The following is a 144,179-nucleotide window of genomic DNA, read 5'->3' on the forward strand; positions in this document are numbered from 1 at the left end:
TATATGTTGCAGTCAGCATTTGCGAAGGACCTTTCAAGTAGAATACGCCATGTGAGGTGGTCTCCAGGGTTCGAAATACCCCATATATTAGTGTGCCATGGCACAGTAAATATTGAAATGGCACGGCTGAAATATGTTCTCTGTGCCCTTTTGACACGCCTAATTTTCTAGACACATAACTCACATTCAGTCATTTAATCCCCAAAACAATTAAAAAAATTCCAAACTGAATAATACCATACATATTTGAATGCTCATTAACCCATTTCTTTATTTAACAATAAATTTCAAATGATCATCATCATTGTCATTTATTCTAAAAACATGTGGGCATACTCGATTTCTGAAAGGCACACCTAAAATATTTGTCTGGTGCCCTTATGCACACTTAGAAAAAAAGTATGTCTATCCCTGGTCTCAAAATAGGAAGTCCCTTTTGCCATACTCTTGACAACACTGGAGACTGCAATCCATCACCAGCGAAGTTATTGTGTGGTACACGATAATAGGTCTCCTAGCAGTAAGCTTAGAAAAATACCGGAAGAGGAAATGGAAAAGCATTTATCAAAACTGGGGAAACTCAGTGAAGAGATGGAACAGAAACATATCAGTGATGAAAGGCTTCTTAGAGTTGCCAAGGATGTCAACATTCTGTTGAAGGAAACCTTTGCAAACAGACGAGAGTGGGTAGAAGCCCAGAGGGAGAGTGGAAGCGTGAGACAAATTACAGACCGTTATCCATGTTTCACCAATCCCATCTTTGTGAGTTTATGTATATCAGTTTTGTAGTTGGGTTCCAAATGTTAGTGTAAAAGGAAGGAAACATCTTTCCTGAAAAGACACACTAAAAACAGTTTGTATTATACCTTGTCTTTCAGTGGCATTTAGAAGTTGTACATTGATGTCCAAGATATTTTTATGGATTAAACTTCTTTATAATTTCCCTCACGACGTTTCGAGACCATTCCACGTCTCCTGATGAAGGGACCTGGAATGGTCTCGAAACGTCGTAAGGGAAATTATAAAGAAGTTTAATCCATAAAAATATCTTGGACATTTTGTACCTTGTATAGGGAATGGCTGTACTGCTACTATCCTTAAATCTGTGCTTCTTTCATTTTAACTAGATTAGAGGTACGACTGAAAATAATTCTGAAAATACCACTGTATTGTGAACTCTGTTACAGGTCTTTGCTGAACTGAAGCTTATTAAGGGCAAAGACGTATGGACAAATGCCCAGAAAAACTTGGACTCTCTATTTGATATCACTAGGTCACTTCAGAAGGGAGATAAAAAGGAGGTATGTCAAAAGTGTGTTGTATAATGTACGAAAGTTAATGGAATCAGTAGCTCAGCACCTCCAAAGGTAATGATCGTAATGAACTTGATGGTAAAAGGAAAACTGACTTTTTATCTGTGGTTTTCAGATCGCCACATTCTGGTTATTCCTTTTAGCAGATAGGTAATGGGACATCTTAGCAGTGAGTATTGTCGTGTAATGTGTTTACCCTATGGTCTTGTTAAAAGTTCTAAATGGCTATACGTTTTCCTTTCACAGGGCTTCGAGGCAGGTATCTCTTCATTTCTTTGGATAGAAAAAGAAACTGCATATGACCGGGGAAAGGGAAGAAAAACTGCTTCTATTTTAACAGTCCACCGCGTAAGTAATAATATATATACTTCAGCTGTTGCCCCGTTTATGTCCCATCATATTTAAGAGTGTGAGTTTAACCCCATGCTGAACAGCATTCGAATTATAAGGGAATGCCAGATTAATTCGGGAGTAGGATTAAACCCAAAAGCACGGATTGGGGCTGACAAACCTAGAAATGTATTCAGTGTGAATCCAGATTACAATCCACAGAATTCTTGTGTTCTAAGAACTATACAGTTCTGCACAGCAAATTGAGGCACACTTACACACGAGGAATGCCCATGTCCTCTCATATTGAGGGGTCATAATAATTAAAGTATATATATACATATACGCTTTATATATTTTGGAAAATTTATACTATGCCAAACAAACTCATTGGGGTTGTTGTATTGTTTGTATCATGTTTTTTTCAGGATCTTTCACCTGACGAAAAAGACAAAGCTGTAAACGGTGTGTCAAACGAACATTCCCCACGTCTGGTGGTGTTTGTGAACAATGAGGCAGTAACACATGCTCTTGTAAAAGCTGACCGCCTCCGTGGTGTAGTGGTTAGAGCGTCCGCCTGGAGAGCGGAAGGTCGCAGGTTCGATCCCCGGCCGCGTCATACCAAAAGACGTTAAAATATGGTACTTGTTGGTCCCTGCCTGGCGCTCGGCATTAATGGGTACAACAAGGACTGGTCGGCTCGGAGTCAGTATAATGTGTCTGAGTGGGGTATTCATGCTTCACTGCGCATGGTATCTCAGTGGGCTAGCACTATAAAACCAGCTGAAGTATGGGCTAGTACAAGCAGCCGCACATACACATACACACGCATGCACGTCGTCATATGAGCGAAATATTCTCAAGCACGACGTTAAACCCAATTTCAACTCACCTCTTGTAAAAGCTGATAATGTTAACCTCTCATCATGCCCACCATTCAGAAAGTCAGTCTTCCATTTGCTAGCTGTGTACTACATTGCATGGCTATCTTATCCAAGACAATATTCACAGATTCTTGGCCACCTACAACAATTGGTTGTAGGTGAAGCCTTCACCGAACAAAAGTCCATAAAGTATGTGCAGTTTCTGCACATGTTCAGTGATTGGGAAAGACAGTTTGGTCAATGTTCCAATTAGAAACAAAGTAAGCCATCTGAAAATATGATCGGTCCAACTTCCCGATATTGCAAAGCCAATAGGCAATAGATTTTATTCAAGGAAAAATAAACAATTCATGCAAATCGTGGGTGTTCAGTTTTATTTCAATCAACAACTAAGTGACTCAATGCTTCAAGGGTATCTTGCGAGATTTCTTTGCATGCCATGTGTTCAGAGTTTTCTGAGAGTCATGATTTTGTAAACCCTTTCCATGGAGCCGTACTACTCGAAGGAGTACTGCCTAACCTATTCCTCAATTTTGTCAGTATTTGGTTTTGATGTGAAAAGGTACGTTCACAGTCTGCTGTATGAAGGGGCAGAGACAGACCAATCTATATATGTACAACAATTCATGGATACAAAATTGTCAGTTCTTCATTGGTTTTGTTTAATCGCAAGATGTTTAGTTCCTGAACACAAGTGATAATGTAAACAGCGTTTTGCGTTTAAAAAGGGGAGACATTTGTTAAACAGCGTTAAGTGATTAGATTGTAAACACCAATACCGTTTAGAAACTAAACCATTGTTTAGCTGGTAAACACGTGTTTATAACATAAACAACGTTTAGATATTGAACACATAACGGTGTTAAAAACGTAGGACAAAAATGCGTTTAATTTTGCGTTTAATATATAAACAGTCATTTTTACAGTGTACTGACTCCGAGCCGACCAGTCCTTGTTGTACCTATTAATGACGAGCGCCAGGCAGGGACCAACAAGTACCATATTTTAACGTCTTTTGGTATGACGCGGTCGGGGATTGAACCCGCGACCTTCCGCTCTCCGGGCGGACGCTCTAACCACTACACCACGGAGGCGGTCTACTAAAATCAGGAGATGCAACAGCGACGTCAAGGAAATTATGTATTTTATCTGTACTAAAGCTTCCAGTAGAAATGTGAAAACTACTCACACACATAAGGCAAAAGACGCTCAGATCAACCGAAATTACTGATGAAGAAATACTCCTAAACAAACCGCCTTCGTGGTGTAGTGGTTAGAGCGTCCGCCCGGGGAGCGGAAGGTCGCGGGTTCGATCCCCGACAGCGTCATACAAGAGACGTTAAAATATGGTACTTGTTGGTCCCTGCCTGGCGCTCGGCATTAATGGGTACAACAAGGACTGGTCGGCTCGGAGTCAGTATAATGTGTCTGAATGGGGTATTCATGCTTCACTGCGGCATGGTATCTCAGTGGGCTAGCACTATAAAACCAGCTTAAGTCTGGGCTAGTACAAGCAGCCGCACATACACATACACACGCATGCACGTCGTCATATGAGCGAAATATTCTCAAGCACGACGTAAAACCCAATTTCACCTCACCTCACCTCACCTCACCTCACTCCTAAACACTTACATCAGCACTAGCTACCGCAACAACAAAGTTCAAAGGTTATAATGCCCGAAGACGGTGATACACAGGTCACGAAAAATTATTTTTATCGCCGTCTACTTCAAAAACATCTTTTGTGGCAAATGGTTCAGTTTTATATATAATTATATAATTATACATGATGTTGTGATGTTGCTGGAATATTGCTAAAAGCGGCGGCATAAAACCAAACTCAGTCAGTGTAAAGGGGGGCGTGGGATTTAAGCTGATAACCAGGATTTGGGTTGCTTTCTTGTTTAACGCCGCACTTAGCAGTATTCCAGCTATATGTCTGTACATAATTGAGTCGTCTGGACCAAACAATCCAGTGATTAACTGCGTGAGCATCAATCTACGCAAAAGGGATACGGTGAAATGTGTCAACCATCAGCGAGCCCGACCACCCGATCCCGTTAGTCGCCTCTTACGACAAGCATGGGTAGTTGAAAAAAACAATTCTAACCCGAATCTTCACGGGTAGGTTGGGTATAAAAGGGGGCGTGGGCTTTAAGCTGATAATGAGCCTAACCAGCGTGCCAGGATCACACGAACCCTATTTGCGGGATTTGTTGGATTCAATCACTTTATTCTGCAAATGACATCAACAATATCATCATAACCCTTGCGAGCCCGTGAAGATCCGGGGTAGAATAGGTCTTCAGCAACCAATGTGCTTGCCATAAAAGGCGACTATGCTTGTCATAAGAGGCGACTAACGGGATCGGGTGGTCAGTTTCGCTGACTTGGTTGACACATGTCATCGGTTCCCAATTGCGCAGATCGATGCTCATGCTGTTGATCACTGGATTGTCTGGTCCAGACTCGATTATTTACAGACCGCCGCCATATAGCTGGGATATTGCTGAGTGCGGCGTAAAACTAAACTCACTCACTCACTCATAACCCTTGCGGGCACGCACAGTGTTTATCGTATCAATATTTCAGCGCTTTAACCGTAAGTTTAGACCCGTGAAGATCCGGGTTAAAATTGTTCTTCAGCTACACATGACTGTCGTAAGAGGCGACTAACGCGATGTCATCGTATCCCATGCGTATAGAACGATGCTCGAACTCTTGATCACTGGATTGTCTGCTCCAGATTCGAATTTTTACAGACCGCTACCTTATAGCTGGAATATTGCTGAGCGCGGCATTAAACTACAACCAACCGACCAACTAATCGTAAGATTGACAGATGTCTATTTCTCACAGATATCGGTGAAATAAACACAGTGTATTCATTTAGCGATAACAGCGTAACCGGTCCACCTTAAGGTATGTAATGCTTAATAATGTCTAGGATTGTTTAACTGAAAGCGAAAGTTCAACATGGAAGATTTATGAACGCTACATTACATCTGCGACGTCAGGTGATGGTTTAAAGTTAGCATAGATCGCCGTCAATAAATACAGCTGGTTGTAAAAAATATTGGTTATTGATTATAATTGTTAGTGTGTAAGTTTTGAAAATTGTTAATAGTACAACTTTAATAGTACTAAAGCCAGAGTGGTCTCTCTGTCAAAGAAATCAGACCACATTACTCCCGTTCTTCACTCACTTCATTGGCTTCCCGTTCACTACCGTGTAAATATAAAACTCTACTCTTTGTTTTCAAAAGTATATATGGTCTAGCTCCTCAGTACCTCTGTGATCTGTTCCACCGTTGTACTCCTGTACGTTCACTCCCATCAAATGACCAGTGTCTTTTGACAATTCCTGTGACTAGGACAAAAACATATGGTGACAGGTCACTCGAGACGACTGGCCCTCATCTCTGGAACAATCTTCCATCTCACCTCAAAACACAACCAGATTTAGCTGTTTTTAAATCAAATCTGAAGACGTGTCTCTTTGCTGAAGCATTTGAACTCTATGTGATATCTAGACCATCTTAGAGCCAGAGCGCCTTTTGAGCGGATTACGGATATTGGCGCAGAGTGTATGTATGTATGTATGTATGTATGTATGTATGTATGTATGTATGTATGTATGTATGTATGTATGTACTAGAATTGTTTCAAGACTTTTTCTGTCTGTGTGTCGTCAGTTAATAGGTTCGTCATGTTGTTTCAAGTTAAGCTAACAAGCTGCGGGCTTTATATATTCTACAAGTCAATTCTTTAATCAATCAATGGATAAGGGATCTACCAATTGATGGATGTGGTTGTGGGGTGTGCGGCGTCGGATGGGGTAGGTGTTGTGGGTGTAGAAAGGAATAATGTTATTTTGAATTTTAATTATGAAGGCCTTTTCCGCTTTTGCAGTTCAACAATTACATACACCCAGCAGAAACACTCGGGTAATTTTGGGTGTCCGTGGTTGTGGGGTTTGTTCTCGCAAGTGTTATACGACTGAAAAAGTATCTGGTTTTGTTCTAATTACGACCAATATCAAAATTTGCACATATCTTCTCGCCATGATCTATAATCACTCAATGACTACCGTGTATAAATGTGTGTGGGTGGGATGTGGGATGTATTAGTTAAAAAACCAACTGGTTTTGTAGATAAACAAAATCTACCCTAAATATAAAAATGAACGTTCTTGTGGATCAGTCACCAGAGAATTTTTTAAAATGTGATGTACATTTCCTTTGTCCGTTTTTTACAAGCTGTCGCGTCAATGTCACCAATCACAAAATATCCGTTAATGTGATCGACTGACGATGAATAGCACGTTTATCGGAAAATTTCATTAATTTATTTAATTAGCACACATTATGTGCTTCAGTTGACATGTTGGTCAGGCTCTTGCCAACAATACGCATCGGTAGTAATTTATGATTGGGCCTGTTATTTCTGAGGGCATATCTGATGTTTTACATGAAATAAAATACATGAAATAATAATAATAATACTTTAGTTGCAGTAAAGATTTTTATGCGTGGATTGATAAACGAAAATTTCCAATACGATTGTTCAGTAGAGCACCGCGTTGTTGTATATAGTTCAGACAAAACTGTGTTTGAGGGGAATAGCACATAAGAAAGACACTTGTCAATTAGCGCATGCGTAAAAGATTAATTCATCCGGGACCCGCTGCCTACGCGCGAAATGGAGTCGGACTGATTGCTTTCGACTGTTGGTAAGTTATTTATTTTATAAAACGCGTTTAATTTAACCTGATTTCTTCTGGATTGGAGTGTACTGACATCTTAGGATCTGGCCACATTACTGTCATCGCGGGGAACTCCCCATGATCGCGCTTTATGGCTGCGGTTTTGAGTGAAGTAAGGCAGTTGTTTCTGTTGGCTTTGGGCCAAGCCATTGAAAAAGTTATGATGTGTCTACGTTTTCACATTATCTTTTCGCAACATTTATTTACATAGTTATTGCAGTGATGCAAAGTTGTGGATTAAATATCGAAAACACGCGCAGCTCCACCCGAAATCGTCAGTGTTTACAATATCGGCACCTGAGTCGAATGGTTGGATTACATGAAGGCGTGACGTCATACAATGACCTAGATTGGCGTTTGACACTCTGCCACTATTCTGGTTTCTACCTGTGAACAATTCCGTTTGAAATTTTGTGGACTTGGGGGTAGGCGATCATTGACGCTGTCTTGCTGCAGTTCTTATTCCCTATAAACGCCATTCTTTTGGGATTATGTTTTCACATTTATTCGATCGAATCAAGCGTAGTCGGTGATGCTTGATTGAAAGCGAGTTGTTCCGAGATGAATGAATCATACTGTATTGATCAGCCACGCACGACCTATTGCCAGTGACTAAAGGAATTGATTTTGTCAAAGAGAGCGATGTTGCTGCATATTCAAATCCCGGAGAGCACACATTGGCCAGTTGAACTGGCCTACACAGGTCAATATGGGCGGGATGGAGTGCAAATTTTGGGAGCCAAATCTTGAATTATTGAACAAGACACCATTAGGTTTGCAAATACGAGGACCTAAAACGATTATAAATATTTTTAAAACAATATTGGCGATTGAATATTATGTTAAAAAATACACCCCAAGTATAGTATGTTTGTTCAACTGGTGAAAATACATTAATGTTGATTTTTTAGCAAGTTCATCTGAAAAATCAGCCTGCGTGTTAAAAACATAGTGTGTCATCAAGCTTTGTGATTTGCTACATTGGTGCAAATAGGAAATAAGTGACCTTATTTTATTCATTTACATTTAATTGTGTTCACTGTGACATGGAACCATTGCCTTTCCTGTTAAATTTAGGAAAGCCAATATTAAGTGTCACTGTCATGATGTGTAATATCTACCAGTAGGGATTACAACTGGTCTTCAGCAACTCATGCTTGTCATAAGATGCTGCTATGCTTGTAAGAAAGGCGACTTGATTGATGATGTATGTCATCATATCCCAACTGTGTACAATGAGGCGCATGAAGACCATCACTGGATTGTCTGGTCCGGACTTGATTATTTACAGGCTGTCATCCTGTAGCTGGAATATTGCTGATTGGGGCATTATACAACAAACAAAATGTCCATCACAATAATTTGCCAGTCAAAACATGCACTGATCTACCCAATGCAAATTGTTTGCCAGCTACAAGGAAATGGTTTTGCTGACAAACAGGAAACTTTACATGATAAATCTGTGCCAAAAACTAGCCTTAAAATGGCTCTTATGAAAATAATCATTTGAGTTTGAAGGTGTTTTTATAGACTCAGTAGCGAAGCTTACTTGACTGAACAGAAATTTTACTAGACTTGGGCATCAGACTAGCAGCTGAAGTCGCAGAATGCACATTAGGGCAGATAACTTCCGTCTCAGCTCTGTAAATCCAACTTGATTTAGCACTAGAATTTGATTCTTTCAACTCTTTATGACTGAAGAACTCAACTATCAGAAAAATATATTTATCCATATGTCGTGTGACTAACTACACACAAAATGTTCAGTTGGATCATTGTTTACAATCTGTCATTTCTACCCAAACATACAATTTTGTTACAACAAATTAAGTATTTTTTAAAAATGCCTGGAATGAGCATCATAAATAGGCATGTTGGCTTGGTCACAATCAGGGTCATATTTTTAAGATATGCTATTTATGAGGACCTAGTGTTTGCTTCGTCACTCTGAAGACCTGGGTTTGATTCCCCACATTGGTACAGTTTGTGAAGCCCGTTTCTGGTCTCCCCAGGGGTGGAGGGTAGCCCAGTGGTTAAATGGTTCACTTGTCATGTTGGAGACCCGGGTTCGATTCCCCACATGGGTACAATGTGTGAATCCCATTTCTTGTGTCGTGATATTGCTGGAATATTGCTAAAAGCAGCATAAAACCCAACTCACTCACCTTTAAATCTGGTCTAAAGACCGATCTGTTTAATAGTCGCTGACGGTTGTTCATCCATTGTCTGTATGTACTTAGAGCATAGCCTGTGTAGTGTGGAGTTCAGCGCCATGTTAGTGTCTTAATCATTATTATTATTATATATAACACACAAATTCAAATATAAACTTTCCTTTTGAAATACTTCCTAAATGTTTGGTTGATCATGAACAACAAATTGAAGTTATACAGTGTTCACGAATAGCGTCTGACTCTGACAAATCCAGCAGATTCGCCAACAGTCCGATAGAAGTCTACAACCCGTCGGCCCCAGTGTCTGACTGTATATTTCACAATGACTTTGATGGAAGTTGTGACATGTGACACTTGTTTGCTGTTTATAAATATTATGTTTGTTAATATACAGTGCCAATTATAAGAAATGTTAAATCTGAAATGAGTGATTAATTTTATTCTATGTCCTGTTAGTTTGAAACTCCATTCGCAAACACCGTTCATGGTGTATTCATCGAAAGGCAACAACTCTACTGTTTGACCTGTAGAATTGTTGAACCCAGGAGACACCTATTTGTTACACCATAACCTATTTCGACCTGAAAGGTTACTTTCCATGACCTGGCTTTCTTTTTCCTTGTGTGGTAGTTTCAGTCCTTATCACTGTCGAAGTTAAAACGACCTCTGACATATTGACTCTCCATACTTGCTGTTTGAGTGAGTTGGGTTTTACACACTTTTAGCAACATTCCAGCAATATGGCCATGTTCAACCAATCTCATTCAAATTACTGGAATATGCCAAAGGTGCCATTTTACCATTCTCACTCTCTAAAACGTCTGTTCTTACAGCTATTGTTTGTAGAAATATCCTGTATTTCAATTAGTGGTGGTCCGATTAATTGAAATAATCGAAGATTGGTCGCAGTGACTAAACAACTAAGCAATCGATCACATTTTTTCATAATCGAACACAAACGATTTTGGAGCTACTGTTTTAGTCTTTGAAATACTTGACAATGGAACATATCGTTGAAGTTGTCAGGGCATCAAAATATGTTAAAATCTTAGAAAACTCACTTCACTGACTGAGTTGACTGAATATTTCTTGAAGACTCCAGGAAGTTTATGTTCATGATATATCAACATCACTTTAAAGTAGCAAGTTGCATCATGTTATACAAATCTGTAATTACAACCTGGATAGGAAATCTGAAAGATGACGCTAACCAATTTTTTTCGATGATTGTTCGTTGGTAATGAAGCAATCATCAATTGTGAGATTTCAACCAATTCCCAACACTAATTTCAATAATATCAAGGGGTGGTGGGTAATCTAGTCCTTAAGGTGTTCACTCGTCACGAGGGAGACCCGGTTTCATCTCTCACATGGGTACTGTGACGCCCATTTCTGGTGCGGCCCGTAGTGATATTTCTGGACCATTGCTAAAAGCGTTGTAAAACTAAACTCACTCAATAATATCAAGGCCGAGATAGAGAGTGAGATTATTTGAACATTAACATACTCTAAATGCAGTGTTAAAATTTAATGTTAACATACCACAGAATTTGGGGAAATCCAGTTTTGAATAAACTGATTACATTTCCCAATTTTCCCACATGTATCTTGTTCCAAAACAAGATAAATCTCAGATATGTCCCTCTTTTACTTATATTTCCACTAATTGTCATGGTAAAAGAGATGTTTTTTTAAGCTGATCTATTTTTAGGGGCATTAATGTTTACCTAACATACACAAATAAGAAATAAGGTAAGAAATTGAAACAATCCTGTCATCAACCTAACTGCTTATTAGCATGGCATCAGTATTTATATGCATGCTAGAATTTTAAATGCAGCATATTCGTTATTTTATATTTTGGCTAAACTTACCAATTATTGCTAGCGACTGTAGTGCTGGTATAAATCCAGCTAGGGTCCATGTAGGTAGCAAATATAGTCCCCATGGTCCCTAGGATGGTGATCTACCTTCCGTTGTTGGTGATCTATAGCCCATTTTTACAATGTCTTGTTTATTTATTTATTCTTTCAAATGCCATCAACTAGTTGTAACTTCTACCTGTGACATTCTAGTTATTCTACTGTGACAGGTTTCTTATTCCTAATAATTAAGTACTGATATTCAAATTCTTGTCGCAATATGTCTTAAATACTGCAGATGTGAACTCACTCACTCACATTAACGTGATGTCAGTACTATTTAACAAGTGTTTACAGGGTTCGAAATACCGCATATATTAGGGTGCCATGGCACGGTAAATGTTGAAATGGCACGGATAAAAAATATTCTCGGTGCCCTTATGACATGCCTAATTTCTTAGAGACATAACTCACCTTTAGTCATTTAATACCCCAAACAAAACACTTACACAAATGACAAACAAGCAAAAACATTTATTGACTTTATTGCCCAGGAAATTACTTGAATTATGATGGATGATGTAAAGAAATCTGGCTGTTTTTCCATTTAGAGTGATGGGAGTACTGACAGTTCAGTTATTGAAGAGGAAATATATGTGTATGTTAGATATATTGAACAAGATAACCTGTCACACAATTCTTAGCTATCAAAGGTGTTGGGAAAGTAGAACAAATGAAGCTTAAGAAAGCCATCTTAAACAGAAGACATATCAGTGATAACAGAAAACAGGTTACATTTGTTGTTTACTAACAATAAATTTCAAATGATCATCATCACTGCTACAGTCATTCATTCTAAGAACATGTGGGCACACTTGATTTCTGAAAGGCACAGTTAAAATATTTGCCTGGTGCCCAAAGGCACACTTAGAAAAAAAAGTATTTCTATCCCTGAAGTTAATATGTCCTGTGAAGTTTGACTCTCATGACTTCCACAAGTTTACCTTACTAATTTTACATGTATCACAATAATTCGATATTTATCACAGTTTGTAACAACTAAATATTACACTCCTGCTTTGTCGTAAAAGGTTGAAGTTCATTTTGGAAGTGAAAAAGCTGTTCAGATATGCCCAGGTTTTAAATCCAGGTGGTCAAGACTTTACTGGTCATTTTTGATTAGTGGTTCAAATTTAAGTTGTCACAAGTATTTTACAAACAGGTTCAGTTGTACTAGATTGTGAATGAACCAGTTGAAAGAGACCCGCCATGCTAGCCATTGTAAACAAGCCCTGTTGACATGGAAATGAGAAAAACATTCCTCTGTGTGTGTTGGCAAGGTGCCAGATTGAGTTCCACTGAGCATGTCCTCTAGCTAATGTTAAATAATGTTGATTTAAAGGATGCAGAAGTAACTAGTCTGGTTGTGTGGCGATTGTTCGCAATCTGTGATCCAACAGCAGTATGTTAACTGCTCTACTCCATCATTGATTATGCTTTTAATCCATAACACTAGAGATATGACTATCTTTGTATGTATCATGCATGTAATATAATACTTTATTAATATTTCATTTATGAATCATCTGCTTGCCCAACAGTGAACATAATAGATAGACTATGGAGAAGAAAAGCATTTGTTTTGTCAGTGTTTAACGTGATGGTTTTTCTATGATATTAAGATAGGTGGCTTTGATAGACAATATAATAGTAGGGGTGGGGATGTTATTTTGTTAAATCATCTTTTTAAAGTCCATTTTATAAATTTGGTATATTTACATTGAATTCAATGTAACAATGAATTCAATGTAAAAACGTAAACTAAAATTGACATCATAGCTTCTTATCTATTCTGTTTATTGGTGCTGTTTGTAACGAAACAGATGTATTATAAACTTGATGTCATGGCTTAACTGATATTTATCAAAAGCCATGTTGAAATTCCATGTTAAATACCTCCAAATTTATGAAAACAATTACTTGAACAAAACAAATTTTCCCATTTGCCAAGTTTTTTTAATTTTGAACCAGTGATAGGAGCTTCCATCCCATCCACTACAATAATGTACACTTGTTTCTTTCCGTTATTAAACATATAGACCACTCTATGAGATTTCCTGGTACTTCTGACTAAATATATTGTCTTTTGTTTGAATTTCAATTGTGACATGTATTCTGGGCAAAGGATACATAGGTTGTGAAAATAATGATGTCATCACACTGGACCAGAATAAATTTCACCAGACTTTGGTTTCAGAGTAGTTGCTTTAGTGGCACACATCCCTATTTCCAAATCCTGAGTCCAGAAACATCTTAAACAGATCCACTGAGGCTAGAAACATTCTGCTTGGTCCAGTAAACCCAGAATTAGTAAATACAATTTCTACTAGCAATGATACTTAATTTCCCCTTGTAGCCTCAAAAGTTTCAAGCCCAAGCTGAGACACAACATAATCCTTGAAAGATATTCACAAATGCTGAATCACGACTGAAGGATAGGAGAAGTGAACTAACATATTCTGTCAATGTCCCAATTAAACTGAACTTAAAATGATTCCGCTGGAAATATTGGAACCATCCGCCTCCATTTTTTCAGTGTTCTGATTCTTCATCCATGCCAGGGACACCTGCTCGGAGTGGGTCTGTGGAGAGTCTATATTTAGAAACCAGGCCGCCTGGTTCCATACTGTATTGATCAGAAACAAGCTTGGAGGCCGTATGGATTGGGAACCGGTGCTTTGGAACCCGTGCCGTACATGCATGTCCCTCAACAGAGACTTGGATCCCAAACGGATCCACGGCTGATATCATTCACGGTATTGATTACCGAACACTGTCCTAAAACAGTCTGACTCCTCTCATTACCATTCACCGAAGACATATTGTGATTAAGTGATAAGGCAGTAAGGTGTATATTTCATTCTGAGACGTTTATTGAGTTTCGCGATGTTCAGATGAGACATGATCTCCACGTGATTATTGAGATAGATCTCTTTGAGTGATGGCTGTCGGCAAGTAACTGTGTTTTTAGATGCTCTGTGATCAGATTTAAGGATCACATTGCTGCACAGAAAATGTACACATTTGATGAAGTTCAGATTAATATCGAAGATATGCTGTGAGGTTTGGGTAGAAAGTTTGTCTTTCTCTGGACCAGAGGTAAAATTGAGCTTCTCAAGTTGCATATCTGTGATATCTGATAAGTTTCTGTGAAATTTGCATCACTTGTTTGAAGGTAATTATTTTACCTTGTTCTGTAACCTATGAATTGCGTCCTCAACAACACTTTCTTGTCATAATATTTGGTTTGTTGTTTAATGCTGCACTTGGCAATATTCCAGCTATATGGTGCCGGTCTGTAAATAATTGAATCCAGTGATCAACATCATGACCATCGATCTAGTTGGGACGCGATGACATGTGTCATTCAAGTCAGACCAGATCTTCATGGGTAGTATTGCTCTTGGTTGCACGCGTGCAATGGTTAGTTCAGGTCCCTAAATTACTCAGACATTCCTGGGATTATATATGAAAAGTGTAGATAATACAGATCTAGATCTATGCTGAGGGGTATGCCTATTTGTTCTAAAATGCTGCACTCAATATTCCTACTGTATGCTTGCAGTCAGCCCATTATCCATTTTTGACGAGGACTGTAAAGTATTACAGGTATACAATAGTGGTTTGTTACTTGCACTGGTGCAACCCAATATTACAAAGTGCAACCTAGTTATTTGTCTAACTTGCACCAGGTGCAAGTCAATTTTTGAGTGGGTAAACTTCTGAATAAAACATCTAAATAATTCAATAGCATATTTCTGATAATACACATTGCATTAAAAACAGTGCAACTGGAATTTAACTGGTGCAACTAGGTTTTATCTTAGGTTGCACCTGGTGCAAGTGGGTTAACATCTCCTAAATCGAGCCCTGATTGTAATATTTTTCTGAGACCCGGTGGGGAGGGGCTGTGTGGTAGTGTAGTTAAAGCATCTGCTCATTATGCTGAAGACCCGGGTTTGATTCCCCACATGGGTACAATGTGTAAAGCCTATTTTCCAGTGTTCCCTGTCAATATTGCTGGAATATTAGGGTGCGATAAAGAATATATTACACAATCTCACGATACTATATGTATCGATTTTATATGTCGCGATACGAATTATATCAGCGATACGACACATAATGGATTCAAGGCGCCTTTTCATGGCATAACCTTTACCGACAATATGCAGCTTGCTGACTGGTCCATCAAAATAGTCTAGCCAATCACAAAAGCTGTTAGTTTCCAACCTATTTTTAAGTAAAGCTAGCTACATCTATTTATCGGAGCGGTCTAGTATAATTTTACTATCAAGACTTTGAAGGAGATGGATATAGCATAAAAAATTGAATCGATAAAGTTTTAAAATAGGAATCGATACACGCAAGCATGTATCGCGTATCGTATCGTCAGTAAAAATGTATCGATACATTCGTGTATGGAATATTGCTGAAAGCTGTGTAAAACCAAACTCACTCACTCACTCTGAGAACCGGTATATTGGGTAAAGAACATCTCTAAAGTTTTTGTGATTATCTTTATGGTTTAAATTAAAATCTACACAGACTTTCATTTACACTAAATGTATTCCTTCGTTATTCAATGAAAAAACATCATCCTGTAAAACTATAAATTGTGTAAAAAGAAACTGACCTAATAGGGTATGTCTTTCTGATAGGCCAAAGTTTTGAATCATTCTCAGGGAAAAGACCCTGTTAAACTGTTTCCTAGTACCAGCACATACAATATGTTCTTAGTGGAAACTAGAACCAAGGCTTATCAAGTTCTGTCGATCACGTCGATTTGAAAACCAGACTGGCACTCTCGGGCGGCAAACAACGTTAATCAATTTTTCCATCCTCGAGATATCAATGTCTTGATACCCACACTGCATTCTGGGGGAAATCAAATAAAAAACATCAGTCCAGCATGATATTGAAACAATTGAATTTCATTCGTTGATCAGCGTTCGGGATATGGTGGTTGGTTATGATAGCTCCGATGGAGATGATTAATATTGTATGAGTGTTTTGGTGAACTGTTGGTACATTGATTATCATAGGCTAAGCCCAGGCTGATGCATGTATACTTGATCGATAGGAAGAAGTGTATGGATACCGATAGTGTGTATGTATACTGCAACAGTGTTCGAAAATAAGAGTGCAGGTCAGGTCTTAACCTTTTTTTTTTTAGACTCGGAAGGTTGATAGAATTAGGAATTCTTACTGGTGTTGGGAATTGGTTGAAATGTCACAATTGATGATTGGTTCATTACCAATGCAGGGCTCGATTTAGTGCTTTGTTACTTGCACTGGTGCAACCCAATATTACTTAGTGCAACCTAGTTATTTGTCTAACTTGCACCAGGTGCAAGTCAATTTTTGAGTGGGTAAACTTCTGAATAAAACATCTAAATAATTCAATTGCATATTTCTGACATTACATATTGCAATAAAAATAAGTGATTTTATCTCCTGATATTTAAATTGTATCGACAATATTGCAGCTATATCTCGTAACTGATTCATGAGTACACAAATGTTTCTGCTTGTAAGAAAAAACTTCCAGCCACTTACTTCCCAATTAAAACACACGATGACAGCTGTAAGATGTTGGAGGATTTGTTGTTACCTGCACTGGGTGCAACCTGTTACCAATGGCAACCTGTTACCAATGGCAACCTGCACTGGGTGCAACCTGTTACCAAAGGCAACCTGCACCAGCCATTTTGAACATGCAATGGTGCAGGTTGTGAATAGCAAAATCACCCCCTGATTAATATAGTTGCTTTTACTGTCCTTTGTAAACATGTATTTAATAATAACCAGGGCTCTAGATAAGGGCCGTATCGGCGTATGTACGGCTAAAAAATATGCATGATACGATAGGAAATAACTTAGAAACGTAGCAGATATGCACCACAGCAGTGGTGTACGGTCTTAGAATCATTTACAGACATATTTATCTGAAAAAAGTATTTTGTTTATTGTTTATTGACCTGTGTACACAAGACTAGCAATATTGTGGTGCATACATGAAACAAAACAATAGAATACTGATACACCATTAAAGTACTATCAGTACTCTAAATTCTTTGAGTGGCATTTTCGAAGTTGGGATGTACAATATAGAACAAACTTTATGGATAACAACTCACGAATAAAAAGAAGTTGTTATCCATAAAGTTTGTTCTATATAGTACTCTAAATGTACTCTTAAATAAGGGAAAAATAAGGAGTACGTACTCCTGATGTTGAAAAACTATCTGGAGCCCTGTAATAACAACTTGTTCTCATTGATATATAGCTGCAATATTGTCAATACAATTTCAATTTTAACTCACTCACTCACTCACTCTGATCTATCAAACTACAGATAGGGACTAAAGTAGTGGTTTCGTACAAATGACCTATTGCCTCGAAATCTGTGAATGTCATGGATTCTACTCTGTAAGTGTTAAAGGTTAAGCATTTCCAGATAAGCAAATCAGGCCAGATTATTAGAATCACGATGAAAGTGGTGCCATACAAGATAAAACAGTTGGGTTATCGTGTGAAATCTGTCGCTATCAAGTCTTCTATCAGTCATGATACAAGCAAGCATAGTTAGGAATTCACACCTTCGGTTTTAAATCAAATTTAGAGCTATTATAATTTCGTTATATACCTCGGGGCGGTGGGGTAGCCTAGTGGTTAAAGCGTTGGCTTCTCACGCTGATGACCCGGGTTTGATTCCCCACATGGGTACAATGTGTGAAGCCCATTTCCGGCGTCCCCCGCCGTGATATTGCTGGAATATTGCTAAAAGCGGAGTAAAACCATACTCACTCACTCACTCACTCGTTATATACCTCTGATTTTCCAACCCAGTATGTTTATCTCCTAATTGTCTCATAACTACCATGTCCGTTTTTCTCCCTTTGAAACTCCTTACACTGATGCAATAGGATGCACTTCATGTCAATTATTATATCTGATAAGAAGAATGCGAGGAGCTAACGGATACTGACAACAACAAGAAGCTTCCTTTTATAGTTGAGCTGAAATAAGTCACAGAAGCTGATGACATCTGACAGTACCAGTACGCTTGACTTCTTTCCTTGAATCAATTACTTGTCATAATCTGTAATTTGATGTCGTGAATTCAGAGGAATTCATATCTTGAAGTCGCTCAGTGTTCACGAATAGCATCTGACCCTCTGACAAATCCAGCAGATTCGCCAAAGGTCTGATAGAAGTCTACAACCCACCGACCCCAGTGTCTGACTGCATATTTCACAATGACTTTGACTGAAGTTGTTATATGTGACATGTGACACTTGTTTGCTGTTTATAAATCTTATGTTTGTTAATAATTTCAATGTCAATTATAAGAAATGTTAAATCTGAAATGTGTGTTTAATTATATTCTATGGGTCCTGTGAATTTTCAATGGGTCAGACAGACATCTGAAACTTACAGGACCCAATGTCCTGTTACTTTGAAACACCATTCGTGAACACTGTCGCTTTCGTGTTGTTGAGCTGGGAAACTTTTTGTCTTTCAATTTGCCATGTTGATTGTGTTTAAAGAAAGCCAATGCCTGGTGGAATTTGTGATTTCAGAAAATATTACACAATTTCGATGTTCATAGATTATTATAATTATTTGTTTTTATAGTTAGGATCCCAGGTTAGATTAGATTCCAGGCCCAATAAGAGTTGAGCTCGTTGCTTGATGGCGTGTTATTATACTATAATGTAATATCAGTGGTTCAGTGCTGTTGTTGAAGGGGATGAACAACGTCAGCTCGGCGTCAGTATCTGTTGTGTGTGAGTGGGCTTCCATTACTGTTTGGAATTGGTTGAAATCTTATAATTGATGATTGCTTAATTACCAGTAAGCACCATTAAGAAAAATTGGTTAGCGTAATTTTTCATATTTTCCTGTTCGGGTTGTTATTGCAGACAAATAAAACAGGGATGGCAATTTTCTTCTGATCTGCAGATTTTATTTCAAATTGATCAATTCTGTAAATCGTCTAAATCCGCTGAGAAACCCTGAACTCCCATTCAGTGATATAATGAAAATAGATTTTCCTGTTACCATCCCAGATGTGGTTCCTGTTGTTTTTTGAGTGTTTTATATTCAGAAACTGCACAAAATGCATTTGCCAATTTCACATCCAAAGTAAAACAAGGTAACTTGCTACTTTTAAAGTGATGACTAATATATCATGAACATAAACTTCCCCTGAGTCTTCCAGAAGTATTTAGTCTTGACGTTTTAGTAAGTGAAGTGAGTTTTCTAAGAATTATACACGTTTTCAGTGAGACTTTCTTCCATTCTTCGTTGCAGTGATGACTTAGCAGAACCCCACTGCCACAGGCTAATTTGCATATCATGTGACCAGACTTTTCTCACGTTTGTAAACAAATGCACATATACATAAATCAGAAGAGACTGACCTTCTGCAAGCTTTCCGGTGCTCTCTTCATACTGTTTTACATTGTTTGGAATTCTTCTACACCTGGGACAGTCAGATTCATGACAATACATATTTAGACATCAAAGTTACTGCATCGCTTGGTCTGCACAGGGCTTTGATGACAGCACGTGAAACTGCATAACCTATGTAAACAAAGGATTGCTACGCAAATCGAAATAGTGCCACACAGATTTTTCTATCAAAAAAGATTAAGTAGATGGGTAGACTCTTAAAAAATGAAAGCGTTAAGAAATATATACAATATATTGAATGGACTGTGCAAGATGGGAGAAATCGTCACATCTCTCCGGGCCTGTGGCAGAGGTACTATTCTGATCGCATCGAACTCTGGGTAGGAGAGTGGCTTTCTTCATTGTCAGAAGCTGTGGAAATCTAGACTTGCCACATTTTCTAGACTTGCGTGGGCTTTCTTGGATATATTTGCTTCAGGATCTGTTTGACAGACTAGCTTTCACTGTAAAACTGTTTGTTAAAGTTGAGCAGACGCATGTTGCCCTACAGATGCACTAATCTAATGCAATGTGAATTGTATTTCACCACACCTCACCTTCAGATTAGGCTCATCACAGTGTTTATGATTGAGCATGAAAGTTAAGGGTCTTTGTGGATCAGATGTTAGACACAGCAAGGCTCGAAAATTCCACTCGTCTGCTCGTATTGACGAGTAACATTTGTTTCGGGCAAGTGAAAAATATAATTTGCTCGTCCTAGAGGACGAGGATGTTTTCGGACCCAAAAGTAACATTTTTCTTTTTCCTGGAAGTTCAGCTATCTTAAATGGTGAACGAATTCAATTTTGTCAAAGATTTTGTACAGAAGATAAAGTAAGTCAGGGCTCCAGATATTTTTCAATATCAGGAGTACGTACTCCTTATTTTTTTAATACAAGAGTACTTGAAAAAACCTAAGAGTACATTTAGAGTACTGAATGGAATTTAATGGAGTATCAGCAATTCATAGTTGCACCACAACATTGCTACTCTTGTGTAAACAGGTCAATAAACAATAAAACAATACTTTTTCAGAGAAGAACGTCAGTAAATTATTCTAAGACCGTACATCATTGCTGTTGTGCGTATCTGCTGCGTTTTCTCAATTATTTCCTACCATATCATGCCCATTTCATATCCATACATACGCCGATACGGCCCTTATCTGGAGCCCTGGGCCTGGATTTTCGAAGCTCTCTTAGCGCTAAGATAGTCGTAAGTTAATGTTAATGAATGGCACTTATGACTATCTTAGCGTTAAGAGAGCTTCGAAAATCTAGGCCCAGGTAAGTAATGTTTATTGTAGTTTTATTCCAAGCCAACAATTTGGAAATAATATAATTTAAATTTATATTCATTATGCAAGTACAATTCTAGAAGGACAAGTGGAAAGTTCATATTATGCACACTGCAGGGAGAGTGCAGATTTTTCATTTTTTCGAGCCCTACATGGAATCATCTGGAGCTGAAACCCCAGGCACCCGGACCTCCATTAGTTCCAGCTATTTCAATAATCATTGAACAATACGATAGTCTAGACTGTATCTTCTTGTTACCGAGTCAGAGGTAAAAAGAAGCCATAGTTTTTGTTATAAAAATTAGAGTTTTGATTACTAATATCAAAGTGATCATTTTTTATTGCATATTAAGCTTTGTTCAGAACCATGTATGTAATGTTTGCGTCTGATTCTAGTAAGATGCGTTTCCTTGTACAGCAACATGACTGTCGCATCAACACAAGATGATGAATCACTGTCTTCCATTCAAGTTGTTCTATATATATTGCTGAGGAAATACAAACAGAATTTGCTGGCATTGCAGATGACTATCTTCCTTCCGATCTGATCATAGTTGTCAAGCCTGCTTTGGTTCATTTCCCTTGTGTGTAGTGTAATACTCCCTGTCACTGTGTGTGGTCTATCATTGTATCTGATGTTTTGTTTATTGTCTAGTCTGCTGTCTAGCTTTGTGTCTTGTCTAGTCTACTGTCTAGCCTACTGTCTAGCTTTGTGTCTGGTCTATCATTGTATCTAATGTTGTGTTTGTTGTCTAGTCTACTGTCTAGCTTTGTGTCTTGTCTAGCTTTGTGTCTTTGTGTCTGGCATTGTCTATCATTGTATCTGATGTTGTGTTTGTTGTCTAGTCTACTGTCTAGCTTTGTGTCTTGTCTAGTCTACTGTCTAGCTTTGTGTCTTGTCTAGTCTACTGTCTAGCTTTGTGTCTTGTCTAGTCTACTGTCTAGCTTTGTTTATTGTCTAGTCTACTGTCTAGCTTTGTGTCTTTGTTTCTGGCATTGTCTATCATTGTATCTGTTTTGTTTATTGTCTAGTCTGCTGTGTAGCTTTGTGTCTTTGATTCTGGCATTGTCTATCATTGTATCTGTTTTGTTTATTGTCTAGTCTACTGTCTAGCTTTGTGTCTTTGTTTCTGGCATTGTCTATCATTGTATCTGATGTTTTGTTTATTGTCTAGTCTACTGTCTAGCTTTGTGTCTTTGTTTCTGGCATTGTCTATCATTGTATCTGATGTTTTGTTTATTGTCTAGTCTACTGTCTAGCTTTTGTGTCTTTGTTTCTGGCATTGTCTATCATTGTATCTGATGTTTTGTTTATTGTCTAGTCTACTGTCTAGCTTTGTGTCTTTGTTTCTGGCATTGTCTATCATTGTATCTGATGTTTGGTTTATTGTCTAGTCTACTGTCTAGCTTTGTGTCTTTGATTCTGGCATTGTCTATCATTGTATCTGTTTTGTTTATTGTCTAGTCTACTGTCTAGCTTTGTGTCTTTGTTTCTGGCATTGTCTATCATTGTATCTGATGTTTGGTTTATTGTCTAGTCTACTGTCTAGCTTTGTGTCTTTGATTCTGGCATTGTCTATCATTGTATCTGATGTTTTGTTTATTGTCTAGTCTGTCTGTCTAGCTTTGTGTCTTTGATTCTGGCATTGTCTATCATTGTATCTGATGTTTGGTTTATTGTCTAGTCTACTGTCTAGCTTTGTGTCTTTGATTCTGGCATTGTCTATCATTGTATCTGTTTTGTTTATTGTCTAGTCTACTGTCTAGCTTTGTGTCTTTGTTTCTGGCATTGTCTATCATTGTATCTGATGTTTGGTTTATTGTCTAGTCTACTGTCTAGCTTTGTGTCTTTGTTTCTGGCATTGTCTATCATTGTATCTGTTTTGTTTATTGTCTAGTCTACTGTCTAGCTTTGTGTCTTTGATTCTGGCATTGTCTATCATTGTATCTGATGTTGTGTTTGTTGTCTAGTCTACTGTCTAGCTTTGTGTTTTGTCTAGTCTACTGTCTAGCTTTGTGTCTTTGTTTCTGGCATTGTCTATCATTGTATCTGTTTTGTTTATTGTCTAGTCTACTGTCTAGCTTTGTGTCTTTGTTTCTGGCATTGTCTATCATTGTATCTGTTTTGTTTATTGTCTAGTCTACTGTCTAGCTTTGTGTCTTTGTTTCTGGCATTGTCTATCATTGTATCTGTTTTGTTTATTGTCTAGTCTACTGTCTAGCTTTTGTGTCTTTGTTTCTGGCATTGTCTATCATTGTATCTGATGTTTGGTTTATTGTCTAGTCTACTGTCTAGCTTTGTGTCTTTGTTTCTGGCATTGTCTATCATTGTATCTGTTTTGTTTATTGTCTAGTCTACTGTCTAGCTTTGTGTCTTTGTTTCTGGCATTGTCTATCATTGTATCTGATGTTTTGTTTATTGTCTAGTCTACTGTCTAGCTTTGTGTCTTTGTTTCTGGCATTGTCTATCATTGTATCTGATGTTTTTGTTTATTGTCTAGTCTACTGTCTAGCTTTGTGTCTTTGTTTCTGGCATTGTCTATCATTGTATCTGTTTTGTTTATTGTCTAGTCTACTGTCTAGCTTTGTGTCTTTGTTTCTGGCATTGTCTATCATTGTATCTGTTTTGTTTATTGTCTAGTCTACTGTCTAGCTTTGTGTCTTTGTTTCTGGCATTGTCTATCATTGTATCTGTTTTGTTTATTGTCTAGTCTACTGTCTAGCTTTGTGTCTTTGTTTCTGGCATTGTCTATCATTGTATCTGTTTTGTTTATTGTCTAGTCTACTGTCTAGCTTTGTGTCTTTGTTTCTGGCATTGTCTATCATTGTATCTGTTTTGTTTATTGTCTAGTCTACTGTCTAGCTTTGTGTCTTTGTTTCTGGCATTGTCTATCATTGTATCTGATGTTTTGTTTATTGTCTAGTCTACTGTCTAGCTTTGTGTCTTTGTTTCTGGCATTGTCTATCATTGTATCTGATGTTTGGTTTATTGTCTAGTCTACTGTCTAGCTTTGTGTCTTTGTTTCTGGCATTGTCTATCATTGTATCTGATGTTTTGTATATTGTCTAGTCTACTGTCTAGCTTTGTGTCTTTGATTCTGGCATTGTCTATCATTGTATCTGATGTTTTGTTTATTGTCTAGTCTACTGTCTAGCTTTGTGTCTTTGTTTCTGGCATTGTCTATCATTGTATCTGTTTTGTTTATTGTCTAGTCTACTGTCTAGCTTTGTGTCTTTGTTTCTGGCATTGTCTATCATTGTATCTGTTTTGTTTATTGTCTAGTCTACTGTCTAGCTTTGTGTCTTTGTTTCTGGCATTGTCTATCATTGTATCTGTTTTGTTTATTGTCTAGTCTACTGTCTAGCTTTGTGTCTTTGTTTCTGGCATTGTCTATCATTGTATCTGTTTTGTTTATTGTCTAGTCTACTGTCTAGCTTTGTGTCTTTGTTTCTGGCATTGTCTATCATTGTATCTGATGTTTTGTTTATTGTCTAGTCTACTGTCTAGCTTTGTGTCTTTGTTTCTGGCATTGTCTATCATTGTATCTGTTTTGTTTATTGTCTAGTCTACTGTCTAGCTTTGTGTCTTTGTTTCTGGCATTGTCTATCATTGTATCTGTTTTGTTTATTGTCTAGTCTACTGTCTAGCTTTGTGTCTTTGTTTCTGGCATTGTCTATCATTGTATCTGTTTTGTTTATTGTCTAGTCTACTGTCTAGCTTTGTGTCTTTGTTTCTGGCATTGTCTATCATTGTATCTGTTTTGTTTATTGTCTAGTCTACTGTCTAGCTTTGTGTCTTTGTTTCTGGCATTGTCTATCATTGTATCTGATGTTTGGTTTATTGTCTAGTCTACTGTCTAGCTTTGTGTCTTTGTTTCTGGCATTGTCTATCATTGTATCTGATGTTTTGTTTATTGTCTAGTCTACTGTCTAGCTTTGTGTCTTTGTTTCTGGCATTGTCTATCATTGTATCTGATGTTTTGTTTATTGTCTAGTCTACTGTCTAGCTTTGTGTCTTTGTTTCTGGCATTGTCTATCATTGTATCTGATGTTTTTGTTTATTGTCTAGTCTACTGTCTAGCTTTGTGTCTTTGTTTCTGGCATTGTCTATCATTGTATATCTGTTTTGTTTATTGTCTAGTCTACTGTCTAGCTTTGTGTCTTTGTTTCTGGCATTGTCTATCATTGTATCTGATGTTTTGTTTATTGTCTAGTCTACTGTCTAGCTTTGTGTCTTTGTTTCTGGCATTGTCTATCATTGTATCTGATGTTTTGTTTATTGTCTAGTCTACTGTCTAGCTTTGTGTCTTTGTTTCTGGCATTGTCTATCATTGTATCTGATGTTTGGTTTATTGTCTAGTCTGCTGTCTAGCTTTGTGTCTTTGTTTCTGGCATTGTCTATCATTGTATCTGATGTTGTGTTTGTTGTCTAGTCTACTGTCTAGCTTTGTTTGTTGTCTAGTCTACTGTCTAGCTTTGTGTCTTGTCTAGTCTACTGTCTAGCTTTGTGTCTTTGTGTCTGGCATTGTCTATCATTGTATCTGATGTTGTGTTTGTTGTCTAGTCTACTGTCTAGCTTTGTTTGTTGTCTAGTCTACTGTCTAGCTTTGTGTCTTGTCTAGTCTACTGTCTAGCTTTGTGTCTTTGTGTCTGGCATTGTCTATCATTGTATCTGATGTTGTGTTTGTTGTCTAGTCTACTATCTGATGTTTTGTTTGTTGTCTAGTCTACTGTCTAGCTTTGTTTGTTGTCTACTCTACTGTCTAGCTTTGTTTGTTGTCTAGTCTACTGTCTAGCTTTGTTTGTTGTCTAGTCTACTGTCTAGCTTTGTGTCTTGTGTCTGGCATTTGTATACAATCACCTTCTTTTTTATCATAAATATCAAGCCTCATTTGGTTCATTTCCCTTGTTAGTACTTGCTAATTTTGTGTCTAAGGTCTAGTGTTGTCTGTCATGGCACCAAGCATTGTGTTTACTGTCTAGTAGTACTAGTATTTTTTCTAGTGTCTATCATTGTGTCGTTTGTCTGTCATCATGTCTAGAGTCTGGCATGGTGTCTTGTGTCTGTCATCATGTCTAGATTCTGGCATGGTGTCTTTCATTGTTTGACATGGTATCAGCAGGGTTTTACACAGACTTTTAAAGATTTTATTGAACTGAATTATGAGGGCCACCCATAAAACTTGCGTCAAGCTTGACTCGTATGATAATATTTTGAGAGTCGTTTACAAAATTGCTGCTTCAAATAGGCAGGAATCACGCGTCACGTAAAACCCAGTATCAGACACATGAACTCAAGACTGACAGAAACTTTACTGGAACCAGAGCTGGGATAAAAATCACTTGATGTCTTTTGGAAATTGCTCAAATAGGACTCGAAAAGAAAATCCAGAAGAACTGTAATAGATAAAAAAACAGAATAGGATTTGAGGGGGAGCATTTTCTGGAATGGAATTGAAAGTATTTACCAGACAAGGGTGTGGAGAAAATTTCAAATGTGTCATAGGGAAAGTTGACATTAATGGGATTTAGGAGTAATTTAAAGAATAGGACCTGGGAAGTTCTTGTATGACTTGGACTTGCAATATATGGCACATGTTTGGGACTTAATGGAGATTCACTAGATTTGGATAAATCCTGACTTGAATTGGACAAAATAGACTAAAGCTTAGTCTCCTGTAAAAAATAGAGAAACAAATTTGAAAAGGAGCCTTGTGGGATAGAAGATTGAGAACCTGAGGAAAATTAGGATTTGGGTCATGTAGGGCTATTGCAGCACAGAAAGGGTGCAAGTTAAATATTGCGGTTCGGAAACTCTTGTGAGTGAGTATGGTTTTATGCTGCTTTAAGCAATATTATGGCGTTGGACACTAGAAAAGGGCTTCACATTTTGTACCCATGTGGGGAATCGAACCGGGTCTTCAGCGTGACGAGTGAACTCTTTGACCACTAGGCTACCCCACCTTCATTTTGAAGGACCTTTGAAATTGGTAAACGGGGAACCTGAAAGGTAAACCCAAGAATGATTATTTTATGGAAGATGCACTGTGACGAAGTACTACATGTTCTGTGAAGTCTGTGAATGGCATATATAAACGATACGCATCAAGAAGGAAATTTAATAATTATGGATGTCAACATCTGTATGTGAGGAACATAACGGGAGTCTGTTCTTACTCCAAAGTGATGGAGGAGTAAGAATAAACTCATAACTTCATGTTCCTGTTATATAAGACAAAATATTATGGATGTCAAATTTATTGTATACACGTTTCTGGGCTTTTCCTTGCCCATTCCTCAGGTGATAACTAACAGGTATTAGTGTTGGGAATTGGTTGAAATCTCACAATTGATGATTGCTTCATTACCAACGAACAATCATCGAAAAAAATTGGTTAGCGTCATTTTTCAGATTTTCCTATCCAGGTTGTTATTGCAGATATGTATAACATGATGCAACTTGCTACTTTAAAGTGATGACTAATATATCATGAACATAAACTTCCTGGAGTCAGTCATGACTTTTCAGTTAGTGAAGTGACTTTTCTGAGAATTAAACATGTTTTCAGGACCTGACAACTTCTAAGATATGTTCCATTGTCAAGTGTTTCAAACACTAAAACAGTAGTTCCAAAATTGTTTATGTTTGATTATGAGAAAATGTGATCGATTGCTTGGTCGTTTGGTCACTGCGACCAATCTTTCGATTATTTCAATTAATGGAACACCACTAACAGGTATACAGGATATATATACTAGTAATGTACATGAAACCAGAGCGATTTTAAGCATGTATGTACAATAAACGGGATTATGAGATGAAAGAGCAGTTATATACAAAAGCAGATATGGTGTTGTTGCAGTAGATTAAGTGGGTAAGTGATAGAAGCCAATAGAGTATAATTGATGTACAAAAGCAGGCCTACCTAAGAAAACTTTTCCACTGCAGAAAAACGTAGAAAAGCCCACTTTAGTCGTGGAAATAGCAACATAAACATAATTATTACCCACGTGGTCAACGTATGGGTAGTTGCATACTAATCTCGTACATCACACGAGCGTGGTATCACGTTGACCTGTGTCGTAACGTCCTGACCTGAGATTCTAACGATTTGATTGGATAACCGATGACCTCTCAATAGGTCACATTCTGACGTAACTATTTTTTCATTCATAACAAACACGTGAAAGGTTTGAAACCAAAATATTAACAAAAATACACTATTTTGTCAATTTAATGCATGTTAGACGTGGGTAATAAATAAAATACCACACTAGGTCTCGTTACATGAGATGAGACCGAGTGTAGTATTCTCTATTACCTTGCTACTGAAACAGTAAAAACGGGTACTATGAAACTGCAACATTTATATATCCGTGAATGTTGACCTCTTCTGCGCATGCTTCTTTAAAGCTTGAGTGGCATTTTTAGAAGTTGAGACGTACAATATGGAACACGTTTTTATGGATAACAACTTCTTTATTTCGTGAGTGCGACGTTTCGATACAGATTCTTGTACCGTTGTCAAGCAGTCAATCATTTCATACGAATGGAAAGAAACTAAACAGGTTTTTTTATCCAGTTTTAGCGATTTAAAGTGGCCGTTTTTACTGTTTCAGTAGCGAGGTATTATGTTTATGTTGCTGTTTCCACGATTAATGTGGAATTTTCAACGTTTTTCTGCACAGTGGGAAAGTTTTCTTTGGTAGGCCTGAAAAGGGTGGATGATGTTTTAACAGTAGATAGAGAGGTAGATTAGTGTGTACAAAAGCATTTTCATCATATTACGAAAATGACATCCATAAATTTCCACCTTGGTGTAATACGAATTTAGTGTTACATCCAGGAATCTGTACAATATATGCAGGTCTGCATGTACAGAAACTTCAGCCAGCTGCTAGGCCACCTGTTGCCGATACACAATTTTACCTTGACATATTTGCTGTTTGTTTTCAAGCAGTGTTGACACAATGGGGTCAGAGGTGGTCACACTTGTTAACAATGACTAAATCCTTGCCTGGGGCCTTGGCTTCACCGCATTCAACACCTGAGGAGGCCCTTGACAGGTGATCCTGGGCCTGTCAGTCTTTCTGTTAACTGATGGGTGGGTTAGATGACTTTCTTCTCTGATGTCTTCCTCCCTGCCCCTCCCCTAAACTCCTTAACCCCACCCCCAGCTGCTTACTGTAGTAACAAATATTTATACATGGAGACATGTTTTGATGGATTGTATTGCCTGGTCTCCTGTCTTGATATAATATGGGTACAATCTCTCTCTCTCTCTGTATCTGTCTCTCTCTTTCTCTCTTTATCTCTCTCTGTCTGTCTGTCTCTGTCTGTCTTTGTCTCTCTCTTTCTGTCTGTTTTTCTCTCTCTCTCTCTGTCTCTCTTTCTCTCTGTTTCTTACTCTCTCTGTCTCTCTCTGTGTCTGTTTTTCTCTCTTCATCTCTCTCTTTCTCTGTCTCTCTCTTTCTCTTTCTCTGTCTGTCCCTCTGTCTCTCTCTTTCGCTGTCTCTCTCTCTTTCTCTGTGTCTGTCTTTGTCTCTTTCTCTGTCTCTCTCTCCCTCTCTCTGTCTCTCTCTCGACTCCTCCCTTATTCTTCTTATTGCTGGAATATTGCTTTAAGGCGGTGTAATACCATACTCACTCACTCACTTGATATATAGTAGTATCAAGTAACAGCTTTTTTATATTTACTACAATGTTACTCTATTAGTGGTATTACTTTCAATAACTGTACTTAATTTTATTAAATTATTTATAAAAAACACTTGTAGAGGCTCTTTTGTGCTTCATTCAGAAATCAGTTTTCCTTGGAAAGGCTCATGCAAGTAAGTGACCCTCTCACAGGTAGTGACTTGTTTACATAACAGGGGAACCCGTAGTGTGGTTGCCTACAGGTTACATCATCTGCTGATTATTTGATGTTTATTTTCTTTGCTTACTGAAATTTCTGGGACTGTAATCATATAATGATCATATTTAGGAATAGCGATAAATATTAATCATGCGAGTCGATGGGTCTGTCATAACCTGGTGTTGAAAGTTGAAGCTTCAGGGTCCTTAGATTGAAACTGTGTGAATAGACTTTGGAAGTGGAGGACATTGTTGTCGGGAAACGTTGAATATCCTGTCCAAATGTGCTCACAAACAGTAATAAAAGTAACGTATGTTATATTTGGGATTACACTTTCTTAGTAAAGTACATATTCTAGTATTTTTTATTTTTGGGGGTTGAGTCCCATCCGGGATTCGAACACACACCCTCAGAGTGGGGGATGGGACTCAAAGACACACACACACACACACACACACACACACACACACGAACACACAAAAAAAAAGAAAAAAAGAGTACTAGAATCTGTGCTTTTCTAAGAAAGTGTAATCCCAAATATAACATACGTTACATTTTACCACTTTCAGGGGTTGAAATAACCCATAACCCATTGCCCGATGCCCGAGTCCAGTGTTTTTTTCTGCCGGGCAAGCAAATTTGTATATCACACTGTACCGGTGTCCAGTTGACTTTCAAATATTTATTATGTGGTTTATTTGCAAAATCAACAGGATAACGGCCGGTATAGTGGAAAAATTATCAGGGCAAGTGATTTTACATGTGCCACTGTACCGGAGTACACTAGCAATTTTAAAGTTCTTTCCAACCCTGACTTTCTAAAAAAAGGATATTAAGTAATGAAAGTGTTTTGTTGTTTCTTCACAATGTGTACCCCAGAAGTATGTTTCTCCCTCCAACAAATCCAGACAAAACGTTTCATTGTTGTCTTTCTGAAATATATTTTAGAAATTTTCCCATCTTTTCCCTTTCATATTAACGAGATCTGTATTTTTGAAAACAGGTGTTTGAATGTCGTAAAATATGAATCGAAATCGTTTACCTTGCAACATTAGTGCCTTAATGGTAATTGATTTAGAAATCGTCAAACCATGGAGGAAGAAAAACATGCTTCACTAAACGTGTTGAAAAACCCAGTACGCTACTTAAAATTCTCAAACATGCATTTGTGCGAAGTACTTGAAATTTTCCTTTCACTGGCGTTTGAAGTTTCAAACCCCTTACCAAAGAACAAGCAATTACCACGAAGGACAAACCACTATCTGGGCAAGATACGACCTCAAGCGTCCTTGACCTGTGCTCTTATCACCCTCCCACGCTGCTCTGTGCTCGTAAGCGCTTCAATTCAAGCGCTCAGTCCAAGAATCTCAGTGCAGGAGATCTGCAATAATGCACTGAAAAAATCCCCATTAGCAGATTGTACTGCAATTTTAATGCGTCGTAATTTAAATTTGCGGTTTCGGCGGTCATCATCGCAATGTCCAGTTGATCGGAAGAGTTTGAATTCTAGCAAAGCTCAGTCGGCTGATGAGAGTTGTGGCTCACATGGTCAGATTGATTTTTTTTATTGATTGCCAGTGATGTCATGGAGCTCTTCAGGAGACTATCCATCGATAATATGCCTCGATGAGTCATTGTGCAATGTTAATTTGTAGACAGTGTACGTACAACAGGCATTGGCCAGACCAAGCCGCCTCAACCGATGTGAAGTCTTCAGTGTGGCCGTTGTCATTGAAATGCTGAGCCGTTCCGTGATTCATCTTGATTGCTTGATATGTAAAGAAAGGGATAAATCTAAATTTTTCAAATCGGAATAAAAAATGTCCGAAAATGGATTCAGTGCACTGATTGTTTACAGACGGTGGGGTTCATTGTCACGCAGTTGTAATCTGGTAATTATCATGGAGTTGGACCGTGTGAAGTAATATTTAATTCATGACTGTGGTTTGTATGTCAATCATGGCTGACAGGTATCCTCACCCGCACCTTGGCAGACACAATTTCTGGGTGTTTCATTCAAGAGTACGCCAGCACATTTAGAGAGATCACTTCAACACACCCAAGGTCAACTCTTATTCATAAAATGTATTTTGTTGGTTTGACAGGATGCAGAAATCATGCATCCAGTATTTACAAATATATAGATAGGGCGCAGAAAAGAAAGGTTTTGATTTTGATTCCCGCAAGACACCCAATATCAAAAATAATTGGTTAGCGTCATTTATGAAATTTGCACAAAAACATAAGGGAAAAAAACGTACTTCTTTTTGGGGGGGGAGGGGTCAAAATTTCACATCTTTAAAGGATGACTAGTATGTTAAGAACATAAATTTATTGGGGTCTTTAAGGTATATTCAGTCATGACTTGGAACGAGCTTGTAGTTCTTATGAAATGTAACAGACAAAACCAACCATGTGAAAAATATTAATGCAAACAAGTGTTCCAGAATTGTTTGATCGGTTGCTTGGCCGTTTAGTCAAAGCAAGCAATCTTTGATTATTTCAATGAATCGGACCACTACTACGTGATACTGCTGGAATATTGCTAAAAGTGGCATAAAATTCAACTCACTCACTCACTCACTCACTCGATGCTGACAATTTTCACTGAATTTTGTCATTTATTGAACTTATGACAATAATCTTTTCAACATTACAAATTTGTTTTACAATACATCAGTTCATGTGTAAACTACCTTTAAACAGTATGAAATATTTGCAAAATTTAGTTTAGAACAGTTGCCTGATTAAGTGGCTATATTTACACTGGTGAGTCTAAGCTTTTGACATAAGGTTAATATTATATGTTTCTGCATCCATTGGATACATTTGTGTATTGGGCACACATTCTGCTTCACATAAAACTTTGTAATAAGTTTATTTAGTATGCTCATAGGTGTCAAAACAAATCCATTGAATTATGAAAAATATGGATGTATTATTCTGGGTATGGCATTGGATTTAATTGAGAAAAACTAATTTTCAACCATATAATATGGATAGTACTTTTGTTCATCAGCATTAGTTCATCAGCATCTTGAAAGCAAACAGAACATTTACAGTAACATGTCTGTTTTTTGAAAATTCAAGGTTGAGTTGATAAAACCAGATTTATTTCAACTTGACATTGAAAGTATGTAGAATAGTTTGAGATCAGCGTCTGAATAAAAACATAAAACAACTCATTATGAAAAACAGTCTTTGGGGAATCTTTTTTCACAACCTACTACCATTCAAAGACTCTACTTGAAAAGTCATTATTCAGATTAGTTTGATGAACAGTATTAAATTTTCAAGGGCAAAAAGAACCTTGTCAGCCTAGCTGTACTGGTATAAGGCCTCTTGTTGATGAAAAACTGGAGCAGACACCATACATGCTAGCTGTAAAGGCATAAGGGTTGTTGGGGTTTTAACAGAGCATGCAGGGTTTCCCAGCTTAATGCAGGGTTTCTCGAAGCGAATTTTTCCTCATAGCATCCCCAGGTTCAATTCACTTGTGTCTGGCTGGTGTAAGTGATACTCTGCTGTGATGCTGTCTGACTCCCAGTAAGGCCGCTAGGTGCACTTGCTACCTGCCATGACACACATTGCGTTGCTGCCCACTTACTGCTGCTGTCACAGGGGACCACCGTGATGGAGAGTGGTGATGGTCTGCTACCAGCCTTGACACACATTGCTGCTGCTGCCCACTGACTGCTGCTGTCACAGGGGGCCACTGTGATGGAGAGTGGTGATGGTCGGTTGGTCTGTTGGTCTGCTACCAGCCTTGACACACATTGCTGCTGCTGCCCACTGACTGCTGCTGTCACAGGGGGCCACTGTGATGGAGAGTGGTGATGGTCTGTTGGTCTGCTACCTGCCTTGACACACATTGCGTTGCTGCCCACTTACTGCTGCTGTCACAGGGGGCCACCATGATGGAGAATGGTGATGGTCTGTTGGTCTGCTACGTGACTTGACACACATTGCTGCAGCTGCCCACTGACTGCTGCTGTCACAGGGGCCACAGGGGCCACGTGATGGAGAGTGGTGATGGTTTGATGGTCTGTTGGTCTGCTACCTGCCTTGACACACATTGCGTTGCTGCCCACTTACTGCTGCTGTCACAGGGGGCCACCATGATGGAGAATGGTGATGGTCTGTTGGTCTGCTACGTGACTTGACACACATTGCTGCAGCTGCCCACTGACTGCTGCTGTCACAGGGGGCCACTGTGATGGAGAGTGGTGATGGTTTGATGGTCTGTTGGTCTGCTACCTGCCTTGACACACATTGCGTTGCTGCCCACTGACTGCTGCTGTCACAGGGAACCACCGTGATGGAGAATGGTGATGGTGTGTTGGTCTGCTACCAGCCTTGACACACATTGCCGTTGCTGCCCACTGACTGCTTCTGTCACAGGGGACCACCATGATGGAGTGTGGTGATGGTCTGCTGGTCTGATGGTCTGCTACCTGTCTTGACACACATTGCTGCAGCTGCCCACTGACTGCTTCTGTCACAGGGGACCACCATGATGGAGAGTGGTGATGGTCTGTTGGTCTGATGGTCTGCTACCTGCCTTGACACACATTGCTGTTGCTGCCCACTGACTGCTTCTGTCACAGGGGGCCACCGTGATGGAGAATGGTGATGGTCTGTTGGTCTGCTACCTGCCTTGACACACATTGCTGCTGCTGGCCGGGTGACTGACTGCTTCTGTCACTGGAGAGTGGGGGGTCCATCAGAACCTGGAGCTTGCTGTCACGTGGGGACCACCATGATGGAGAGTGGTGTCGGTCTGTTGGTCTGCTACGTGTCTTGACACAGCAAGCCTGGATCCATAAGGATCTTGATCTTGTAAAATAAGGTCACCAAGTATTAATGCAGTGATTGTAATCCATACTGACCATTAGTATTTGAGGGCCAAAATTCTGAACATGTTCTCAATGCTTCACTTGCTACAAATTGGAGCTGAATAAATCTGGCAGAAAATGTGCTCGTAGGAATCATTATTGTTGGTTTAAGCTGAACTGGTTACAGACTCAGTGTACTATAGTAGTGTCGGAAATAGAAAAAAACTGTATTTTCTCATTTATCTCTACAATTTATGTAGTTGATATGTGAAAGTGTGAACTATCTGTTAATCTAAGTTCGGCCTAACTACAGTCTCAGTGGTAGAGAGATAGGAAACGGAGAAAAGGGACTTTACTGAGGGGAAATTAGTGCAGAAATGAGCAATGCAGGTTTTTTCAAAGTCCGAAAAGACTTATTTGGAACAGACCATGGCTTTATGCAAATTAGTGTGCAACGATATTGTATTACAATGGACACTTTTTAAATGCCCAATTTGAAATTAGACGTAGATTCATTATAAGCTATAGCTGACGTAAACAATAATAACTTTTATGCCGAAACTATTAAGGATGTAGCTACCATGCAGTCTCACTGTCACTATAAAAAGAAACAGGTAGGAGGGTTCGTCTCAAATGCAAAACATGGGGTTGTGCTTTGGGATAGAGATATCAGCTAAGATAAGATAATCCTTTAGGGCAATTATACTGGGGAGGAACACGGCACGTCATCACAATTTACAAATAATATCCAGTCCTGTCGATCTTCGGGTGGTCATGCCACCTATATACTGCGATGCGTTTCTATGGTTTTCGGGTATCATACTCTTTTACATATCTCAACATAAACTATATGAAAGAAAGGCAGCACGTGCATTTCATGCCAGGTGAGTCGACGGTCCGTCGTCATACCTGGCTGAGCGACCTAATTGCCATCTATAGTCTGATCTATTGTTTTCAGCAGCTATTCGGGTTTTTTCTAAGTTTTGCCCGATTTTTCGAGTAAACATGCTTTTCTGGATATCGTATTACGCATCCCACTGAACACTCAGTTAGGCCGAAGTATGTTATTTCGACATATGCTATTTGCAATTGTGTAAATTGTAGGGATACAGAGTAACAGCCTAAAAACAGTTTTTTTCTATTTCCGACAGTACTATAGTACCACTTCAGATTTCCTCCTATATAAGCAAGGTTAATTATTTCACGCATGCACGCACACATTTAATTGGAAAACAGAATCATTTGGAATTCATTGATAGGGCTGGGGCGATACACTATGTCGCAATACAATACGTATCGCAGTATTTTACCTGCGATACGATACCTATCACGATACATGCACCTTGAAAGAATAGCACAGTATTAATATTTAAAATGATTTATTTCAAGATATTTTGTGTATAACATTAAACAATAATCAACAAACAAGTTACTATCATATTGCATATTTTTCTCTAAATAAGTACTTTAAAATGTTTAGATAATACTGTTTTGAAAAAAAGTCGTGTATTGTTTTGGGTCGATACATCAGTCGACGATAGGATAGCTGTATCAAACTTAAATGTATTCGTGATGTATCGGTGTATCGTCCCAGCCCTATTCGTTGATAGTGTTGAATAAGTTGCTACTGGAAGTGTCAGCGATGTTGTGCACAAGGAAACCATATGTGTTACAGCCTTGATGATGGGCTGGAAATATTTGTTAGTCCATTAGTAAATCCTGCAGAGCAATCAAACTACTGAATGTAATGAGGTGTTTTATGATCCGCTTCTCAACCAATGAAAGTCGTAGTGACCAAACGACCAAGCAATCGATCACATTTTCTCATAATCAAACACCGACGATTTTGGAACTGCTGTATTAGACTTTGAAATGCTTGACGATGGAACATATCTTCGAAGTTGTCAGGGTCTGAAAACTAGTTTAATTCTTAGAAAACCCACTTCACAAACTGAAAAGTCATGACTGAATATTTCTTGAAGACTCCAGGAAGTGTATGTTCATGGTATATTAGTCATCACTTTAAAGTAGCAGGTTGCATCATGTTATACATATCTGCAATAACAACCTGGATAGGAAAATCTGAAAAATGACGCTAACCAATTTTTGTCGATGATTATTCGTTGGTAATGAAGCAATCATCAGTTGTGAGATTTCAACCAATTCCCAACAGTACAAAGAAGTGTTAAGCCAATCCCACTCAAACTTCATAAGCTGCCAGGTTACAAATGGATTCCAAAACGTGGTTGATGAATAAAAGACTCATGAAATGTGTTCAGTTCTTGGTTTGACGGCTGATGTGCTTGAGATGTCAATGCACTCGTTTAACAGTCCTTACAAAGTCCTTGAATTTCAAGAAATCTACACATCATCTTGAAACTGAAGAGGATTTGAAAAGATTGCTTCCAGCTTTTTGTTTTCCCATGCATGTTTCTTCTTTGAGCTGAAAGTATAACATTCACTGATTTGTAAAGAGAAACCACTCTAATTAAATCATACTTTTTGTAATATATTTGTCTTTTTAGTTTTATATCCTGGCCGAACAGTTTGAACTTGTCACTATATCAAATTGAAAACTTTGCCTTCAGTTGGTTTGCGTAATAGCCTGTTAAGATTCACTTGTGTATTTGGTGGTTTGAACCGTATGCCTTCATGAATTCAGTTAATTTTTAGCTGTCACTTGGATGGAATATTCCTCAATTTAGGAGTGTTTTGATTTGAATTTGGATGTTGTCAAGGCATGATATGCAAAATGAAGATTCCCCACATGGGTACACGCCCCAGGCCTTTGTCCCCAGTTGTGATATTGCTGGATTATTGCTGAAAGTGGCGTAAAACTCGACTCATTTAACCGTTCAATCAGAAACTCACAAACCATTTTGAGAGGTGGTGGGGTAGCCTAGTGGTTAAAGCGTTCATGGAACACTTGGGTTTGATTCCCCACATGGGTAGAATGTGTGAAGCCCATTTCTGTTGTCCCCCGTTGTGATATTGCTGGAATATTGCTACAAGTGGCGTAAAACTTGATTCATTCAATCTGATAAAAACTTGCAAGCCCGTTTGAGACTGTCAGTGACCTTGAACTTGTTCTCTTTTCTTCCAGATTTGTTTGTGATTGTTAACCATGCAACTGCGGCAGAAGACAGGAGACACGCCCCCTAGTGGTGGGAAGCCAAGCCGCAGGAAGGGAGGTGACTCCTTGGCTTCACACTGTATCTCACGGAAACGCAACATGAAGTGTGAGCACAGTATAGCAGAGGTAAGGCGCCATCTCATCCTGGTGTGTTCAGTTATAACGTTGGCTTAGGATCACAATACACAATGTTACGATACATACAGGGATAAATCTACCCCCGCGTCCCACGTCTCTGACGCAATAAATTCTGACAGGACTCATATTTTTTTTACATGTGCGTCCTCTTGGACACAAGCTTTTGATGAAACACTAATGTTTCATCAAAGGAAGGGGCAATATCAAAGTATACATGGCTAAATCGTCTTAGATTAACTTCCATTCTCAAATAATTGACGTGAGCTAATAAATACACATTATTTTTAAAACGATCGCAGCTTTCATTCGTCATGATATTAAGTTCATTTCCGCGTTTCCAAAAATAGACATCTAGGTCACACCAAGGGAGGTCAGCGGTATGCAAATGAGATCCCAAGATTCATTGCTCGAGCATGTGCAAAACTATAACCTAGTTTTTACACTCTATAAATAGACACAAACACGCTAAGGAGGTAAGCGATATGCAAATGAGGTTTTTCAAGACAAACTGATTGGTCAATGAACATTTTGACTCTGAATCCACTGTGTGAAGACAAAATCTGAGCTCTCAGTACCAGTTAGAGAAAAGCAGGAAGCTTTAGTCAGTAGCTGAACTACTGTTAAATCTATCTGCATGTAATTTGAAAGTGAAAGTGACATTTGACATGGTTAAAGTTCTGCTGAAATAGAATGTCATTCTGAATCTCAAGTCCTGGAAAGGTAATCATATAAATGAATCATTTCATTTATGATTATGATGACATTTATGATATAATTCGTTCAATGTTAATAGTAAGTAAGTAAGAAATGCCGTTACTATTTGTGTTCATACTTGTTAAAGTGGCTTCCAGTTGGCATATTTCTTTTGATGTAATTTGTTCAGTGATTCAGAGTGAAGAAATAAAACAAAACTTTGGTTGGAATTGTAGAACTTTATTCACAAAATATTACAGTGAAATTACATGGGTCTGGCTTGTAACTTTTTTATTTTTCTAGTAAAAGAAAACATTTGCTTGTCAAAGGTCATGTAGAGCCCTGCTGTTATTATCCCCCGCAATGCGTTTTGCGGGGGGGTATTAAAATGGACTCCGTCCGTGCGTCCGTGCGTCCGTGCACATTTTTCTTTTCCGGAGCAGAACTCTAAAACCTCTCAATATTTCTTCACCAAACTTGGCACATACATAGATCTGATGGTGTACTGGTGCCTTTTGGTACTTTTGGAATTCTGAATAAAATATTTGTGGCGTTTCCATGGCAACAAGTTCGACTTTGACTGAAATTAGTGGGAGTGCTCTTTTCCGGAGCAGAACTCTAAAACCGTTCAATATGTCTTCACCAAACTTGGCACATACATAGATCTGGTGGTGTACTGGTGCCTTTTGGTAGTTTTGGAATTCTGAATAAAATATTTTTGGCGTTTCCATGGCAACAAGTTTGACAGACTGACATTGGTGGTAGTGCTCTTTTCCGGAGCAGAACTCTAAAACCATTCACTATTTCTTCACCAAACTTGGCACATAGATTGGTCTGGTGGTGTACTGGTGCCTTTTGGTAGTTTTGGAATTCTGAATAAAATATTTTTTGTCATTTCCATGGCAACAAGTTTGAATAAAACTGAAATTAGTGGTAGTGCTCTTTTCCGGAGCAGTACCCTAAAACCGTTCAATGTTTCTTCATCAAACTTGGCACATACATAGATCTGGTGGTGTACGGGTGCCTTTTGGTAGTTTTGGAATTCTTAATAAAATATAATTGGCATTTCCATGGCAACAAGTTTGATTTAGACTGAAATTGGTGATAGTGCTCCTTTCTGGAGCAGAACTTTAAAAACCTTTCAATACTCTCCTTCCACTTTTCTATATACACACCTAAATATTTGACATAATCAAAACTCGTAGACATAATCATGAAGAGTATTTTGCCATTGCGGGGAATATTGATGACTTTGTCTTCTTGTTTTACTATAATATAGCAGTCGACATGCCACCCAGATAGATACTGTCAGAAAACACAAAGTTAGGACATTTCAGTCAGGTTGGCCGAATACTCATCGGTTATGGCTGACTTATGACAGGGCTGGTGATTTAATATTTTGTAAACTATGAACTGAAAATGGTATGACACAAGATGCTAAATGCAGGAATTTTTAAAATATAATTTTGACCAGACATCTCATCATAATGATAGTAAACTGTCCGTTCAGGCTCCAAAACTTTGTGATGATTTCCAGGTTGCAACTGCACGTATGTATGAAAAACAAGACAAAGCAGCTGTCGCCTTGATGAAATCTGTTCTTTGGTTAGCTTGTGAAAACATCCCACTGACAAAGTTTAAACGTTTTGTTGACTTTTTATCCCACCGGCATATAATGCGGTGGGATATAGTCGTCGCCTAGTCCGTCTGTCCGTCTGTCCGTCCGTAATCATTTTGTTTCCGGACCATAACTCAAAGACCGTTCAATATTTTTTAACCAAAATTGGTAGATATGTCAAACATAACCTAAGGTGGTGCCTTTTGCTATTTACAGATAATTGTCTTTTTTATTTTTCTCAGTTTCCATGGAAACGTTTTGGACTTAGTCTTAAAGAAGGGTGGGCTTCGTTTCCGGAGCATAACTCAAGAACCGTTCAATATTTTTCAACAAAACTTGGTAGATATATCAAACAGATCCTAAAGTGGTGCCTTTTGCATTTCACAGATTTTTGGCATTTTTATTTTTCCCGGTTTCCATGGAAACGATTTGGACTTAGTCCCAAAAGTGAGGGGTGGGCTTCGTTTCCGGAGCATAACTCAAGAACCGTTCAATATTTTTCAACAAAACTTGCTAGATGTATGAAACAGAACCTTAAGTGGTGCCTTTTGCTATTTGCCGATTTTTGGCATTTTTATGTTCCCCGGTTTCCATGGAAACATTTTGAACTTAGTCTCAAAAAGTAAGGATTGCTTTCGTTTCCGGAGCAAAACTCAAGAACCGTTCAATATTTTTCAACAAGACTTGGTAGATATATCAAACAGAACCTTAAGTGGTGCCTTTTGCTATTTGCAGATTTAAGGCATTTTTAATTTTTCCGGTTTCCATGGAAACGATTCGGACTTAGTCCCAAAAGTGAGGGGTGGGCTTCGTTTCCTGAGCATAACTCAAAAACCGTATAATATTTTTCAACAAAACTTGGTAGATATATCAAACAGATCCTAAAGTTGTGCCTTTTGCTATTTGCAGATTTTTGGCATTTTTATTTTCCCGGTTTCCATGGAAACGATTCGGACTTAATCCCAAAAGTGAGGGGTGGGCTTCGTTTCCGGAGCACAACTCAAAAACCTCTGTATATCTTTCAGCAAAACTTGGCAGATATGTGAGGCAGATATTGAAGTGATGCCTTTTGCTATTTGCAGATATTTGTGATTTATTATTTTCTCGGTTTCCATGGAAATGATTCGAACTTAGTCTCAAAAAGGAAGGGATGGGTTTTGTTTCCGGAGCACAACGCGAAAACTTCTTAATATCTTTCAGCAAAACTTGGCAGATATGTGAGGCAGATCCCAAAGTGGTGCCTTTTGCTATTTGCAGATTTTTGTCATTTATTTTTTTCATGATTTCCATGGAAACAATTTGCACTTAGTCTAAAATCAAGCTGGACTTTAAGTAACTGTCAGATGATTTGTTCTTTCAAAGATGTGGGGGCCGGGGGGATATGTCATCTTCTGATGACTCTTGTTATATGAATTTGACATTGAAATTCTCAAGGAAGGTAAAATTAACTATGATTCTCCAACCACTACCAGTGATCTGTTAACATCTGTGTCTGATGTGATAGGGTATGAACTACAAGTTAAAATGGAAGAGTCTCCATTTGTTACGATTTAGGTACTACCATAATATCCCAGAACGGTCAGACTCACCTGTGCAACCTATAGTAACAATAAACCAGTTTGAATAATATTTGTGGCATTAATTTTTGTTAGGGACTCATAAAAGTTCTGAGGGACTCATAGTTATTCAGCTCAGTGAGTCCCGGGACTCAGGCAGTTGAATTTGTAGATTTATCACTGTACATACGTATCATGATACTCATGTCATGATTCGATACGCATCATAATGCTCATGTCACGGTTCAATGCGTATCATGATGCACAAGTCATGATTTTTAGCGTATCATGATGCCCATGTCACGATTCGATACGCATCATGATGCCCATGTCACGATTCGATGCGTATCATGATGCCCATGTCACGATTCGATGTGTATCATGATGCCCATGTCACGATTCGATGTGTATCATGATACCCATGTCACGATTCGATACGTATCATGATACTCATGTCATGATTCGATGTGTATCATGATACTCATGTCATTCGATATGTATCATGATGCCCATGTCACGATTCGATGTGTATCATGATACCCATGTCACGATTCGATATGTATCATGATGCCCATGTCACGATTCGATATGTATCATGATGCCCATGTCACGATTCGATGTGTATCATGATACCCATGTCACGATTCGATACGTATCATGATACTCATGTCATGATTCGATGTGTATCATGATACTCATGTCATTCGATATGTATCATGATGCCCATGTCACCATTCGATATGTATCATGATGCCCATGTCACGATTCGATGTGTATCATGATACTCATGTCATGATTCGATGTGTATCATGATGCTGATGTCATGATTCGATGTGTATCATGATGCCCATGTCATGATTCGATGTGTATCATGATACTCATGTCATGATTCGATATGTATCATGATACTCATGTCATGATTCGATGTGTATCATGATGCCCATGTCATGATTCGATATGTATCATGATGCCCATGTCATGATTCGATATGTATCATGATACTCATGTCATGATTCGATGTGTATCATGATGCCCATGTCATGATTCGATATGTATCATGATGCCCATGTCATGATTCGATGTGTATCATGATACTCATGTCATGATTCGATACGTATCATGATGCCCATGTCATGATTCGATATGTATCATGATACTCATGTCATGATTCGATGTGTATCATGATGCCCATGTCATTCGATATGTATCATGATGCCCATGTCATGATTCGATGTGTATCATGATGCCCATGTCATGATTCGATGTGTATCATGATACTCATGTCATGATTCGATGTGTATCATGATACCCATGTCATGATTCGATATGTATCATGATACTCATGTCATGATTCATGTCATGATCGATTCGATGTGTATCATGATGCCCATGTCATGATTCGATATGTATCATGATGCCCATGTCATGATTCGATACGTATCATGATACTCATGTCATGATTCGATGTGTATCATGATACTCATGTCATTCGATATGTATCATGATACTCATGTCATGATTCGATGTGTATCATGATGCCCATGTCATGATTCGATATGTATCATGATGCCCATGTCATGATTCGATGTGTATCATGATACTCATGTCATGATTCGATGATGATACGATGTCATTCGATATATCATGATACTCATGTCGATATGTATCATGATGCCCATGTCACGATTCGATATGTATCATGATGCCCATGTCATGATTCGATGTGTATCATGATACTCATGTCATGATTCGATATGTATCATGATGCCCATGTCACGATTTGATGTGTATCATGATACCCATGTCACGATTCGATACGTATCATGATACTCATGTCATGATTCGATATGTATCATGATACTCATGTCATGATTCGATATGTATCATGATGCCCATGTCACGATTCGATATGTATCATGATGCCCATGTCACGATTCGATGTGTATCATGATACCCATGTCATGATTCGATATGTATCATGATACTCATGTCATTCGATATGTATCATGATGCCCATGTCACGATTCGATATGTATCATGATACATGTCATGATTCATGTCATGATGATTCGATCGATGCGTATCATGATACTCATGTCATGATTCGATGCGCGTATCATGATACTCATGTCATGATTCGATATGTATCATGATGCCCATGTCACGATTCGATATGTATCATGATACCCATGTCACGATTCGATACGTATCATGATACTCATGTCATGATTCGATGTGTATCATGATACTCATGTCATTCGATATGTATCATGATGCCCATGTCATGATTCGATGTGTATCATGATACTCATGTCATGATTCGATGCGTATCATGATACTCATGTCATTCGATATGTATCATGATGCCCATGTCACGATTCGATATGTATCATGATGCCCATGTCACGATTCGATGTGTATCATGATACTCATATCATGATTCGATATGTATCATGATACTCATATGTCATTCGATATGTATCATGATGCCCATGTCACGATTCGATGTGTATCATGATACCAATGTCACGATTCGATACGTATCATGATACTCATGTCATGATTCGATGTGTATCATGATACTCATGTCATTCGATATGTATCATGATGCCCATGTCACGATTCCATGTGTATCATGATACTCATGTCATTCGATATGTATCATGATGCCCATGTCACGATTCGATATGTATCATGATGCCCATGTCACGATTCGATGTGTATCATGATACTCATGTCACGATTCGATATGTATCATGATACTCATGTCATGATTCGATATGTATCATGATGCCCATGTCATGATTCGATATGTATCATGATACTCATGTCACGATTCGATATGTATCATGATACTCATGTCACGATTCGATATGTATCATGATACTCATGTCACGATTCGATATGTATCATGATACTCATGTCATTCGATATGTATCATGATGCCCATGTCATGATTCGATGTGTATCATGATACTCATGTCATGATTCGATGCGTATCATGATGCCCATGTCACGATTCGATGTGTATCATGATACTCATGTCATGATTCGATGTGTATCATGATGCTGATGTCATGATTCGATGTGTATCATGATGCCCATGTCATGATTCGATGTGTATCATGATGCCCATGTCATGATTCGATGTGTATCATGATGCCCATGTCATGATTCGATGTGTATCATGATACTCATGTCACGATTTGATGCGTATCATGATGCCCATGTCATGATTCGATATGTATCATGATGCTGATGTCACGATTCGATGCGTATCATGATACTCATGTCACGATTTGATGCGTATCATGATGCCCATGTCATGATTCGATGTGTATCATGATGCCCATGTCATGATTCGATATGTATCATGATACTCATGTCATGATTCGATATGTATCATGATGCCCATGTCATGATTCGATACGCATCATGATACTCATGTCACGATTTGATGCGTATCATGATGCCCATGTCATGATTCGATATGTATCATGATGCTGATGTCACGATTCAATGCGTATCATGATACTCATGTCACGATTCGATGCGTATCATGATGCCCATGTCATGATTCGATGCGTATCATGATACTCATGTCATGATTCGATACTTATCACGTTACCCATGTCACAATTCGATATGTATCATGATGCCCATGTCACTAATCGATGGGTATCATGATACTCATGTCACAATTCGATGCGTATCACGTTACCCATGTCATGATTCAATGCGTATCATGATACCCATGTCACGATACGTATCATGATACCTATTTTCGCTGCATTATTGCGTAAATTCCACGAAAAGATCAACATTTTTTATTCTCAGAGATTATAAAGTTCTAATTTCCCATCTTTGTGCATGAAAAATGATCATTTATAATTCTCATAACATAAAAAAACATGATACAAATACAAAATGTAAACGATACATAAACATATTTAGACCTATACTTTCAAAACTAAATTTCAATACAGTTTTGAATGTATCGATAATTGTGTCGTCTTAGAAAATGTATTGATGTATCGTGGCATCCCTAATGATCGCCTAGGCAGGTCGCAAGATGTTGCTTTATGGATCATGCTTGGAGACTAGGGGTGGGTATTGCAGAGAAATTTCATATTGCGATATATTGCGATTCGAAGGCATATATTGCGATATTTATTGCAATGTAAAAGCAAGATATTTTTTTAACAAAAAACTACTTATAATCGAGTTAATTCTTGAATTATAAAGCAAAAACACAACCAAATCACTATGATTGATTAAGCTTTAATAAAAACTTTTAATTATGACAAAATAAATAATATTTAGCACAAATGAAACAAGGAAATGAACAATTTAGCATCAACACAGTGGTTACTAATTTGAACTAATTTCTCCACACCAAAAAAAGCCCTGAGATTTTAGACAGCAACTTGACCTGGTCAGGACATATCAGAGATCACTGGTCATTAATGAGTAAATATGTAAAACATTCAGATCCAAAACATTGCGAAACACTAGAACAAAACGGAAATATCCGAAGATTTCAGAGTGTTATGAAGTTTTACGAATGCATGTCGAAATACCGGTTTTCGATCAGCGTATCGCAATATGTATCGATTTCATGCCTGAACCGGTAAATACGGGTAAACCGGTTATATTGCGCAGCCCTATTGGAGACAGACCAGAGGCTCCTTTCACTAAACAACCTTTACTAAGGTTAACCTTAACTCCCATTCTTTAACATTGCGCTAAGGGTAGCTTAGTGACTTATGATCACCTTAGTGCTTTCAGAGATGCCAATTCATACGATCGTTTTCCATTTTCCCAGTAATTTTAAAAATGTGATAAAGTTTAAATGTTGGGTTACGTCTTTGTTATTTGTATTAGATCTGTAATATGAGAAACGATTAGAAAAAAATGCAAGTTACCAAGTCCATGTGCTGAAATAGAACCTCTCAATATACCTCAGTTATATTATCTTGTGTGTACACATTTAAGATCACATTTATTGAGTATTTACAAAAATTAAAGCGTACTTGTACCAGGGGTTCAAATAAAAAAAAAAATTCACAGGGCAAGTGACCTTAAGAAAGTAACTTGTCCTTACTAATACTAATTTTCCACTTGCCCTGATTTTATGACATAATTATGATGATGTAATTATGTAAGAAGAAATCAACATGGTATTTGATGTTAATGTTTACTGGACTATTTATTGAAAAGTGATAAATAGCAAAGAAAGATAACTCTACTTTATCATCATTGCGAAATGTAATAGCTACATTTTGAGCAGATATGAAATTAAATCCAAGTCTGTTTGCGTTTTGAAACCATAAGTGGAAATTGTCTAGTAGCCCACGGACAAGTAAGATACCATTATTTGATTGCCCGAAATGAAAACTGACTTGTCCCGGGTGTCAGGCGATGGGATTTTTGAACCCCTGTGTATGCAGTAAACTTTATCAGAATTCAGTTTTCACATTAATATCTGCGTATTTTACGCAGATACGCAGCTTATCTGTACCTCTGTGAATTCACAAGCATGGTTGGCTGAAGATGAATTCTCATACATGGGTTGTTGAAGATCAATTCTAACAAGATATTCACATGTATTGTTTGGTAACTAAAGGGTTGGGATGAGCATCTAAACAATGATATACTGTGGTCCAACACTTCTTGTTTTCCTCAAGTGATATCCAATGTTTCCAGGGAAGTCGTGACACTCCAGTGAAGAAGACGAAGGTTGAGAACGGCATCAGTGAAACAAACACAAATGGCGTGGACACCCTCATCACCTCGACTCCACATCGTACAAAGTCGGGCTTGAGGAAGAAAGGTAAGATTTGATGTGGCAGGGCTCGATTTAGTGCTTGTTACTTGCACTTGTTTCAACCTAATATTACAAAGTGCAACCTAGTTATTAGTCTAACTTGCACCAGGTGCAAGTCAAGTTTTTAAACTTCAGCTGGAAAACAGAATGATGAGGAACTGACTTGGAAGAGTGGCTCTGATGACTGTATGAGCAGTGACAGAAGGACTTACTGTTCATGAAATTTTAGGACGTAAGATAACTAATGTTATCAGTCCCAGATTTCTTTTTGTTAAAATGTTCTAAACTATCATTACCAAAACTCAAGCATCATATTTTACACAAGATTTTATATTGAGCAGCAGGGGCAACCTGTTTTTGTCTGATGCAACAAGGTTTCTACCTAAGGTTGCACTAGGTGCAAGTAGGTTTTATTTCTTTAAATCGAGCCCTGTGTGGTCCCAGAGAAGCGTCACGAACTGCAGCATTGATACAAAAGACACAGCTTGCCTTGAAATCTGAGATCTTGGAAAGCCTTTGAATTTAGATTTGGCATAAAAATACCTTGTACAAGAGATTGCTTGGAGTTACTTCAGTTACTTGAACCAATTTCCTCAAACTAAGAAACATATCTTACAAAGTTTGTACATTTAAGGCCCGACCAATTTTATTCCTTGTTTTATGGATCTGCCTGCCTTATTTTTTCAATTTTTCAAGAATAAGAAAAAAAATAAAACTTAATTTTCCCCGCTCAAAAAATAAAATCCTAATGTTTTTATTGGCCAAAAATGTAAATATACAAGAAATTTGTTTTTAGATTGTATTTTGCCCCATATTCACTTCATAAGTGTAGGCTGTAGTGTAGCCTAGTGGTTTAAGCGTTTTATCATCAGGCCAAAGACCCAGATTCGATTCCCCACATGGGTACAAAGTGTGAAGCCCATTTCTGATGTCACTTGCCGTCATATTGCTGGAATGGTGCTAAAAGCACAGTTTACTGTTTGGCATCTCTTCCTCTCAACTCCATCGTCTTCAGAAAATCCAGAACAAAGCTGCACGCATCATCACTCTCACCAGTACTCGCTGTCACATCTCTCCCATTCTAAACTCTCTACACTGGCTCCGTATTCGTGAAAGGATTGATTTCAAGATTCTCTGCCTCACCTACCAGTCTTTCTACAACTCAGGACCTTCCTACCTTTAAGACCTTCTGACACATTACTCTCCAGAAAGAACTCTGCGCTCATCACAACAACTGTTACTTGCTGTCCCGGGCTACAATCTAAAATTATTTGGCTCAAGAGCTTTTTCATATGCAGCAGCTTCTCTGTGGAACTCTCTCCCTATCGAGTTAAAATCATCTCCTTCCCTAAGTACATTCAAAACATGACTAAAGACTCATCTATTTCTCCGCTACAAGTGACTTCCAATCATCCGTACCTGCCAGCTGTATATAGTTTTAACTTGAGCTCAGGAAGCGCTTTGAGCATATCCTGTGACGTGGAAAGGCGCTATATAAATGGCCTATTATTATTATTATTAAAAGCGGCGTAAAACTAAACTCGCTCACTCACTCACTCACTCATATGGGTTTAACGTAAGACTAGTGTTGAACATCGGTCACCTGCACCCGCCCATTTTGCTCACGTTGTTGGCGACCTATAGCCCGTTTTTATATTGTATTGTCTTCGTAAATAAAATAGTTTTACATGTTCATGCTAGTTTTAGACTCCATCTGTGATATTCTAGTTATTTTACAGTCCTTCGATTACTGATTATTTAGCAACTTAACTTTATTGTTTATGTAAAACATTACTCGTCACTATATGGCTGAAATATTGCTGAGGTGACGTTAAATTTTAACTCACTCACTCACTCACCCATATTGCTCACGCTGTCATCTGGTTACAAAACATTGGATCGGTTGTGACTGTTGTTTGTGTTGTTACAGCTGTTGTTCGTGTTGTTACAGCTGTTGTTCGTGACCAGGACAAGACTCACATCAAGGCGAAACCAGAAACTGGCAGTCCTCCCCGAACAACTCTCCTTGGAACAATCTTCCTCCCCTCTGTATCCCAACTACAGTCAGGAAGGTCAGTATAACAAAGGGGCGGTGGGGTAGCCTTGTGGTTAAAGCGTTCACTCATCACGCGGAAGACCCGGGTTCGATTTCCCACACGGATACAATGTGTGAAGCCCATTTCTGGTGACCCCCGCAGTGATATTGCTGGAATATTGCTAAACGCAGCATAAAACCCAACTCACTCACTCAGTATCACAAACACGATTGTCTAAACTGACTGGATTTGAATACATGACACTTATGGAAAACAACTTCTTTTTATTCTTTACACAACGTTTCAGAGCTAATAATATAATTACGAAGCCAATAAGATTACGAATCCATTAAGATACGATTAATGCATAAAGAAAACAATGTATTGTGTACACAAATCCAAGAGTGGGGGTGGAGTGATGTACAAGAAGAACAACATAATAGGAAACCAATTGGATAGGATTAATGCACAAAGATAACAATGAATGGATGAAGCCAAGAGATTATAGTATAACAGAGTATACACTGGGGAGGTAAATGCCTTTGTCCCGGTTAATGGCTGGCTTCTTTCTCTGGATCTCGATGCTTTCTTGAAGTTTCCGCATCTTCCAGTGGTTGATGTTGGTGTGTAGAATCTGGGTTTGTTGCCAAGAAAAATCTGACATGAAATCTGCCCTTTCCGAACACTTCATCAAAAATCCCGACCACCACATTTCCTGGCAACAAATTGAAATAATTGAAATAATCGAAGATTGGTCGCAGTGCCAAACCGACCAAGCAATCGATTGTGTTTTCTCATAATCGAACACAACCAATTTTGGAACACTTGTTGCATCAACAATGTTTTACACAAGGTTGGTTTTGTCTGTGTCATTAAATTTACATTTCATAAGCACTACAAGCTCGTTCCAAGTCATGATTGAATTTATCTTAAAGAATCCAGGAAATCTGTGTTCCTAACATACTAATCATTCTTTAAATGTGCAAATTTTGCCAATGGATTTTGTGCAATTTGCAAAAGACCAAATTGCAAATTACTACATGTTTCTTCAGATTTTTGTGTGTGCATTAACAAAGATAACAGGAACATTTGATAAATGACGCAAACCAATTATTTTCGATGATTGATCGGTTGTAATTAACCAATCATCAATTATGAGATTTTAACCAGTTCCAAACACTAGTAATTATGTTGTTATCTTTGTACATTCTCCCTCCTTGCATTGTGTAAACATGTTTTATCTATATATATTCACTCTTTGTACTGACTCAGTATTCACCTGATGAAGGAGCACGAATTAGCTCTGAAACATCGTGTAAAGAATAAAAAGAAGTTGTTATCTATAAAAGTGTCATGTATTCATGTTCGTCCAACTTCTAAATGCCTTTCAAAAACCTGACTGGATTTGTTTCGATGTTTTCATGTGTACCGTACCCATTACCTTTTTCCCCCTGTCGACGTTTGGTCGGTAAAATCGTAATGCAAGGGCAGGTAATTTGAAATAGCGAAATATACAAGGGAGTGGATCCAGGGTTTTCTTGGGTCCTTGAGTAATAGGGGATGTAACATTATACTGCTGCTGCTGCTGCTGATGATGATGATGATGTTGCTGCTGCTGATGATGATGATGATGCTGATGCTGATGATGCTGATGTTGATATTGACAGAGACGGACCTGACATCACCCAAGCAGGAGCTGGAAGAGATAGCCAGGTCCCTCATCCTTGACCTGACATCCACAGAAGCTGAGTCGGACAGTGCTGCATCTAGTAAGTATTGTAACCCTAACCCTTAGGAGATAAACATCATGTGTTGGCGAATTTCCCGGTGTTATTGAGTATTTGAAGAACGGGAATTCATTAGGAAGCGACGGCATCAGCCGGAAGTTCCAAATGAAATATTCCCGTAACTTTAAAATTGCTAGTGTACTCCGGTACAGTGGCACATGTAAAATCACTTACCCTGATAATTTTCCCACTATACCGGCCGTTTTCTTGTTGATTTTTCAAATAAACCACATAATAAATATTGGAAAGGCAACTGGACACCGGTACAGTGTGATATACAAATTTGCTTGCCCGACAGAAAAAAACACTGCACTCGGGCGTCGGGCAATGGGTTATTGCCACCCCTGCATGTAGGCAATAGGGAAAATAATCTGGTTCAGGGAGCGTGAGACAGAGTTAAGTATGAGCTAAAACCATGTGACTTGTTACGCAGGTAAGGAGAACGAGGACCCCGACCTTGACAATGGTGTGGAGTGTAAGGAGGCGTACACTGCCGAGAAGGTCATGGAGGAGAACAACAACGGCAGCCTGGTCACCTACAACCCCGCTGTCCCCCCAGAGTGCAACACCTACACCACCGCCCCTGCCCCCAGCCCCGAGGAGAACCAGACCGAGGAGAACTATGAGTGGGAACAAGAACCATACGATCCGTGAGTTTGTTCCTCCACCTGTAGGACGAGTTGATATAAGGATGATATGATCCGTGAGTTTGTTCCTCCACCTGTAGGACGAGTTGATATAAGGATGATATGATCCGTGAGTTTGTTCCTCCACCTGTAGGACGAGTTGATATAAGGATGATATGATCCGTGAGTTTGTTCCTCCATCTGTAGGACGAAGTTGATATAAGGATGATATGATCAGTGAGTTTGTTCCTCCATCTGTAGGACGAGTTGATATAAGGAGTGATGATATAAGGATGATATGATATGATCCGTGAGTTTGTTCCTCCATCTGTAGGACGAGTTGATATGATATGATCCGGTGAGGATATGATCCGTGAGTTTGTTCCTCCACCTGTAGGACAAGTTGATATAAGGATGATATGATCCGTGAGTTTGTTCCTCCACCTGTAGGACAAGTTGATATAAGGATGATATGATCTTCAGGTATTAAGAATCACAGTCAAGTTTGATTTTCCAAATATTTACTAATTTACCTGAACTCTAGATCTGAAGATCTGGGTTAGAATTGGTTTCCAGAGCTCCAGATAAGATTTAACTCATGTGGGTACTGTACCCACTGTAATTTTTTGGAGTGGATATTATGAATGTTGAGTGGGTATTTCATTTTCTGTTACCCACTGCTTTCAAATATGCGTATTTCAGTCATTTTACTCACCTAAGTATTATGTCATTGAGAAAGTTTACTAAGCAGGTATGTTCTGCCTTATATCATACCTAATCAAAACCAACTTAAATATAATGGAAATGATTTCATAAAAAAATCACTTATCCTATACTGACAGTACAACACTTGTCCTATACTAACAGTACAACTTGATAGCAATCTATGTCTGTTTCATTACGCAAGCGATTTTTATAAATATATTCCGTACGCATTTGTTTAAACTTTTTGCGTATCTAACATTTTAAATGCATAATTGGTACGCAACAATTATATTTCAATGCGTAATTGGAAATTTTCTATGCGTTTTTTACCCGGATACGCAGCTTATCTGGGCCTCTGTTTGGATGAAATGATCGATTCAGAATTGACTTCAATATTTTTTTCATTTTTCAATTCCGTTTGATAAAAACATCACAGAGTGTAATTCTGCAAACCACTTTTTTGACATTAATACCTTCAACTCAGTCAGTCAGTTTAGGTTAACCCTAGAGTTTAAAGCCTAGGTTCTGTTCTGATATGGGTACAATTTGTGAATCTCTTTTCTGGTGTCCCATGGTGTTGCAGATCTATGCTGATCGCGGTGTGGTAGGGTTAGCCTAGTGGTTAAGCGTGCACTTGAAGGCTGAAGACCAGGTTCGACTCCCCACATGGGTACAATCTGGTGATATTGCTGGAGTATTGGTACCAGTGGTGTAAAACCATGCACATTAACTAATGCTGGAAACACTGTTTAACCATTGGCTTGCTGTGTTTCAGGATGAGACTCTGGTTCACTGTAGTCTAGCCGGAGCTGGAAGATGCGGCTTTCTCCTTCCCGTGTTGTTGTTTCAAGATATCACATATCAGGTAAATTGTTTCAAGATATCACATGTCAGGTAAATTGTTTCAAGATATCACATATCAGGTAAATTGTTTCAATATATTTCATATCAGGTAAATTGTTTCAAGATATCACATGTCAGAATATGTTAAAATATCACATGTCTGATAATATTTTAAGATATCACCATCGTCCAGGTACAAATGCAAGGCTCATACACCTGGGTCCTTCATTTTCAAGATATCACGTCAAATATGTTACAAATATCATATCAGAAAATATATTGCAATATCCTCACATAAACAGAGGTCACGTCAGAAAATATGTTGCAAGATGTCACATATCAGGTAAATTGTTTCCAAGATATCACATATCAGGTAAATTGTTTCAAGATATCACATATGAAAATGTTACAAAATATCACATGTCAGGAAAATATGTTACAAAATATCACATGTCAGGAAAATATGTTACAAAATATCACATGTCTGGAAAATATGTTACAAAATATCACACATCGGGTCATTATGTTTCAAGATGTCACATGTCAGGAAAATATGTTACAAAATATCACATGTCAGGAAAATATGTTACAAAATATCACATGTCAGGTAAATTGTTTCAAGATATCACATGTCAGGAAAATATGTTACAAAATATCACATGTCTGGAAAATATGTTACAAAATATCACACATCGGGTCATTATGTTTCAAGATGTCACATGTCAGGAAAATATGTTACAAAATATCACATGTCAGGAAAATATGTTACAAAATATCACATGTCAGGTAAATTGTTTCAAGATATCACATATCAGGTAAATTGTTTCAAGATATCACATATCAGGTAAATTGTTTCAATATATTTCATATCAGGTAAATTGTTTCAATATATTTCATATCAGGTAAATTGTTTCCAAGATATCACATGTCAGGTAAATTGTTTCCAAGATATCACATGTCAGTTAAATTGTTTCAAGATATCACATATCAGGTAAATTGTTTCCAAGATATCACATGTCAGGAAAATATGTTACAAAATATCACATGTCAGGTAAATTGTTTCAAGATATCACATATCAGGTAAATTGTTTCAAGATATCACATATCAGGTAAATTGTTTCAAGATATCACATGTCAGTTAAATTGTTTCAAGATATCACATGTCAGGTAAATTGTTTCCAAGATATCACATGTCAGTTAAATTGTTTCAAGATATCACATATCAGGTAAATTGTTTCCAAGATATCACATGTCAGGAAAATATGTTACAAAATATCACATGTCTGGAAAATATGTTACAAAATATCACATGTCAGGTAAATTGTTTCCAAGATATCACATGTCAGGTAAATTGTTTCAAGATATCACATGTCAGTTAAATTGTTTCAAGATATCACATGTCAGGTAAATTGTTTCCAAGATATCACATGTCAGGTAAATTGTTTCAAGATATCACATATCAGGTAAATTGTTTCCAAGATATCACATGTCAGGTAAATTGTTTCCAAGATATCACATGTCAGGAAAATATGTTACAAAATATCACATGTCAGGTAAATTGTTTCAAGATATCACATATCAGGTAAATTGTTTCAAGATATCACATGTCAGGAAAATATGTTACAAAATATCACATGTCTGGAAAATATGTTACAAAATATCACATGTCAGGTAAATTGTTTCCAAGATATCACATGTCAGTTAAATTGTTTCAAGATATCACATGTCAGTTAAATTGTTTCAAGATATCACATGTCAGGAAAATATGTTACAAAATATCACACATCGGGTCATTATGTTTCAAGATATCACATATCAGGTAAATTGTTTCAAGATATCACATGTCAGGTAAATTGTTTCAAGATATCACATGTCAGTTAAATTGTTTCAAGATATCACATGTCAGTTAAATTGTTTCAAGATATCACATGTCAGTTAAATTGTTTCAAGATATCACATGTCAGGAAAATATGTTACAAAATATCACATGTCAGGTAAATTGTTTCAAGATATCACATGTCAGTTAAATTGTTTCAAGATATCACATGTCAGGTAAATTGTTTCCAAGATATCACATGTCAGGTAAATTGTTTCAATATATTTCATATCAGGTAAATTGTTTCAAGATATCACATGTCAGTTAAATTGTTTCAAGATATCACATGTCAGGAAAATATGTTACAAAATATCACATGTCAGGTAAATTGTTTCAAGATATCACATATCAGGTAAATTGTTTCAATATATTTCATATCAGGTAAATTGTTTCAAGATATCACATGTCAGTTAAATTGTTTCAAGATATCACATGTCAGGTAAATTGTTTCCAAGATATCACATGTCAGGAAAATATGTTACAAAATATCACACATCGGGTCATTATGTTTCAAGATGTCACATGTCAGGAAAATATGTTACAAAATATCACATGTCTGGAAAATATGTTACAAAATATCACATGTCAGGTAAATTGTTTCAAGATATCACATGTCAGTTAAATTGTTTCAAGATATCACATGTCAGTTAAATTGTTTCAAGATATCACATGTCAGGAAAATATGTTACAAAATATCACATGTCAGGTAAATTGTTTCAAGATATCACATGTCAGTTAAATTGTTTCAAGATATCACATGTCAGGTAAATTGTTTCAAGATATCACATATCAGGTAAATTGTTTCAAGATATCACATATCAGGTAAATTGTTTCAAGATATCACATATCAGGTAAATTGTTTCAAGATATCACATGTCAGGAAAATATGTTACAAAATATCACATGTCAGGTAAATATGTTTCAAAATATCACATGTCAGGAAAATATGTTACAAAATATCACATGTCTGGAAAATATGTTACAAAATATCACACATCGGGTCATTATGTTTCAAGATATCACATGTCAGGTAAATTGTTTCAAGATATCACATGTCAGGTAAATTGTTTCAAGATATCACATATCAGGTAAATTGTTTCAAGATATCACATATCAGGAAAATATGTTACAAAATATCACACATCAGGTAATTATGTTTCAAGATATCACATGTCAGGAAAATATGTTACAAAATATCACATGTCAGGAAAATATGTTACAAAATATCACATGTCAGGAAAATATGTTACAAAATATCACATGTCAGGAAAATATGTTACAAAATATCACACATCGGGTCATTATGTTTCAAGATGTCACATGTCAGGAAAAATATGTTACAAAATATCACACATCGGGTCATTATGTTTCAAGATGTCACATGTCAGGAAAATATGTTACAAAATATCACATGTCAGGTAAATTGTTTCAATATATTTCATATCAGGTAAATTGTTTCAAGATATCACATATCAGGTAAATTGTTTCAATATATTTCATATCAGGTAAATTGTTTCAAGATATCACATATCAGGTAAATTGTTTCAAGATATCACATGTCAGTTAAATTGTTTCAAGATATCACATGTCAGTTAAATTGTTTCAAGATATCACATATCAGGTAAATTGTTTCCAAGATATCACATGTCAGGTAAATTGTTTCAAGATATCACATGTCAGGAAAATATGTTACAAAATATCACATGTCAGGTAAATTGTTTCAATATATTTCATATCAGGTAAATTGTTTCAATATATTTCATATCAGGTAAATTGTTTCCAAGATATCACATGTCAGTTAAATTGTTTCAAGATATCACATGTCAGGAAAATATGTTACAAAATATCACATGTCAGGTAAATTGTTTCAAGATATCACATATCAGGTAAATTGTTTCAAGATATCACATGTCAGTTAAATTGTTTCAAGATATCACATGTCAGGAAAATATGTTACAAAATATCACATGTCAGGTAAATTGTTTCAAGATATCACATGTCAGTTAAATTGTTTCAAGATATCACATGTCAGGAAAATATGTTACAAAATATCACATGTCAGGAAAATATGTTACAAAATATCACATGTCTGGAAAATATGTTACAAAATATCACATGTCAGGTAAATTGTTTCAAGATATCACATGTCAGGTAAATTGTTTCAAGATATCACATATCAGGTAAATTGTTTCAAGATATCACATGTCAGTTAAATTGTTTCAAGATATCACATGTCAGGTAAATTGTTTCCAAGATATCACATGTCAGGTAAATTGTTTCAAGATATCACATGTCAGGTAAATTGTTTCAAGATATCACATGTCAGGTAAATTGTTTCCAAGATATCACATATCAGGTAAATTGTTTCCAAGATATCACATGTCAGTTAAATTGTTTCAAGATATCACATGTCAGGAAAATATGTTACAAAATATCACATGTCAGGTAAATTGTTTCCAAGATATCACATGTCAGGTAAATTGTTTCAAGATATCACATGTCAGGTAAATTGTTTCCAAGATATCACATGTCAGGAAAATATGTTACAAAATATCACATGTCAGGTAAATTGTTTCCAAGATATCACATGTCAGTTAAATTGTTTCAAGATATCACATGTCAGGTAAATTGTTTCAAGATATCACATGTCAGTTAAATTGTTTCAAGATATCACATGTCAGGTAAATTGTTTCAAGATATCACATGTCAGGAAAATATGTTACAAAATATCACATGTCTGGAAAATATGTTACAAAAAAATATCAAATTGAAATAGTAATATTGGTTATCGAAAACAAAACTGAGGTGTCAGATTTGATTTTCATTGAATCGAATCGAATCATGCAGCCCTGGTGAAATGTAGATTTATTTGTGTGAAAAACTCATGTTTTTGCTTTAACTTACTCCCTGACCTAACTTGCTTTTCCTTTGTAACCCAGGCATCGGTTATTCCGAGAACACTGTGTGTGCATCAATGGCTACTACATCAAAGACCTAACGATCCTCGGACGCGACCTCTCAAAGACGATCATCATTGACAACTCCCCACAAGCCTTTGGGTACCAGGTGAGCAACAGATTAACAGTCTCCGAACATTCCAATATGATACCATTCCATTCCAAGTCCAAAGAAACCCGACCACCTCCATGGTGTAGTGGTTAGAGCGGAAGGTCGCGGGTTTGATCCCCGACCGCGTCATACCAAAAGACGTTAAAATATGGTACTTGTTGGTCCCTGCCTGGCGCTCGGCATTAATGGGTACAACAAGGACTGGTTGGCTTGGAGTCAGTATACTGTGTCTGAGTGGGGTATTCATGCTTCACTGCGGCATGGTATCTCAGTGGGCTAGCACTATAAAACCAGCTTCAGTCTGGGCTAGTACAAGCAGCCGCACCTACACATACACACGCATGCACGTCGTCATATGAGCGAAATATTCTCAAGCACGGCGTAAAACCCAGTTTCACCTCACCTCACCTCACCTCACCTCCAATGAAACCCACTTAGTGATTACTGGCTTAGACGACATTCAGATTTGAGATCTGTACATTCTGTTAAAAATCATATGTCCTACTCTGGTATGATATATATAGAGGCCTGAGAAACCCACTTTGTGAGCAAGTTTCAACTTATGTAACGGATATTTTATCTTACCTTCATGTAAAATACTTTAATTTCATTGGTTAGTGATGCTTGAACAAGTTTGTGGAAATATACACGCTGCAACGGTAACGGCCAAACTCCGCTGAGAAGCTGTATCGCAAACATTCGTATGACGTCATAATATGGCGCATGCAGTGTAAGGAGTTCGAAACCCTTTTATTAGCTGTTTTTGAGTTCACTATGTACACATTTGTTTTACCGACTTTCACTGCTTTATTTCAACTATTTATACATTGCATCGTTTGCACACTCAGCTTCATCATAATTAACCATATTTATGGCAGTTTAGACTCAGAATATGTTTCACTGAATTTAAAAATCCAGTTGAGAGGCAGACGCCTTTTTTGTTTACATGTCATATGGTCGGTAGCGAGCTTATTGATCTTCAAAATGCCATAAAATGATATTTTGTATATTTAACATGGCGGTAAGATAAATTCGTAGTAAACTTCTCCCTCGGGCCACATAGTGATATCTACAGTTCTGATGTCCACCTCCTTGTAGCAGTGATATCCTAAATATCTACCAGCTTGGGAATTTAGAAGACATTGCTGGCTGAAAGAGGTATGCATCAGACCTGTACCATACGGAGACTGTATTGCTTCTGAAGAGAAATCCTGGTTACATCTTCATTATAATGCATCATTTCACTTTCTCATATGGAGAATTTAGAGGCCACAATGTTTGTTGGGCTGATAAAGCATGTATGCAGCTACCTGTACCATATTGGAATTTTTAACTGTATTGCGGCTGATCTGTGAAGATCCTGGTTGGATGAGCATTAACAAAACATCCATCGTAATTTCCATACATCATACATGTGATTCAATGTTATTTGAGGTAAAGAATTACTACTACATAGAAAATGTTACTCGCTTGTAAGCGGGATACATTGAAAATAATAGAAGAGCGCTCAGCCAATCAGAAAATGACATTTATGTGCGAGGTAAGATATCCCAATTGCGTAGATCAGTGCTCAAGATTACAAATTTCACATAGTTGGAATATTGCTGAGTGCAGCGTTAGTGAGTGAGTTTAGTTTTACGCCACACTCAGCAATACTCCAGCTCTATGGCGGCGGTCTGTAAATAATTGAGTCTGAACTAGACAATCCAGTAATTAACATCATGAGCATTGATCTACGCAATTGGGATACGATGACATGTGTCAACCAAGTCAGTGAGCCTGACCACCCGATCCCGTTAGTCACCTCTTACGACAAGCATGGGTTACTGAAGATCAAGTCTAACCAGAATTTTCACGGGTTGAGTGCAGCATTAAACAACAAACAACTACAAAATGATGCTTACAGGTCAGCATGACAGAAGATAATTGCCAGACACAGCGTTCATCAACATGCCTAACACCTTACGTTTATTTGGCTTGACATAGTTCTGTGTGTTGAATCATCTCTTTTCCCTTTCAGTTGGACAACGGTATCCCCATTGAAAGCTGGTTTGTCGACCAGCGTGATGACTGAACTACTAAAACTGATCCCTTTTCTTGAGAGTTTAGTTGCCCTTGTAAGTGCATACCATTTAGTTTCTTTATGTTAATGCTCTGTCGTGTTGCTGCTGCAAGGGAATCTGTTTAATCATTGACATGGTTGATGGTACTATGGCTGGGGGAAACATGCTTGGACTAGATGTCATATGTAAGCTCTTTAAAATGATAAAAAGTCAGACTGAAAATGTTTTACAAAGTTCACACAAGCTTGAAAAGACTGTTCATTTGGCAGTATGACAAATATGATTTTCTCTAGAGTGTCAACTGACCTGTTATCATACATAATAATTTAAAGAAAATTAAATTTGTCTGTATTTTTTATCTTTTGGGCATTTTTTCATTGTTGAATGGGAGCGGTGGGGTAGGCTAGTGGTTAAAGCGTTCACTCGTCACAGCGAAGACCCGGGTTCGATTCCCCACATGGGTACAATGCATAAAGCCCATTCTGATGTTCCCCGCCGTGATATTGCTGGAATATTGCTAAAAGCGGTGTAAAACTAAACTCACTCACTCACTTCATTGTTGAATGATTGAATATTTTTTTGTTCCTTTTAACTCAAACGTTTTCTCGCCACATTTTGTTTGTTGGAGTGGGCTGCAATGATGTTAAAGCATCAGTGACAAATATTTTTTAAGTCATCCTTTTTTTCATTTGTTTTGTATACTGTGGGAAAATATGTTCAGCTTAAATTTTATGAATTGATGTAATTCCTATTTCAATTTAATTCTTGATTTTGCTTTTAGTTGAATATATTTTCAACATATCAAGGTCTCTGTTTTGCTTTTGGGTCGTGGTGAACTACTGTGAGTTTTGCTAGTCAGGTTATGCCTGAAAGTTACTAGCCCACAACATGATTCACTAGCCCGAAATCTGAATGTAGACACGGGTTTCATCATTAAGCTGCTAATATGATGAGCATTTTAATCAGGCCATAATCTTGCATGATTTAAAAGTGTATTATAGCTAAGCAAGTTTGAGAGAGTGATATATTTACAAAATGACCCCATGAGAATTCACTAGCCAGTCGGGCCAGTGACTGGAGATTTACTGGCCCGACTGGATTTTTACTAGCCACGGGCTAGAAGGCCAGTGGCTCTTTTGCACACTGCTGTGAGACCATGATCTAATCTTGTCTATTTGCTGTTTGTTTCAGAATGAAGATGTAAGACCATACATTCGTGAGCGGTTTCGGTTACACACGTTGTTGCCTCCATAAACTGCCAGTGGAACACAGGAGTTCTCTCCCTTTAAGAGAAAATGGCACTTGTACAGTTGTAGGATGTTGGGTCACAATCAATCGGGATGTCATTCTGGCCAGAGAATTTCCAGTGTTCAGCCTTCTTGTCTCTAAGTTTTACCGATAGTATTGCGTGGTTAAACCTAGTCAGTAAATGGTCCCATATTTACGAACAATCTCAGCTGTATCTGAAGTCAGAACATACGTCATGGGACAATCTTAGTTCTCAGCGCAAAACAAATATCGGAGGACATTTCATTATTGTTGTCACATGACCATCACATCTCAACTGACCAATCATTGTCCTTCACCTTGTGATCCATATGTATTTTCTGATCATGGAACCTTGAAAAGTTTTAAGATAGTTTTCTGACCAACAGTGTCTTTACGACTGGTTCCATCAGAATCATTGTCTTCTCTCTCTTTTGAACGCAATAGACTTTCCATAGAAAGTGGGAAGTACTGCCCTACTATATCAATGTTTCACAATGTTTTGTTTTGTTTTGTTCAAATTTTGAATCAAGAACTTTGGGAAATGGTTTTCAAAGTGTGATCTTTAAGGAAGTTTGGCTGTTTGAATCCTCTGCCGCCAAGCTTGAGAACCCTGTTTCTGATTAGCTCTTGGGTCAGTCAAGGTTTGTGACACGACCTCTAATGGCATGATGACCTTTGATCTTTGTTTATCAGTCGCAAGAAGTAAGATCTGATTTTAACGACATCGAGTCAGGGATAAGAATGTTGGGATCCGTTCATTAGTAATCATGTCATATTTCCTTAACCACTGGTTAGAATTGTACCAGTTTTCAAAAAAAACATTGTATAAATTGAAATGTTACAATGTGAAGTTTAATTTAAGAAATGAAATGAAATTTTACTCAATTTAATTCATTGGTGATATATGTAGTGTTCTTTGAGGTGAAAAATCTAGGATTAACTGAGCTTGAGTCAGGTCTGGTAAAGTACAAATGAACCCATTAGCTGGGTGTAATTATGTGTTCAAGGGGAGATAACTCTCGTGAAGAATGCCATCCTGTTTTGATGAAGCCCTCTCCGTGTATAATCCAGTCAAACTTGACTTTCAAGAAAAAAAAGGACAAAAACAAACCTGTATTTGTTTGTAAATGTTTATTGTTAAGATTTTCCCTTCAACCTGTTTCTCATCAGTGATTTTATTGTAGTTATTTGTGAGATATTAATATATATTATATTTCTTGTACAAAACCACTGTGAGCCAACAGTGCACACTTACTTAGATCCAGAACTATAGATGAATTTCTCTGTGCCGTCCAATTTCACTGAGTCAGTTTTCGAATTCGTTTTCTTTAACATAAGGCTGAGAAATATTCGGAAAAAGCTGCCAAAGCTACAGTTTATTTGTACACAGGGGAAAAAGTCTGTTGTCATAAACTTGATTTTTCTGAAATATATTCGGATTATTTGAGAACGGAACTGGTTATTTTAGAAATTTACTGTCAAATGAGTTGGTTAGACCTTGTCAGGGCTTATTCAGGCCCTGAACCTGAGTAGGAGTTCTGTGAAATATACGAGCATATTTGTAAGATTTAGGAATAAGACATGAACGGTATATACTGCCGTCACTTGTTTCGCTGATGGAGGCTGCATTAATGTAATGTTGTTGACACTAAACTGACAAAAAGTTGACAATTGTTAACAAATGAGATTCTACATGTATTTGAAGTCAGCACAGGAAGTCTGGAAACACCTGCAACAAAGGAACCGACCATGTTTTGAATTTAAACATTCTTTTCAAAGACATTTTTGTTGAATCGTGTGACAAAAATTGTCATGCATTGTTCTTGGATGCAATGTTTGGTTGGTGACTTTGGGTCGGTTATTAGAAACTGCTTACTACAAGATAAGATAGTTTGTGCCTTACATACTGTGTGAACATATTCTAGTCAATATCTTGACGTTTAGAATGCAGAAAATCCCTTTTTGTGTACGTCTCTTATCAGAATCAGACGATGTTAAGACTAGCTGTAGAATATTTGTATGAAGACTATTTTTACCTAAACAACATTTTTATAAAGTCTTGAATATTCTGTATAATTCCTGTTATGAACTAAACATCTTTGACATATATTTTTAACCCATTTTGATAATGAAATACCTATTTCTAAAATTGGAAGTGTTTTTTTCTGTTTTAGTTTTTATTTTATTTTTTAAATCAAATATTGACCTGTTATCATCAAGGGTATTAAGACTTGGTGGAGATTATATGTGAAGAACTGAAAACCTACCTTTTAATCTTTTATGGGCAGCGCAAATGCTAGTACTCTATTGTTAAGGGTTTTGTCGTATAAAAGCCTCACAGCTATGTTTCAGTGTGTTTCACGTAAACAAGCATCTTTAGTGCTTTGTCAGCGAGTGGACAGTGCATTTGTATGAATTTGGTTTCAAACCACTTATCGTTTTCATTGATGTGATGAAATTATTTATTCTCAGCAAATGAAATATTTCACATGGCGACATTTGTTCATATGTACAAATTTGAAGCATACACCACATCTTGCATTGAGTCCTGTGTAATGTTCATGTTCACTGTTAGTTTTGCCCGAATTGTATATAGTTTTAGCATTTCGACATTTTATAGCTTCTTGTGTTTTATACCATTTTAGCCCTTTTATTTGTTGATGATTATATGGGTTTGTGTCTGAACACTGCTGCCTTTAGTTAAACGCCAGCTTTTATTGAGTGCTTGGTATCAGATTTGAATGTTGACCAGGAAACACTATCTCCGGAACTGTTCTGCTAGGAAAGGTTTGTTATTCTTGGTCAAATCAGAATCAAATATGCATTAGTACATTTTAGTCGCCGTTGAAGACTGAACTCTTCAGATATTTCTTTGAAAAGGAAATCGTAAAATGAAACCGCCTTAGTATGTTTTTATGTCGAGGCTATGTTTATGACTTATTCAATTTATGTTGTCAGCGAATTTGTTACTTTAGTCAAAGTTGCTGTCATTTTGTTGAAGAAACATTTTGTTTCATGAATCAGGGCAGATAACTCTGTTTAGTACTGTTACTTCCCTTGTTTTAAACTAAAGTGTCTGTTTTTTGACAGTCTGCTCTCAATGATAGACATTTTTTAAAAGAGATGAAATTAAGACAAAACAGGTTATCAAGTTGTGACAGTTTTTATTGAAAGTTGATTATGTGTGGGTTTCTTTAATGAGATAATCTTTCTTAAGAAATGGAATATCTTTTGTTTCGCTCAAATTGTTTCCTTTTGACTTTTGTAAGGGGACCAACCATTCAATATTTCGAAGGGCCCTGGGATTATGTTTATATTTTTAAAAGATACATGTGAAAAAAAAAAAATTTTGCCTCAGGTTTTATGAAAAATGGAAAAAATGTTCCATGGATATGCCTTAAGAAAATCGAAATGTTTGGAAGTTTAGATGAACAGTTCTTAATATTTAACTGATCCAAAACAAATAAGGGTTCACGAATATTTTGGGGTCGTTTTTGTTGTGAAGACTTGACACCCAGTTCCACTCCAATATACTTGATAGTATTCCTGATCTGCATTGTTCAGTATGAAATATCACAGAGTTAAAGGGTTGTGAGAGTAGATTCAATGCTTTATGCTCATCTGGTTGATAACCTGCCCTGTTTATATCATTTGGTCAGTCCTGGGAGAGTTTTTCTCCAAACTCACTACATGCTCACATGGAAAACAATTGTCTCATGGTTTTCTTATTGACTAGGAATAACCCAGCTCACAGAGTGAAGCAGTTAAGGGAGATAACTCTTGTCAGAGTTACTTCCCTTGGCATGCACAAGTGGGAGGTTGGACAGATTTTTGAAAAATCAAGTATCACTTCAGAGATTCTTTATTTAAGAAAATTGGCGACATTGCAAGAAAAAACATTTGTAGTTTTACTGAACAATTTGAAATAAGTAATCTACAAGTATCCAAGGATCAATTTTTGGGTCTAGATGCTGTTGATGGGTGTAGACTTTCTTGGTGGAATAGCTACAAAGCTTTCTGCATTTCGTTTATTATTTCTTTTTTTCTGGAAAATGATACAATTCTTGACCAGAGTTGTGTCCCCTGCCTGCACCAGAACCAGGGTAGTGGATTTGAATCCCAGATGGGTGTTGACTGTGACTCTATGTATGTCAACAACAGTCTGATTGGTTCCACCTAAATGGTTAATATTCACTTGGCATCATTTGGGTTATCCTCCAACTTTGAACTGCCATCCTGGATGTACCTGAATCTTCAATGCAGGGGCGGTGGGGTAGCCTAGTGGTTGAAGCAGTCGCTCGTCATGTAAAAGACCTGGGTTTTGGTTCCCCACATGGGTACAATGTGTGAAGCCTATTTCTGGTGTCCCTCGCTATGATATTGCTGGAATCAGAGGCCCAGATAAGCTGCGTATCCGGGTAAAATACGCATAGAAAATTTCCAATTACGCATTGAAAAATAATTGTTGCGTACCAATTACGCATTTAAAATGTTAGATACGCAAAAAGTTTAAAACAAATGCGTATGGAATATATTTATAAAAATCGCTCGCGTAATGAAAAAGACATCGATTGCTATCAAGTTGTACTGTTAGTATAGGGGCGGTGGGGTAGTCTAGTGGTTAAAGCGTTGGCTCGTCACGCCGAAGACCCGGGTTCGAATCCCCACATGGGTACAATGAGTGAAGCCCATTTCTGGTGTCCCCCGCCGTGATATTGCTGGAATATTGCTAAAAGCGGCGTAAAACCAAACAGTCAGTCAGTCAGTACTGTTAGTATAGGACAAGTGTTGTACTGTCAGTATAGGATAAGTGATTTTTTATGAAATCATTTCCATTATATTAAATTTGGTTTTGATTAGATATGACATAAGGCAGAACATACCTGCTTAGTAAATTTACCCAATGACATAATACTCAGGTGAGTAAAATGACTGAAATACGCACATATTTGAAAGGAGTGGGTAACGGAAAATGAAATACCCACTCAACATTCATAATACCCACTCCAAAAAAATAAAGTGGGTACAGTACCCACATGAGCTAAATCTTATCTGGAGCTCTGGCTGGAATATTGCTAAAAGCAGCGTAAAACTAAACCACCCACATCACTCACTCGTGTGTTCTAGGTTATTGTTAGTGATGTGTCTATAGGCAGCACAGCATTAGATCTCCCATGTCTTTAACTCACCTTCTCTAGTCCTCGATGGCTCACAAATATTTACATCACTTTTGATCCAGAGCTGTGTAGGTTCCAAATTCATGTCATTTTTTTTCAAAATGTACCTCGTTTGGCTTTCCGTTCAGTAGGAACAAGTGCAATTTCTATCGGCCATTTGTAAGAACCAGTAATTGTGTATTGTCATTGGAAGGAAATTTAATTATCTTTTTTATTATTTTCCAATTGCCTTCATTGAAGTAAATGCTTATCAGGTTTTGGTCAAAGAAGTGAGTGTGTGAATATTTGAAAATGATTTTGGTTGTGCTCAATAAATTTGACCGTCAATGTAAACATCGGTTTAAACTTGAAATAAGGCATATTTGGTGCAATAATCATTTTTATATATGGAAGATTAGAAGATTAGGTCTAGATTTTCTGTGTGTTTTTTTTTCTGTGTTATTATTTCCTTTCCTTTTTAGATTCTATGCAAGGAAATCATGAGTACTTTTATCTTTTGAGAAAAGTGACTAGGATTAACGTAAGTTTGTGTGAATATCTTATCCATATACGCAATTTTATTGTTATGTGTTTTACAGTTGCGTGTTGCAGTCACGAAAGAAACACGTTTTTTGTATCATGTTCATATGAATTTGTGCAGATTTTCGTTATTTCTGCTATTTTACCTATGTTGTAATTTTCCGATTATAGAGTCCGTCAAATATCCACCATAACACATATTGTACAGTCGCACAACGCCAGAGTGTTCTACATAGCAAGATTCTATTTTCTACAGCATCGTCATGGAAACAGGACTAACGATATTATCTGCTAATGTTCACAGAGGAAATAGTGGCATATTGAATATGCATCCAGTGCTAATTGTATGTACATTTATTCATTAAATGGACAATTGTGAGTTCTATTTTAGGCACTTTGGAAGTAATATTTTGCAAACGTCTTAGAATAAGTCACAGACAGTTAACCATTTTGGTGGGATAGTGGTTTTTTCAATAATGGCGATTTCTGGGCAGGTTACTCTGCTTAATGCTATCTCTAAAGATAAACAATTTTTACATTTCTATTGCTTCCCGTGTATGTTATACAAAGGGGAATTTTTTTCATGTCTTTAATAAAATATGGCCTTTTGACCGAAGATTGATTTGTCTCCAAATTGTGAAACATAATTTTCAAATTATTTCCTTATACGGGGATGCATCTCAGCCGCAGTTGTCATTACCTCTGCAAGTTGAAAACTCTGAGTGTCAGATTTCATGCAAGTAAAGTCTAGTTAGTGCACTTTGTTGATCTATTACAAGATATATTTTAAGCAAAAATAGTAATGTGAACAATACGTAGCAACTTACCATTTCAATCATGATTATACCCCCAGGTATCTATGGTCAAAGTCTGGCGAGGCGCGGGGTAGTCTAGTGGTTAAAGCGTTCACTCGCCATGCCAAGATCCGGGTTCGATTCCTTACATGGGTACAATGTGTGAAGCCCATTTCTGGTTTCCCCTGCTGTGATGTTGCTGGAATATTGTAAGAGTGGCGTAAAACTAAACTCACTCATAGTCACATAATCAGATTTTTTTCTTGGAATTCATGAGCATGATCACACGAATGCTGAAATAGTGAGGTGATAGAACATGTTGGCCCTTGTTTATGTAGGGACTAGCCCACTTTCTAAAACCAGTGGGCCATTTGGCCCGTTTTGTGTCAAGTTGGATGCATCCCTGTCTAATCTCAATGAAAAGTTCCAACACTACAAATCCTGAAATACATGTGCTGTTTTGGGGACCCAAACATTTAGATTTTGTTTTCATTGTTTTATGAAACAAGAACCTTTCGTTCATTAGCTGATTTAAGCATGAATGTCCCACTGATCAAGAGCTGACAATGAAGATTGTTAAATGAGTAAAGTCGTGTTGGGGAAGGCATTCTGTTGAGGATGTACACGAGCTATGTACATGTATGTCGTTACTACCCAAGTATACTTGTTATATCGTCTCTGGTGTGTGAAGTCGGGACGTACTTAAGCCGTACACTATACCAAACTGTACTGTGTATTTATTGAATACAACGGATACCAAGGCAGATTTACAATACACCAAGCCTGACAAGGATAGCTTTCGTCACATTTCAACACTTCTTTGTGAGAATTACTTTGTTTAATCATAAGGAAATATCTGTTTTGTCATGGAAATTGAACTTTCTTGTTGAGAAGTGGTGGACAAAACATACAGGGCAATCATCAAGGATTTTTTTTCTGCAGACTATTTTATGTAGCAAAGATAGCAGACAGTTCAGGTCCAAGATATGGCATATTCAAAACCATAAAGGATCTTGGTGCCGTTGCACAAAACAACCTCAGCGCTACGATTACCTTAAGTCTGTGTTAAGGTATGGGAGTTAGGTGACCTTAGCGCTACGATTACCTTAAGTCTGTGTTAAGGTATGGGAGTTAGGTGACCTTAGCGCTACGATTACCTTAAGTCTATGTTAAGGTATGGGAGTTAGGTGACCTTAGCGCTACGATTACCTTAAGTCTGTGTTAAGGTATGGGAGTTAGGTGACCTTAGCGCTATGATTACCTTAAGTCTGTGTTAAGGTATGGGAGTTAGGTGACCTTAGCGCTACGATTACCTTAAGTCTATGTTAAGGTATGGGAGTTAGGTGACCTTAGTGCTCAGATCGCTTTGAACAACGTCATCCTGGTTGTATGTAAAGGCTACCATTCAAAAAGGTATGTGGATAGATCTTTATTGCAATTAATGTGATGTTTCAGGTGTAGATCCCAACACCATTATCATTTGCTTGATAATGGTCTTATGATCTACAGGGAAATGTCACACCTATTGCAATCAAGAAGTTGTGTGTCCATAAAAAGTGTTCCTCTTCATCATACCAGCTTGTAAATGCCATTTGAAAAGGTCCTCTTTTTCTTGAAACATTGTTTTCTTGCAGAGATGACTTGGGCAAAGACATAGAAGTGTCATTCAGTACTATGGAGGATCTGGTTGTAGAAGGCCAACATTCAAAATTAGCCTTGCATGAGTCCAAATGATGCATGATACTCAATTTGATTGATCTCATTTTGTGAAGGGACATTTATCCAAATATTCGACCCAGTTCTTACCCTTTCAGTTTCAAAAGCCTAATGCTGTCTGTTTTGTAGCATCAAAATATTTTTTCTGAACCCTTTTGCTTCGATTATTTACCTGTTGCAACGAGTATTTTCTAATTACTTTGATTATTTTCTCTTTGCAATTTCGCATCAAAATTTGATGTCAAAACCTTGAAATTTTGAGTATTTCCCCATTACTTCAAAACAGTTGCAGCAATGAGTAAATAATCGAAGCAGAGAGAAAATAATCGAAACGAGAACTGAAAAATATGTTTAATGTAACTAAAGTGTCGGCGCTTTCATATTCAGAAGTATCAACCAAATTGTGCTGTTTGTCCAATGCCTGAAAGCTGATAGAGAGAATGGAGAATGTTTGGGCTGAAAATGAACTTATACACTGTCATGAAGTAAGCAGCTTGAGCTGGTTGACTGAGAAGCATTGTTCAGTCTCTCCGTCTGTAACAGGATGCTGCCAGAATTGTGTTTGTGTTCACGCAATACTATCTCTCTTTGTTCTTTATTAAGCTGCTCAAATTACTTTCACAGTTTAAGATGTTTCGGTGGCATGTTTGTCAAACTACCTAGGTATTCTTTTCTTCTGTCAAGTGTCAATGCTGATGTTTTTCCAGAAATTAGCTCAAAGATAAATGTGACTAACTTGATAAGGGCAAAGTTAAACAAGAGTAAAATCCAAGGTTTTGTTAATGGAATCTTATTGATAGTGTGGAAGTCCTGAGATTTGGCATTAAATTATTGTGCAACAAGTTGAACGTCTATGCAGTTAACTTCAGTTGTTTCAAGGAGTAAGGATATTATTTTGTTGGGAATATTTGGTGTTGCTGCCTGAACTATACTATGCCAGGGGCGGATCCTGAGGGGTATGGGGTGGGGTGTGCGCAGCCACCCTTCTCCCCAGAAAAAAATTCCCTGAGGAGCATTTCCCCCCTAACCTTGAGACTTCATGATTTATGTGCACCCTGAATCCGCCCCTGCATGCGATGCATTGTAGTTTTACAAACATTTGTTTTTGCCTGTATACACTTGTTAGAATTGTTAGCCTAGTGACTTCACACACCACAGAAATAGAATCATTTGTACATGTCCGATGTTTGTGAAATATTTTAGAATAAATAGCTTTTTATTTTGATCTTCGTGTTGTGTTTATTGATATATACCCAGTCTCAGGACGTTTCTATTCAAGGAGGAGGATGTCAAGCTGTGATGTTATTTGAAGCCGTGGACCTATCGCGGTCCAGTGATGACAGGAATGGCCCTGTTTGTTGCCTTATGGATTGTTTGTCTTCAAGCCTTAATGACTGAACTTGATGCTTACGTTATCGACCACTGGGTTGCTTTGTTTAACAGGACTGTTTGCTCACTTTGTACTTGATCAACAGTCTCTCCCATTGATTTATGTGAAATATTCAAACTATATCTCAGCAGTCAAATTATCAAGTCTAGACCAGACAATCCACTGATCAACAGCTTTTAAACTCTACATCCGCCCAGTAATTAGAACCAACCATGTTTTTTAATATTTGGTTCTGTTATCTTTTTTTATGAAAAACTATTATTACTTATGCCGAGACTGTCCACATGTGTTACCCATGAAGTGTGATTTGGTACCAATCGTGGTGTTAACTTCCCGTACACCGAAGTCGTATAGGCAAATATTGGGATTGGATTGCAGCTTTAAGGCCAGTCTGTGCTCACATCAACGCGGATTGTCTCTGAGATGCACCGTTTTTTGAACAAATATATACTGGGCGTCATTAATGAAGGGTCAAGCTATTGGTAACACACTTTCTCAAAAGTTGTGAAACTTAGTTTTTGTTTGAAATATCTCTGAATGTTTTACAAACTTTCTTAACATGGAAAAACAGGCTGTTGAAATGTTAGTATTACATTCTTTAACGTCCGATATATTCTGTTACAAACAGCACATTTTCTATTCAATTTGTCTCTGGAAATTCACCTGCCACTTGATTTGCACGCGCAAGTAGCTCTATCCATAGAAAGTGGAGGACAATACACATGCATTGATGCTTTTTCACCGTCGTTCACTGTTCAGCTACCTGTTTGAAAACGCAGCTTAAAATGAGACGTTTTTGACACTTCCAGAAAGGGGTCAGACTATAGGCCTTTTCGAATCTGGCCAAACTCAGCGGCACGTTGTTGTCCGCTTTAATGTGAATCAGAGTGCTATTGGTAGACTGTGGTAGAGATTTCAGGCCAATGGGTCCGTGGAATATGCTGGTCGACCAGGTCGCCCCAGTCACAACAGTCTGAGATGACAGGCACACGATTAACACTGCGTTACGTAACTATTTCCTTAAAGCAGCAGATCTTCAGACAGAACACTTCAATGTTAACAATTTAAGTCAATCAATTAATGTTTTATAGTCGTGTAAGGATATCCAGGAGCACCGTTCGTCGACGTTTAAGAGCAACCACTAACATCAAGTCACAGGCAAGCGCGTTTGAGTCGGAGTAGACAACATGGCAGCTGGAATCAACGTCAATGGTCTCGTGTGCTCTTCACAGATGAAAGCAGATTCAATTTGTCCTTCCACAATGGTCGGCGGAAGATTTATCGTCGCAATGGAGAGCGAATCACAACTGTGGCCACGCATAACCCAACTTTTGAGTGTGTGTGTGTGTGTGTGTGTGTGTGTGTGTGTGTGTGTGTGTGTGTGTGTGTGTGTCTGTGTGTGTCTGTGTGTCTGTGTGTGTGTCTGTGTGGTCATACACGTTACTGACTTTCCAATTTGACTCCATCTTTCTTTCATGGTCAGCTGAATTAAAACTTCACTGTTTTGCTGGATTGGTTCTTGTTTCTTTTCTTTACCAATCATTGGACTACAAAAGTATGTAAAAGTTACACCGATTGCTCATTTATGCTCTTGGAAATCCAAACTAATACAGGTGGTGCGTTTTCGATGATGTTCAGTATATATCATGTCAAATAACACAAGTAAAAGACAATTTCTCCAAAAGTTCTCGCAAAGATCAATATCTTTCAAAACTCATAGTACATTGTGGTTGTGAGCTTGTGTAAAAAAGTTGTCTTAAAGTAGAAACATTAAAATATATTTGTCTTAGCAATATTGTATCCTCACAGTCTAACAGTACATGTTTCATGGTAAACTGACTTTGACATGGAATACACATTGGAGCATCATCGCCCGTTAAAAGGATGGGTAAAATGAGAATGGCCTATCCGGCAACGGCAACGTCGTAAGGCAACATCATCTCAACGACAACGTGTGCTGATATGGTTAACACTTACGATCGGCTGTCTTTGATTTGTGTATCCCATTTTGACTGCCAGCAATGATTATTATATTGACTAATCTTACAATCGGTATACGGGATCTCAGTGCGTGTGAAGGGTTGTTCAAGAGCACCTTTTGCTGCTACACAAGCCTTGCTGTTTCCTTTTAGGGGTTTATGAATGGAGTGTTGTCGATATAATAAATATTCATATATCTATTATTCATTGTACCTTCTAGTATATGATATTTGTTCATGAAACGGTCGCTGATGTACGTGGAGTGTATGTGTTTAAAACATACAATTCGTCAGTAAAGATTTCATTATACACACATCTTTAATAACATTGTTTATACAAATATGTCACATCTCAGTATTAATTTCGAACGCTCGACATAAACGATGAGACAAGTTTCATCAAGTTTCATCACCAGCACTAGCTTGTACGTAATTTATTCATACTGTACATAAAACAAACTCGAGGAAATTAACAAGTCTCCAGGGTTTGTTTTATTGAAATGTTATACCCAGTATATTAAACACAAACTCCAAAGAAGAGAAATCACTTCTAATCTAGTACATGCATAATACGTCAAAAACAAATGTTCGACTAAATGTTCCTCAGAGATCTGACAAATACACGACACTGATGTTCGACTAAATGTTCCTCAGAGATCTGTCAAATACACCACATTGATGTTCGACTGAATGTTCCTCAGAGATCTGACAAATACACCACATTGATGTTCGACTAAATGTTCCTCAGAGATCTGACAAATACACACCATTGAATTGATGTTCCTCAGAGATCTGACAAATACACCACATTGATGTTCGACTAAATGTTCCTCAGAGATCTGACAAATACACGACACTGATGTTCGACTAAATGTTCCTCAGAGATCTGACAAATACACCACATTGATGTTCGACTAAATGTTCCTCAGAGATCTGACAAATACACCACATTGATGTTCGACTAAATGTTCCTCAGAGATCTGACAAATACACCACATTGATGTGATGTTCGACTAAATGTTCCTCAGAGATCTGACAAATACACGACACTGATGTTCGACTAAATGACAAATACACCACATTGATGTTCGACTAAACACAAATGATGTTCGACTAAATGTTCCTCAGAGATCTGACAAATACACCACATTGATGTTCGACTGAATGGTCCTCAGAGATCTGGTAACTACCACATTGATGTTCGACTAAATGTTCCTCAGAGATCTGACAAATACACCACATTGATGTTCGACTGAATGTACACCACATTGATGTTCTCAGAGATCTGACAAATACACCACATTGATGTTCGACTAAATGTTCCTCAGAGATCTGACAAATACACCACATTGATGTTCGACTAAATGTTCCTCAGAGATCTGACAAATACACCACATTGATGTTCGACTAAATGTTCCTCAGAGATCTGACAAATACACCACATTGATGTTCGACTGAATGTTCCTCAGAGATCTGACAAATACACCACATTGATGTTCGACTAAATGTTCCTCAGAGATCTGACAAATACACCACATTGATGTTCGACTAAATGTTCCTCAGAGATCTGACAAATACACCACATTGATGTTCGACTAAATGTTCCTCAGAGATCTGACAAATACACGACATTGATGTTCGACTAAATGTTCCTCAGAGATCTGACAAATACACCACATTGATGTTCGACTAAATGTTCCTCAGAGATCTGACAAATACACCACATTGATGTTCGACTAAATGTTCCTCAGAGATCTGACAAATACACACATTGATGTTCGACTAAATGTTCCTCAGAGATCTGACAAATACACCACATTGATGTTCGACTAAATGTTCCTCAGAGATCTGACAAATACACGACACTGATGTTCGACTAAATGTTCCTCAGAGATCTGACAAATACACCACATTGATGTTCGACTAAATGTTCCTCAGAGATCTGACAAATACACGACAGAGATTCGACTAAATGTTCCTCAGAGATCTGAATGTTCTGACTAAATGTTCCTCAGAGATCTGACAAATACACCACACTGATGTTCGACTAAATGTTCCTCAGAGATCTGACAAATACACCACATTGATGTTCGACTAAATGTTCCTCAGAGATCTGACAAATACACGACACTGATATTCAAATAAATGTTCCTCAGAGATCTGACAAAATACACCACACTGATGTTCGACTAAATGTTCCTCAGAGATCTGACAAATACACCACATTGATGTTCGACTAAATGTTCCTCAGAGATCTGACAAATACACCACACTGATGTTCGACTAAATGTTCCTCAGAGATCTGACAAATACACCACGCTGATACATTTACGTGATCACTAAATATTCACATTATAGATTTCTGTACATAACTTCAACATCAAAGAAAACATAAAACAAGTGTATCTATATATAAACAGGTGTATCTATATATATTGGTTCAAATTATACATAACTGCAGATAAACACATGGTTTGATTTTTCGTGAACAAAAAATCGGAATTAATCGATACAGATAAATATAAATCACATCACATCATGTACTATCATCGGTTGTCTATTTAGGAGATAAACATCATGTGTTGGCCAATTTGCTCATTTGTGACGTCAATACGACTTTACGTCACAATATGATTTGAATGACGTCACCACTGCTGACGACGCAACAATACAATGGTTGTCTATTTTTGGGTGCTTCCCGGACAGATGAAAGGTGAACATGCTCAATCCAACAATAATATACATAAGTTATGTCATAATGATCAACTCGGATCAAGGCGAGGTGAAATTGGGTTTAACGTCGTGCTTGAGAATATTTCGCTCATATGACGACGTGCATGCGTGTGTATGTGTATGTGCGGCTGCTTGTACTAGCCCAGACTTAAGCTGGTTTTATAGTGCTAGCCCACTGAGATACCATGCCGCAGTGAAGCATGAATACTCCACTCAGACACATTATACTGACTCCGAGCCGACCAGTCCTTGTTGTACCCATTAATGCCGAGTGCCAGGCAGGGACCAACAAGTACCATATTTTAACGTCTTTTGGTATGACGCGGTCGGGGATCGAACCCGTGACCTTCCGCTCTCCGGGCGGACGCTCTAACCACTACACCACGGAGGCGGTATTAACTCACTCACTCACTCAAATTTTCTTGGGCAATGCTTCTGCATTGACGTACCCTGAAGAAGGTAGGGGAAGACCCTGAGTTGTGTCAGTAGGGGGTCCAGTGAAGGTTGTTGGGGGCAGTGCGTTGGTGATCGGTGCTTGACCGGAGTTGTTGACCAGAGGGACTTGAACTACTTGTACCTGCACGGGAACGGCGGTGGCTGCTCTGCGTTTTTTGGTGTTTATGCAGATTACAATTATCACGAGTAGCAAAAAAAATGCGCCACCAATCGAGCCCCCAATAATGACTCCGATATTAGAACCTGTAAAATATGATGATACACAAACATTAGAAAATACACGGTAATTTGTGTAAGAAACATGTACCAAGGCATCTGAGGCGCAAAGCTTGATTTCTCACATCCCTTCTCAAACACCATGCTATACGTTGTGTTTAGCTCACAGCCGTAGTTGCACTATGGTCACCAAAGACTAAAATAATATCTACCTTGTTTGCATTCGATCAGTTTTCTCACCATTAAATATAGCGTTCCTGTATATTGTTACACCTAATTTCATAAAGGCAAGACATCGTGGATCTTTAAGGTTCTTCAGTAATGGCTCTGTTTCTGCAAGGTTCAGGGGTGGTGGAGTAGCCTAGTGGTTAACGCGTTTCGCTCGTCACACCGAAGACCCGAGTTCGATTCCCCACATGGGTACACTGTGTGAAGCCCATTTCTGCTGTCCCCGTCGTGATATTGCTGGAATATTGCTAAACGCGTCGTAAAACTAACTCACTCACTCACTCTAACCTTTCCTAAAGGGTTATTGTTGAAATGATCACATTGCAGATCCAACTCACATGTACACACAGACCCATATGTTTCCATACTTATTGAAATGATCACATTGCAGATCCAACTCACATGTACACACAGACCCATATGTTTCCATACTTATTGAAATGATCACATTGCAGATCCAACTCACATGCAGATCCAACTCACACACAAACCCATATGTTTCCATACTTATTGAAATGATCACATTGCAGATCCAACTCACATGTACACACAGACCCATATGTTTCCATACTTATTGAAATGATCACATTGCAGATCCAACTCACATGTACACACAAACCCATATGTTTCCATACTTAGGCATTCGTGTAATGGTCCGTCTCAAGGTTACTTCAAGTTGATACCATGACAATGAGGTTGTAAATGATATGTTCCACTTACCACTGGATTTATGATTGATTTCTCTCGAATACGTCATCTCGAACCCATCATCAACACCAGATGAATCTGACTTGAATTTCAGGAACATAACAGGACCAGAACTTTCTTGGATATATGTATTCTTTCCACACAAGCGACCAAGTGATGGGGCATTAGAGTCCGGCCCTATAAAATAATGAATATATGAATCATTATTTTCTTCAAGCTAATGCAACCCGTGAAGATCCGGGTTAAAACTGATCTTCAGTAACCCATGCTTGTCCCAAGAGGTGACTAACGGGATCAGGTAATATGCATACCAATGTACTGTGTAGTATATTAATATATCAAATGATGTCTGGACATATGTGGTTTTACACAGCATCATTCACCTAGTCAACTCTGCATCTTTCCAAAGACCAATGACCCGTGATCTTCAGTAACCCATGCTTGTCGTAAGAGGCGACTAACGGGATCGGATGGTCAGGCTCGCTGACTTGGCTGACACATGTCATTGTATTCCACTTATAAAGAAGGTTTGGAATAGTTTCATTGATTGCATCTTTGTTTTATTTGATAAATCTTTATATGGAACATCGCATCACATTCTGTTCGGATGTGTTTATATCAACCCGGTTAACTCCTCAATCAAAAAGTGATCCAAGACCGCTAAAAGGAATTGACTATTTAGAGCAATGTTTGTTGCCATGTATATCACATATAGACGTTTCAGATATTCGTTTCATTTTGATGGGGGATTTTAATTCAAGGACGGCAGGCCTTAGAGATTTCATCATTCACGATGACAACCAACATATACCTAGTTTGGAAGATATGGAATATAATGCTGACAATTTTCACCATCCCAGGAATTATGTCGACAAAATTATAAATTCTCATGGACGAGATCAGATAGATTTTTGTTGCGCTCACAACATACACATGATGAATGGGCGAAGTAGATCTGACCCTCGGGATGACATGACTTGTTTTTCTCACAATGGCTCCAGTATGGTGGACTATTGCTTATGTTCAACTGATATATTTGACATGGATCATGACTTAAATGTAGAAACTCGTTGTGAATCTGACCACCTACCCATCGTACTTAACCTTGTGCATACCACCTACTCCCCACAGATGTGATGGGGACAGTGACAGTGTGCAACGTTTGTTAAGATATAGGTGGACAGAAGAACAGAAACCATTCTTTGTTGAACACTTAAATGCATAAATACTGCCCTGGCATTATATGGACTTGAGAACTTTACAAATGACGTCATTGAGGATATCAATGACGCGGCACATAAGTTAACAGCATGTATAACATCGTGCGCAGATAGATGTAACATGCGATGTTTTGGAAACCCTTCACCAAACAAGCCCTACGACACCAGCTGGTATGACGAAGAATGTAGAAACCTGAAGCAGCTGAAATATACTAACTCAGATTGTTTTAGATCAACTGGGGAGCTACATTTTTGGTCAGAATTTCGAAGTCTACGAAACTCATATCGACAGCTATGTCGCACCAAAAAGGAAAATTATGAGGAAAATATGGTGAACCTGATATCGTCTAATTCTAAGAACTTTAAAGTTGTTTTGGAGCCAAGTTAAACGCCTAACAACGGATAAATCAACTGATATCAACTCTATATCGGCAACACAGTGGGTCGATTACTTCGAAAAAGTAATGAATATAAGTCATGAGAATACGGATCAAGACCATGTGAGAGAAGCCAGTAAATTTCTTGAAAATCACGATGAACATAATTGCTGTGCATGCAATAATGATACTATGATTGAAGTTCTTGTTCAAAAAGCATGAAAAGCCCTAGTATCCGTTAAACAATTAGAGCGTAAGTTTCAGAATATTTCTTCTTTAGTTTTATTCAAGATATTTGATGCTCAGATTAAGCCAATCTTACTCTATTCTAGTGAAGTGTGGGGTCATTCAAAGTTTGAATGCATCGAGCGTTTTCATGTTAAGTTTTGTAAATATGTTATTGGTGTAGGTTGTTATGTCTCTAATGTTCCTGCACTTGGTGAATGTGGTAGATATGGCTTATTTGTTGATTGTCATAAAGATGTATTCAGTATTGGTTAAAGTTGCTATCAATGCCTAATCATAGATATCCTAAGCAAAGCTATCTTCTGTGTACATCTTTAGACGACTGCAATCGTGTTACATGGGCTTCACAGGTTAAAAAGTTACTGTTCTCTTATGGTTTGGGATTTGTTTGGATCTCTCAGGAAGTTGGTAATTGTTTTCTTTATTTCTTAGTAAGTTTGTGCAAAGGGTTAAAGATTGCCACCAACAAGATTGGTTTTCTAAAGTTTGTGAATCAAATAAGTTATGTTTCTATCAAGAATATACATCTCTATTGACAGTTGAATATTATTTATCCACTCTAAAGGATCGCGAATATAGAAGGCTTTTATTTTTGCTAAAATCTGGGGAATTGCATTTAATGATAAATGTTGGCTGACGTTGCGGTATTGTTCGCGATGAACGATTTTGTAATTTCTGTATGAATGGATGTATAGAAGATGAATACCATTTTCTGTTAATATGTAAAGTTTATTCCATTTTAAGACAAAAGTATATTCCTGAAAATGTCTGGAAACATCCCTCTATTTATATATTTAACATGTTATTAAGTTGTGACAAAGTGAATATCCGAATTAACTTAGCAAAATTTGTAAAAGAAGCTGTAAGGTTAAGAAGTGCTTAAAAGGTGTATCTAACCATTTTGTCACTATCATTGTTATTTTGTGAGTTTTTGTACTTGGGCCTATGACCTTTATATGGAATAAAAGTTTGAATGTGAATGCGCAGATAGATGCTCATGCTGTTGATCACTGGATTCTCTGGTTCAGACTCGATTATTTACAGACCGCCACCATACAGCTGGAATATTGATGAGTGTGGCGTAAAACTAAACTCACTCACTCTAGGAAATGGAAGAAGACGTTCTTCACGTCATCCATTCGTTGCATTAGAGTCATTTAGATCATGACCTCGAGACTGGACAACAGTGGAACCTTCTGTTACCTTCTTCTGGTATAATTACACACAACCGCCATTTACTTTCGCCTACTCTTTGAAAAACGACGAATATAGTGAACCCATTTTCGAATTCTCCGATGCACCTCCGCCATTTGATGTGAGTCGGGTGTCGAAAAAATCAACTTCAAGAATGTGCTTCAAGATATAGAATTAGTTATCCGTCTGACTATTGAAACATTACCAAACGCCTACTGAGGGTCGTCCCCTTACCATCAAACGCCTCCACATAGTCACGAATGCAGCCATTTGACCTTTCCAGTCTTGATTCTTTAACGTTGATCTCAACTTTGAAGTCTTCACTCACGGTAATCTTCCAGCTCACCTCGGCATTACTAGAATATAGAATATACATACAATTGGAAACAATTGAGGTTTTGACCTTCCTTCGACTTCATGACGCATGTTGCTTTATGCCGCGTCAACAATTTTCCAGCTATTCGAGGCGAGAACTAGTAACTATGAATTCAAACATGTGCACATAAAATGCACAGTGCTAAAACGGATGACCTCAACGACAATTTCAAATATCAGTAAATATCACAGATATAGCAAAATCTATATCTCTCATAAAGTCTAATTTCTTTTTTAAATGATATAATCTTATGGGTATAAATTGTGTAAAAAGTTGTTTTAAATTAGAAACATTAAAATATGTTTAATGTATCAATGCAGTTACCACATGATCTGAATGTATGTGTATTCTGGCACTGATAAGGAATACACACAGGAGCATCATCGCCCGTTAAGACGAAAGAAGGAGTAAAATGTGAATGTCCCATGCTTTATCAGTGGTATGTTAAACAAGTTTCCCATGTTGGCAAAACAGGCACTAGAAGCAATCGTCTCCTTGCGGTAACAAAGACCGTCAGGAGACGTTTGTGTTTTGTGCATATTTAAATACCACTGATGCAGCAACGAGATAACTTGTAGTAGTAAATTCGGCCAGAATTGATACTACGTGTATACTCGTGATAGGCAGTCAACGTGTTAAAACAACATCATCTCTTTGTTGATACCAATTTGACTGCCAACATTGATTAACATACTGACTTATAGAAGGAATATGGGTACGTCTTACTGTTTCTGCAAGAGCAGGCTTTGCTGCAGAATCAGCTCTATTGTTTCCTGGTATGCCAACGTGAACAATTTTAGAATTTAATGTCACATTTACGTCACACTATGTTTTACACATTTTGGCATTCGTCAAGTAAAGTCTAATCAATGATTATTGAGAGAAGACTGACCAAATATTGATTTTCTTCCGACACGTGTTGGCATGAACATAATCGGTATAAATAATCGATTTCGTGGAAAGGAAATGTGATCCCATGAATACTCACCTTGGGTAACTAAATGGGTAATTTGGAGAATATATGCTGCCGTAGGAATCTGAAATCTCCTTTGTCCCAGAAGCTGAAAACGATGTGTGCTACTGTCATGATAATACACAGTCATACTTTGTAACATCAATAAGCTGATTGTCGAGTGAGTGAGTTAGTTGATGCTAATCTGATAGCTGTTTCACAGATGATCGTAACTCGTGTAATTTGCACCAAAAAGTTATATCCAACTGAAATTTTGAATGCATTTTTTAAATGTTAACAAAAGCAAAACTATATCACGAAACGAGCTGTATTCTTTTCAGTCAAGTGATCACAATTTGTTTGGGTGAAAATGCAGGCGGCTTGAGTACGTTCTTCCCAAATTCATACTGTGATAAATAGAGTTTATTAACCGAGTGTGTTTCCGTATCATTAATATCATATATTAGGAATAAAAACTGTATTATGCGAGTATTATGTTTTCTCCTATTGCCTTCGAGTATATTTACACACAGGAGGGAGCCAAGATGCGTATTACCGTCATGTTATATGTGAGTGAGTGAGTGAGTATCTATCTCTAGAATTAGACAGTACAAACAGGCTGATTATCGCCAATAACTGAAGGTAGATCACCATACTACCTACATGGGGACTTTATTTTTGCTACCTGCATGAATCCTAGCTGGATTTACATAGTGTTGGGAATTGGATAAAATCTCATAATTGATGATTGGTTCATTACAACCGATCAATCATCGAAAATAATTGGTCAGCATCATTTATCAAATTTTTCTGGTTATGTTTGTTACTGCACTAAAAACAAAGAAAAAACATGTAGTTCTTATGAGTCTTTTTGCAAATTCCACACAATGCATGTGCAAATTTAACATCTTTAAAGGATGACTAGTAGGTTAGGAACATAAATTTCCTGGAGTCTTTAAGATAAATTCAATCCTGACTTGGAACGAGCTTGTAATGTTTATGAAATGCAACAGACAAAACCAACCTTGTAAAAAATATTGTTAATGCAATCAAGTGTTCCAGAATTGTTTGTGTTCGATTATGAGAAAACATGATCGATTGCTTGGTCGTTTAGTCATTGCGACCAATCTTCGATTTTTTTCAAGTAATCGGACCACCACTAGATTTACACCATCCCTTTAGATGTTGGCTATTATTGAGAAATTCAGCCGAACATTAACATAACATATATTCTAATATTTAAACATAAGTATATACAACAATACTTTAATTGAAATGGAACTCCAGGGGGACAATATTTTATGATACTTCAACCCCGTCAAAGGCACAGTCACAATCAATCTCTGTTAATAATTATCTTCTACCAAGTTATAAAAGCCATCACTTATGACATCATAATTCACGAATGAGATATGTTTGTTTCAAAACGACCAAGATTAAATGAACGTGATTAAAAAACGTCCTTTTCTGTTTGGACACTACAAAACTTAAGACTTGTGATGGAAAAATTCATGGTATATGTAATACTGTGAGTGAGTGAGTTTAGCTTTACGCCACTCTTAGCAATATTCCAGCAATATCACGGCGGGGGACGCCAGAAATGGACTTCACACATTGTACCCATGTGGGGGATCGAACTCGGGTCTATGGCGTGACGAGCGAACGCTTTAACCACTAGGGTACCCCACCGCACCTGTAATACAGTGCGTATATCCAAGATCGTGTTTGGTCCTGTGTTGGAATTGCCACCAGATGTTTCGTACCTCTAAAGTGTCCCGCCTTGAGATGCATTTGAAAACCTTTGTATCTGGTCGATGAGTCCGAGTGAAACCTTACGGTGATGATGGGACCGGAACTAATGTAGTCAGTGTCATCATGGCCACAGTACTTCCCGGCACTTGATGAACTCGACATCACGCCTTGGCACAAACAACAAATCAGATATTTACAAAACCAGTCATGTGAATGAACCCACTGAACATATACTGAACAACATTAGAAACGCACGACACACGAAAATGCACCGACGATGCTCAGATATCAGGGGTACATTACAGTCTGACTTGGATATTTCGTATTATAAGGTGGTGCGTTTCTAATGTAGTTCAGTATATTTCTTTGGTTAATAAATACTGAGCATAGTCCCGGATGTTAAGTCTCAATTATACCTCGTGAACGTAGTGTTGGTCAACCTATGAGCATGACAACAGTGTGAACTATTCAAGGAGTGAGTGAGTTAGAATTTTACGTCACATCGGCAGCATTTCAGCCATATCGTGGTGACAGAAATTCATAAATTAAGAATAAGTCTAAGTATACTTTATAAGAAGCTGTCGACAAAGGACAGTATAACAACTAGATTATCATATATTTTCAAAATTAGTTACTGAACATGTGAACTATTTTAACCAAAGTTAGGCCACCACAAACTGTTCAAGGAAAAACTAAATGGGGTATCTCGGATAAAGTACTTGCCGCGGATCTGGTGCTGCTGGAACGACGATTAACTCGTGTAAGGTGCTGCCCCAAACACTTTAGCAAATTATGTTGGCACCTTGACTTACCTATTGCAGGTATATAGACTGGGGTATCGGTGCACCCCGACGGAGCCATTGAGTCAGTGAGTCAGTGATTTTACGTTTTTTTAGTCGTATTTAAACAATATGACGGCGGAGGACCCCAGAATGGGGCTTTCCACATTGTACCCGTGTGGGGAATCGAACCCGGGTCTTTGGCGTGACGAGTGAACGCTTTAACCATTAGGCTACCCCACCGCCCCCTTGTATTGGTAAAAGACTAGGTCACATAATGCAGTTATCATAAGTTACCATCAACAATACAACAATAATTACCATCGTATACTTCAAGGTAATCGTTAGGACAGGGAAGTACGCCTTCAACGATTGAGTCTCTGATTTGGGCTTCAATAGTCGTGTGTGCTGGAGCATGTATGATCCACTTGCAATCCTGGCGGCTAAACAGAGAATCATAATACACTTGTACGTGTGATGCTGGCCATACCACATATACGTTAAGGCGAGTGAGTGAGTGAGTGAGAATGGTTTTACGCCGCTTTTAGCAATATTCCAGCAATACACGGCGGGGGACACCAGAAATGGGCTCCACACATTGTACCCATGTGGGGAATCGAACGCTTTAACAACTAGACTATCCCATCGCCCCATATATAAGGCAAGGAACATATACGGTGAAGGAGGTGTACATATCCCGGTTCATAATGTCATCTTTACATGGCAAAAATAATAGTCATTCTGCCTAGCGAGCGTCTGGATACCATGAAATTACAACTGGAAAATAAATATTTTTTGGAACATGTTCAATTTCGGGTACACATGTATTAATGTTTATATCTTTTCGTTCGTTCCAATAGGTCCTGAGTAATTTGTTACACTGTCACAATCATCGTATGCTGCTTCAAAATTGATTAATACTTGTTAATGTTCCAACATCGTGACGTTCAGGCAGATGGAAAGTACCTCCAGGACTGTACTATTTCCCAAAGGACTGTATCTACTTAAATGTGTGCATGAAGACTCAGAACCTCCCCGCAAGACTGTTGACAAGAGGGATAGGTTCAGTCTTCCATAAGTCAAGGTTTCCTGTGGAAGTCTACATTTCATGACATACAAGTTTGTTTATATTTTCTTACTTTGGGTATGGTCCAGGATAAAAAGGAGATGTCAAGGTTGTATTGTCAGTGGTAGAAATAGTCAATGTTCCACCACAATTGTATGGTTCTGAAAAGATGCATGAGATTCATTCGTAGCTGAATACAATTAATGACTACTACTATAGTCAGCTGGTTATAATATAGTTAAAACTGAAAAGTTTACAGTGAGTGAGTTAATATTTTATCGTCCCGGCATTTTTTGAGCCATCTCGTCACAGATCAATAAAAATATAAATTAAAAGCCCGTTGACAAAGAACAGGAACACTACTTGTGTATCACAGTTGTAAAACTAGCATGTTATCATAAAACGACATTATTAAAAAGAACAATACAATACGAAAAATAGGCTGTAGATTGCCACTAACTGAAGGCAGATCACCATAGTAGGGCCCACGGGGACTTGCAGTACATTTGTTTCCGGCATGGAGGCTAGCTGGATTTACACCACCAGCTGACAAATATAGCCAAACATTAAAATGACACATATTCTACGATTAAAAAGAGTGGAGAGATTAAATTGACTTTTAAGGTTTGGGGCACTTAAGGACCCTCTCAGCAGGGGGACTTGTTACAATAGAAGTCGATTGATACAATGATTACATTGATAAATCCAACGTTCTATCTGTGGGGCTGACAAACCATAGCTGAAAATAATGGGGATTTGGAATTTGAAACTATGGCTGACGGATTTCTGTCACGACAAGGGAATGGGGGGAGATTATAAAAAACCCAGAAATACCATTTGTTTCAAAATATGCCAACTTGAATCCTCTCTTGAGTGATGTTGAATCTGTGTGGAAGTGAATTGTCATAGCTGGTCCAGTGCTCTGAAGAGTCGGCCGTGATGGGCCGCACCAACTGGATATAATGTCACTGAAGGTCGATGGTCCTACAAAGAATCGTGAGTGAGTGGCTTTCAAATCGGTAGTATTTCAAGCATATCGTGACTAAAACATTTTATCGTGTCATAATAAATAAAGTAAACTTATAAAACCCTGTCAACAAAGTACAGTAAAACAACTAGAAGATCACAGATATAGATATAAAACTGGTATAACATGTAAAACGTTTAACCTTAGATGACAATACGATATAAAAAACAGTTACAGGTTGCCAACAAGTGATGGATATTCAACATACTAGGAACCACTGGGACCTTTTTTTCGTTTTTTTATTGTTCCCAAAACATTGGATACAAGCATATAGAGGAATATGTGTACAAAACAGCTAATGGGCTCAATAGAGATATAGTACATTAAATATCAATATCAGTAATATGTTTTGGTTAAATAGTCATTCAGGATTAAATTCTGGGATGAAAGGAAACCATTTGCCTAAAAGCTTTGAACATTATTATTTCTTCTTGAAATGAAAGTTTCAGTGGTGAATATGTCTATCAGTATCTTCAAGTGATTATAAACTTTTGGAATTGTGATTCAGTAATGGGTTCTTGCCTAAAAAGCCAAACCAGATCAAAGTTTTTGTCAGATTTAGTGCTTGGATACTTTTCGTAATCAACTGTTCAAGTTTCTTCCAGAAAGTTTTGGTTTCATCACATGCCCAATATACATGGCATAAGGTCTCAACAGAAACATTACAAAAGAACATATTGTATTGTCAACAATATTTATTATAGAAAGTTCTTTTTTGGTATAAACAATTCCGTGCAGAAATTTAAATTGAAAATCTAAAAGTTTCACATCTTTTAATTTCTTTCTGCAAATATCAAAACTCATATGCCAATCAAAATCAATACAATCAAATAATGTTTCCCATTTTGTGGCACAAAAGGTTTAACATTTTCAGAAAACAATTTATCATAGAATAATCTTGAACCTTTTCTTGGGGATATGAAATCCTTTTGGGGAGAATTTATATCGAGATCATTGATGTTTATATATCCATACTCCTTTAAAGTCTTTTTCCAAGGTTCAGGTAAAATATATATAACATATCTTAGATACAATTGAGTACCTTTTATCTCAAATGTAAGGTTCAAGTGATCATAGGATATAAACCCATGTTCATCTCAAAGATCTTTGATTGTCAAGATTCCACTTTTAGCCCAGTGTCTAATAATGTGATTTGAGTTTTTGAAATTATTATTCAGCCATAAAGGTCCGGATAAGATTTCATTAATGTTCTCTGTTTCTATAATATTTTTGATGCAATATAATTTCAATGCCTTTACAACATCTTTCCGGAAAGGATTATAAACTGCAACTATATTCTGAAAATTTGCTCAATATTAAGCATATTCTTAAAAGGAAAGTTGGATGGGCTACCGGGATTTGTGGTTTTTTTTAGATATAATTTGAGTGTAGATAATTTCATAGCGTTAACAAAGGTCTTAATATCAACCATGCGTAGACACCCAACCCGCACCCCACCCCCACCCCTTAATTTGTATTCCTGATCATCAATTACAATACCCTTTATAGTTTCATGTTGTCTTGTCATACATCCTAGGATTTCAGCAACAAAAAGAAATAGAAATGGAGATATCGGACCCCCTTGCCTACAACCCCGTTGATTTGGGAAGAAATCAGAGAGATGTCTATTCTGAATAACACATGAAGATGTGTCATAAGTTAAGACATTAATCCATCGTATAATCTTTGGACCACAACCAACTTTTACTAGGACAAAATTGATAAAATCTTTGGAAACTGTGTCAAATGCTTTTTCGAAATCAATCAAAATTAGTAAACCGGACATGTCTCTTTTCTAGGTTTCAAACATAATAACATATAATAACCTTGTATTTTCACTTAATGTTCGTCCAGGTGTAATTCCAGTCTGGTTATTTTGTATCAGGGAATCAAGGGTAGTTTTTAATTTATACAGAGCATTTAATAGAGTATTTGGTCTCCAGTTCTTCAAAAAAACCCTGTTTCTATAAGCTTTAAGTATACAAGTGATAACTCCTCTTTTCATGGTAAGAGACATCTTACTTCTTTTGAAACATCTTTGATATATCTGAGAGTCCAGACCTTAAGTTCTTTCCAGATGAATTTAAAGAAATCAATTTGGAATCCATCTATACCGGGGCTTTTGTTATTTTTCATACTTTTATTGCCCATGATTTCATTTATGTCTAATTCTTTTTCCAAACTGTCTCGCAGTTGGTGACTCAAGGTTGGAGTTATCACATTTTCTAAATAGGCATCATTCTCATAGTTCTAAGCAAAAGAATACAGTTTTTTATTAAACTATTTAAGTTCATTTAAGATTGCATCGCTGTCAGTAATTTCTTCATTCTTATCTGTAATAATTGTATTGATTGATTTGCTGATATAATTCCTATTTTCTACATGACAAAAATATTTTGTTGGTTTTACTCCTTCTCCATACCACTAAATTCTGTTTCTGAGTTGAATTCCTCTTATCTCCTCTTCCTTAATTTGTTGTAGTTCTGATTTAAATTTCGAAAGTTCAGATAGTAAGGCTTCATCTACGTTTTGAAAATCTTTTTAATTGTATCCTCACAGTTTCTTATTTTAGGTTCTAATTCATTAGATTTGTCCTTTGTTTTCTTGTTAAGATAAGATGAAAAATATATTGATTTTCCTCGGATCTTCATCAGAAATGTTTCTAAGAATAAGCTATCATCTGTCTTAAGTTTGATAGGGACCACTGGGACTTGCATGGGCCGTAGCTGGATTTACACCATCCCTTCAGACGTTAGCATTTTTTTACAATATAGCCATGAATTACAGTAACATATATACTACGGTTGAAAATGGTTGTATGTTTACATTTACTTTAATTGTTTTGGGACTTACAATACTCTAACTCTCTTCGAGGATACCATCACTAACAATATCAGTTAATAATTTAAACTACCAATCATAAAACATTAATCTACGTATATGAATATCGCTGAGAGCAACGTTAAACAATAAATCTATCATCACAAAAACATATGCCCGTTAGACACTCCTAAACAAACCAAAAAAAACCACACACACACACACACCTCCCCCAACCTTCCAAAAAACCATTTCTTGACCCTCAACGTTTATGCCAGGAACATAACGGCAATGGGTCAGTGGCCCGATCACTGTAAGATTATGGAGGAGAAATTACAATTTCTCACCGTCGTAAGCCGTAACATAGCCGTATGTGCAGTCATAGTAACCGTCGTCATAGGAACCTACATCCGAGTCAGTGACGTCAATGCGCACCATCATACCGTGATTAGATGCCGTTATTGTCCACCGACAGTCTTCATTGCTGAATTAAGTCAAATAACATCACGATCAGCATGTACACTTCAACATTTTCTCATGTATTCGATGATTTCTTGTTTCATAATTGCACTATGAATCGTATCGAAAATACCGGAATGACGTGCAATGTTCATCTACGTTATTTACGAGAAACAGGCTCATTGTAAGTCCACATTAAAGAAGTATTCTGTCTGGTGAATAGGATTATCCCATCTAACACCATTCTCTTCCCACAGAGATTACTCCTGTCATATCTTCCTGCGTAACCTCTGTTCTAATACGGCCCTTTCATGGTGTGAGCGTTCAAGACTCGTGACTGGAGGCAATCAGATTAAGTTGTGCAATCAGCGACGTTGTTTCAAAAGTGATCATTCGCAAGGCCTCGGTAATTTCCGTATGCTTCAAGAAAACTAAACATCTTCCCCTGCGCGATGCGCAAACGTTTCTTCTAGACAGAACTCAGTCATGTTATGGCGGATCAGGGACGTCTCCATCGCCCTCGTTGACAACGGACAAGCTAGCCATTAAACGTCTTGTGTGTAAATCAACATAAAGTCCCCGGCAGATGGGGGATATTTGTGGCCCCACATTTGCTTGTGTTAGTCATGTTGAATCTAAGTCGATGTAACACGTGTTCTGATTGGATAGAAAGAAGGGAGATAATTCGTGTTGCGATCTTTTGCCGCTAGGGTATTTTACAAAAACCGGGAAATATGGCCGTATTAGAACAGAGGTTCGTAGGAAGATATGACAAGTAACCTCTGTGGGAAGAGAATGATCTAACACAAGACATTTTCGAAACATTTTCATGAGGTTTCAAAATTGCTTTTCAAAAATATTTTCGTCAAAATATTTTCATAACATTATCAAAACCATTTTGAAAACATCATACTATTAGCCAAACGTTTCAGTAAATATTTCTAAAACATCTTTTGTAACCATACAAAATCATGTGAATAAAACCTTTAAAAAAAATATTTCTGGAACATTTCACGAAATGTTTTGGGATGTTTTTATAACATTTTTATGTTAGCTGGGATTTTCACGTGTACCGCTACTGCAAGCATACATACACGCATGCATGCACTCATGTACTATATCCATATGCACTAGATGAATACTTACTTTTTATATCGGACAGGGTATCCAGGGGACTGTAAGAGCTGTCTATTTGTTGTCGCATTAAGGAACAGAGAGCCACAGTCTCCTGACTGGGGTGGTTCCGCTGCAACATTGAGGATTCAATCACATAATGCCACTTTCCTGTGATGTCATAGTGAGTGAGTGACTTAAGATTTTAAGTGACATCGGCAGTGTTTCAGCCACATCGTGACTAAATCAAGTTATAGATTCATAATAATGGATGGTAAATTATAAAAGCCTGTCAATGAAGAACAGTAAAACAACCAGATTATCACAGATATAACACTAGTAATTAAATTTTAATTAAATTTAAATACAATATAAAAACAGGATATAGATTGCCAACAAGTGAAGGTAGATCACCATACGACTGACCATGGGGACTTACAATACATCTGTTATGTCATGAAATCCCATGATCATCTACTTAGAAAATGATTATGTGCAGTGTATATTTTATGTTTTTGAGTTTGTAGTTTTTCAATTTGAGTATTGTACACACGTTTCTGTAAGCTAAGAGAAGCACGAATTCGGAAGCCCCGACCACTTGTGTCACCGTTTGTCTTGAACACCATTATCATATATAATCCGAAGTAGTACGGTCCAAAGGAGGTTATTGAAGAATCACCACAAAAGGTGCTTTCGTTCCCACCTCGATAGAAACCTAACAACAAAATACCAAACAAAGATTATTGACAAAGACAAAGATATTTTATTCGCACTTTAATTTCAGAATGAACTTCAGTTCTTCATTTCGTAATTCGAATTTTAACGTAAAGTTTGGGTCAAATTTGCAGGATTATTTCTGCCAGGTATAAAGTAATGAATGATTTGGATAAAAGCGACAAAAGGCACTTAGAAGTTGGACGAACATGAATACATGACACAGTTTCATCAGGTAGTGAGTGAGTGAGTTAAGTTTTACGCCGAATTTAGTAATATTCCTGCTATATGTAGGCGGTCTGTAAATAATCGAGTCTGGACCAGACAATCCAGTGATGAAGATCATGAGCATCGTTCTACGCAATTGGGATGCGATGACATGTGTCAACCAAGCCAGCGAACCTGACCACCCGATCCCATTAGTCACCTTTTACGACCAGTATGGGTTACTGAAGACCGATTCTAACTCGGAGTATATGAAAAAGCAAGAATTACCTGTGAAATCTACTGTAAAGAATAGCAGTCAATATCACGATTTTGACTATATCAAGAGCATTTAATTTCGTTCAAATGAATCACTTTCACATGTGTGTTCACATGTCTACCAGCTTACTGAGGTCTTGGATGTTTTATCAAACAGTTTCTGTGTAAGCGATAGGCCTAACACCACTTTGAACAGTGTATCACTTATCACACACCTTGATGAAGAGTAACAGAGTCCTTATCGCAGTGTGGGTAGGCGCCCTCTAAATCCGAGTCGACGATGTCCAGTTTGATGTCGTGTGTCAATGTCGATGATGCATCGGTCACTTTTATGAAGCACTCCAAGTTACTGGAACAATACACAATTGTCAGCGTGACAGGATCATGATGAATGGCTGTCACAATTGTCAGCGTGACAGGATCATGATGAATGGTTGTCACAATTGTCAGCGTGACAGGATCATGATGAATTGTTGTCACAATTGTCAGCGTGACAGGATCATGACGAATGGTTGTCACAATTGGAAACGCTTTCCATAGTCGTACACAATAACCCGTTTCTGTAGTGTCTAAATTTCCTGGTTAGTTGTGAAGGTGGGTTGAAGGGAATTGGCTACTTTATCCTCATGAAGCCTTCAATATAACTGAAGTTTACGTATATCAATTCCCGGTTTCCTGGTTTGCAAACTAGTTTGTCAACAAGTTTGAGCAGACATTCCGTTTCATATACATAACGAAACACATCATCAAAAACGTGAACTCGATCATGATTCTTGTCAAAGCCTCCAAACCCCGTGTTTTACATGGATACCAAATATTAGGCATTTACATATTGCTTTCAACTGTAGCTATCAGATCACTTCTGCTTTCATTTAGTGACCTGAAGTTTTGAGTGAGTAACAAGAAACAACTGTTGTAGAGTGTGTAAAATTGTAAAATAATCATTCCTATGATTTCAGTCTTTTAAAACAATTTCTGCTGATTTGCATTATTGAAAACAAGTAAAACGTGTCTTTGATATTGTGAAAAAAATGTTTAGGAACATCTAGAATTATCTTTGTTAATATTTTTTGCTTGCAAAGTAACACTTTTCCACTTTCTGTTTACACATAGCAATAGCAATCGCCAAAACGCAGCAATATTCAAGCAGTGTTTACATCCATTTCACATGTGGAATGATTCTATAGGGTATAAAGAGAGCCTAGAATACACGATATGATACACAGGTACGAGAAATGTGCCACGATTAACAGCTGAAGGGAGAGAAAAACCATTTGATGGTGCAGATTGGGTCGACATACAATGCTGTTGCTAACGCCCTCCGATGTCACCGTATCACGGTTACAAGACTTATTTAGGGCTTGAGACAGACTGGGGTCAGACAGACTGGGGTCACCGTAGACAGACCAAGAAGTGGACGTCCACGCATCACAACGCCAGCTGAAGATAGGTACCTCCGTCATTAAGGAAGGAGGCGTTTAGTGTAAGTAGAAATTAAAAACCTGTTGCTGAAGAACACTAAAACTAAAAGAGTATCACAGATATTAAAGTAAAACTAGCATGTTATCATAAATCGACATTGTTAAAGAGAATAATGCAATATCTAAACAGGCTCACAAAGGAAGGTGGATCACCACACTAGGGACCATGACCCATAATTTTACATGACAAAACTACTAGGTTCCAAAAATCTGGTTAGTTTATATTTACTTTGATGTCCCAGGAGGACCATAATTTACAATAATACTTCAAGCCTCTTTGAGGATACAGCCACTGGTCATTAAGGAAGGAGGCGTTTAGTGTAAGTAGAAATTAAAAAACCTGTTGCCGAAGAACACTAAAACAAATAGAGTATCACAGATATTAAAGTATAACTAGCATGTTATCATAAATAAAGAGAACAATGCAATATATAAACAGGCTCAAACTAAAACTTTGAAGTCCCAGGAGGACCATAACTTTACAATACTTCAAGCCTCTTTGAGGATACAGCCACTGGCCATTAAGGAAGGAGGCGTTTAGTGTAAGTAGAAATTAAAAACCTGTTGCCGAAGAACACTAAAAACAAATAGAGTATCACAGATATTAAAAGTAAAACTAGCATGTTATCATAAATAAAGAGAACAATGCAATATATAAACAGGCTCAAACTAAACTTTGATGTCCCAGGAGGACCATAACTTTACAATACTTCAAGCCTCTTTGAGGATACAGCCACTTCCAATTTCAGTTTTATATTTATAATTCCAATAATGAAAAAATACTTCTTTCTACAGAGCATATCAATATCAACTAAATTTAATCAGTTCAATTTCCTTTTTTAAAAAAGCTATAATAAAATGATCGTTAGCATTATCAAAAGGTCCTTAACCGTAGTTACATTGAAATATTGATCCCCTTGTGATGGAAAATCAATGCAGTAAAAGCAGGACATGCCTGGCCGTGATTCTTTCATCCCAAACATCACAAAGGATACGATACGGAGGAGTCTCACCTGTCAAAAGTGTTCATGAGTAGACACGCCCAACAAGTCAGGAGATCAAGACCGGTAATAACTAAGGTAAACTACACGGATGTCGGATTTATCTGTCCTAAGAAAAGTCTAATTTACAAAATTGATTATGCTGGGGACAGATTTAACTCGAGGTTATTCATTGATATCAACAAAAGGCTGATCGGACAAGGACGTATCCAAGGATGATAGCATTTGGCCCCATGCTGTACTGTATCAAATGTTTAAAGAAAGACATTCCAGTCATATAGGAAGAGCGTACTTGAAACTGATGAATGGGGTATAAACTCATATAAAATTGGGGCGATAGGGTAGCTTAGTGGTCAAAGCGTTCGTTCGTCACGCCGAATACTCGGGTTCAATTTCCCACATGGGTACAGTGTGTGAAGCCACTTCTCTGGTGTCCCCTGCCACGATATTGCTGGAATATTGCTACTATATTCACTTGCTCACTCATATAACAATGGTCGTCCAGGTATCTGCATTATACAATGAAACCCTAGACCATTGGGACTCACAACAGACCCATTATTGCCAATACAGTGCGTAGACGTTTGCGCGGAAGAAATCTCTGCTGTCACTGACCATATCGTGGTCCTGTCCTCACCGCCAAAACCGACAGGCAATGGGCATTTCAGCATCGAAATTAGCGTTATCGACAATGGAGAACTAATGAAAGCCGATATTCTGTTTTGACAGCCGATGGCAGACTGAGTGCATGGCAAAGGCGTGGGGAGCTGTTTTCCAACGAGTGTATTGTTGAAAGCCACTGGTGGGGTGGTCCAAGCATCTGAACCAGTTAGTTGGCCCCGTGGTGTTCCGGAATTTCAGTCCAGAATGAGGAAATGACGTGACAGCTGCTCGCTATATTGAATAAAGTCATAAGACCCCACGTTGTACCACATTTCGGACGTCACAGAAATCACATCTTCCAGAAGGAAAACACTCGTGCCCACACTGCCAGAGCGACATCGGACTTCCTAAGACAATATCACATCCAAACCCTACAATGGCCTGCACTCAGTCCGGATTTAAGTCCAACAGAACACTGACTGACTGACTGAGTTTGGTTTAACGCTGCTTTTAGCAATATTCCAGCAACATCACGGCGGGGGACACCAGAAATGGGCTTCACACATTGAACCCATGTTGGGATTCGAACCCGGGTCTTCGGCGTGACGAGCCAACGCTTTAACCACTATACTACCCCACCGCCCCTCCAACAGAACACCTTTGGGACGAGATTGAATGAAGACTGAATGACCTCCAACCAAGGCCGACAACTGTGGCTGGACACGATCGGGTATTTCGTACAGTATGGAGCCAACTGTCTTCATCAACCGGCTAATTCATTCCATGTACAGACAACGCAATGCTTTCACCGAAGCCCATGTGGGCTACACACGCTACTGACTTTGGGGTATCTTTGGAACCATTTTTGGTGATTTTGTTTGTGTGAACTCTAAATTTGATTCCCGAAAATGTGTTCATCATAATTGACAAGTTTGAACTCAATGCTCCTTTTTGATTGTTAGTTAAAGTGAAATAAAATGTGTGTTTTAAAAACCTTTATCGGTATGACGTTCCTTTTGCGGTTCAGGATAGATGAATATACACTATACGCCAAAAGAAACGTTACCTTCTTACCTTTATGAATTACTGAAAAACTATCAAAGATATGTTAGAAGGTTTTAGGTTACATCAAAGCTTAACAACACGGCTTTATGCAAATACGAAAAGAATTTCTCATATGCATTCATATTTAGGTGAAATGCATCGTTCTCAGAAAAGTTAAATTGTCCTATATTCGTCCATGCCGAAATAAACCAATAATAGTGATTTTGATGTCCAAAAGAAAGGTTGAAATAGATTTCTGCTTTGGGACAATGATAAACCATTTAAAGTCACCATTTTTCAACTATTATAACAAGAAACAACTGTTGTAGAGTGTGTAAAATTGTAAAATAATCATTCCTATGCTTTCAGTCTTTTAAAACATTTTCTGCTGATTTGCATTATTGAAACCAAGTAAAACGTGTCTTTGATATTGTGAAAAAATGTTTAGGAACATCTAAAATTATCTTTGTCCACTTGTTGTTTACACATAGCAATATCAATCACCAAAACGCAGCAATATTCAAGCAGTATTTACATCCATTTCACATGTGGAATGATTCTATAGGGTATAAAGAGAGCCTAGAATACACGATATGATACACAGGTACGAGAAATGTGCCACGATTAACAGCTGAAGGGAGAGAAAAAACCATTGGGATGGTGCAGATTGGGTCGACATACAATGCTGTTGCCAACGTCCTCGGATGTCACTTATTTAGGGCTTCAGACAGACTGGGGTCACTGTAGACTGACCAAGAAGTGGACGTCCACGCATCACAACGCCAGCTGAAGATAGGTACCTCCGTCATTAAGGAAGGAGGCGTTTAGTGTATGTAGAAATTAAAAACCTGTTGCCGAAGAACACTAAAACTAATAGAGTATCACAGATATTAAAGTAAAACTAGCATGTTATCATAAATCGACATTGTTAAAGAGAATAATGCAATATATAAACAGGCTCACAAAGGAAGGTGGATCACCATACTAGGGACCATGAGCCATAATTTTAAATGACAAAAATACTAGGTTCCAAAAATCTGGTTAGTTTAAATTTATTTTGGATGTCCCAGGAGGACCATAATTTTACAATACTTCAAGCCTCTTTGAGGATACAGCCACTAACAATTTCAGTTTTATATTTATACTTCCAATTATGAGAAAATACGTGAACATATCAATATCAACTAAATTTAATCAGTTCAATTTCCTTTTTAAAAAAAGCTATAATAAAATGATCGTTAGCATTATAAAAAAGGTCCTTAACCGTAGTTACATTGAAATATTGATCCCTTGTGATGGAAAAATCAATGCAGTAAAGCAGGACATGCCTGGCCGTGATTCTTTCATCCCAAACATCACAAAGGATACGATACGGAGGAGTCTCACCTGTCAAAAAGTGTTCATGAGTAGACACGCCCAACAAGTCAGGAGATCAAGACCGGTAATAACTAAGGTAAACTACACGGATGTCGGATTTATCTGTCCCTAAGAAAAAGTCTAATTTACAAAATTGATTATGCTGGGGACAGATTTAACACGAGGTTATTCATTGATATCAACAAAAGGCTGATCGGACAAGGACGTATCCAAGGATGATAGCATTTGGCCCCATGCTGTACTGTATCAAATGTTTAAAGACATTCCAGTCATATAGGAAGAGCGTACTTGAAACTGATGAATGGGGGTATAAACTCATATAAAATTGGGGCGATAGGGTAGCTTAGTGGTCAAAGCGTTCGTTCGTCACGCCGAATACTCGGGTTCAATTTCCCACATGGGTACAGTGTGTGAAGCCACTTTCTGGTGTCCCCTGCCACGATATTGCTGGAATATTGCTACTATATTCACTTGCTCACTCATATAACAATGGTCGTCCAGGTATCTGCATTATACAATGAAACCCTGTTAATCTTGACAAACCTTGTTTGGTGGCAACTGTTTATATGATTAAAGATGCAATATTGAGTATTTTTAAGTTCTTAAAAACACCAGATGTATAAACTTGGACCGGTGTTATGCGTTTTACGGCAAAACGTTATAATAGTATTTCATTTAACTTACCTTTCATACGAGTCGGGATATCCAGGTGACAGAATGATCAAGGGTGAGAAATAAACCAGAAACGTATTATTGCAGTCACCAACTGTCAATGTAAAATATATTTAGATTATATGCTACAAACATAAGAATTTCTGCATGGTCCATAGCCACGTTTACGCTATATATAGTAAATCTGCTACCAAGAATATTCCTTAAATGATTACTTTCTCTCTCATCTAAATTTGCATGCAATCGCCATTTAATGCTAAATTATGTGAGAATATTTAGTTTTCATTGCAAATCAATAGCAGTGTCATCATAGCGGCAACGACTATAACACATCACGCAAACGAAGATTTCGAGTTATCCGTTCTTCGACATAAACGGAGTAATCACTTTGGAGACTGCAAGTTATATTTGGGATTACACATTCTCTTAGTAAAGTGCCGATTCTAGTACTTTTGTTGGGTTGAGTCCCATCCATGATTCGAACCCAAGCCCTAAGAGTCAGGCACCTTATCGCCAGCACACAGTCAGCCACCTAACTCGCTCAGTGTGGGTTCGAATCCTGGATGGGATTCAACACAATAAAAGTACTAGAATCGGCACTTTACTAAGAAAGTGTAACCCCAAATGTAACATATGTTACATTTGACCACTTTCTAAATGGCATTGTGTATTCAATGTGGAGCCTGAAGATCTGTGATTCTGCTGATCAAACACAGTTATACACAAGCAACTGGGCTCGCGTTTGCGAGCTTTCACTGCACCTTCGTGTAGGTACATGCATCTGCAACTACAGTGAAACAACGAATACCTTTGCGGGCAAAATATTGCATCCTGAAGCCGTTCTTATTTGTGACGTCATCAGTGGTAAACCGGACTGACAGTGAATTCTTGGAACTTTGGTAACTTGGTGCCTGATTTGAACAGGATTCCCCAAGGTATTGATCATCTGCAATGAAAATTATTTTTAACTTAGTCATCCTCAATATATCCATTATTTTATAAAACGTTATCGAAACCAGAAGACAACTGACATACATAGGCTACCATGAACCAACAGTGCATAAATGCTACAACCTGCTAAACTAGCGTCCAAAAGAAACGCCACCAAAATAAAAATTATCATAAATTGTCAAAATAATTGCCAATCTGTTGAAAAACTATTCCCAGTGAACAAGTGCACGAGATTTTGATGATTGGTGAGTTAAATGAATTCGCACAGAAAAAAATGGAAGTTGTGCACAAAGTTACCCGTATGACATGAGGGTATAAAACCTGACTAGATTTGTTCTCTCTCATGTTAAACGATTGAAAGCAGCCAACATGCCTCGATTGACCAAAGAACAGCGGGAAAGAGCAATTGGTATGCTTCAGATGGGCGCAACACAGGCGCACGTGGCCAGGACCATGGGATGCTGCAAGTCCACCATCGCCAGACTTGTCACACGTCACAGACAGACTGGCAGTACTGCTGACAGATCCAGGAGTGGCAGGCCCAAGGTCACGACCCCACAGGAAGATCGATATTTACGGGTGTTTCATCTGAAAAATCGCTACCTCACTGTGACGTCATCAAGCGCCAATAGCCTTGGACATGCAGTCAGCAGACAGACCGTAGCAAGACGACTCTGTCAGCATGGTATTCGTGCCTATCGACCTTTCAAGGGCATGACGTTAACGCTCCGACACCGGCGTGCCAGATTGAGGTGGGCCAGGACCGTAATGCAGTGGCAGCAGCGAAACTGGCGAAGAGCGCACTTCAGTGACGAGAGCAGGTTCCAGCTCTTCAAATCTAATGGTCGTGTTCGAATCTACCGACGTCGGGGCGAACGGACGGCACCTGCTTGCATCCCAGAAGTGGAGCATTACGGCGGTGGAAGCGTTATGGTCTGGGGCGGAATTTGTGGGGACCAGAAGACAGATCTCGTTATCATCAACGGTAATCTCACCGCACGTCGTTACATCGACGAGATTACGGCCTGTGGTGCTGCCTTACCTGCAACGTCACCCAAGGACTTTTAGGCCAGGAGCATTAGACATGACATTGGAAAAAAATAGGACAACGCCACGCCTCACACAGCTCGGATCACTAGTGACTTCCTCAACACTAACAACGCCAACCTGCTACAGTGGCCAGCGAGATCACCCGATCTGTCTCCAATCGAACACCTCTGGGACCAACTGGGGCAACGTATTCGGAAACGTCAACAGCCGCCATTGACTATGGACGCTTTGGCAGTTGCCTTTCAAGAGGAGTAGCGCCAAATCCCTAATGATGACGTCAGAAGGCTCACATACTCAGTTCGACGCCGCGTTAGAGCTTGCAGGGGTGGCCACACACGATACTGAATCATCTCTGTTGTTCAGGACAGTTTAAGACCTTAAAGACGAATCAGCGTTAGCGATCGAATACTTGACACTGCACCCCTGTGTCATCCATGTGCCTTCAGAACACGAACTGTTTCGTTTTTCTAACTGAAAAGTTTCAAGAACTGCTGCTGACTGATTGTGTTTTACAATACAACACTTCTTGTTACCATAATTTGCTTTTGTTGTGTTTTAGTGAAGAAAACTGTTTGGTGGCGTTTCCTTTGGACGCTAGTTTATTAATGTGGTAAAAACATTTGACAGCAAATATGGACCAAACAAATCTATAAGAAGCTTCATGCCCTACAACCATTGATAACGCATTATGCCCTAACTGGTCTAAATCGCCAATGAAGTGGTGATCCAAAGGGGTCAAAGTGGACGCTCTCATTATATACTGGGCAAAAAAAAGAAACGCATAGCTAAAATCTATTTTTCAAAGTAGAATGTTTTTAAGATGAAGGCTTGAAATCAATATAAAAGGCATTGGTAACTGTCAATACAGCCCTTACACTAAGCCATTGCACACGAACGCAACATTTGGTAAACTGTCGCCAAAATACAACACCTTGAATTAACACTGGGAGAAATCGCATGGAGAAAAAGCTGTAAGCATGTTGCACGTACAAATACGGGTACTAAAACTAAATCTGACACTTCCGTTGCGAATCACTCTAAGCTGTTCTGTATAAGCGCCCCTCAAGATGCCAAGACTGAATGAAGACTGTCGAAACAGAGCCATTGGACGTCTGGAAGCTGGAGAAAGTCAGTCACCAGTAGCCAGGCTCTTCAACGTGAGGCAGAGTACCATCTCCCGTCTGTGGCAGCGCTACAGACTCCACAACTCTTCAAGAGATCGACCGAGAACTGGTAGACCACGGGTCACAACTCTGGCGCAGGACCACTTCATCCGGGAGTTGCATCTGCGCAACCGGACAATCAGTGCAGCGTACACAGCCAACAATGTTCCTGGGCTTCGTAGAGTATCAGCGCAAACCATCAGAAATCGCCTACGACAGCATGGCATACGACCAATGCGACCATATACTGCGCCTGTTCTGCGGCATCATTATCGTCGTGCACGTCTGCAGTGGAGCAGAAACGTTCGACCATGGACCCAAGTGCACTGGAGGAGGATCTGGTTTAGTGATGAGTCGGGTTCTTGCTGTATCGCCATGATGGTAGGAAGCGTGTCTACAGACGGAGAAATGAAAGCTACACTCAACACTGTATTCGTGAAGTCGATAGATACGGCGGTGTGAGTGTCATGATGTTGGCAGGCATATCATTCAATGGTAGGGCAGATCTGGTGCCCGTGCAGGGAAATTTAACTGCTGTACACAACCGTGATGAAATCCTCCAACGTCACCTTATTCGCCGCATTGACGTCAGAAGAGAGATTTTCCAGCAAGACAACGCCAGAGCGCATACTGCACGTGTTACCATGGATTATCTTGCCAACAACGATGTGAATGTGCTGCTATGGCCATCCAAATCGCTGCATCTTAACCCCATTGAAAATTTGTGGGATCTGCTAGACAAACGTGTACGACGCCGACAGCCTCAACCACAGACGCTTCAGCAGCCGAGCCATGCATTGCAGGATGAGTGGAGAAGGATTCCACAACGCCAGATTCGACGACTCATTCAGTCCATGCCCAGGCGGTGCAGAGCAGTGATCGATGCTCGAGGTGGTCACACCAGGTACTGACTTTGTCACAGTGCCGTCACAGACACAGATGTCCCCTAGAGCATTACATGACTGCATGTAGTGGAGGAAACATGTGCCTAACCTTGTGTAAAATTTGGTTGTTGTACATTCTTTATTTATTGTGTAATCCGATTTTATAAAACACGTAAAGCTAAACTGATATTTTGGTTATGCGTTTTTTCTTTTTGGTCAGTGTATGCAGGCACCCATTTTTGTACTGAATGGGGATGATCTCTTCATCTGTCACAGTCCTTTGACTGTCAAGCACCTTTTGGTGGAATGTGTGGATTTTCGCTGTCGCGAACGATTATACAGCTATTTCGAAACGCTTCAGTTCCATATCTTTCTTTTTTTTTATTTATTGAATCGAAGAGATACAGATAAGGTTTGATTCACATAAAATTAAACGTGCAGACGAAAGGAGTTTGAAAAGAGAAAGATAGCGGTATAGACACAGGGTGCCGAATGGTTTTACCCACAAGGGAACAGAGAATTCCATTTCAAACGAAATGTTTCATCATTTTCACCGAAGATATGTTTTTTCTAGTTTGAATTGGTATTTTATGAAATATATAAGTTGGTTGATATTTAATTCCGTAAAGTTCGTTGATATTCAATTCCATTTCGAGTCATTTAATTTTAGCATATTTGAAAGAGATTAAACTTTATGATAACACGTAGATTTTAAATTCTGAATGTCAGTTGTTACTGTTCACTATGATTTAGTGAGTGAGTTAAGATTTTAAGTCACATCGGCAGTATTTCAAGCATATCGTGTCTAAATCAATTTATCGAATCATAATAAATAAAGTCAAATTATAAGACCCTGTACACAAATGACAGTAAAACAACTAGAAGATCACAGATATATGAACAAAACTGGTATAACATGTAAAACGTTTTAACTATAAAAGACAATAAAAAACAAGTTATAGATTGCCAACTTACCATACTAGGTACCTTTTGGGACTTACCGTACATTTGCTTCCTGTTAGCTGTTAGCAATTCAGACAAAACTAGCCATACATTAAAATGACACTTATTCTACGATTAAAAAAGTGGTAAGATTAAATTTACTTTGGATATTTTGGGACTTACGTATTCTCTTAGGAGGACAATAATTTTACATTTACTTTAGCCCCGTTTGAGGATACAGCCGCTAGCAATCTCAGTTTCTAATTTAAGCCATGGACACTAAACATACATCTATATACAAAACATATTAATCAAAATTTATCAGTTCTATTTCTTTTAAAAATTAGATACTAAAATGATAATTAACATGGTTAGTTTTAACACAGAAATATTTATCCCTTGAGATGGAAAAACCAATACTGTCACGTCGGTGTAATTCGTTCCGGACGATGATCCTAGTTTTACGTATAACAGCTACAGTTAGTTTTCGTTGACCTGCATACGGTTTTTAGATCTTGTGTGTGATAGGTCCCATCATGTCACGTAGGGTGCCGGTGAATGACCTCCCTCAACGATACCAAATGCCCAATTTCAGGTCAAATGCTTTTCAGATCAAAGATTTCAATTAGTTCTATTTCTTTCAAAAAATCAAAAATTAAAAGATAATTAAAAGATGTCGGTACCTTTAGTCGTGTTTCCGTTGTAAACACGAAGGACATCATAGCGGCAGATAGCTGATGGAGGGGTAGGTCTCTCAATATCCGAATGTACCATTTTCAGTCCAACCGTATCGGTTTCATTTTCCGCTGTAATGATCCACGTGCAGTTAAGGTTACTGAAAAGACAATGACCTGTTTGTAATTTGAGTGGGGCGGTGGGGTAGCCTGGTGGTTAAAGCGCTCGCTCGTCTCGCCGAAGACCCGGGTTCGATTCCCCACATGGGTACAATATGTGAAGCCAATTTCTGGTGTCCCTCGCCGTGATATTGCTGGAATATTGCAACATGCAAATTGACGAATAAATTTCTGTTTTGTGTCATATATACTGTTCACTACTGGGAAAATCTTTCAACTATTAACGTTAAATAGAACGTAAAGACAACGTAAAATACTCTAGCATCAATAACGTTAACCTCGTGGAGACGTAACAATGACGTACAGTGGACTCTGTATACTCTGACACTCACTGGGACCGGGAAAAAATGTCGGATTATACAGAGTGTCGTATAATTCAATGTTTCCTTGCTTGAATACTTTTCAAACAGTACCATTCAGATGTCGGATTATACAGAGTCCACAGTATCACAACGTCAGGCCACAACATTGTGACAACGTAAATGGGAGTCCATCGAATGACGTTGTAACAACGAAAGCATAGCGTTGTGACAAGGTTGTGACAACGTGAAATTGTTAGCTGGGTATGACCTAACTGAACCATGCACACACATCTACTGCAGAAATGTTAAAACTTACTTTGAACTTACCCGGTAAATGTAAAAACTTACTTGAAGTAGGTGTAAGGATACCCCGGTAAATGTAAAAACTTACTTGAAGTAGGTGTAAGGATACCCCGGTAAATGTTAAAAACTTACTTGAAGTAGGTGTAAGGATAACCCGGTAAATGTTAAAAACTTACTTGAAATAGGTGTAAGGATACCCCGGTAAATGTTAAAACTTACTTGAAATAGGTGTAAGGATACCCGGTAAATGTTAAAACTTACTTGAAATAGGTGTAAGGATACCGGTAAATGGTAAAATGTTAAAAACCCTTACTTGAAGTAGGTGTAAGGATACCCCGGTAAATGTTAAAAACTTACTTGAAGTAGGTGTAAGGATAACCCGGTAAATGTTAAAACTTACTTGAAAGTAGGTGTAAAGGATACTTACCCGGATAAAATGTAAAAACTTACTTGAAATAGGTGTAAGGATACCCCGGTAAATGTTAAAACTTACTTGAAGTAGGTGTAAGGATACCCCGGTAAATGTTAAAACTACTTTACTTGAAGTAGGGTGTGTAAGGATAAAAACTTACTTAAATAGGTGTTAAAACTTACTTGAAGTAAGGAAGGTGTAAGGATACCCCGGTAAATGTTAAAACTTACTTGAAATAGGTGTAAGGATACCCCGGTAAATGTTAAAACTTACTTGAAGTAGGTGTAAGGATACCCCGGTAAATGTTAAAACTTACTTGAAGTAGGTGTAAGGATACCCCGGTAAATGTTAAAACTTACTTGAAGTAGGTGTAAGGATAACCCGGTAAATGTTAAAACTTACTTGAAGTAGGTGTAAGGATACTTACCCCGGTACCCGGTAAATGTTAAAAACTTACTTGAAGTAGGTGTAAGGATACCCCGGTAAATGTTAAAAACTTACTTGAAGTAGGTGTAAGGATACCCCGGTAAATGTTAAAACTTACTTGAAGTAGGTGTAAGGATACCCCGGTAAATGTTAAAACTTACTTGAAGTAGGTGTAAGGATAACCCGGTAAATGTTAAAACTTACTTGAAGTAGGTGTAAGGATACCCCGGTAAATGTTAAAACTTACTTGAAGTAGGTGTAAGGATACCCTTGAAGTAGGTGTAAGGATACCCCGTAAATGGTAAATGTTAAAAACTTACTTGAAGTAGGTGTAAGGATACCCCGGTAAATGTTAAAACTTACTTGAAGTAGGTGTAAGGATACCCCGGTAAATGTTAAAAACTTACTTGAAGTAGGTGTTAAAAAGGATACCCCGGTAAATGTTATACCCCGGTAAATGTTAAAAACTTACTTGAAGTAGGTGTAAGGATACCCCGGTAAATGTTAAAACTTACTTGAAGTAGGTGTAAGGATACCCCGGTAAATGTTAAAAACTTACTTGAAGTAGGTGTAAGGATACCCCGGTAAATGTTAAAAACTTACTTGAAGTAGGTGTAAGGATACCCCGGTAAATGTTAAAAACTTACTTGAAGTAGGTGTAAGGATACCCCGGTAAATGTTAAAAACTTACTTGAAGTAGGCGTAAGGATAACCCGGGGAAGATAAGTTCCGTTTTACCGATGTGGCGGTTAACCTGCCACCGCATTCTACAAAGAAAATAAGGTAGATTGTTCGAATATGGTTAGAAAATATTTTTGAAATTTAGGTGCATAGTAAAACTACTAGAGTATCACAGATATTAAGGTAAAACTAAGCATGTTATTATGAAAAGATATCATTAAAGTGAACAATACAATACGAAAACGTGCTATAGACGGCCAACTGAAGGTAGATCACCATACCAGGACCATGGGGACTTACAGTATTTTTGCTGCATGCATCGACCTTACCCGGATTTACACCATTCCCTCAGCCGCTGGCGATTTTATTCCAACTCAGCCAAACATCAAAATCACATATATTGTACGATTGAAAGCATGTAGTGTGTAAAATTAATTACCTCGGGGAAATGGGGCTAATATACCCTTTCAGAGGGACAATTATTTCACGCTACTTCAACACCCTATGAACGTATATTGCCACTCACAATCAAAGTTGCTATTAATTCATTCAAAGAAATAAAAAAATATTGTACTAATTGCAAAACAAAATAACAAATTATCAAGTAAGTCCATTTCTTTTAGAAATCCAGCAATTTACATTATTCAAAAAAAACCATTCGTAAATATTTTGGCCAACCCTTTACGAAGTATATCAAGATGAAATAAATTTGAGTAGCTGAATATTTTGTTGACGATAAGACACGTTTGAATCTGTTTTAGACAAGGTACATTTCTTTCAAGGTTTCGCGGAAATGTATGAACATAACTCTGCATATTTTCAAAACTACATTAATTACTCTGAGACAAAACACACTAATTATAATTCATTTTCCAATCATGGCGTTTGTGTCTAGATCTGTTCGGTAGAATTCGGCAAAATGGTAGGGATACACTCACGTTCAACTTCAATAATCATGACTTTAAATCCTTGTGCATTGTCGGAAGAATCTGAGATAAACTCCATGTACATGCTATCTCTGCTGCTGAGGAAACTGCTCGGGGTTTCGTCGCTGCCGCAAAATTTAAACTTGGATCCATTTGATTTGTCTGGCCCTGGTGACAGAAATATCACAACACATTAATGGATGACAGGTTTTGTCAGAAAGGCACACTCATACACAAGTGTAGCGTAATTACTATATGCGTTATCGTGTATTGATAAATTAAATGAATTTTAAGTCACGTATCGGTTCGTATAAAATATATCAGATGGAAACGGTCAATGATCGCCTTTACAACATATGTGAGTGAGTGAGTGAGTGAGTGAGTGAGTTTAAGGTTAAAGTCACATCGGCAGTATGCCAGCCATATCCTGACTAAAAACAAGTTTTAAATTCAGCACAAATGAATGTAAATTATAGAAGGCCTGTCAACGAAGGAAAGTAAAGTGAGTGAGTGAGTGAGTTTGATTTTACGCCGCTTTTAGCAATATTCTACGATTATAAGTGTGTTGGATTATAAATTTACTTTGACTGTTTTGGTAATTACATACGCTCCTAGCTGTTGTATATTGCCACCTTGCAGTTTACAATATCCATATCTGATTAGAATTAGAAGATAAGGCTACTCTGTTTTCAATGCAAGCCGTGAACTCGCCAAGTTTAGCCACTTTATTCACGGAAATAATTGTTGATAACCACCCTACTATTCCCAATTTGGAAAAGACCTGACATGCCACGTTTTATGTGGGATACATGGACAGTGGAAGTGGAAGGACTGGGCATTACGGCCGGGACGGAAGCGGTCAGGTTAAGACGTGTGGGCCGAAGTGTGCTGTCGACGTCAACACACGTAGATCTGGACCCGGTTTGAATATACTGCCGCTTTTGCGCTGCTGACAGATTTCCAAGCTTCGTAGTTTCTTCACTGGGATTAGGGTCAAGAAATTCTTCTTCAATCCATTCGCTTTTTACTTCAAAAACACCAAAGATGCTGCCGAGATAGAAATTGCCGATGTCCGACATGTTTGTTTACAAACAATAGGGTCAACGAGTTCGTTGTATTCATACGCGGTGAATCGGTCACTTTAATTAGCGGTCCTTAAACTGTCATTTAAGTACGGTTTTGATGAGCTCTCAGCCAATCAGAATCGAGCATCACACATTGTCGTGCTAGAATTGGTCTTCAGCAGCCCATGTTTGTCGTAAGAGGCAACTAACGGGATTGGGTGGTCAGGCTCGCTGACTTGGTTGACACATGTCATCGTATCCCAATTGCGTAGATCGATGCTCATGCTGTTGATCATTAGATTGTCTTGTCCAGACTCGATTATTTACAGCCCGCCGCCATATAGCTGGAATATTGCTGAGTGCGGCGTTCAACAACAACCAAACCAAACTTACCATCATAGAAGGACAGGCTGTCATATTGACAATTATGTGACCCTTCCAAGGCAAACTGTACAAAATGAACGCCAAGTCGACGGTCTGGGGACGATGCGTGCATTTTCCATCCACATGTTAAGTTGCTGAAACAAACACTTATTGACGTTATTTCAGCTGTTATGTTTGAATTGTTATTGCTGAATAATATGCCAATTTTTATGAACAACAAGTACATATTTATGATGGGAAAATTCTCTTCTAATCTTCTTACGAAGAACATAAAGTATACACGCAATGCATTTTAGTGCGAGTGAGTGAGTTAAAATGTTACATCGCATCGGCAACATTGCAGCCTCGGTGTTAGTATAAAGAAAGAAAACAACAAACTCCAGACCATTGTCTACAATAGCTACCCTAACCCGACGTGCCAAAAACATTTGCTCCACACCTCAACAACTAGAAGCTCCAACACCTGTGCCAAGTCTTCAAGACCTACAACTACCCTGCCAACCTTGTACATCGCCCCGCCGTGATGTTGCTGGAATATTGCTAAAGGCGGCGTAAAACCAAACTCAGTCAGTCAGTTGTACATCGCACCATAAACGTCAACCGCAACCCGGCAGACAAGCCCCCACGCCAACCAACATTCTTTTCACATTAGCCTGCCCTAAATAGGTTCAGCCAGCCACCAGATCAGCCGACTCTTAAAACACCAAGCCAACACTGATGATGTGATCCAGAGAGGAAAACTATACAGAACATTATCCAAGCCAATTGCAGACCAACCCCCACAACGAAAGATGACCCTTCAGGTACAGTTTACTGCATGAAATACGACTGTGACATCGGTGACACCTCAAGACCCCTTCCTGTAAGTATACGTATCAAAGAGCATCAAACCTCTGTGAAGAACAAAGACTCCCAACTCTGGTCATACCCAAGTTCACCCAGACCACACCAGCAATTACAGCCCTTACAACATCAGGAAACTACCAGAAGCCTCACACATCCAGATTAAACAAAAAACCCACACCGACCCAATCCCCACGACCAAATCCCCACCCACACCGACCCAATCCCCATCCCCACCCACACCGACCCAATCCTCACGACCCCATCCCCACCCACACCAACCCAATCCCCACGACCCAATCCCCACCCACAGCGATCCAATCCCCACGACCCCATCCCCACCGACCATTATTCCTTCCATAGTTATTCTACATGTGTAGTAATTGAATGCCTATGTAAACATCCTCCAACCTTGTACATCAACTTTTTTAATTGCGTAAACATCAATCAACTTGTTCAAACTTTACTATGTATACAGAACCTTTCCTGTACCATTGTACTTCACTTGCTTGGTAATGGTGTCAGAAGCTACTCACCGTTGTGAATCAGAAACATTTGAAACTCACGGGCCATATGGCTCTGGATATCCGGGGGATGATTTACTAGCGGTTGAGCCCTCGGCAAAAAAGGTTTCCTGGGCACATCTGCCTGTGAAGATATTGTGCGACACACATAAATACACACGAAACGCCAAAAGAAACGTTACACTCCTTCCTGAATGACGGAGGTACCTATCTCCAGCTGGCGTTGTGATGCGTGGATGTCCACTTCTTGGTCTGTCTACGGTGATCCCAGTATGTTTGAAGCCCTGAATAAGTCTTATAACCGTGATACGGTGGCACCCGTTGGCGTTGGCAACAGCATTGTATGTCGACCCAATCTGCACCATCCCAAAGGCTCTTTCTCTCCCTTCAGCTGTTAATCGTGGCATATATCCCGTACTTGTGTATCAGATCATGTCTTCTAGGCTCTCTTCATACCCTATAGAAGCATTCTACATGTGACATAGATGCAAATACTGCTTGAATATGGCTGCGTTTTGGTGACTGATATTGCAATGTGTAAAATGGAAATGGAAAAAACATTCTTTTACATGTTCCTAAACATTTTTTCACAATATCAAAGACACGTTTTACTTGTTTTCACTAATGCAAATCAGCAGAAAATGCTTTAAAAGACTGAAATCAATGGAATGATTATTTTACAATTTTACACACTCTGCAACAGTTGTTTCTTGTTTTAATAGTTGAAAAATGGTGACTTTAAATGGTTTATCGTTGTCCCAAAGCAGAATTTTATTTCAACCTTTCTTTTGGACATCAAAATCACTATTATTGGTTTATTTCGGCATGGACGAACATAGGACAATTTAACTCTTCTGAAAAAGATGCATTTCACCCAAATATGAATGCTTTTGAGAATTTTTACTTCGTGATTTGCATAAAGCTGTGTTGTTAAGCTTTCTTGTAAACTAAAACCTTCTAAAATATCTTTGATAGTTTTCAGTAATTCATAAAGGTAAGAGGGTAACGTTTCTTTTGGCGTCTACTGTATATACTCTTCGAAAAAGTAAACCTGAGCCCCGTTTCACAAAGCTATCGTAACGCCTGTCGTAAGTCTGTGTTAATGTATAGGAGGTACGACAGTCGTAGCGCTACGATAGCTTTGTGAAACAGGGCCCTGAGCTTTCCATTTGGATTGGTAGCATAAGCGTTAACAAGCTTTTTAAAGAACACACTTTATGGACGGACCACCATTTCTCTTTATCACCACCCCTTAACACAACACAACACAACGCAGTAGCCCCTTACACGTGCTTTGGGTGTCATTCTTGATTTTGACGGTTTTCAAGAAGGTCGATAAATAACTGTAGACTATTAATCTTGACAATTATCTTGCCTCACACGGTTGTTAGTGTTTGTTTCAAGCACATTTCACGTCATACAATGATCATCTTTCAAGGGCGAATGCTATGGTCATAAGGAAGTGCAAGTGGTGATGCACTATCAAAACATTCATTATTATCATATCGCTCTGATATATCTCCCACTTTTTCAATCGTAAATTAAAAAGGTCCCTTACTTTTCTAAGAGTATACATGCATTGGAAATAACTGATATTTAATCAAAATGTAACCCAAAGCTCCTTGTATTATCAGAATCTTACGACTTATTCCGCTTTAACCGGACCCTTTCAAAAAGTTACTGAAAATGTTTTGTCGCTTACTTCCTTTGACTGTCACGCCGAAGACCCGGGTTCGATTCCCCACATGGGTACAACATGTAACACCCATTTCAGGTGTCCCCTGCCGTGGTATTGCTGGAATGTTGCTAAAAGCGGCGTAAAACTAAACTCACTCACCCCTACATGACTCCAGACAGGATTTACGCCATTAGTTTGGCCACCGGTGGTTGTATGCACGACTAACAAATATTAAAAACTCAACTACAATTGAGCAATTTAAACGCTAGTCGATGTTATATATACGAGGCGTGGTGGTGTGTGGTCCTGTGCGTAGAGCGCAGGTCACAAATCAGATGAAGTTGAGCAACGTTGGGCGCGAAGAGTCCTTGGATGGGTGACCGTGTTTGGCAGCTTTACTCCTGAGAGTTTCTAGAGGGTCGGCCATAACAGCCATGCATAGCCTGCAGGAATAGTAATGCTATAGGAGCCAGATTCCCGTCCCGATAACACTGTCCGGTAAGATTACCGTCGACCACGTGCAGTGGAGTACGTCCAGTAGGCGTTATCCCTGCCCACACCATGACCGACGCCCGCCAAATCGGTTATGCGTGGCCACAGTTGCATCTGTGATTCCATCTCCACTGCCACCATCGTGGAAGGACAAACTGAACCTGCTTTCATCTGTGAAGAGCACACGAGATCATTGACGTTGATGAGGGCGGCGGGGTAGCCTAGTGGTTAAAGCGTCCGCTCGTCACGCCGAAGACCCGGGTTCGATTCCCCATATGGGTACAATGTGTGAAGCCAATTTCTGGTGTCCCCCGCCGTGATATTGCTGGAATATTGCTAAAAGCGGCGTGAACCATACTCACTCACTCACTCCAGCGGCCATGATGTCTACTCCATCTCAAACGCGCCTGTCTGTATCGTGGTGTTAGTGGTGGATGAACCGCAGGTCGCCTACAGTAGAGTCCGGCTGCCCTTAAACGTCGACGAAAGGTGTTCCTGGATATCCTTACATTGTTAACATTGAAGTGTTCAGTCTGAAGATCTGATCAATGCGTTAAGGAATATATTACGTAACGCAGTTTAATCATGTGCCTATTATCTCGTACTCTGGGGCGACCATGTCGACGTGCATATTCCATTGGCTTGAAATCTACCAATAACACTCTGAGTCACATTAATGCGGACAGCAACCTGCCACTGAGTTTGACCAGATTCCAAAAAGCCTATAGCCTGACCCCTTTCAGCAAGTGTCAAAAACGTCTCATTTGAAGCTGGGGCGGTGGGGTAGCCTTGTGGTTAAAGCGTTGGCTCGTCACGCCGAAGACCCGGGTTCGAATCCCCACATGGGTACAATGTGTGAAGCCCATTTCTGGTGTCCCCCGCCGTGATGTTGCTGGAATATTGCTAAAAGCGGCGTAAAACCATACTCAGGCAGGCAGTCATTTGAAGCTGCGATTTCAAACAGGAACCTGAACAGTGAGTGAGTGAGTTAATATTTGACGTCACATCGGCAATATCTCAGCCATATCGTGACGAAAACAATTTATATAATACAAAAATGATAACATTATAAGAGTTAAACCTGTCAACGATGGAGGGTAAAAATACTAGAGTATCAAAGATATGAACATAAAACTAGCATGTAAAACTAAAACAGTGTAAGTAAAGAAGACAATACAATATAAAACACGGGCTATAGAGTGCCAGCATCTGAAGGTAGATCACCATACTAGGAACCATGGGGACTTCCATATCGACAATTTGAATAAATGTGCCATTTGTAACAGAATGTATCGGACGTTAAAGAACGTAATAATGACATTTCAACGGCCTGATGTGTTTTTTCATATTGTTAAGAAAGTTTGTAAAACATTCTGTTGTATATATTTCAAACAAAAACGAAGATTTTACAACTTTTAAACAATAGTGTTACCAATAACATGACCCTTCATTAATGACGCCGAGAATACTTCAGTTAATGAGGACTTACGTGCCACTGACATGGGGACAACCCTTATTTAAACAGCAATCACCGAGGTTTGAAATATTGAAAACACAGGTGAAGGGACGTGTGACCTTGTGTACAATCAGAACTTGTGTATAATCACACAACCCAGATACATCGGTTCTCAATTATCGATTGCTAGCCACGCTCAGTATGTGTGAGGTAGTTGATATTTAGCGTCACATCGGATGACGAGAACAATTTATGCATTAAAATTAATGGATTTAGAACGTAAAACCTGTTTTCGATGACAGTAAACTACTAGAGTATCACAAATCTTCAAAGACGTATGTTATCGTAAAAAAGATATTACTATATGCAATGCAATATTTTAAAAAACCGGGTTATAGACCACCTAGACTCCAGGAACTGAAGGCTGGTACCTAGGGACTATGGGGATTTACAGTACTTTTGAGTCCTGTATGGACTCTAACTGGATTTACATCACACCCTAAGCTGTTGGAGATTCGCTCAGGATGCGCTCACCTTTATGATTCTTAAGCACATGTGTCTGATACAGTCGGAATCGTTTTATATATACTGGTAATAATAATAATCATCATAATAACGGATTTCTCGAAGCTGTTCAACGGCGCATCACAAAGCATTACCCCAAGCTGCTTGTTAGGCACTGGAATGTTATAGTCACATGGCGTTATCCCCGCCGGGTACCCATTTCTTTGCCTAAGGTGAGGCCAACAATTATTGAGCTTCTGTTGTTGGTAGACATATGTAATGATTATTCAAATGGACTTTGTCGCATATCTACATATCAGCACAGTAAATAAATGCACCTGTGTACTGCCACGAGTTATGTTTCTACACAGTGAGTGAGTGAGTTTAGTTTTACGCCGCTTTAAGCAATATTCCAGCAATATCACTGAAATGCGCTTCACACATTGTACCCATGTGGAGGAATCGAACCCGGGTTTTCGGCGTGGCGAGCGAACGCTTTAAGGACTAGGCTACCCCTCCGCCCCGTTTGTACAAGAAAGCATGTATTCTGGGCTGTACAAATTTCGGGTATTCGAATACCAAAATCAAGTTCAGAATATCGGAATAAATGCCTGCCCTGGTTCAACCGTGTGTCATAATCTACCTGTAGAAACCTGCAAATTGTTACCTGTCCTCGCAGCATGCAATGACGACAGTGTACCGAGAAAGACGGCTATGGTCTTGTATATCCCCAACATTTGTTTAAATCCTTGCTAAAAGAACATCCAACTAACTCCGGTCTTCAATGTAATAGCGAGCTGTGGTGACGATACGGAGGCCAGGTTGCGATGACATCGGTACCTTATCAAACCCTGTTTGCTCTAGTGGTAATGGGCGTTTCAACGATACGCACATTTCTTGAAAACAGAAACGTTGTTCTATCGATGATGTTCCATGGAATCACCAATCAGACAGTGATACTTCAATGAGTGTGTGAGGGCGGTGGGGCAGCCTAGTAATTAAAGCGTTGACTCGTCACGCCGAAGACCCGGGTTCGAATCCCCACATGGGTACAATGTGTCAAGCCCATTTCTAGTGTCCCCCGCCGTGATGTTGCTGGAATATTGCTAAAAGCGGTGTAAAACCAAACTCAGGCAGTCAGTCAGTCAATGAGTGAGTGAGTTTAGTATTACGCCGCACTCAGCAATATCCATATATGGAAGTGGTCTGTAAATAATTGAATCTGGACATCATGTACATCAGTCAGCGAGCCTGACCACCTGATCCCGGTAGTCGCCTCTTACGACAAGCATGGGTTGCTGAAGAACCCGGATCTTCACGGGGCGATACTTCACTATAACTAATAACTAGTAGTTACTTCTTTGTCCAGACATGATTTTCTCTTTCACTAAGTGAAAAGTCCGAAATGACTTTAGATAGTTTAATCTTTTTAATATTGTCTATGTTGCGAGAGGCTTATACTGGACTTCGATTTTTCTGATGAGCTGATGATGATTATGCCTTGTGTGCGGCTTTGTTACACATAAAATAGTTTGTGTATCCCTGTTGAGTAAAGTTCCAAATGACATTCAGAGCCGGGGCACACCAACACCACCACCACCACCACCCCACCACCACCACCCCATCACCACACCACCCCACTCCTCCCTCAAAAACTTCCCAAAGGAACATTTGACGTTTATCCAAAATCCTGGATCCGCCTCTGCAGAGGCTTACCTATAATTATGCTTGGTTGATCTTTAAGAGTTTGGATCTTGAAGGGTACGACATTTTACGAAGTTTTAATAAAATATTAACCCAAAGAATCAGTAAAGTATATGTAAGTCAGGTACTGTGTCTTGGAAGCAATGTCAATATACTTGGATAAACCTTGTTTCTAGGTATATCACTGGTTGTGGGTGCAAAAACGCAACCGCGATTACAACATTTTAACGTGGTCATGCTGCTTGGTATGCGGGTTATCGTGGGTGGCAACCTCGACAAAGCGCGTGCTTATTACGCAACAGCTGGAGTGCCAGGGTGAGACGCACCCGTTCTCCAACACTCCACTCAGTACTACAAACAACACAACACTTATATGGTATGATTTGTTTGAGTGGCATTTTAGAAGTTGCTGGTATAGAGATGACACAACTTTATGGATGATCAACTTCTTTATTTTAACAATAGCGACGTTTCGGTATAGATTCTTATACTGTTTTCAAGCCGGTTTATATGGTATGTCATGTGTGGTGCACTCCTGTTTATTCTCCACTAAGCTTCATCATCATCATCATCGCCATCTCCATCATCGCCATCATCATCATCATCATCATCATCATCATCATCATCATCATTATCATCGACATCGACATAAAGACCATATCATACAAACCCAATCTCCATATTATAATCATCATTGCAATATGTACAATTTATGACACTGTCGTCCGTGTGATATACAAACAGGATCACGCATTATCAGCTCACAGTATATACAAATGCTCTCACGTATTATCATGGCTCGTCAGCACACACAACATACACACGTATTATCATGGCTCGTCAGCACACACAACATACACACGTATTATCATGGCTCGTCAGCACACACACAAAAAACACACGTATTATCATGGCTCGTCAGCACACACAATATACACACGCATTATCATGGCTCGTCAGCACACACACAAAAACACACGTATTATCATGGCTCGTCAGCACACACAATATACACACGTATTATCATGGCTCGTCAGCACACACAATATACACACGTATTATGGCTCGTCTGCACATGCAATATACACACGTAGTATGATGGCTCGTCAGCATACACAATACACACACGTATTACCATGGCTCGTCAGCACACAGAAAATACACGTATTACACTATAAGCCAGTACACATAACATTTGGCTCAACCATCAAAACTGAAACCAAAATGACAAGTGGACGCAAGTGATCACATGTCATATAGATTATATACTCTCCCAAAAAAGAAACGCATATAATAATTTTAACTGTATTTTTATGTTTATTTTGAAACATCTTGTAGGCTTTATGAGTCAATGAAATATAGCGAAATTGCACACTGGGAATGCATACTTATCCGTCTTTGGCACCAACTCGAGGAAAGTCAGTTTGAGTGTCACATGGAGAATTGTTGTGGCGCTGAAGTCAGTACCTCGTGTGAGCACCGTGTTTATCCAGAACTGCACGGCATTGCCTCGGCATAGAACGAATAAGTCTGGGTGTCTGGGGCTGAGGGTTACGGCGTCGCACCCGTCAGTCCAGGGCATCCCACAGATGTTCGATCGGGTTTAAGTCAGGTGATCTTGAGGGCCAGGGGAGCACATTGATGTTGTGGTTCTGGAGGAAGTCTCTAGTGTGACGTGCTGTGTGGGGCCTGGTATTGTCCTGTTGAAACAACTCCCTCTGGCGATCAATGATTGGAAGGAGGTGTGGGCGTAGGATTTCGTCACAGTACCGTTGAGCTGTCAGGTTGCCCTGAATCATCACCAAATCAATTCCCCTACGGCAGGTGATCGCCCCCTAACACAACACCCCTAACACAACACACACCCCCACCCCCGAATCTGTCCACCTGGGAACGCAAGCGTCGGCGAAACATTCACGTCGACGTCTGTACACCCGCATTCTTCCATCGCGTCGTTCCAAAAGAAATCGTGATTCATCACTGAACCAGATTCTACGCCAATTCGGTAGGTTCCAGGCCTGAACGTTGGTCACCATTAAACTCGATGTCGACGATGTTGTTGTCGAAGCACAGGGCTAAAATAAGGTCTTCTGGCACGTAAACCAGCCTCTCTCAACCTGTTCCTGGCGGTCTGCTGCTGAGGAAACTGCTCGGGGTTGTTTCTTTGCCACAAAATTGCAACATGGACCCTTTGGATTTGTCTAGCCCTGGTGACACAAATATTACAATTGAAGACATTATGCCGACAGATTTTGTCAGACTCGTTTTCATGTCATTGAAATTACTCCATGCGTTTTGGGTTATTGATTATTCAAAGTAATTCATTTCAACAATTTTAGAGACAATAGACTGAAACATAATAAATCCGCATGTATTATAGACGAGATAATCAAAAGAAGTACCTTCAGTGGTCAAAGAAGATAACACTTTAGATCTTCCTCTACTGAGGCGTAATTTCTTGTTTACGAATCAAGATCATATAATATGATTAAACCTACAGTAGAATTTCAATAACATACGTAGGTGATGAGTGTTATCACTCAACTACGGAATGTCTAACTGGTATCTGTTTTCAAGAGAATATTTATAAAATATATGTTGCATCATAGAAAGAGAAGGCATGATTACAAAACATTATGACCTGCTCTATCATTCCACTCCTACAGTGATAAGAAAGTACTTAAAGTGTCGTGCGTAATTGGTGACTGTGGCAGTGTAATATTTGAATGTTTTGTTATCACGCTAAACAACCTGACCATGTCCGCGGGTGCTGGACATCTCGATGTGTTATGAGACTCACGTGTAGTAATTAGGGGTCTAACAGAAGGGGAGAAAGTCATTCGATCTACAAATCTTAGAGGTATGATAAAGGACACCTGATGTATTGGTGGTCGTTGTTTGAACCTAAACTGTGCCTGTGTGATACCGCTTTGTTTAATCGTTGCTGTCATTTAACAGTGATTGAAGGTTGAGCCTGGTGAATTATTTAACCTGTTATCAGTCATACAGCCAGACATGATGCTTGTGTCCTCCTTGTTATTAGTCATACTGCCAGACATGATGACTGAGTCCCCTTTGTTATTAGTCATACTGCCAGACATGATGATTGTGTCCCCCTTGTTATCAGTCATTCTGCCAAACATGATGATTGAGTGCCCATTGTTATCAGTCATACTGCCAGACATGATGATTATGTCCTCCTTGTTATCAGTCATCCTGCCAGACATGATGATTGTGTCCCCCTTGTTATCAGTCATACTGCCAGACATGATGATTGAGTCCCCCTTGTTATCAGTCAGACTGCCAGACTTGATGACTGAGTCTTCCTTGGTATCAGTCATACTGCCAGACATGATGATTGAGTCCCCCTTGTTATCAGTCATACTGCAGGACATGATGATTGAGTCATACTTGTTATCAGTCATGCTGCCAGACATGATGACTCAGTTTCCCTTGTTATCAGTCATACTACCAGACATGATGATTGTGTCCTCCTTGTTATCAGTCATACTACCAGACATGATGATTGTCTCCCCTTTGTTGTTAGTCATACTGCCAGACATGATGATTGAGTCCCCCATGTTATCAGTCATGCTGCCAGACATGATGACTCAGTTTCCCTTGTTATCAGTCATACTACCAGACATGATGATTGTGTCCTCCTTGTTATCAGTCATACTACCAGACATGATGATTGTCTCCCCCTTGTTATCAGTCATACTGCCAGACATGATGATTACTGATGATTGAGTCCCCTTGTTATCAGTCATACTGCCAGACATGATGATTGAGTCCCCCTTGTTATCAGTCATACTGCCAGACTTGATGACTGAGTCTTCCTTGGTATCAGTCATACTGCCAGACATGATGATTAAGTGCCCCTTTTTGTCAGTCATACTGCCAGACATGATGATTGAGTCCTCCTTGTTATCAGTCATACTGCCAGACATGATGATTGAGTGCCCCTTTTTGTCAGTCATACTGCCAGACATGATGATTGAGTCCTCCTTGTTATCAGTCATACTGCAAGAAATGATGACTGAGTCCTCCTTGTTATCAGTCATACTGCCAGACATGATGATTGAATCCTCCTTGATATCAGTCATTCATCCAGACATGATGATTGAGTGCCCCTTGTTATCAGTCATACTGCCAGACATGATGATTATGTCCCCATTGCTATCAGTCATGCTGTCAGACATGATGATTGAGTCCTCCTTGTTATCAGTCATACAGCCAAACATGATGATTGAGTCCCCCTTTTTGTCAGTCATACTGCCAAACATGATGACTGAGTCCTCCTTGTTATCAGTCATACTGCCAGAAATGATGACTGAGTCCTCCTTGTTATCAGTCATACAGCCAAACATGATGATTGAGTCCCCCTTTTTGTCAGCCATACTGCCAAACATGATGACTGAGTCCTCCTTGTTATCAGTCATACTGCCAGAAATGATGACTGAGTCCTCCTTGTCATCAGTCATACTGCCAGGCATGGTGATTTAGTCTCCCTTGTTATCAGTCATACTGCCAGACATGATGATTGAGTCCCCCTTGTTATCAATCATACTGCCAGACATGATGATTGAGTCCCCCTTGTTATCAGTCATACTGCCAGACATGATGACTGAGTATGTTTTACATACATATCTGTGATATTCTAGCTGCTTTACTGTCCTTTGTCGGCAGGTTTTATAATCTGTATATATATTCTATTTCAATGCCAAGTGTTCTTGTCACGATATGGCTGAAATATTGCTGATGTGACGTTAAATATTAACTCACTCACTCACTCCCCCTTGTTATAAGTCATACAGCCAGACATGATGACTGTGTCCCCCTTGTTATCAGTCATACTGCTAGACATGATGATTTAGTCCCCCTTGTTATCAGTCATACTGCCAGACATGATGGAGTGCCCCTTATTATCAGTCATACTGCCAGACATGATGATTGAGTCCTCCTTGTTATCAGACATGACTCTCATCACACAGATGAGGTAGTTAAAGTGAAGATTGGGTCGTACAAACTGTTCACTCAGTCCTCACTCAATCCACCCGTCATGTCCACTCGACACCACGTGCAACTTCTCCCCATGCGCTCCGTGACCCACGTTTACACACCAGCCACCCCGGTTGCGTTTGTTCGAGCCGTTACATCTTCAGAGGCCGTTTTCGTAGTGTGAAGTAAAACACTGATCTTAACAATTGTCATGTATCTGTGCAAACGTTAAGTCCTCGGTGCGATGCAACGGTAATACCAGCAATAAATCTGAATGCAAGTCAGGAATGAAACAAGGATGCATGTTCCGATCTTTTCCTCTTTCCTTTCTATGTTAAAACGAACTGGCCTTGGAAATAGAACACAAGTGCTAGGGTAGACTTTATGGATAACAACTTCTTTATTTCGTGAGTGCAACGTTTTGATACAGATTCCTGCTTGACAGCGGAACTCACGAAATAAAGTAGTTATATTGTACTTTCAGACTCCTATAATACCTTTCAAGGTGGAATACAATTTCTTCCCGATGTTGTACACGTCTTTTACATCTTTTGTATGACCGTGCTGTCATACCCATGATGGAATTTCAAATGAATACGCCGAAGAAGACATGGATCCTAGAAATGTCAGACGAAAATATCCCCAGTGAAGTAAAATATATGCACAGTACTTCAGAATAATTTGATTTGGTAAATCTAAATATACTGTTTTGTTGTTTTATTACATTGCCTAAAAATGCCGGAAAGCGCACTTAAAATATCCAATGAAGACCCGCCAGATCGCCAGAGAAAACACCCAGTTGAAAGAGTAGAATCTGTATGTTCTGCCCTTCTCTAGTGACGTACATGCTTCATTACAGACTCGAGGTCTCGTTTGTCAGATGACATTGCTTGGTTTTACATAACAGTTTATATGTAACCATGCTGCAGTTCTCCTGGGGCGTTTTCATAGTTACATGAATGGCTCGTACATCCATTCAGGTTTATCGTTAATGTTGATGTGTCAAACCGCCCCTTCGTAAGAGGCGACTAACGAGATCGGGTGGTCAGGCTCGCTGACTTGGTTGACACATATCATCGTGTCCCAGTTGCGTAGATTGATGCTCATGCTGTTGATCACTGGATTGTCTGGATCACTCGATTTTTTTAGACTGCGCCAGGAGACTGCAAGAGGTCAGAACTTCACAAGGCCGAATTCCAAGAAAACCTTATTCATTCGATGCCAAGACAGTGCAGGGCAGTTTGGGGGATCATGGTGGCCTGAATGGATATACAGACAGGTCATAGTATCTCCTACGGAAGTCATAGTATCTCCTACGTAGGTCATAGTATCTGCTACGTAGGTCATAGTATCTCCTACGTAGGTCATAGTATCTGCTACGTAGCTCATAGTATCTCCTACGTAAGTCATAGTATCTCCTACGTAGGTCATAGTATCTGCTACGTAGGTCATAGTATCTCCTACGTAGGTCATAGTATCTGCTACGTAGGTCATAGTATCTCCTACGTAGGTCATAGTATCTCCTACGTAGGTCATAGTATCTGCTACGTAAGTCATAGTATCTCCTACGTAGGTCATAGTATCTCCTACGTAGGTCATGAGGTCATAGTATCTCCTACGTAGGTCATAGTATCTCCTACGTAGGTCATAGTATCTGCTACGTAGCTCATAGTATCTGCTACGTAGCTCATATTATCTCCTACGTAAGTCATAGTATCTCCTACGTAGGTCCTACGTGTAGTATCTGCTACGTAGGTCATAGTATCTCCTACGTAGGTCATAGTATCTGCTATGTAGGTCATAGTATCTCCTACGTAGGTCATAGTATCTCCTACGTAGGTCATAGTATCTGCTACGTAGGTCATAGTATCTCCTACGTAGGTCATAGTATCTCCTACGTAGGTCATAGTATCTCCTACGTAGGTCATAGTATCTCCTACGTAGGTCATAGTATCTGCTACGTAGCTCATAGTATCTCCTACGTAAGTCATAGTATCTCCTACGTAGGTCATAGTATCTGCTACGTAGGTCATAGTATCTCCTACGTAGCTCATAGTATCTGCTACGTAGCTCATAGTATCTCCTACGTAGGTCATAGTATCTGCTACGTAGGTCATAGTATCTCCTACGTAGGTCATAGTAGCTCCTACGTAGGTCATAGTATCTCCTACGTAGGACATATTATCTCCTACGCAGGACATTTTATCTCCTACGTAGGACATACTATCCCCTACGTAGGTCATAGTATCTCCTACGTAGGTCATAGTAGCTCCTACGTAGGTCATAGTATCTCCTACGTAGGACATACTCTCGCCTATGTAGGTCATCGTATCTGCTACGTAGGACTTAGTATCTCCTACGTAGGACTTAGAACTTAGTATCACCTACGTATGACTTAATATCTCCTACGTTGGACATAGTATCTCCTATGTAGGTCATAGTATCTCCTGCGTAGGTCATAGTATCCCCTACGTAGGTCATAGTATCTCCTACGTAGGTCATAGTATCTGCTACGTAGGTCATAGTATCTCCTACGTAGCTCATAGTATCTCCAACGTAGGTCATAGTATCTCCTTCGTAGGACTTAGTATCTGCTACGTAGGTCATAGTATCTCCTGCGTAGGACTTAGTATTTCATACGTAGGACTTAATATCCCCTACGTAGGACATACTATCTCCTATGTAGGTCATAGTATCTCCTACGTAGGACTTACTATCTCCTACGTTGTACTTAATATCTACTACGTAGTAATTAGTATTTCCTTCCTAGGACATACAATATCTCCCACATAGGAGTGGCTGAGTATGGTTTTACGCCGCTTTTTGCAATATTCCAGCAATATCACGGCGGGGACACCGGAAATGGGCTTCACTCCTACGTAGGAGATGAGCGATATATATATTAACATACATTAGTTTATGAATGGTGAACTTACATCCCCAGACACGTAAACAGTCCCCTGTTTCAGTCACTGTTAGAGTATACAGTCATGTGTTTCATTCACTAGTAAAGTCTACTGTCATCATGTGTTTCATTTACTATTAGAGTCTACTGTTTCATTCACCATTAGTCATGTGTTGAACTAAATGCTGCACATTACTGTCATGTGTTGAACTAATTGCTGCACATTACTGTCAGGTTTTGAACTAATTGCTGCACATTACTGTCATGTGTTGAACTAATTGCCGCACATTACTGTCATGTGTAGAACTAATTGCTGCAAATTACTGTCATGTGTTGAACTAAATGCTGCACATTACTGTCATGTGTTGGACTAATTGTTGCACATTACTGTCATGTGTTGAACTAATTGTTGCACTTTACTGTCATGTGTTGAACTAATTGTTGGACATTACTGTCATGTGTTGAACTAATTGTTGCACATTACCGTCATGTGTTGAACTAATTGTTGCACATTAATGTCATTTGTTGAACTAATTGTTGCACATTACTGTCATGTGTTGAACTAATTGCTGCAAATTACTGTCATGTGTTGAACTAATTGTTGCACATTACTGCCATGTGTTGGATTAATTGTTGCACATTACTATCATGTGTTGAACTAATTGTTGCACTTTACTGTCATGTGTTGAACTAATTGTTGCACTTTACTGTCATGTGTTGAACTAATTGTTGGACATTACTGTCATATGTTGAACCAATTGTTGCACATTAATGTCAGTTGTTGAACTAACTGTTGCACATTACTGTCATGTGTTGAACTAATTGCCGCACATTACTGTCATGTGTTGAAATAATTGTTGCACATTACTGTCATGTGTTGAAATAATTGTTGCACATTACTGTCATGTGTTGAACTTTTTGCTGCAAATTACTGTCATGTGTTGGACCCTGCCTTGCGCTCAGTTTGCTCTACTAATACGTGTTCGCAGTTAGTTGTTATGTGTTACAACTAGACCACAGTAATCTAGGACTTCAAGTGGATCCGGGCGGTAGGCTGTGCGACATTTTTAATGCGAGTGACATTGATCATTGGCCATTATATGGCTTTTGTGTTACAGCGGTTTACAAATAACTAAATATAGAATGACAATTCTTTCTTTTTTTAATTTCGTATTGTTTTACGCCGCTCTCAACACTTTTCCATCCGGCAATTATCAATAGAAGGGACACGTCATCATAACGTAATACACATACACAATAACACTGTATAGTAAGACTGCGTTAGTGTCATGAATACTCACATTTCTACTATCTAACGTCCTGCGTAACCAAACATTTCTCAAATTAATACCCATACTTCATAATCCGAAACTTTAAATTAGTTGTGTATATACACATATATTAATATATATTTATAATCTCCCACGAAGGAGATATTAAGGACTCAGTGTCTCCTATCATTGATATGTCCTACGTAGGAGATACTAACGCCTACGTAGGAGATACTAAGTACTACGTAGGAGAGGAGATAGTTTGTCTTACGTAGGAGATGCTATGTCCTTCGTAGGACTTAATAACTCCTACGTAAGAGATATTATGTCCTACGTAGGGGATCTTAAGTCCTACGTATGACATAGTGAGACCAAAAAATGTTTTCACCTTAGCCCTACTAACGCTTCCGTAGCGTCCCACAAAATTACTGGAATTAGGTTATTCACAGCAGCTGCATACATAAATATACTGCAGGTGAGGCGCAGGTCGTGGAGACAAGCTGTAAACCATTACTACTTGCTTCAACTTCCCACGATTGTTTTAGGGTGAGGTGAGGGGACATGGGTTTTGTCGTCATACTTTAGAATATTTCGCTCATATGACGACGTGCATGCGTGTGTATGTGTGGCTGCTTTCATTAGCCCAGACTTAAGCTGGTTTTGTAATGCTAGCTCACTGAGATATCATGTCGCAGCATGAATGCCCCACTCAGACACATTAAACTGACTCCGAGCCAACCCGTCCCTGTTGTACCCATTAATGCCGAGAGCCAGGCAGGGACCATCAAGACCATATTTTAACGCTCATTCACTGTACCACGGAGGTGGTCTATGAGCGAGTAGGTAATAGATTAATGAGTGAGTTGTGAGTGAGTGAGTCTAGTTTTACGCCACTTTTAGCAATATCCCAGCAATATGACGGCGGGCAACACAAGAAATGGGCTTCACACACTGTACCCATGTGGGGAATGTGTGGGTTGTGAGTATACTACACCATGGGTTGTGTAGCTACTACACCATGAAGGCGGCGATTGCATAAAGACAAATATAGCTTCTTGATTTTAGATTGTTTATTCTTACAAAGCGACTATTCTGTACATATGCTAACGCTATTAGAACATGATCAACAAACGGAGTTACATACATTTGTTTCTCTTTCCGATATGACCATGTCTTACCGAGGGCCACCTGTCCGCTTGTTTGTAGAAGTATACGTACTGTAAGTGACATTGAAAAAACCACATAACCAATTAGTCCAACACTTGTCTTCATTCATATTAAAGTGTCTAGGTGTCCCTTAAGGCTAACCATTCTCAAAATGGCCAATATCCAGTACAATAGTGTCTTCTGTGAATGCCAGGTATCACAAGACTTACAGTGAGTGAGTGAGTGAGTGAGTTTAGTTTTACGCCGCACTCAGCAATATTCCAGCTATATGGCGGTGGTCTGTAAATAATCGAGTGGCCCAGACAATCTAGTGATCAATAACATGAGCATCGATCTACGCAATTGGGATACGATGGCATGTGTCAACCAAGTCAGCGAGCCTGCCCACCCAATTGGTCTAGAAGCCAGACCCCCAAAATTGTGAAAATGTGGTGCAGTTCTGGCGACCGAATGGGATGCGATTTTTCACAATCAGGAATGATTAAGCTTTGATTTTAAGCCGGTTGTCATCAACTACCATGCGTGACTACCGCGCAGGGGCCCTTTTAAGGTGCAATATTTCATTTCAGTTACGGTAATATTTTAACTGATAACTTGATCCTTTAATTCAATAACATTGGTTTGGTATGACCGATGTCCATCAAATAAGTAGTTTTGAAATGCCCAGATCATGATTTATAATTGTGGACAATAATAATTATATATTCGTGGTTGCAATTTTTTTGTGGTAAGGTCAAAGGTCAGTTTTATAGAAAATGCATTTGATGAGAATAATATGAGAAAAACTTGACAAATTATAGGTAATTCTACTAAAATATGTTTTTTCTGGATTCATCATATATCATTTGAAGATCATATAAACGTTTGGTTCGCAATGTATGCATGATAAACCATTACAAGGAAACAAAAGTTGGTACTTTCTATTTAGATCAGCAAAATATTACACAATGCCTGTTCAACAGTAACAGCTCCGTGCTTTACAAATTATCAGCAATACCAAATATGTTGAAGATACTGTTGAACTATCATTAAAATCACACAATATAACAGAAAGCTCTCAAATGTATAATTCTGAAGAAAAACCAAGAACAAAGCCAAATCATATATTGAGTATGATAAAAAAGAATAAAGAAAAAGAACAATGAATTTGTCCATGTAGTTCCAGATACCTTTCATGCTCATCAAAGAAAGATGAGTAAGTCATGTCGTCATAATGCAAGCAGCATTTCCTTCATACCATTTATTACCTCCTGATCTTGTTTGTCAAAGTGCATTCCCAGCTGACGTGTTAGTCAATGTCGCAAAGTTCAAGATCACCCATGCTCATCTGGATCTGGAACAGTCGGGTTCCCCTGAAGAGACCGCTTCCAAATACCTGTTTGATAGTTTGCTCTCTTAATATGGAGCTTCAAAGTCGACTGGCATGGTGGCATATTCATACTATTCTTCTGTTTCTTTAAGAACTGTAGGTATCGAAAAGTATTGCCAGAACTGCTACTGCTTGATGAAGAATAACAAAATATAATGTATTGTTCACATTTCTGCATTACCTCACCAGAAACCTCAAACGATTCTCCCAGACTTGTTGATTCTGCTTTAAAGCCATCAAGGCTGTTCTCTTACCAATACCATACAAGCTTGAAGTTGTATCGCAACCTGTTATTGCGTGCATTCCTGCCAGTGAGGATGCCACTGGCTGACCAAGCAGATCCACACACTTGTTGATGTCAATGTATCGCTTTTTGTTGTCCGATCCAATTTCACAGAAAAAACTGCCCACCAAAGTTTTTGGCAAAGACAATGCAAAGAACTACTACATCTGTATCTGGACTACTGATGACCACTGTTGAGAAACCTTTATGAAAGGCGTCAGCGGCATGAAGTAACATCCTGGTGTCCGCCTCTTCATGTGAACAGAACATGTGCGTTACTACCTCAGGTTCCCCAGTAGCGCGAACACAGAAACACTCAAGACCATTACCTGAGTTGCATCCAGTAACAAGAAGATCTTGTGATTCTTCTAGCTTGGGACCAAAGCATTTCCATGTCTCTGCCAGAAAGTGTGCTAGGGCAGATTTATTTTCATGGTGGGAAATGAACTTGTCCCATTGTTTGGGTACCGGAACCAAGGGTCTGATTGCTAGTTTGATACCAGTATTGTCAGTCCGCCTCTTTCGCTCATTTACTTCGATTGACTTTTCCTTGTCGTATCTGTCACATACAATGTCAATTCTTTTAGCACCAGCAGCTCTGGAAAGGAGTGCATGAATCAACTTTAATGCATATTCTTCAAAATGTTTACATGACAGTGCGATAGAGCGTGAGGCCAGGATAACAGCCATCAAGTCAAAGATTCTGCAAATTGTACCACTGATAGAGATCATCGTCGCTGATTCAACATTTTCCTCAATGACTTGCATGAGACCAGACTTTTGTGTTTTTCGCATGGATCCATTTGTAAGAGCTATAGACAAGGGAATATATGTTAACTCATATGTGAATAGTTCGGACAGAGACAATTGTCTCATCTGTGCAACAATGACAAGCCTGCTGAAGAGTTCTCGATCACTGGTGAGTACACTGTTTCCTGAAGCTGATTTCACATGTTTCTTCCGAACATGGTCAAATGTTCTCAAATTGTTTTTCTTTATTGGATCAAAAAATCCATTACCTGCAAGTAACCTTGCAACAAAGTTATCTCTCTTGGCGCTTCCAAGTTCAACAACACGATGCAGATCGTCCTCAACCTCTGAAGGAGCTACTTCTCCAGACATCAAATTGATGAGTGTTTCACTTTCATTACTCGCAAATGGATTCACTGACTTCAGAATACAGTTTGTCACATTTCTAACATCCTCTTCATCTCTGCTCAATCGCTTTGACCCAATTTCTTTTGGTTTGCAAACAGATGTGTTATTCAAGCCTGCCATAGTAGATGTCTTGGAAGAAACACTGGCTCTGTAGTTAGCTGTTTGAATCCATCGATGAACAATTTCCTCTGACTGTGAAAATCCAATAACTCCACCTGCAGTTTTGGAATCTTTGTTCATTGTCTGTTCTAAAGCGAGATCAGTAGAAACTTGGGAAAATGGCATATCTGATCGAGCAACAACAAACTCTCCTGCCATGAACATGTCATGCACCTCTGGTGCTTTTGTAGGCAATTCATCCATGCAAACAAGATAGAAAGTTCTCGAATAGTTATGTCTGTCATATGCAAAAAAGTATGTCAGCATAGCTGCAAATGAAGCTTTATGAAGATTCCAATTGCCTGATCTTTCAGCTCGTATGAATTGCAACAATACTTCAACCATGCAAAGGTATTCATTCCAGAAACGGAACATGCTCGATTTCGGACATTCATTTTCCCTGAACAAATCCACTGCGTTGACATATGATGGCAACCACTCACGCATTGTCTGCACAGACTGTGCAATCTTTTGACGATCATCAGATTCAAAGGCATCTCTTACGTTCTGACCATGAATCTTCTTTTCTTGCAGAAAGCCATCATCTACTAGCACTTGGTCAAGAAGGATTCTCATCATAGCTTCATACATTATTTTGTGCGCTCGTGCACTTCTGTTGTAAGCTTTCCCACTCATAATAGAGGAGATAGAACCCTCAGCAAATGAACCACTTTCAATAAGGATATCCTCAAATCCAGATGACTGAACACGCTTTCCAATAACAGCCAGAAAAGCTAGCAGAATATGAAATCCCCCGACCCTGAGAATCAAATTTGGATATTCATTCTTGTTACTTGCACTGATTTCAACAGCCTTGGAATAAATAGCTTCATTTAGGACAAGAACTGTGTGTTTTTGTCCTATTTTCTCAGTAATTCTGCATGCCAAGTCCAGTACAGTATTAATTGCATTGAAATCTGTTGGTGAGGCATTTATGACTGGACAGTAACCAATTACTCCTAGGCCAAATGTAGAGATGCCATCAAAATCAGGAAATATGATACCCCGAGCCTTATCACCCACACTGCATAGCTGAACTGTGTAGGACACCGTGCCTGTCACCCTCCATTAGACAATGTGGACTATATATATTTAGCAGATGGTCAGTGTAGAGGCTGAGCTCTACTGGAAGTTGGGAAAGAAAGTGAGGAGCAGAACGCTAGTTATTATAGGAAATATTCACAAAACTGAATGACACTGTTAATCTTTTTACAAACACTGTTTAATAACAGTTTAATCATATTATGTACATGTTGTTTTCAACATGAATTGTGTTGAATATGTTTTGATATAACAGGCATGTTTGTTATATATTTGTACATACTTAGCTCGTTAGAACAAAAAAACCTTCTCATTCCATGTACAAACAATGACAATATACAAAGTACATAGTATACAACATACTAAGAACACAATAAACAAAGTCATTAAGTGTATGAAAGGGTGTTAAAAGTTTGTTAGGTTATGATAAAAGTAATATGTACATTGTTTGCAAACCTGCTAAAAAGCTCAGTAATATTACCAAAGAAAAGGAGAATAGTATAAAAGGACATGAAATATAGGCTAATAAAATCAAGAGAAATGTATTAATGTTTCACAGTCCAGATTTACACTAACCAGCAATACTTTACCAGCAGGATAGTGCTATATATATTCTTCTCAATACAAGTTGGCAGAAAAGGTAATAGATTGGTGGGCTCTTAACATGAAGGAGTTATTATTCAGTATGGGCTTTGGATTGTCTTGGTTAGTGCAAGATGTCGAAACATGTTCAAACAATTATGTGTGGGTATTCATAAACAATCATGGACTGATAACCTAGGCAGTATTCTAAGTTTAAGTTTTATAGACACACTAACAAATTTCATATGTATGAAAACTACCTATCATCGGAAAATGTTTATGCTTATTCCATTGCTCAAATCATACTTAATCTAATGATTGAAGTTGGTAGGAAATATAATATAACACCAGATTATGTCCATTCTGTATAGTACCCATGCAATAATCTGAGTTTCATTTCTTATTACAGAGTCCGTTTTACTCAGATCTAAGGAAATGTATTTTGCCATATTGTAAATTTCCATCTCTACAGAAATCGATTATGCTCTGTAAAAGTGATAAGTCTTATATTGTAAACTGCCTTGCACAGGATGTCGTCTTAGCATATAAAAGACGTGCCAAGTTTCTTGATATAACATAAAGTCACTATTGTCAAACCTTTGTACATTATTACTCCTGAGTAAACCATTATCACAAGTAATCACCGTTAACAACAAATGGGGCTATGCAAAATCAAACATAATTACACATCAATTAATACACTTTACTCATACATGAAAACATTCTTAACGCATCAAGAGTATTCCAGCGCAGATATTTTACAGGCACAAGTTATTAAGAATATATCACAACCATGCAAGGTTTATAGGTCTAAAGTGAGTCAGTATGGTTTTACGCCGCTTTTAGCAATATTCTAGCAATATCACGTCAGGGGACACCCGAAATGGGCTTCACACATTGTACCCATGAGAGGGATCGAACCTGGGTCTACAGTGTGACGAGTGTACGCTTTTAATCATTAGGCTACCCCATCACTCCGTAGGTCTAAAGTGTGTCACATGTAAATCCGAAGCAACAAATAGGATGTCAAACCACACTTCAGAGAAGCCATCTTCGAAACTATGTTGAGTCAACAAACTGTTTCATACGCTGTAAAACGATTCTACAGCACTACATCACTTACTCGCGTACATACTTGCAGCTTAGTGTGTAGCTTATGTTTAACTTGAAATGATTACTTCACAGGTACATTGCTTTAAATAACAGCTGCCACATTGATGCACCCCCAGGTCAGCTGTTCTGATTGGAAACCTTTGTCTCATCAAAGTACTTTTGGATGTCAGAATTGTACATCTAGGTCTAGTTATCAACATCAGCAATCGGCTCAATATCAGAAAGGTCTTCACTGATATGCTCTACAGGAATGAGTGTTCGTTTCCCTCTGAAAAAAAAAGAAATCAGTATGATTATCACATGAATTGATATCAGTAAGCATTAAACAAACGTGAAAGATGCATTGTGTGGCACAATATAACATGTGACATACACCATTAAAAATAAGTAGGGGATATTGGATTTACAAGATCGGTAAAATGCAAATGATGAAGCCAAGGAAGAAACATATGATGAAGAGAAATTAAGGGAAAATGTGACAATTTATTCCATTCCTTTGGAAATGTTTCATCTGTATGGATATATATTCTTTTTCTCATATGCATTGGCACTGGCTGTGGTTTGCTCGAAAACTGGAATATCACCTACTTTTGTAATGGTATATTTACAATTATACAGTTACTGTTCAGTTCTGTTTGTTTTTTAAATATGCTTTAAAAAATACATAACTGTACACATTAGCGGCAATAAGATGCAGTCATTATGATTTTAGCAAATATGGAATGACATTAAGTATTAAATATTGCCTTCCGTTTAATACGTAGTACAATTGGAGACTGCTCTCACCTAGGGGTAGATACAAGGGGTCTTTTCCTTGCTTGCTTATCAGGTGTTTCTGGACATGCTCGTTTGTTTCTTTGTTTTCTCGCATCTCTCATCAATTGTTCCATTTCCCGCTCACTCTTCCCAAGTAGCTTTTCTACCTCTTTACAGTGGACATCGGGACCTAGGTTGTATTCAATAGCCCCATCTTTGTGCTTAGTAAGGCATCCACTTGCAATGAAGTCCGGAAGGTCAGCCTCATGATTCCAAACTGTCATCAGGTACTGGATTTGACAGTTAATTAGCTTGACAATTTTCTGTAATGCTGTTTTAGGTGGCATCCACAGGTTTGGATTTCGGAAATCCTTTCTAGGTGCTTTGATTGAAAGCTGTCTGACATCTTCCAAACTGAGCTTGTCTGCATTTAGTGTTGGTGGGCAATATATCTTCTTTATTAGTTGTATGTAAAGGCATTCATCAACCTGCAGCTGTCCATCCTCTGATTTCAGTATGCCAAACAAACATCCAGGTACATTCAGTATGGTCTCAATCCATTTCTTGTGTGAAACTCCATTGAATTTTGGCAAAAAGTCATTTCCACCCAAACATAGAGAAACTGCAACAGTTGTTCCAATGGACATGTTTTGAAAGTGAGATTCCATTATTTCCAAGATTCCAGTTATGTTGTACATCTCTGGTTTAGGCTTTTGTAGCAGGACAAAAACTTGATTCTTATATTTTCCTTCATCATCCCTTGGCCAATGCTGGGAAAGAGCAAAGAGGTGAATGACAACACTGTCAATATCTCCTGATGAAATAACACTAATGGTAGATTCTCTGTCTGACAGATCCACTTCTTTCAACCAGTCTACTTGGGACATTTCTGATCCTCCCCCTCTCCTTTTCTCTGTTTGATAACACATTTCTTGCGGTGAATCACGATAACAATATACATGTTGACTGATAATGTCATCTCCAAGTTTTAAACTAATTTATTTACTTCTTCTGTCTATTTGCCCTTGTAGCAGCCTTGAAGTAGGAGGTGTGGGTAGCACAAAGTGGTTAAGGTGTTCGCTCGTCACGCCGAAGACCATTTTCAATTTCCAACATGGATACTGATGTCCGGATGTAGCTGTTGTCTTGAACTTGATGCCAGCAAATTCCACAGTTGCAACAGAAATTGTTCTTGCTACTTCCGTTGGTATCGTTTTGAAGTTTGACCACATCAGACTTTTCCCTATCAATGTTGCTTCAATGGCATCTTCAGATGATGGCACACATTGTTGAAGTAATGTTAGCAGACCCTTGCGTATACCAGATGCCTTCTGAACACAAGCTTTACTGCAGTCAGGCTTGACTACAGCTTGACAAGTGTTCATTTCTGAACTCAAACAGTCAACAATCTTTGAGTGTCTTCTGACATGCTGCTGTCGTTTCATTTCTCGTTTCTGTTTTTCGGACACGTTCAGTGAAGACTTCTTGCAGCTGGTTCTCTTGATTGTTACACCTTTTGACTGCTTCAGTTTTTGTAGGAGTTCAGAAGGTCCATCAACATTATTGATATCTGGTTGTCTGTGCAAGCCAAAGAGGTTCTGATTATGACAATATTTCTCAAGAAGAAACTTTCCAGTTTCATACGAGTGCCTGTCCAATAGTGCTTCAGGTAATGTGGAATGATCTGATTGATACACATTGCGTGGAATGTTGTCAACTTCATTGCTGAGACCATTTCGTCTGAGAATAAGTTCCGCCGTAGGTAGAACATGTTTTATATCTGTTGATGTACATTCCATTTGAAAAACATACTGAGAGTCTTCATTTTGATTCACATAGCCAAATGAACTCTCTGTATCATCAGCTGACATTCTTTCTTTCATATTGCTCTTCCTGGCTTCATGTATTTCAGCCATTGTATCAACGATTGCCATTTTTGGTACGACTGATGACAAAGCTGCTCCTGGTCGGAAAGCCTTCAGAGCATCCCTGTGGTCCATCTCACGTTGAGTATCAAGTGCGATATTGACGTTGCTTCCATGGTGAGGAGTGCTGAAAAGTGTTGTTTTCATATGCTGATGATAAAAACCTGCTGCATAATGTTCATGCAGAAGCTCAACACAAAATGCTGCATAGGAGCTTGCACCATTCAGAAATGAAAAAGGCAGTGATTCTTTCACCGCACTCAACATCAGGTCGTAACCACAAGGTCCACCAAGACGCTCTGCAAGGCAAATGGCCACAATTTCATCACAGTGGTCCATCATGTCACGATGAAGAGCAAATGTAGAATTTCTACTTGAACGATTAATCAGAAATGTCTGATAAATAGGTCCCCATTTTGACTCAAGAGTGGCCAATGATTTTCTTTTGATGTCTTGGAGTATTTTCATTTTATCCTCTTCAGTCAGACTCTGGAGAAAAGTTGCTAGAAATGCCAAATGGAATGCCATGGAAAGTCGCTTGATATTCCTTGCTGCTGTTTCAATATTTGACAAAGTTACAAGTTTCTTCCAATCTTTTTCTTGCTCATCATCTTTCATATACTTCAAAAGTTCATGAAGACCAGCATCCTTATATGCACTGAAGATATTAGTAATCTTTGACTTTTTCAAATGTAGGACAGGAAATTCTGGCAGGAACTGCTGGAAAGTTTTGTTTTCTTTCATCAGCTGAATCAGATTTTTGGACAGCTTGTGGTCAGGAGCCAATAAAATTCTGTCAAACTTTAGAGAATCAGACTGACGATCCAAGCCTTGTAGTATGCCTACAAGTACCTCTCTTAGTTTGGCCTTGTCATCATCTCTACCGACAGCTGGAGTTGGATGTCTGGTTAACAAGGGTGGTACTGTAAAGGTTGGGAACTTGTAATAAGTGTTGTCAACATTCTGGGAGTCTTTCGTCGTCTCTTGTTTGTTCTGCATTTTGTCTTGTGCTGAGTCTTCTATATCCCGGTCAAAAGCCATCAAGGATTCCTCATTTTGGTCAGGTGGAACATTGACTTCATCAATATGTAGTGAATCTAGTGTCTGATTCATATCTTCAAATTCCTCTGCAATGAAATGATCCATATGTTCAGTTCTGATATGACACTGAATGAATTCGGCAAGTCCATGCTCTATGAGACATAATCCCCATACACTTTGTACATAAAATATGTGCTTCATCTTTTGTTCAGCTGGCAAGAGTACAGAGAGCAGATGGTATCTTTCTTCACCAAGCTTGGTCTTCATTTTGCACGGGCAATTCTCTTCCATTGTGGCAGAACATGATGCTACATGCCACGATGTTGTTATCTCGTGGTCCCTTGGCAACCCTTTCAATGTCATTGGCAAAGTGCACAACTGGGAGGTCCTATTTTCGCCTGGATCAGGATCCGTGTGAACTGTAAGTCTGACAAGGTTATCAAGACCTAGGATAACATGACAATCCCTCATACTGACCTTGGACATAGAAAGACCTTCCGCTGATACCTTTGCATAGAACAAACGGTACTGCTTGATGAAGGTTTGATAGAAGCATTTGTCTGCATCAGCTTCTGTTTGTAGCCACCTTGCAGCTGAACGTATGCTCTGGGAAATACCACTCTCGCTGGTTATTGAAAATACTGCAGAAGAGGATTGATGACTGATGATTAGTTCAGCAGTGTTCATTTCTGCTATGATGCCGACATGTTTCTGACTCAAAGTACTGAGACCAATGTCAGTTAGGCAGTACAATCTTTGCAACTTCTTTTGGAACAGCTGCTGCGTGTTTTGTGACCGGTCAACACTGTGCTTGTTGATAAACAATTGGCAAAGCAATATTTGAAGAGGAAGAGGTACGAAAAGATACCACTCTCTGAGGAGGCTGAAGTCCTTCCAATGCAATGGATGATGGATCCATTTTTGTACATCTTTTATACATTTTTCACAATACCTGTCACCGTTAACCTGTATTGTTGATACCTCATCAACATCGTCATCGCCATAGTTGATATTTGAAACTTTTGAGATGGAAAGTCCCAGGTTGCCACCATGGAAATCATGTGATAGTTCATATCTGTGGAATCCATTTACTGAACAGTTTGGGCATCTATAATTGTCTAATGTTTTTGAATGAAGAAAGACAGTCTGTGTAACTGTCACATTATGTTTGTCACGTATGCTCCTTTGAAGAAGGAATGCCACATCATCTAACTCTGTCGATGAAGAAGCTTCCTCAGACAACTCTATGAACAAATGGACCCCTTTCAGGTGTTTGCAAGTATCGGTGCATGGTAAACAAACGGTTCTGACACTTTCAAAAGAGATGTAGTTTATCATTTCTGAAACAGACTCTTCCAAACTCTGAACGAGATGTGTGACGCCAGATATTTCACAACTGATATTGTTGATACATGATGACATTATTCTGCGCTGCTTGTTTCTTTCAATTGTTTCTTGACATGAAGCTTGTAGGTTTGAACATAATTCTGCACTCTGCTTGCACTGGTCATAAAATGTCCATCTTGCTTTGACAGCTTCACAAAGGTCATCAGAAACTTGAGGATGTTGTAAATGAAAGTGCCATTCACAGAGACATATTTTTTCCCAGGAATCTAACTGAAAATTATCCTTATAACAACAATACAGAGATGGAATGTCTAACTCAGATAAGTTCAACACCTGTAAGATGTGAGCGCTGTAATCCTCCCTAAAGAGTTTATCACTTGCAATTGTTTGATACAATTCCAGTATAGTACTTCTTGGTTGAGTGTCTTGCTGTAATTGCGAACTGTTTCGATCAAAGAGCAAAGCATCAGTCACTTGTTTACAGATAGTTCCACACACTTCATTACCACTAATGTGATTGAAGGAAAATCTGATGATGGATTCAAAGGATACATATTTGACTGCATTCTTCACCCGAGTACATGGGTAATTGTAGCGATTTATTTCGTTCCATATGTTGTCCTTCCGTACAACTTTGTCTTCGGGATTGTTACTTGTTTTAAGTAAGTTCAAAAATTCATCAAAGGGGAAATATAATGTGTCCGTGTCACTAACACATGTCAGTGTCTGTAGAGCATGAATAGATGTGGGTACCCTCATGTTGATATGCTTCATCCATTCAGGAGACCTGCAGTGGATTAAGAGAAATATATGGTATCCACTGAATTTACTGAATAGGTTGTTTCTGGCATGTTATAACACTTTCAACTAAGTTTTAAAGAAGTCTGGTAACTCATGAAATACATACATCGTCAAAGTTGTCAGTGTCAACCCTACCCTAATATGTGACATGCAATTAATGAAACTGTCAATCCTCACCTCAAGTGTTTCAAAATTTCCAGAAATAGTCAACATTATACTATATCATTACATGATATAACTTATACCATTAAATGACTCTAAAACAGGAAAATATGGGTGCCACAGGTTGATGACATGTCACAAGTTTAAAGTTTATGTCAAACTAGAAATTTAAACTGAATTATGCACAGGCAGCTCTATTAGATTCTCACTTAACAGTGCACTATGAAAATGTTTAGAATATATATACACAAACAAGATATATTAATGTGTTTCCAACATATAAACACTAAACAGGTTTGTCTCTTAAGTACATTCCTATAAAAAACTTTCCTATGACTTCATACAGAAAGAAGGAAAAAGGAAAATGTACAATTTTCTCACCTAAAACACCTAATATTATCTGTATACTTTCACAGGCTTTCTTTAACCTCGCCTTAACATATTCAAATATCCTCAGAGTTTAATTTTACAACAAAGTCATATCTCAAATGAACATAACCTGTGCCCTAAACTGGTATTTGCGCACTACTGTTCTCAATCTTTGATAATGCTGTTATTTCTAAACCTTATTGAATCAATTGTATACAGTGTGACACTTTATCTCATATTACTATGCTAGCTAGCTACTTTACTACTACTACAAAGTATACATTAAAGGACATCAGATGCATATGTCTGTTACTATCATAAGTAGTAAGTACAAACACAGCATAACTTAGAATACTACTTCCAAATAAGTACTTCCAACTTACCATTTAATCTTGTTCAAGTGAAGTCACTCTCCATCTTCTGGGTTTTTGTTGCTGTTTCCTGTGTGGCTGTACTACATAACACTATATCAGCTATATAGACTGATGAAATTTACAAATGCGATGTTTTCATGGAATTAAAATGTTCAGCTCAGTCAGGATACTTATAAATCTACATCCTAACTGTCTTCATGTGATGCTGTGTCTGAGCCATGAGGTCAGTGGGGGTCAAGCAGTGTGGAAAGTCATGTTTGCTTATAGTAACCTGATACACTGTGTGGCCAGGAAGGAATTTCTGGAGGGTGGGATGTGTCATACCAATTACTGGATGACACTTTTACTGTTTCTGTGAGATCCTAAAAGATAGGGACTTTTCTAACATTTGGCCTAGGACTACAATCACAGATAGGCTTTATGTTAGAAGTAATTTGGTTAAAACCTGTCCACCCAGGAAGAACCTGCTGGTCATCTGGAACATACAAATGCAGTTTCTTTTCTGGTAGCATTCTTGCAGTAATCCACATAAGGTCAGTTGAATCTACGTTTCCTCGTTTGTGAAGGTCTAAGACAGATCTTAAATTTGTCAATATTTGAATACAAGGTTTGTGTTTCTGTCTAAAGTATGATTTTATTGGTCTTGCTGAAATATTCTGAAGACTTCTTTCACGTCGAGATGTTTTGGACACATCATACCCAAAGCTATATGTACTTTCTGGTAGTCCTTCTCGTTGGATCACAATCATGTTTGTACAATGAGTTGTGTTTTTTCCATCAAGGGTTTCTTCGGAGAGGTCATTGTTGTCCGCAGCAATTTGTGTGAATGTGCTCTTTCTTACACATGACGGTACAACAACATCATCTCTGTCAGGTTCCTGAGCAGTACCAACAGCTGTTAAAATCATCCGAACAAACTCGTATGAGATGAAGTGTCCAAACCGATTGAGCATGTTGATTATCAGTTTATTCCTATTAAGATGATGAACAGTCACAGCAAGTCCAACGTGTTTTGGCATCAACTTCTTACCATTTGAGACACAGAACAAAATATCTTGTGCGACTGTCATAATGTGACGCAACTTCTCTCCGGTTTCCTGATATTGTGGTCCATATAGCAGTTGACCAAGAAAATCCTTAACATTTCGATCTATTTCAACCTGTTCATCTGATATATTCTCTATGGGTGGAGGCCATGCAACAATTCCCTGTGTATTTAACAGCTTCTCTCTAAGAAGACTGGCAGCTTTTGTGAGGATAATGTCATCAGACATTCCACTTTGAATTCTCTGGTCCTCCTTTACAGAATCAATAAAGCTATGTTCTGCAATTAAGCCTGATGCTGACTCAGCAAAGACAAGTTCACTCTTTGTTGGATCCTTTCGTGTGTGAAATGATATTTTGTTCCCATAGTGATGTAGTAGGCGCTGTTTTAATCGACTAGATTGGTAGCCTTGACAATCAACGTTCATGTCTCGAAGGATAGATCTAAACTTGTCCCTCAAATCAGTAAGTTGTACAATCTTATTGCGAAAGAAAAGTTCATTGTCCAGAAAGTCGGTCAATGTTTGGAAAGCCTGTACTGTGGCACTATCGGCATCTTCTTTTTTATCTAAACGAGCGATGTGCTCTGCGGATGTGTATGTTTTTCGACAGGATTTATGAAATATTAATGCATTCCTCAAAATTTGACATTCTTGTAAATCCCTTAACACATGGTTATCATATCGAAGTGAGGCCACACGTTTTAGTGTTTCAGAAGCTTGAAGTGATGAACTTTCTTCCAAGTTGCAACAGCAGAGGAGCATATAATACATTCTCTTGGTTTTGATGAAGAATGAATTGACCGAGTCATGGGAATGAAGGAACCACATGATTCTTCAGATGCTGAACTCGTATGTCGTTTGAGATTGTGTTTACTAGTGAAACTTGCATAGCATGAGTTATGCCATTTGGGATTGAGCTGAATCAAGTTTTCAATGTTTTTGTTGATTCGTACGCTGATGTCATCCCTCAGGTCAAGTTGCAGCACACCAGCAATTTTTGATATACCTGCTTCGCTCCCAGTGCATAAAGGTACACTCTTCGTGGTTTGACAAAATATGCATTTGGTGTAATCTATGCATAGTCTGGGGATTTTGGATGGACTGACATCCGAACAATTATGTTCTGCCATTGTTGCGACGACAACAAAAAGACAATAGGTACTACAATCTTTAAAAATCTCCAATAATTGAGTTTACGTCACACAGACAAACAGTACTCCAGTCTCCTGAGGCTTAGACGTATGCTCTAATAAATCAAGAAAACCAAAGTCGTAATATTTCACACTGTAAACACTAAGAAATTGGAGCACCATAATAAAAAAATGTCTGTTATAAACCTTCTAAATGGATATAATATTGTTACCCACCACTTTTAAGGGTTTTACAGCATGTCAGTGCAGTGCAGGTGGACCGTGAAGTGACACAAGTATAAACAATCTTGACACTTATCAAAACATCAGCTGAATTGTTTTTTCTGCCAGACTGTCAATAAACGGACAATTTTAGATAGTCCAACAGTATCTTCGACATATTTGATATTGTTAATGCTTTGTAAAGCATGGAGCTGTTACTGTTGAACACAGGTATTATGTAAGACTTTGCTGGTCTGAATAGAAAGTACCAACTTTTGTTTCCTTGTAATGATTTATCATGCATACATTGCGAACCAAACGTTTATATGATCTTCAAATGATATATGATGAATCTAGAAAACCATATTTGTAGTAAAATTACCTATAATTTGTCAAGTTTACCTCATATTATTCTCATCAAATGCATTTTCTATAAAACTGACCTTTGACCTTACCAAAATGTTTTTGCAACCACGAATATATAATTATTATTGTCCACAATTATAAATCATGATCTGGGCATTCCAAAACTACTTATTTGATGGAAATCAGTCATACCAAACCAATGTTATTGAATTAAAGGATCCAGTTATCGGTTAAAATATCACCGTAACTGAAAAGAAATGTTGCACCTTAAAAGGGCCCCTGCGCGGTAGTCACGCATGGTAGTTGATGACAACCGGCTTAAAATCAAAGCTTAATCATTCCTGATTGTGAAAAATCGCATCCCATTCGGTCGCCAGAACTGCACCACATTTTCACAATTTTGGGGGTCTGGCCTCTAGACCAAATCCATTTAGTTGCCTCTTAGCATGGATTACTGAAGATCAATTCTAACCTGGATGTTCACGGGTCCACATGACATATAAACGGTATTCCATACGTATATGTGTGTGCAAATGCGCAGAGGCACAGAAGGTATGTGATAACTTAAGTTCCTCGAGTCATTACTTGATTAAACAAAGGATTACATTCGAAGTAACTGTGTAGGTAAATCTATATTGGTTAGTTTTACTGAGTTTGTGTTTCAGGCTGAAATAAGTCAGAGGCTCTATGTCACTACCACGGGGGCGAGACACGTAAGCCGTTTTTTCATATATTACAATGTTATAGGGAACTTGTCTGTAACGTGAAATCTTGTAGAGAAAGTTTTTGAAATACACATTCTGGAATACATATTTCGCATTTGAATTAAAAAATAAGACATCTTCAGTTGGGTCAAAGGCAATACCCATAATACGTTTTGCGTGGTATACGGTTGAAACATTTAGACCATCATAATTTGTTCGACAAATTTTGTTAAATAAGGAAAAGTAAATCAGCTGTTCTGAAGGATCAAGGGTTATACCAGTTGCAAGTCGTACATCGAGGTAGATTATACGAAAGTCTTTGCCTGTTGTTGTCATTCTACAAATTCTGCAACTTGAACTGTGAAAATTAAATGCTGTGAAAAACACGAGTTGCTTGGTGTCATCCACGCACAGCGCGAATGCAGACCACTTCTTGTTTATTGTGGAGGAAACGTAGTTGTCCAATACATATGACTTGATTTGAAATGGTTCACTAGTTGCTACCAGTATTCGTCTCTGTGGTGGTACATAGGCCATTGCTTGAATGTAATCATCATTGATGAACGGGTAGTTCTCATCAGCGCCATCTCCAAGATCAAGTTCTCTGACCTGTCTGTTCCCCTCGTTCACAGATTGAACGGCAAGAAGACGGGCGCCTTCTGAAACTTGAAACGAAACAAGGATCGGGAGGAATGCAGAGCATTTATACCATCTATCAAATGTATAGCAATGATTTATTCGGTAGAAAGGCATTGGGCTCATGTTGCTTAAAATGTCAATTTACAACAAACAAAAGCAAGAGTTGGAACAAAAGTTCTATGGATAGTCAACTTCTTTATTGCAATGAGTGTGACGTTTCGGTGTAGGTATTGACACCGTTATCAAGCAAGTGATGAAAGTGAAATGCCTCTCAAAGAAAAAGCAAGAGTTGCAACATATATAGCAGTGATACTTTACGAAGGAAAGGTGTACAACTAAAGCATCCATAATATAATCTGAGTAAGACAATAAGCGCGAGAGATTACTGCATTGTTATGAATGAATTACGTGTTTATTATTGATTTATAAAGGTATGTTTTGGCGAAGATCATATATTGGACACTGTAAAGAAAGTGAAATTCGTCATCTATATTTGTTTATTTACATACTTTACAAAAACGAATCTGACGAGGAAAACCATCACGTTTACAAATATTCTTGTAAATGGATAGTTCGCCAATCCTTTATAAAGTAATTCGTCGCAGTGCATCTTTTGATTTTATATTTATCAGATAGGGTTCTATTCAAAAGGATTGTATAATTTAAAAATAAATACCCAATGTTGAACAAAATTACGAATATCTGAGAATAGAGATTGCACATGCCAATTTTATCCGAGTTTCAAATTCAAACAAAAACTTCGTTATATAGCCTATCCCCTGTGCTTCCCAAACAAAACCATGTACGTGTCTAAATACATGTAATATTGTTCTTATATGATATATCCCCGTGTTGCGTCCTACCTTTGGAATCCCAATATTTCAGATGCATACAAAATATAGGATTCAGCTGGATATAATTTGTTTAAATAGAACTACAGGGGATAAATTTTT

General features: G+C 38.5%; 2 protein-coding genes and 3 long non-coding RNA genes across 6 annotated transcripts; 2 read left to right on the plus strand and 3 right to left on the minus strand.

The window, feature by feature from the left end:
* Window positions 1–819: 819 nt before the first annotated feature.
* Window positions 820–17,148, minus strand: LOC124259472. The gene is made up of 3 exons (XR_006893844.1): window positions 17,095–17,148; window positions 16,937–17,038; window positions 820–831 (listed from the first exon to the last, which is right to left on the minus strand). It is a non-coding gene; the product is annotated as an uncharacterized LOC124259472 (long non-coding RNA).
* Window positions 7,173–52,291, plus strand: LOC124259469 (CTD small phosphatase-like protein 2). Its single transcript, XM_046693604.1, has 6 exons — window positions 7,173–7,262; window positions 37,945–38,100; window positions 47,686–47,812; window positions 49,758–49,878; window positions 51,510–51,611; window positions 52,063–52,291. The coding sequence occupies exons 2-5, from the start codon at window positions 37,966–37,968 to the stop codon at window positions 51,568–51,570; spliced, it is 444 nt and encodes a 147-aa protein (XP_046549560.1). The 5' UTR covers window positions 7,173–7,262; window positions 37,945–37,965; the 3' UTR covers window positions 51,571–51,611; window positions 52,063–52,291.
* Window positions 47,761–67,291, minus strand: LOC124259471. The gene is made up of 3 exons (XR_006893843.1): window positions 67,186–67,291; window positions 49,348–49,366; window positions 47,761–47,771 (listed from the first exon to the last, which is right to left on the minus strand). It is a non-coding gene; the product is annotated as an uncharacterized LOC124259471 (long non-coding RNA).
* Window positions 58,597–62,890, plus strand: LOC124259470. Its single transcript, XR_006893842.1, has 3 exons — window positions 58,597–58,745; window positions 60,769–60,865; window positions 62,003–62,890. It is a non-coding gene; the product is annotated as an uncharacterized LOC124259470 (long non-coding RNA).
* Window positions 67,292–76,698: 9,407 nt separating the features above from the next.
* On the minus strand, window positions 76,699–115,440 carry LOC124259473 (cubilin-like). Of its 2 annotated transcripts, XM_046693606.1 has the most exons (20): window positions 115,259–115,440; window positions 110,504–110,585; window positions 109,104–109,228; window positions 107,659–107,814; window positions 106,731–106,806; window positions 104,426–104,577; window positions 99,561–99,698; window positions 98,765–98,846; window positions 92,790–92,923; window positions 91,931–92,092; window positions 91,411–91,510; window positions 90,153–90,289; window positions 86,793–86,942; window positions 86,032–86,119; window positions 85,214–85,335; window positions 84,125–84,280; window positions 82,398–82,470; window positions 81,268–81,389; window positions 78,009–78,173; window positions 76,699–77,087 (listed from the first exon to the last, which is right to left on the minus strand). In XM_046693606.1, exons 1-20 carry the CDS (start codon window positions 115,326–115,328, stop codon window positions 76,801–76,803), a joined length of 2,577 nt encoding a protein of 858 aa, XP_046549562.1. In that variant the 5' UTR covers window positions 115,329–115,440; the 3' UTR covers window positions 76,699–76,800. The 2 variants fall into 2 exon arrangements, with proteins under 2 accessions (XP_046549562.1, XP_046549563.1); XM_046693607.1 differs by lacking the exons at window positions 109,104–109,228; window positions 110,504–110,585.
* Between the last annotated feature and the right edge of the window lie 28,739 nt (window positions 115,441–144,179).

This window comes from Haliotis rubra, unplaced genomic scaffold, assembly GCF_003918875.1.
Source record: "Haliotis rubra isolate DU_JTF1 unplaced genomic scaffold, ASM391887v1 Scf722, whole genome shotgun sequence".
Classification (NCBI taxonomy): Eukaryota; Metazoa; Mollusca; class Gastropoda; order Lepetellida; family Haliotidae; genus Haliotis; species Haliotis rubra.

Coding starts and splice junctions, on each gene's coding strand:
- LOC124259469 (XM_046693604.1), top strand. CDS start 37,966: ATGCAACTGCGGCAGAAGACAGGAGACACGCCCCCTAGTGGTGGGAAG. Junction 47,813..49,757: donor GTCGGGCTTGAGGAAGAAAG/GTAAGATTTGAT, acceptor GTGTTGTTACAG/CTGTTGTTCGTGACCAGGAC. Junction 49,879..51,509: donor TCCCAACTACAGTCAGGAAG/GTCAGTATAACA, acceptor TGATATTGACAG/AGACGGACCTGACATCACCC.
- LOC124259473 (XM_046693606.1), bottom strand. CDS start 115,328: ATGTTGGGGATATACAAGACCATAGCCGTCTTTCTCGGTACACTGTCG. Junction 107,815..109,103: donor CAGCCTGTCCTTCTATGATG/GTAAGTTTGGTT, acceptor TTCTGTCACCAG/GGCCAGACAAATCAAATGGA. Junction 85,336..86,031: donor TATCCTGGACCATACCCAAA/GTAAGAAAATAT, acceptor TTCTCTGTTTAG/CCGCCAGGATTGCAAGTGGA.